Source organism: Somniosus microcephalus, unplaced genomic scaffold, assembly GCF_052327205.1.
Source record: "Somniosus microcephalus isolate GS21.2 unplaced genomic scaffold, FLI_Smic_1.0 unresolved_chr1, whole genome shotgun sequence".
Taxonomy (NCBI): Eukaryota; Metazoa; Chordata; class Chondrichthyes; order Squaliformes; family Somniosidae; genus Somniosus; species Somniosus microcephalus.
The window spans coordinates 125515498-125656881 of record NW_028225179.1 but is presented as its reverse complement, the minus strand read 5'-3'; the positions used below and the strand labels follow the sequence as shown (position 1 = coordinate 125656881).

General features: G+C 52.5%; 1 protein-coding gene across 5 annotated transcripts; it reads left to right on the top strand.

The window, feature by feature from the left end:
* Positions 1 to 85638: 85638 nt before the first annotated feature.
* On the top strand, positions 85639 to 133718 carry LOC147095817 (uncharacterized). 5 transcript variants are annotated; one of them, XM_085974818.1, is made up of 10 exons: positions 85641 to 85902; positions 91715 to 92017; positions 101780 to 102043; positions 102641 to 102775; positions 102971 to 103072; positions 104231 to 104356; positions 107177 to 107272; positions 111497 to 111598; positions 130146 to 130219; positions 132565 to 133718. In XM_085974818.1, exons 1-10 carry the CDS (start codon positions 85839 to 85841, stop codon positions 132658 to 132660), a joined length of 1362 nt encoding a protein of 453 aa, XP_085830944.1. In that variant the 5' UTR covers positions 85641 to 85838; the 3' UTR covers positions 132661 to 133718. The 5 variants fall into 5 exon arrangements, with proteins under 5 accessions (XP_085830950.1, XP_085830944.1, XP_085830948.1 ...); XM_085974821.1 differs by lacking the exon at positions 85641 to 85902 and adding an exon at positions 86069 to 86325; XM_085974824.1 differs by lacking the exon at positions 91715 to 92017 and having other exon boundaries at positions 85639 to 85902.
* The last annotated feature ends 7666 nt before the right edge of the window (positions 133719 to 141384 follow it).

Below are 141384 nucleotides of genomic sequence, written 5' to 3'. Positions count from 1 at the left end.
CAATCATCAGCAAAGTGATGGAAGGTGTCGTCGACAGTGCTATCAAGCGGCACTTACTCAGCAATAACCTGCTAACTGATGCCCAGTTTGGGTTCCGCCAGGGCCACTCAGCTCCTGACCTCATTACAGCCTTGGTCCAAACATGGACAGAAGAGCTGAACTCAAGAGGTGAGGTGAGAGTGACTGCCCTTGACATCAAGGCAGCATTTGATCGAGTGTGGCATCAAGGAACCCTAGCAAAACTGAAGTCAATGGGAATCAAGGGGAAAACTCTCCATTGGTTGGAATCATACCTAGCACAAAGGAAGTTGGCTGTGGTTGTTGGAGGTCATTCATCTCAATCACATGACATCACTGCAGGAGTTCCTCAGGGCAGTGTCCTAGGCCCAACCATCTTCAACTGTTTCATCAATGGCCTTCCATCCATCATAAGGTCAGAAGTGGGGATGTTCGCTGATGATTGCAGACTGTTCAGCACCATTCAAGACTCGTCAGATACTGACGCAGTCCATGTCCATATGCAGCAAGACCTGGACAACATTCAGACTTTGGCTGACAAGTGGCAAGTAACATTCGCACCACACAAGTGCCAGGCAATGACCATCTCCAACAAGCGAGACTCTAACCATCTCCACTTGACATTCAATGGCATTATCATCACTGAATCCCCCACTATCAACGTCCTGGGGGTTACCATTGATCAGAAACTGAACTGGACCAGCCATATAAATACTGTGGCTACAAGAGCAGGCCAGAGGCTGGGAATTCTGCGGCGAGTGTCTCACCTCCTGACTCCCCAAAGCCTTTCCACCATCTACAAGGCACAAGTCAGGAGTGTGATGGAATACTCTCCACTTGCCTGGATGAGTGCAGCTCCAACAACACTCAAGAAGCTCGACACCATTCAGGATAAAGCAGCCCGCTTGATTGGCACTCCATCCACCACCTTCAACATTCACTCCCTCCACCACCGGTGCACTGTGGCTGCAGTGTGTACCATCTACAAGATGCACTGCAGCAACTCGCCAAAGCTCCTTCAACAACACCTTCCAAACCTGCGACCTCTACCACTTAGAAGGACAAGGACAGCAGATGCATGGGAACATCACCACCTACAAGTTCCCCTCCAAGCCACACACCATCCTGACTTGGATCTGTATCGCCGTTCCTTCACTGTCGCTGGGCCAAAATCCTGGAACTCCCTTCCTAACAGCATTGTGGGTGTACCTACACCATATGGACTGCAGCGGTTTAAGAAGGCGGCTCACCACCATCTTCTCAAGGGCAATTAGGGATGGGCACTAAATGCAGGCCTAGCCAGCGACGCCCACATCCCATCAATGAATAAAAAAATTTTTTAAAAATCCGAAATAACAACAGAAAATGCTGGAAAATTATCTTACTTGTGTTTTATTGATAGAAATGGTCAATACTAATCACTTGCATCTATAAGCCAGAAGTTCTAATATTTAACATCTGTGAGACAGAGAGTGATAGAGAGAAAGACAAAGGCAAAAATACAAAGGCAGAAATATTATGTTTCCTCATACTATGTTTTTAAAAGTTGAGTTTTAAAAGCAAACAAAGCCTATTTGAGGTGAATGAGTAGGAAGGGAGGGGGCGATAGCGAGATACTTAGAGAAAAAGAAGGGATACAGAGAGGAGGTAAGGAGTGAGAGGTAGAGAGAAAGAGAAGGTGGGTTAAAAGTGAAGGGGAATTAAGAGAGGGATAGTGAGAGAGGAGGCTTGAGGGAGAAAAGGACTTGAGAGGGAGGAAGGTTTGAGAAAGAGGGTGTTCACAGAAGTAGAAAGAAGGCTTGAGAAAGAAGGGAGAGTTGAGAGAGAGCAAATTGGGCCCATTGCTGACCCACAGCACCGGTCTCACTTAGCCTTGAAGGGATAATTACTAGTCCTAGCCCCTTTTGGGCTATCCCAGATCAGGCGTATTCCCCAGACATTCACTTTCAACTAAAGTTAGAGGTAGCCGAATCCTAAAGACGCTTAATTGGGTCTAAAGGTCTGGGCTATCTCTCCCTAAATGAAAGGAACAGCCTGAAGATGTTACCGTCCTCCAGATAACACTTTTAATAAGTTTAGCTAGACTGTAACCTTCCGGATATTATGAGGGTCCGGGAAACTCCCCCAGAATTCTGCAACTCCTCACCAAAGAGTGTACAGAGATTGAGTTTGCGAGTTTGATACAATTCTATAATATTTGAGACAATTCTAAAAATATATATTTATTTAAAAAATGACAAGTAATTACAGTTGGTGATTTAGTTACAACATTAACAGTTCCAAATACAAAAGCTTACAATTCTTATTATCAGAGATCCTTATTCTCAAATCTTAACTTCGTTACATTTTTAGTTTTTAAGTTATTCCAGGATATCCACCAAAATCAAATACCTTTGATCCCCGAGACTCAAAGAGTTGAAAACTTACAGAGCCTGCCTCTGAAGCCTGAGAATCGCTTTGCCCCTTTCAGCGAATCTATCTTCTCATTTGAAAGTCCATTTTTTATATCCTTTCTCAGTGGTATTTCCTTTGAAGTTTTCTGCTGATGTAAGCTAATTACCTCTAGTCATTTTTCTGCTGACCCCTTCTATTCTTACAGTCACTTCAGCTGGTAGCATAACAGAATTATGTCTGCTGTGTAGGTGTCTCAAGCTTATCATAAAAAATAGCTGTAACAGATGCATCTATTTGATGTCATTCGTAGCAAGGTCTTCTGTTTGTGTCTTTTTACGACTTGTAAATTAAAAACACCTCAACCGGGTGCACCATTGTCTTCTTAGCTACATCAACTGGTTGTAACACAGACTCGTGTCTCTACCCTAGGTGTTCGAAGCTCATCATAAAAACAATGTAACAGCAGTGGTTCTATTTGATGTCATTTTTACGAAGGCATATGTTTCTTCTTCTTTCATGTGCCTGTTTACAAAGTGTTGGTTTAAGATACCTTAACAGCATATACCATTGTCTTTCCAAAGCTTCAGACTTTCAGGAACCTCCAGCCTGCTGTTTCAATAAAGCTACTGGCCCAGAAATTGGTGTCGGGGGCTTCCCACGGGTGCAAGCCCCCAACCTACACTTACATAGCGCGCCGACAGTTGAAGCCTGGCCCTGCATGGATTTCCTGTCAGTGGCCCGGTTCAGCTCCCGGCGCACTGTGCTTGCGTGATCCAGCGGCGTAGTTAGTTCGATGAGCCAGCTGGGATCACGTGAGCACTGGGCAACCAATCGGAGGTTGCAAAAGTTCATTCATGAGTTTGATAGTAAGAACTGTCAAACACATGAAAACTCCGAGCGCCCAAAACAGTACTTAAACTTCAAATAAAAGTTTTTAAAAATCCCACTAATTAAATGAACTATTAATAACTGTAAAAAACTAATTTAAACAATTAATCAAATTTTTGAAAAAAATAATTTTTTTAAAAATCGGGTCTGAAAATACACTTACCTTACTGTAAAGTCTTTAAAAATAATAAACCTGTGGAAAAATGTTCTAACTTTAATTAATAGACCACTTACCTTTTAAAACTAAGTACTTATGTCTGCTTTTTTCTCGCGTAAAAACTGGAGGCCTTATCGCACGGGCAACCTTGTAAAAAAAAAGGAATTTCAGCGCGCACGCGCAGACTCCTGCGTGCACGCGTTCTACCTCTGAACCCCTTGGTTCAGAGGAAAGGAAATGCCGGTTTTCCGCGCATGCGCTGTGCATGCTGAAAACTGGCACTTCCATCGGGCCCACGCATGAGTGCACGGTGCTTACTCACGTGTTGGGACCCGAATTACTGGGCCATTGAGTCAGTGTCAACAACTTATCTTATCTCAAAAGCCTGGATGCTGTTTACAGCTTTTCCATTGTTAGGTTTTTTTTAGATTTCCAAACCCATTTGTCATGTTTCAAAGGCCAGACTATTTCATAGAATGGTGTATTTTTCTGAATATGGCATATTCCTTCACGGCCTAAGAAGTACCCAGCTGTTTTCATTTGCTCCTCAAACTGCCTGGTTGAGCATAAATTCCAGTATTATCCCCACACCGAGAATAAACAACAACAACTTGCATTTATATAGCGCCTTTAAGGTGCTTCTCAGGAGCGTTATCAAACAACATATGACACAGAGCCACATGAGCAGATGTTAGGACAGAGGACCAAAAGCTTGGTCAAAGAGGTGGTTTTAAGGAGCGTCTTAAAGGAGGAGAGAGAGGTAGAGAGGTTTAGGGAGGGAATTCCTGAGCTTAGGGCTGAAAGCATGGCCACCAATGCTGGGGCAATTAATATCGAGGATGCGCAAGAGGCCAGAATTGGAGGAGCACAGAGAATGCGAAGGGTTGTAGGGCTGGAGGAGGTTACAGAGATATGGAGGGGAGAGGCCATGGAGGGATTTGTAAACAAAGATAAGAATTTTAAAATTGAGGCATTGCCGGACTGGGAGCCAATCAATGTTCAATTTAATTTTTTTGGGTGCGCAGTTTTTGCTTCCCTTTGGGTACCCCCACCCCTTCGCTTACCTCTGCTGCCCCCTACCCTGGTCTTTCGCTTTGCTCTGGACGCCCCCGCCCCTTTGCTCCCCTTTGTGGCCCCCCTGCCCCTTTGCTTCCCTCCGGCCTCTCCACCCCTTTTCTTCCATCTGTGGCCCCACCCGCCCCTTTGGTTCCTTATGAGGAGCCTCTCGCCTTGCTTTTACACTGCAGGCCTTCCACTCCAGACCAACCCAGCAATTGACTTGTGGGCCCCTTCAACTATGTGACCCCACGAACAGGCACTGCAAGCTCATGTGGGCTGCTGCAGCTGCATCTCTGAGGCTGAATTTGACAAATCCACAGCATTGACTGTTTTACATTAGTTGAGTTGCAAGCTTGCATTCTGAGCTTGTTTCAGGAAGAACGCGGCAGTTAACGCCATCGGATGCGAGATAAGTGGGGTAGTTTTAATCTAAAATAAAAACAGAAAATGCTGGAAATACTCAGCAGGTCAGGCAACATCTGTGGAGAGAGAAACAGAGTTAACGTTTCAGGTCGATGACCCTTCGTCAGAACTGTTTTAATCTAACTGGCCGGGCAGGAAACCCACAAGATTGTGTGCAACGTGGAGTGGAAAATTAATGTTGCATTGGATGCCGTGGGATTCCTGCCCAGCGAATTAGATTAAAATTACTCCCTAAAACTCAAGTCAGCACTGAACACCTGAAAGCAAATTCTCAGGTTATCAGTCAGACTAAGACCCGCCCCCGTGTTCAGAGCTGTCAGTCAGACGAAGCCCCGCTGAAAGCACGGCAGTGAGACCGGAAGGAGCGGACCTGGGGCGAGCACAGCGAGAGCGGAGCAGTTAAAAAGAGCAGCAGCAACTCAACAGAGGCAGTTTTTGAAAAAGTGATGTCAGAGTAAAAAAAGTGACATTGACACAAGGGAAGGAGCTGATTGGTGAGTAGCTGGTGAGTGTATTTTTTTTAAGTTTATAAGTTTATTTCTGCTAAGTTAGCCTATTAAATAGAGGGAAAGAGCTGATTGGTGAGTAGCTGGGCAGTGTTTTTTGTTAAGTTTTAAGTTTATTTCTTCTGGGTTAGTTCTTAGTCTATTAAGTAGATGCATTACAGGGCAGCTCAGTCCCATGGAGTGCACATCCTGTGTGATGTGGGAAGTCCTGGACACTTCACGTAGCCTGGACGACCACATGTGCAGGAAGTGTCGCCAGCTACAGCAACTCGAGCTCCGGGTTTCAGAGATTGAGTGGCGGCTGGAGTCACTGCGGTGCATCCGCAAGTTTCGTGGATTGCACGTTTCTAGAGGTGGTCACCCCCGCAGCTTAAGAGTATGCAGGCAGAGAGGGAATGGGTGACCGCTAGACAGAAGAGAAGGACCAGGCAGGTAATGCAGGAGTCCCCAGAGTGCATCACACTCTCTAACCAGTATTCTGTTCTGAGTACTGGTGGGGCGATGGTTCATTTGGGGAGTGCAGCCAGAGTCAAGTCCATGGCACCGCAGGTGGCTCAGCTGCACGGTGAGGGAGGAAAAAGAGTGGAAGCGCAATAGTGATAGGGGATTCGATAGATTGGGGAGTAGACAGGCATTTCTGCGGCCATAGACGTGACTCCAGGATGGTATGTTGCCTCCCTGGTGCCAGGTTCAAGGATGTCACTGAGCAGCTGCATGACACTCTGAGGGGGGAGGGTGAACAGTGTCAATATCGGTACCAACAACATAGGCAGAAAGAGGGATGAGGTCCTGCAGGCAGAGTTTAGGGAGCTAGGAGAGAGATTAAAAAGCAGGACCTCAAAGGTAGTAATCTCCGGTTTACTCCTGTTCCCACGTGCTAGTGAGTACAGGAATAGGAGGATAGAACAGATGAATGCGTGGCTGGAGAGATGGTGCAGGAGGGAGGGCTTTAGATTCCTGAGGCATTGGGACCATTTCTGGGGAAGGTGGGACCTGTACAAGCTGGACGGGTTCAACAGAGCCGGGACCAATATTCTCGCGGGGAGGTTTGTTAATGCTGTGGGGGAGGGTTTAAACTAACTTGGCAGGGGGATGGGCACCAGCATATAGGAGTAGAAAAGAGGAATAAGGTGCATAAAAGAGTGAATGTGTTGGATAGTACTAGAGAAGATAGTACTAGAGGTGGTAATAGTACCATATTAGATAGGAGCAGACTAAGAAAGACTACGAAAAATTCAAAAATGGGTTTAGAATGCATGTACGTAAAGCATGGTGAATAAGGTTGGTGAGCTACAAGCACAATATGATGTTGTGGCAATAACGGAAATGTGGCTTAAAAACGGTGAGGACCGGGCACTTAATATTCAAGGGTTCAAAGTGTTCAGAAAAGATAGGGAAGGAAAAAAGGGAGGCGGGGTGGCAGTGCTGATTAAGGAAGACATTGTCGTGTTAGAAAGGGAGGATGTTCTTGAGGGGACAAGGACAGAATCCATTTGGTTGGAGTTGAGGAGCAATAAGGGTATGATCACGCTATTGGGGTTATTCTATAGGCCTCCAAATAGTGAGAGGGAGGTAGAGGAGCAAATCTTCAGGGAAATCGCAGAGATATGCAAGAGCTATAGAGTGGTGATATTGGGGGACTTTAATTACCCGAATATCGATTGGGATAATGCTAGGGTAAAGGGAAAAGAGGGGGAGGAATTTCTGAAATGTGTTCATGAGAATTTCCTTGACCAATATGTTCTTGGCCCAACTAGTGCTGGGGAATGAGGTGGGCCAGGTCGACCAAGTGTCTGTGGGAGAACACTTGGGTACGAGTGATCATCGTATCATAAAATTTTGATTAGCAATTGAGAGGAGCAAGGAACAATCTAGAGTGGAACTTCTAAACTGGAATAGGGCTAACTTCAATGGGATGCGAAAGGATCTAGCCAGGGTAAAATGGAACCAAAGACTGACAGGAAAAACTGTAACAGAACAATGGGTGATCTTTAAGGAGGAGATGTTCCAAATACAGGCGAGGTACATTCCAACAAGAGGGAAGGGTAAGGGAACCAAAGCAAGGGCTCCTTGGATGACGAGGGAGATAGAGAAAATGATGAAACAAAAAAGAGGGTGTATGATGCATGTCAGGTGAATTCTTCAAGGGAGAAACAGACCAAATATAATTCAATTCAATTCAATTTTATTTGTCATATATGCAGCAGCCGTGTGTACTGCACAATGAAATGTTAATTTTTACGAGTCCTCCCAGTTGAGAGGGGATGTGAAGATGAAAATAAGATTGGCAAAGATAGAATATGAGAGTAGAATGGCGATTAACATAAAAGGGAACACAAAAATCTTCTACCGGCATGTAAACAGTAAGCGGGTAGTAAGAGGCGGGGTGGGGCCTATTAGAGATAAATGTGGTGATATATGCTTAGAGGCGCAGGGCAAGGCTAGAATACTCAATGAGTACTTTGTATTGGTGTTTACTAAGGAGGTGGATGCTGACAAAATATCGAAAGAAGTGGAAAAGGTAGAAGCAATGGAAGGGGTGAAAATTGATAGACCGGATGTACTAGAAAGACTGGGTATGTTTAGAGTGGATAAGTCACCTGGTCCAGATGGCTTGCATCCCAGGTTGCTAAGGGAATTGGGGGAACAGATAGCAGAAGGGCTTGCCATAATTTTCCAATCTTCCCTAGATGCGGATGAGGTGCCTGAGGATAGGAAAGTGGCAAATGTGACACCATTGTTGAAGAAAGGGTGTAAAGACAATCCTAGTAACTACAGGCCAGTCAGTTTAACATCAGTGGTGGGTAAAGTTTTAGAAACAATAATCAAGGAAAAAATTAACAGGCATTTGGAGAGATTTAAGCTAATTAAGGAGAGCCAACACGGGTTTATAAAAGGGAGATGATGGGCTAGATTTTCAGTCGCTTGCGCCAGCAGTTAGCGCCTTAAGAGAAGTGATTTCCGGGCGCTATGCGTGTAGCGCCCGGGCGCAGCGCAGTTTGCGCCCCGCCCCAAATTAAGTTGCCCGTTAGCGCCGGCGCAAAGTTTAGCGCCCGCCCGGATGCGCGCGCAGAAAATGACATCACATCCTCGTGCAACGCCCTTTGGCCGCCCCGATTGCAAACTTCAGTCGGACCGCCCCATTGTGCGGCGGGCGGCCGGAGCGTTTGGAAAAAGGAACGCAACACAACCAGCGCGGGCCCCGGGGGGCGCTAATTAAAGGGAACGTCCTCTCCAGTATAAAGGCCATCCTTTTTTCAGAAAACAGTCTTGTGCAACGCATTTCTGGAGACACAACAAGGAGGATAGCTAACTGGTTTCAAGCAGCAAGAGCCAGGTATTTTTGGACTCAGGCAATAGCGCTGCAAGTGGCCATTTGGAAATTAGACTGTTTGCCAGGATTTGATGGGGGCTGCATGGAGTGCCAACACGCAGCTGCAGCGCCATGTCCGTAGGGCTCGCAGACGCATTGTGAGAGGGGCAGCCCTGGCTAGAGGCAGAGGGGGCTACAGGCGTCGGCCACGTAGGCCTTACCCAGTCAGGCTATACCGCCAGCAGCGCTCCTACCTAAACATGAGTGCCGCGCGATGTGTTAGAAGGCTCCGATTCCGAAAGGAGGTGATTGCAGAGATCTGCCACCTGCTTCACCGAGATCTGCGGCCAAAGCTCAGGTGCAGGACGTCTCTGTCGGTGGAAGTGAAGGTGACGGTGGCATTGAACTTCTATGCCACCGGCTCCTTCCAATACGCTGCTGGGGACATAGCAAACTTCTCCCAGTATGGCGCGCATCGCTGCATCCGCCACGTGACCGAAGCACTGTTCAGAAGGAGAAGCCAATTCATCTCCTTCCCCATGGCCCTCGAGAGCCAGCATCAGCGCGCATTGGGATTTGCCAGACTCGGGGAATTCCCCTTGGTGCAGGGCGCCATTGACTGTACGCATGTGGCTTTGCGGGCCCCTCTGGAGCATGGCGAGCAGTATCGCAACAGGAAGGGCTACCATTCTATGAATGTGCAGCTGGTATGTGACCACAAGCAGCGCATCATGGCAGTCAATGCCAGCTTCCCAGGCAGCAGCCACGATGCCTTTATCCTGCGGCAGAGTACTGTGCATGACATGTTCCAGGCACAGCCTCCCCCAAGAGGATGGCTCATCGGGGACAAAGGCTATCCTTTGTGCACCTGGCTCATGACCCCGCTCCGCGCGCCCAGGACCGCTGCTGAAGAGGCCTACAACGAGAGCCATCAAACCACCCGCAACATCATCGAGCTAACTATTGGGGTCCTCAAGCAGCGGTTCCGCTGCCTTGATCGCTCCGGAGGAGCTCTCCAGTATTCGCCGGACCGGGTCTCCCAATTTGTGGTGGTTTGCTGCATGCTACACAACCTGGCTATCCGCAGGACTCAGGCACTGCCACCTGACGTTGGACCAGCACCTCAGGAGGAGGAGCAGGAGGAGCATGAGGAGGAGGAGGAGGAGGAGGAGCAGGAGTACGTTCCCAGGAGGGAGCGACCAGGGCCAAGGGCCGCACGACGCCACCTTATTACACGGTACTTCTAAGCCCCCTGTCAGGGAATGGCCAGGGGCCATGAGGGAAGATGAATGCAGCCGCTCCGCAAGCCCTCAGCCGGCGAAGCCAACAAACACGAAGAAGAACAACCATGGAGACTGCATGAATAAAGATAATTTTTTATTGCACAAAAATGAAAAGCCCTTCCCACATGAATCCCCAAAAACAATAAACGGGCCCCACAAAAAGCCCAACAAACGACTCACTCCCACAAACTGGGGAGGAGCCACTCCACCTTTATTCAAACCGGGCCTCAACGTCGGCCTAACGCAAAAAATAAGCCCTCCAAAAGCACAACCATGGGCAAAATAAAGATGGCCACCGCCATATTAAAGGAAAGCTGCCCACACCCTCTACTGAGTGGCCCGCGAGGGCGAGACCTTGGCCAGCATTTTGCCTCCCCTGCCCGGCCTGCTGCTCCTTCGCAAGCTCTGCCCAGTGGCTGCTGCGAGGCTGGGGGAAGGCGCCTGAGGCTCAGATGCCCTTCCGCCAGATGCCGCTGGGGGGCGGCCTACACGGCGTTTGGGCCTCGAGGGGCCGTCTGCTGAGTGGCGCACCTGAGCCTGGCCACCATCAGCTGCAGCCGCTTGCCCTTGACGCCCCAGAGGGGGAATGGCGGCGACGGATGGCGCAATGTGGGCCAGCTGGCATCTGGGATGCGCTGGCTGGTGCTGTGGCGCGGTGGCACTCGGCCGGGCCCGCACTGCAGGATCCGCAGCAATCAGCCGACGGGCGGCTTGCTGGGATGGTGCAGCGCGGCGCCTGCCCTGGCGATGCCTGCCTGAGACAGCGCGTGTGGCAGCAGTGAGTGGCCCTGTGGTCCTGGTGTGCGCGCGCATCACATCTGCCAGGGTCTTGACGGCATCAGTCAGCATGCGACCACTCGCGGCAGTTCCTGCCCCGAACTCGCGCACACTGGTCGCCAGCGACTCGATGGCCTCAGGCATGCGCCCCACCACGCTCATGAGCTCCGTGTGGCGCCGGTCCGAGTCGTCGGCCATCTTATCCAGCTTCCGCACCTCCTCCGAAGTGAAGGTGTCCGGACTGGAGTCGCGACTCTCCCGCTGGGGAGGAGGGGGCCGAACTAGGGGACCCTTGCCGCGTTGGTGACGGCGAGTGTGCCGAGCAGCAGCACTCCCCTCTGATCCTTCCCCCCTTTGGGGGGAAGGCCGCGGGCCACGCGCACGGCTGCTGGGTGGCTGGACGCCACTGGTCCCAGAAGCTGCATTGCCCTGCGACAGTTCCTCCAGGCACTCGTCCAGTGAGGAGGTGTCAAGCATTTCCTCCTCTCCTGCGGGACGTGACTGTTCCCCCGAAGGTCCGGCTTGCTCCTCCTCCTCCTCCTGGTCGGAGGTGCTGTCACTGGCAGCTTCAGGGTCCTGGTCGTCACCAGCTGAAAGCAGGAATGCACAAGAGTAGCTTCAGAGTGAGGAGACAGCGTCAGCGAGGGAGTTAGGACTGGTGGGATTCAGCGCATTGGTGGGACAGTGGCAAAGGAGGTAGCTCGGATGGGCCAGTGCGACGCGAGAGGGCCAAAAGGCGAGGTCCTTACCATTGCCGGGCAGTGGAGGGTCGGATACACCGCACGCTGTGGGGACAATCACACGGGCTCCCATGAGCACACACACGCGCTCCTCCAGCCGAGTGAGCTTCTGCAGCTTGGCGCGGCCACCCCTGGCACGGGCCTGGCGATTAAACGCTACTTTAGCCTGCAAGAGAAAGGACGGGCTGTAAGTGCGCAGTGAAGCCCTGATGTAGTGTGCACTGCCTCCCATGGTGGAATAGCTTGGACAGAGTGAAGCCCTGATGTAGTGTGCACTGCCTCCCATGGTGGAATAGCTTGGACAGAGTGAAGCCCTGATGTACTGTGCACTGCCTCCCATGGTGGAATAGCTTGGCCAAAGTGTAGAGTGCCGAATGGCCATTTGATGCTCATGACTGTCCCAATGCTGCTGGCTGAGGGCTGGCCAATAGGACTTTCAGGTCCCTTTGCCCATCATGTCAGGTGTACATGCAAGAATGAGGAGGAGACTGGAAAGGCTACTCACCTTCACAATCCTGGTCAGATCGTTGTATTTTTTACGGCATTGTTTGTGGGTCCTGGGGGCCTCGCCGGTGAACGTCACCCTCTGGGCGATCTGCTTCCAGGCTTTGGTGTAGTCATGGTGGGTTGGATTCCTCCCACTCTCTGGAAACAAGATCTTGCGCCTCACCTCCAGAGCTGTGACCATTATGTCCAGATCACCCTCTGAGAAGCGCAGGGCACGCTGACGGGCCTTCTCTGGCGTTGCCATGACTCCCTGGGGCTGAGCAGCAGTGTTGAGGCCTCTTTGCAAGGCTGCAGTGTGCAGGGCGTGGCAGCAGACCAATTCGTCCCTTCCCCCTTTAAGAGCTGGTCGGCACCACGGGGTCTGCTGTCAGTGCAAAAATGACCGCACCCGTGCTGCGCCCCGCCTGGGCGCTATCCCTCTGGACCGCCGGCTTAGCGCCTAAAGGTAGGAGTGGAACGCCTCTTTTAGCGCTCCACCACTCTCTTAGGGCGAAGCCACTGAATTTCCGGCAACGGGGCGCTACTTTGGGGCGGGCGCTAACTTCGGGCGGGCGCTAAGTTTAGCGCCCCAAAACTGTCTATACTGAAAATCTAGCCCCATGTTTGACTAATCTAATTGAATTTTTTGATGAAGTAACAGGGAGGATTGATGAAGGGAATGCAATGGATGTTGTCTGCATGGTTTTTAAGAAGGCGTTTGACAAAGGACCACACAGAAGGCTGTGGGGGAATAGGATATAGAAACATAGAAACATAGAAGATAGGAGCAGGAGTAGGCCATTCGGCCCCTCGAGCCTGCTCCGCCATTCAATGTGATCATGGCTGATCATCCAAATTCAGTACCCTGTCCCTGCTCTCTCCCCATATCCCTTGATCCCTTTAGCCTTAAGAAATATATCCAACTCCTTCTCGAATTGCCATTCAGATAATAATCTGCCTTCTTGTTTTTGACACCGAAGTGGATAACCTCACATTTATCCACGTTATATTGCATCTACCATGCTTCTGCCCAATCACCCAACCTGTCCAATTCATACTGGAGTTTCTCGGCATCCTCCTCACAGCACACACGCCCACCCAGGTTTGTGTCATCTGCAAACTTGGAGATATGACATCTAGTTCCCTCGTCCAGATCATTAATATATATTGTGAATAGCTGGGGTCCAAGGACCGATCCCTGCGGTACCCCACTAGTCACTGCCTGCTACTTGGAAAAAGAGCCGTTTATTCCAACTCTTTGCTTTCTGTCTGCCAACCAGTTCTCTATCCAAGTCAATACCTTGCCCCCAATCCCATGTGCCTTAAATTTACACGCTAATCTCTTATGCAGGACATTATCAAAAGCCTTTTGAAAGTCCAAATACACCACATCCACTGGTTCTCCCTTATCTATTTTACCAGTTACATCCTCAAAAAATTCCAGTAGATTAGTCAAGCACGATTTACCTTTTGTAAATCCATGTTGACTTTGTCCGATCCTGTCACTGTTTTCCAAGTGCTCTGCTATTACATCTTTTATAATGGACTCCAGCATTTTCCCCACTACCGATGTCAGGCTTACTGGTCTATAATTCCCCGTTTTCTCCCTACCACCTTTTTTGAACAGTGGGGTAACATTAGCTACCCACCAATCCATGGGTACTGTTCCAGAGTCTATCGAATTATGGAAGGTGACCAGCAATGCATCGACTATTTCTCGGGCCACTTCCTTAAGTACCCTAGGATGTAGATTATCAGGCCCTGGGGATTTATTGGCCTTCCATCCCGTCCATTTCTCGAACACTATTTCCCTACAAATACTGATTTCTATCAGTTCCTCCCTTTCATTGGATCCCATGTTCCCCGACATGTCTGGGAGGTTATTTGTGTCCTCCTTTGTGAAGACAGAACCAAAGTATGTATTTAAGTGGTCTGCCATTTCTTTGTTTCCCATTATAAATTCCCCTGATTCTGACTGCAAGGGACCTACGCTTGACTTCACCAATCTTTTTCTCTTCACATATCTATAAAAGCTTTTACAGTCAGTTTTTATGTTCCCTGCAAGCTTACTCTCATACTCTATTTCCCCCCTCTTAATTAATCCCTTTGCCATCCTTTGTTGAATTCTAAACTGCTCCCAATCCTCAGGTTTACTGCTTTTTCTGGACAATTTATATGTCCTCTCCTTGGATCTTATGCTATCTCTAATTTCCCTTGTTAGCCACGGTTGAGTCACCTTTTTTGTTTTATTTTTATGCCAAACTGGGATGAACAAATTCTGTAGTTCGTCCATGCGATCTTTTAATGTTTGCCAATGCCTATCCACCGTCAACCCTTTGAGTGACATTCCCCAATCAATCCTACCCAACTCGTGCCTCAGACCATCATAGTTTCCTTTATTTAAATTCATGACCCTAGTCTCTGAGTCAACTACTTCACTCTCCATCTTAATGAAGAATTCTATCATATTATGGTCGCTCCGACCCAAGGGGCCTTGCACAACAAGATTGCTAATTAATCCTTTCTCATTACATAATACCCAGTCTAAGAAGGCCTGATCTCTAGTTGGTTCCTCGACATATTGGTCCAGGAAACCATCCCGTATACACTCCAGGAATTCCTCCTCCACAGTATTGTTACTAATTTGGTTAGCCCAATCTATATGTGGATTAAAGTCACCCATGATAACTGCTGTGCCCTTATTGCATGCTTCTCTAATTTCCCTTTTAATGCCATCCCCGACCTCCGCATTACTGTTTGGAGGTCTATATACCAGTCCCACTAACGTTTTCTGCCCTTGGTATTTCTCAGTTCTACCCATACAGATTCCACATCATCAGAGCTAATATCCTTCCTTACAATTGTGTTAATCCCCTCTTTAACTAGCAATGCTACCCCACCTCCTGTTCCTTTTTGCCTATCTTTCCTGAATAGTGAATGCCCCTGGATGTTGAGTTCCCAGCCTTGGCCATCCTGGAGCCATGTTTCCGTAATCCCAATCATATTCGTTTACCTCTATTTGCACAGCTAATTCATCCACCTTATTACGAATGCTCCTCGCATTAAGACACAAAGCCTTCAGGCTTGTTTTTTAATGCTCTTAGCTCTTTTAGAATTATTATTTACTGTGGCTATGTTTGATTTAAACCCTTGATTTCTCTGTATGCCACTTTTGTTTTTCTCCTTCCTGTCTTTTGCTTTTATCCTTGTTTCCCTTTCCTCTGTCTCTCCGCTCAGGTTCCCAACCCCCTGCCATTTTAGTTTAAACCCTCCCCCAGAGCACTAGCAAACACTCCCCCTAGGACATCGGTCCCAGCCCTGCCCAGGTGCAAACCGTCTGTTTTGTACTGGTCCCACCTCCCCCAGAACCGGTTCCAATGTTCCAGGATTTTGAATCCCTCCCCCTTGCGCCATTTCTCTAGCCACGTATTCATCTGAAATATCCTTCTATTTCTACTCTGACTAGCACGTGGCACTGGTAGCAATCCTGAGATTACTACCTTTGAGGTCCTATTTTTTAATTTACCTCCTAACTCCCTATATTCAGCTTTTAGGACCTCATCCCAGTTTTTACCTATATCGTTGGTACCTATATGCACCACGACAACTGGCTGTTCACCCTCCCCTTCCAAAATGTTCTGCAGCCGCTCTAAGACATCCTTGACCCTTGCACCAGGGAGGCAACACACCATCCTGGAGTCTCGTGTGCGGCCGCAGAAACGCCTATCTATTCCCCTTACAATAGAATCCCCTATCACTATAGCTCTCCCACTCTTTTTCCTCCCGTCCTGTGCAGCAGAACCACCCCTGGTGCCAGGAAGTTGGCTTCTGCTGCCTTCCCGTGGTAAGCCATGCCCCCCATCAATATCCAAAGTGATCTATCTGTTTGAGAGGGGGGTGGCCACAGGGGACTCCTGCACTACCTGCCTGCGCCTACTACTCTGCCTGTTGGTCACCCCTTCCCTTTCTGCCTGTGCAACCTTTGCCTGCGGTGTGACCAACTGCTTAAACGTGATATCCACAACGTCCTCAGCATCGCGAATGGTCCAGTATGTATCCAATCGCAGCTCCAGCGCCGCAATGCAGTCTGCCAGTAGCTGCAGCTGGATACACTTCCTGCACACATGGTTGTCAGGGACACAGGAAGTGTCCCTGAGTTCCCACAGAGTACAGGAGGAGCATACCATGGGGCCGAGCTCTCCTGTCATGACTTAACCTTTAATTAATTCAAAATAAATTAAATCAAATCAATCCCACCAATTACACGACAGTTAAATGATATATTTAAGGGCCCTGGTTTACAAACAGTCCCCGCTACACCACAGAGAGCTTAGAAACTATAAACCACAGAGTTAAAATTAAAAAAAGAGAGAAATACTCACCAACCAATCACTTACCTGCTTTCTGGTGATGTCACACTTCGATTGCTTTTTACTTCTCTCTCCCTCACTGAGATTGGAGATTGGTAGGCCTACCTGGTCTCTGCTTCCTCTTTATAGCCTCGCCGCCGAGCCTCCCGCAGGTCCACCGCCGCCGCTCTGAGGCCTACCTGGTCTCTGCTTCCTCTTTATAGCCTCGCCGCCGAGCCTCCCGCAGGTCCACCGCCGCCACTCTGAGGCCTACCTGGTCTCTGCTTCCTCTTTATAGCCTCGCCGCCGAGTCTCCCGCAGGTCCACCGCCACCGCTCTGAGGCCTACCTGGTCTCTGCTTCCTCTTTATAGCCTCGCCGCCGAGTCTCCCGCAGGTCTGTCGCCGCCGCTCTGAGGCCTACCTGGTCTCTGCCGCCTCTTTATAGCCTCACCGCCGAGCCTCCCGCAGGTCCGTCGCCGCCGCTCTGAGGCCTACCTGGTCTCTGCCGCCTCTTTATAGCCTCACCGCCGAGCCTCCCGCAGGTCCGTCGCCGCTGCTCTGAGGCCTACCAGGTCTCTGCCGCCTCTTTATAGACTCGCCGCCGCATCTCCCGCAGGTCCGCCGCCGCCACTCTGACTGACTATATTGCTGTACAGAAAGCTGGCCCGGACTCGATGGGCTGAATGGCCTCCTTCTTTGCTGTCGTGGCTCTATGACTCTATGATGAAGCCCCACCCCGTGTTAAATGCTGTCAGTCAGACTAACCCCGCCCCCTGTGTCCAGGTGAGCTCAGTCAGACCTAGCCCCGCCGCTATGTTCAGTGCTGTCAGTCAGACTAAGCACTGCCCCTGTGTCCAGGGTAACTCAGTCAGACAAAGTTCTGCCCCCTGTGCCCAGGTGAGATCAGACTAAGCACTGCCCCTGTGTCCAGGGGACCTCAGTCAGACAAAGTTCTGCCCCCTGTGCCCAGGTGAGATCAGACTAAGCACTGCCCCTGTGTCCAGGGGACCTCAGTCAGACAAAGTTCTGCCCCCTGTGCCCAGGTGACATCAGACTAAGCACTGCCCCTGTGTCCAGGGGACCTCAGTCAGACAAAGTTCTGCCCCCTGTGCCCAGGTGAGATCAGACTAAGCACAGCCCCTGTGTCCAGCTGAGTTCAGTCAGTCCAAGCCAGGTCCCCTGTGTCCAGGTGAGCTCAGTCAGACTAAGCCCCGCCCCCTATTCAGTGCTGTCAGTCAGTCTAAGCCCCGCCCCCTGTGTCCAGGTGATCTCAGACTAAGCCCCGCCCCTGTGTCCAGGTGAGCTCAGTTAGACTAAGCCCCGCCCCCTGTTTCCAGGTGAGCTCAGTCAGACTAAGCCCCGCCCCCTGTGTCCAGGTGAGCTCAGTCAGACTAAGCCCCGCCCCCTGTGTCCAGGTGAGCACAGTCAGACTAAGCCCCGCCCCCTGAGTCCAGGTGAGCTCAGTCAGACTAAGCCCCGCCCCCGTGTCCAGGTGAGCACAGTCAGACTAAGCCCCGCCCCGTGTCCAGGTGAGCTCAGTCACACTAAGCCCCGCCCCCTGTGCCCAAGAGAGCTGTCAGACTAAGCCCCGCCCCTGTGTCCAGGTGAGCTCAGTCAGACTAAGCCCCGCCCCCTGTGTCCAGGTGAGCTCAGTCAGACTAAGCCCCGCCCCTTGTTTCCAGGTGAGCTCAGTCAGACTAAGCCATGCCCCTGTGTCCAGGTGAGCACAGTCAGACTAAGCCCCGCCCCTTGTTTCCAGGTGAGCTCAGTCAGACTAAGCCCCACCCCCTGTGTCCAGGTGAGCTCAGTCAGACTAAACCCTGCCACCTATGCCCAGGTGAGTGCAGTCAGACTATGCCTCGCCCCCTGTGCCCGGGTGAGCTCAGTCAAACTAAGCCCCGCCCCTTGTGCCCAGGTGAGTGCAGTCAGACTAAGCTCCGCCCCCTGTGCCTGGGTGAGCTCAGTCAGACTAAGCCCTGATCCTTGTGCCCAGGTGAGTGCAGTCAGACTAAGCCCCGCCCCTATGCCCAGGTGAGCTCAATCAGACTAAGCCCCGCCCCCTGTACCTGGGTGAGCTCTGTCAGACTAAGCCCCGTCCCCTTGTGCCCAGGTGAGTGCAGTCAGACTAAGCCCCGCCCCCTATGCCAAGGTGAGCTCAGTCAGACTAAGCCCCGTCCCCTGTGCCCGGGTGAGCTCAGTCAGACTAAGCCCCGCCCCTTGTGCCCAGGTGAGCTCAATCAGACTAAGCCCCGCCCCCTGTACCCGGGTGAGCTCTGTCAGACTAAGACCCGTCCCCTTGTGCCCAGGTGAGTGCAGTCAGACTAAGCCCCGCCCCCTGTACCCGGGTGAGCTCTGTCAGACTAAGCCCCGCCCCTTGTGCCCAGGTGAGTGCAGTCAGACTAAGCCCCGCCCCCTGTGCCCGGGTGAGCTCAGTCAGACTAAGCCCCGCCCCTTGTGCCCAGGTGAGCTCAGTCAGACTAAGCCCCGCCCGCTGTACCCGGGTGAGCTCAGTCAGACTATGCCTCGCCCCCTGTGCCCGGGTGAGCTCAGTCAGATTAAGCCCCGCCCCCTGTACCCGGGTGAGCTCTGTCAGACTGAGCCCCGCCCGCTGTACCCTGGTGAGCTGTCAGACTAAGCCCCACCCCTTGTGCCCAGGTGAGTGCAGTCAGACTAAGCTCCGCCCCCTGTGCCCGGGTGAGCACAGTCAGACTAGAAGCATAGAAAGTTACAGCATGGAAGGAGGCCATTTCGGCCCATCATATCCGAACCGGCCAACAAAGAGCTATCCAGCCTAATCCCACTTCCCAGCTCTTGGTCCGTAGCCCAGCAGATTACAGCATCCCAAGTGCACATCCAAGTCCTTTTTAAATGTGGTTAGTGTCTCTGCCTCTACCGCCCTTTTAGGCAGTGAGTTCCACACCCCCACAACCCTCTGGGTGAAGAAATTACCACTCAAATCCCCTATAAACTCTCCACCAATAACTTTAAATCTGTGCCTCCTAGTTTTTGATGCCTCTGTTAAGGGAAATATGTCCTTTCTATCCACTTTTTCTAGGCCCCTCATAATTTTATACATCTCAATAATGTCTCCCCTCAGCCCCTTCTGTTCCAAGGAAAACAAACCCAGTCTATCCAGTCTTTCCTCATAGCTAAGATTCTCCACTCCCAGCAACATCCTTGTAAATCTCCTCTGTACCCTTTCTAGTGCAATCACATCTCTCCTGTAATGCGGTGACCAGAACTGCACACAGTACTCTAGCTGAGGCATAACTGGCATTTTATACAGTTGAAGCATAACACCCGCTGCTCTTGTACTAAGCCCCGCCTCCTGTCCCCAGGAGAGCTCAGTCAGACTAAGCCCCGCCCCCTGTGTTCAGAGCTCAGTCAGACTAAGCCCTGCCCCCTGTACCCAGGTGAGCTCAGTCAGACTAAGCCCCGCCCCCTGTGTTCAGAGCTCAGTCAGACTAAGCCCTGCCCCTTGTGCCCAGGTGAGCTCAGTCAGACTAAGCCCCGCCCCTTGTTTCCAGGTGAGCTCAGTCAGACTAAGCCCCGCCCCCCTGTGTCCAGGTGAGCACAGTCAGACTAAGCCCCGCCCCTTGTTTCCAGGTGAGCTCAGTCAGACTAAGCCCCGCCCCCTGTGTCCAGGTGAGCTCAGTCACAATAAGCCCTGCCACCTATGCCCAGGTAAGTGCAGTCAGACTAAGCCCCATCCCCTGTGTCCGGGTGAGCCCAGTCAGACTAAGCCCCGCCTTCTATGCCCAGGTGAGTGCAGTCGGACTAAGCACTGCCCCCTATGCCCAGGTGAGCTCAATCAGACTAAGCCCCGCCCACTGTACCCAGGTGAGCTCTGTCAGATTAAGCCCCGCCCCCTGTGTCCAGGTGAGCTCAGTCAGACTAAACCCTGCCACCTATGCTCGGGTGAGCTCAGTCAGACTATGCCCCGTCCCCTGTGCCCAGGTGAGCTCAATCAGACTATGCCCCGTCCCCTGTGCCCAGGTGAGCTCAATCAGACTAAGCCCCGCCCCTTGTGCCCAGGTGAGTGCAGTCAGACTAAGCTCCGCCCCCTGTGCCCGGGTGAGCACAGTCAGACTAAGCTCCGCCCCCTGTGCCCGGGTGAGCACAGTCAAACTAGAAGCATAGAAAGTTACAGCATGGAAGGAGGCCATTTCGGCCCATCATATCCGCACCGGCCAACAAAGAGCTATCCAGCCTAATCCCACTTCCCAGCTCTTGGTCCGTAGCCCAGCAGATTACAGCATCCCAAGTGCACATCCAAGTCCTTTTTAAATGTGGTTAGTGTCTCTGCCTCTACCGCCCTTTTAGGCAGTGAGTTCCACACCCCCACAACCCTCTGGGTGAAGAAATTACCACTCAAATCCCCTATAAACTCTCCACCAATAACTTTAAATCTGTGCCTCCTAGTTTTTGATGCCTCTGTTAAGGGAAATATGTCCTTTCTATCCACTTTTTCTAGGCCCCTCATAATTTTATACATCTCAATAATGTCTCCCCTCAGCCCCTTCTGTTCCAAGGAAAACAAACCCAGTCTATCCAGTCTTTCCTCATAGCTAAGATTCTCCACTCCCAGCAACATCCTTGTAAATCTCCTCTGTACCCTTTCTAGTGCAATCACATCTCTCCTGTAATGCGGTGACCAGAACTGCACACAGTACTCTAGCTGAGGCATAACTGGCATTTTATACAGTTGAAGCATAACACCCGCTGCTCTTGTACTAAGCCCCGCCTCCTGTCCCCAGGAGAGCTCAGTCAGACTAAGCCCCGCCCCTTGTGTCCAGGTGAGGTCAGACTAAGCCCTGCCCCCTGTACCCAGGTGAACTCAGTCAGACTAAGCCCCGCCCCCTGTGTTCAGAGCTCAGTCAGACGAAGCCCCGCCCCCGTGTTCAGAGCTATCAGACTAAGCCCCGCCCCCTGTGTTCAGAGCTCAGTCAGACGAAGCCCCGCCCCCGTGTTCAGAGCTCAGTCAGACTAAGCCCCGCCCCTTGTGTTCAGAGCTCGGTCAGACTATGCCCCACGTCCTGTGTTCAGAGCTCAGTCAGACTATGCTTCGCCCCCGTGTTCAGAGCTCAGTCATGACTAAGCCCCGCCCCCTGTGTTCAGAGCTTAGTCAGACTAAGCCCCGCCCCCTGTGTTCAGAGCTCAGTCAGACGAAGCCCCGCCCCCGTGTTCAGAGCTCAGTCAGGCTAAGCCCCGCCCCCTGTGTTCAGAGCTCAGTCAGACGAAGCCCCGCCCCCGTGTTCAGAGCTCGGTCAGACTTAGCCCCGCGTCCTGTGTTCAGAGCTCAGTCAGACTATGCCCCGCCCCCGTGTTCAGAGCTCAGTCAGACTAAGCCCCGCCCCCTGTGTTCAGAGCTCAGTCAGACTAAGCCCCGCCCCCTGTGTTCAGTGCTCAGTCAGACTAAGCCCCTCCCCTGTGCCCAGGTGAACTCAGTCAGACTAAGCCCCGCCCCCGTGCCCAGGTCAGCTCAGTCAGACTACTTCCTGCCCCGTGCACAGGTGAGCTCAGTCAGACTTAGCCCCGCCCCCTGTGCCCAGGAAAGCTCAGTCAGACAAAGCCCCGCCCCCCGTGGCCAGGTGAGCTCAGTCAGACTAAGCCCCACCCCCTGTGTCCAGGTCAGCCCAGTCAGACTAAGCCCCGCCGCCTGTGCCCAGATGAGCTCAGTCAGACTAAGCCCTCCCCCCGTGCCCAGGTGCGCTCAGTCAGACTAAGCCCCGCCCCTTGTGTCCAGGTGAGCTGTCAGACTAAGCCCCGCCCCTTGTGCCCAGGTGAGCTTAGTCAGACTAAACCCCGCCCCCTGTGCCCAGGTGCATGCAGTCAGACTAAGCCCCGCCCCTTGTGCCCAGGTGAGCTCAGTCAGACTAAGCCCCGCCCCTTGTGCCCAGGTGAGCTTAGTCAGACTAAACCCCGCCCCCTGTGCCCAGGTAAGCTCAGTCATACTAAGCCCCACCACCTGTGCCCAAGTGAGTGCTGTCAGGCTAAGCCCGCCCCCCATGCCCAGAGGAGCTCAGTCAGACTACACCCCGCCCCCTGTGAGCGCAGTCAGTCTAAGCCCCACCCCCTGTGCCCAGCTGATTGCTGTCAGATTAAGCCCCGCCCCAGGCTGTGCCCAGATGAGCTCAGTCAGACTAAACCCCGCCTCTGTAACCGGCTGAGCTGTCACTCTAAGCCCCGCCCCCCGTGACCAGGTGACCAAAGTCAGACTAAGCTTTGCCCCCTGTGTCCAGGTCAGCTCAGTCAGACTAAACCCTGCCCCTGTACCCTGCTGAGCTGTCAGACTAAGCCCCGCACCCCTGTGACCAGCTGACCAAAGTCAGACTAAGCTTTGCCCCCTGTGTCCAGGTCAGCTCAGTCAGACTAAACCCTGCCCCTGTACCCTGCTGAGCTGTCAGACTAAGCCCCGCACCCCTGTGACCAGCTGACCAAAGTCAGACTAAGCTCCGCCCCGTGACCAGGTGAGCACAGTCAGACTAAGCCCCGCCCCGTGTCCAGGTCAGCTTAGTCACACTAAGCCCCACCCCCTGTTCCCAGGTGAGCTCAGTCAGACTAAGCCCCGCCCCTTGGTTCCAGGTGAGCTCAGTCAGTCTAAGCCCTGCCCCCTGTGTCCAGGTGAGCTCAGTCAGACTAAGCCCCGCCCCTGTGCCCAGGTGAGCTCAGTCAGACTAAGCCCCGCCCCTTGGTTCCAGGTGAGCTGTGTCAGGCTAAGCCCCGCCCCCTGTGCCCAGGTGAGCTCAGTCAGACTAAGCCTCGCCCCCTGTGCCCAGGTGAGCTCAGTCAGACTAAGCCCCGCCCCCTGTGTCCAGGTGAGCTCAGTCAGACTAAGCCCCGCCCCTGTGCCCAGGTGAGCTCAGTCAGACTAAGCCCCGCCCCTTGGTTCCAGGTGAGCTCTGTCAGATTAAGCCCCGCCCCTTGTTTTCAGGTGAGCTCAGTCAGACTGAGCCACACACCTTGTGCCCAGGTGAGCTCCATCAGACTATGCCCCACCCCTTGTTTTAAGGTGAGCTCAGTCAGACTGAGCCCCACCCCTTGTGCCCAGGTGAGCTCAGTCAGACTAAGCCCCACCCCTTGTTTTAAGGTGAGCTCAGTCAGACTGAGCCCCACCCCTTGTGCCCAGCTGAGCTCAGTCAGACTAAGCCCCACCCCTTGTTTTAAGGTGAGCTCAGTCAGACTAAGCCCCACCCCTTGTGCCTGGCTGAGCTCTATCAGACTAAGCCGCGCCCCTTGTTTTAAGGTGAGCTAAGTCAGACTAAGCCCCGCCCCTTGTTTTAAGGTAAGCTCAGTCAGACTGAGCCCCACCCTTTGTGCCCAGCTGAGCTCTATCACACTGAGCCCCACCCCTTGATTTAAGGTGAGCTCAGTCAGACTAAGCCCCGCCCCTTGTTTTTAGGTGATATCAGTCAGACTAAGCCCTGCCCCTTGTGCCCTGGTGAGTACAGTCAGACTAAGCCCCGCCTCCTGTGCCCAGGTGAGCTCAGTCAGACTAAGCCTTGATCCTTGTGCCCAGGTAAGTGCACAGAAACATAGAAGATAGGAGCAGGCGTAGGCCATTCGGCCCCTCGAACCTGTTCCGCCATTCAATGAGATCATGGCTGATCATCCAAACTCAGTACCCTGTCTCTGTCTTCTCCCCATATCCCTTGATCCCTTTATTCTTAAGAAATATATCTAACTCCTTCTTGAATACATTTAATGAATTGGCCTCAACTGCCTTCTGTGGCAGAGAATTCCACAGGTTCACCACTCTCTGGGTGAAGAAATTATTCCTCATCTCTGTCCTAAATGGCTTACCCCTTATCCTTAGACTGTGACCCCTGGTTCTGGACTCCCCCGCCATCGGGAACATCCTTCCTGCATCTAGTCTGTCTAGTCCTGTTAGAATTTTATAAGTTTCAATGAGATCCCCTCTCATTCTTCTAAACTCCAGCGAGTATATGCCCAATCGACCAAATCTCTCCTCATACTTCATTCCTGCCATCCCAGGTATCAGTCCGGTGAATCTTTGCTGCACTCCCTCCATGGCAAGAACATCCTTCCTCAGATAAGGTGACCAAAACTGCACGCAATACTCAAGGTGTGGTCTCACCAAGGCCCTGTGCAATTGCAGCAAGACATCCTTGTTCCTGTACTCGACCCCCCTCGCTACGAAGGCCAACATACCATTTGCCTTCTTAACCGCCTGCTGCACCTGCATGCTTACCTTCAGCGACTGGTGCACAAAGACACCCAGGTCTCGTTGCACTTCCCCTTCTCCCAATCTATTGCCATTCAGGTAATAATCTGACTTCCTGTTTTTGCCACCAAAGTGGATAACCTCGCATTTATCCACATTATACTGCATCTGCCATGCATCTACCCAATCACCCAACCTGTCCAAATCATACTGGAGTTTCTCGGCATCCTTCTTACAGCACACACGCCCACCCAGCTTTGTGTCACAGTGAGTGCAGTCAAACTAAGCCCTGCCCCATGTCCAGGTGAGCTCAGTCAGACTAAGCCCCGCCCCCTGCACCCAGGTGAGCTCAGTCAGACGAAGCCCTGGCCCCTGTGCCCAGGTGAGTGCAGTCAGACTAAGCCCCGCCTCCTGTGCCCAGGTGAGCTCAGTCAGGCTAAGCAATGCCCCCGTGACCAAAGTCAGACTAAGCACCGCCTCCTGTGCCCAGGTGAGCTCAGTCAGACTAAGCACCGCTGCCTGTGTCTAGGTGAGCTCAGTCAGACTAAGCCCCGCCCCCTGTTTCCAGGTGAGCTCAGTCAGACTAAGCCCCGCCCCATTTCCAGGTGAGCTCAGTCAGACTAAGCCCCGCCCCCTGTGTCCAGGTGAGCTCAGTCAGACTAAGCCCCGCCCCCTGTGTCCAGGTGAGCACAGTCAGACTAAGCCCCGCCCCCTGAGTCCAGGTGAGCTCAGTCAGACTATGCCCCGCCCCCTGTGTCCAGTTGAGCTCAGTCAGACTAAGCCATGCCCCCGTGTCCAGGTGAGCACAGTCAGACTAAGTCCCGCCCCCTGTGTCCAGGTGAGCTCAGTCAGACTAAGCCCCGCCCCCTGTGCCCAAGTGAGCTGTCAGACTAAGCCCCGCCCCTGTGTCCAGGTGAGCTCAGTCAGACTAAGCCCCGCCCCCTGTGTCCAGGTGAGCTCAGTCAGACTAAGCCCCGCCCCTTGTTTCCAGCTGAGCTCAGTCAGACTAAGCCCCACCCCTTGTTTTAAGGTGAGCTCAGTCAGACTGAGCCCCACCCCTTGTGCCCAGCTGAGCTCAGTCAGACTAAGCCCCACCCCTTGTTTTAAGGTGAGCTCAGTCAGACTGAGCCACACACCTTGTGCCCAGGTGAGCTCCATCAGACTATGCCCCACCCCTTGTTTTAAGGTGAGCTCAGTCAGACTGAGCCCCACCCCTTGTGCCCAGGTGAGCTCAGTCAGACTAAGCCCCACCCCTTGTTTTAAGGTGAGCTCAGTCAGACTGAGCCCCACCCCTTGTGCCCAGCTGAGCTCAGTCAGACTAAGCCCCACCCCTTGTTTTAAGGTGAGCTCAGTCAGACTAAGCCCCACCCCTTGTGCCTGGCTGAGCTCTATCAGACTAAGCCGCGCCCCTTGTTTTAAGGTGAGCTAAGTCAGACTAAGCCCCGCCCCTTGTTTTAAGGTAAGCTCAGTCAGACTGAGCCCCACCCTTTGTGCCCAGCTGAGCTCTATCACACTGAGCCCCACCCCTTGATTTAAGGTGAGCTCAGTCAGACTAAGCCCCGCCCCTTGTTTTTAGGTGATATCAGTCAGACTAAGCCCTGCCCCTTGTGCCCAGGTGAGTACAGTCAGACTAAGCCCCGCCTCCTGTGCCCAGGTGAGCTCAGTCAGACTAAGCCCTGATCCTTGTGCCCAGGTAAGTGCACAGAAACATAGAAGATAGGAGCAGGCGTAGGCCATTCGGCCCCTCGAACCTGTTCCGCCATTCAATGAGATCATGGCTGATCATCCAAACTCAGTACCCTGTCTCTGTCTTCTCCCCATATCCCTTGATCCCTTTATTCTTAAGAAATATATCTAACTCCTTCTTGAATACATTTAATGAATTGGCCTCAACTGCCTTCTGTGGCAGAGAATTCCACAGGTTCACCACTCTCTGGGTGAAGAAATTATTCCTCATCTCTGTCCTAAATGGCTTACCCCTTATCCTTAGACTGTGACCCCTGGTTCTGGACTCCCCCGCCATCGGGAACATCCTTCCTGCATCTAGTCTGTCTAGTCCTGTTAGAATTTTATAAGTTTCAATGAGATCCCCTCTCATTCTTCTAAACTCCAGCGAGTATATGCCCAATCGACCAAATCTCTCCTCATACTTCATTCCTGCCATCCCAGGTATCAGTCCGGTGAATCTTTGCTGCACTCCCTCCATGGCAAGAACATCCTTCCTCAGATAAGGTGACCAAAACTGCACGCAATACTCAAGGTGTGGTCTCACCAAGGCCCTGTGCAATTGCAGCAAGACATCCTTGTTCCTGTACTCGACCCCCCTCGCTACGAAGGCCAACATACCATTTGCCTTCTTAACCGCCTGCTGCACCTGCATGCTTACCTTCAGCGACTGGTGCACAAAGACACCCAGGTCTCGTTGCACTTCCCCTTCTCCCAATCTATTGCCATTCAGGTAATAATCTGACTTCCTGTTTTTGCCACCAAAGTGGATAACCTCGCATTTATCCACATTATACTGCATCTGCCATGCATCTACCCAATCACCCAACCTGTCCAAATCATACTGGAGTTTCTCGGCATCCTTCTTACAGCACACACGCCCACCCAGCTTTGTGTCACAGTGAGTGCAGTCAAACTAAGCCCTGCCCCATGTCCAGGTGAGCTCAGTCAGACTAAGCCCCGCCCCCTGCACCCAGGTGAGCTCAGTCAGACGAAGCCCTGGCCCCTGTGCCCAGGTGAGTGCAGTCAGACTAAGCCCCGCCTCCTGTGCCCAGGTGAGCTCAGTCAGGCTAAGCAATGCCCCCGTGACCAAAGTCAGACTAAGCACCGCCTCCTGTGCCCAGGTGAGCTCAGTCAGACTAAGCACCGCTGCCTGTGTCTAGGTGAGCTCAGTCAGACTAAGCCCCGCCCCCTGTTTCCAGGTGAGCTCAGTCAGACTAAGCCCCGCCCCATTTCCAGGTGAGCTCAGTCAGACTAAGCCCCGCCCCCTGTGTCCAGGTGAGCTCAGTCAGACTAAGCCCCGCCCCCTGTGTCCAGGTGAGCACAGTCAGACTAAGCCCCGCCCCCTGAGTCCAGGTGAGCTCAGTCAGACTATGCCCCGCCCCCTGTGTCCAGTTGAGCTCAGTCAGACTAAGCCATGCCCCCGTGTCCAGGTGAGCACAGTCAGACTAAGTCCCGCCCCCTGTGTCCAGGTGAGCTCAGTCAGACTAAGCCCCGCCCCCTGTGCCCAAGTGAGCTGTCAGACTAAGCCCCGCCCCTGTGTCCAGGTGAGCTCAGTCAGACTAAGCCCCGCCCCCTGTGTCCAGGTGAGCTCAGTCAGACTAAGCCCCGCCCCTTGTTTCCAGCTGAGCTCAGTCAGACTAAGCCCCACCCCTTGTTTTAAGGTGAGCTCAGTCAGACTGAGCCCCACCCCTTGTGCCCAGCTCAGCTCTATCAGACTAAGCCCCACCCCTTGATTTAAGGTGAGCTCAGTCAGACTAAGCCCCACCCCTTGTGCCCAGCTGAGCTCTATCAGACTAAGCCGCGCCCCTTGTTTTAAGGTGAGCTAAGTCAGACTAAGCCCCGCCCCTTGTTTTAAGGTGAGCTCAGTCAGACTGAGCCCCACCCTTTGTGCCCAGCTGAGCTCTATCAGACTAAGCCCCACCCCTTGATTTAAGGTGAGCTCAGTCAGACTGAGCCCCACCCCTTGTGCCCAGGTGAGCTCAGTCAGACTAAGCCCCGCCCCTTGTTTTTAGGTGATATCAGTCAGACTAAGCCCTGCCCCTTGTGCCCAGGTGAGTGCAGTCAGACTAAGCCCCGCCTCCTGTGCCCAGGTGAGCTCAGTCAGACTAAGCCCTGATCCTTGTGCCCAGGTAAGTGCACAGAAACATAGAAGATAGGAGCAGGCGTAGGCCATTCGGCCCCTCGAACCTGTTCCGCCATTCAATGAGATCATGGCTGATCATCCAAACTCAGTACCCTGTCTCTGTCTTCTCCCCATATCCCTTGATCCCTTTATTCTTAAGAAATATATCTAACTCCTTCTTGAATACATTTAATAAATTGGCCTCAACTGCCTTCTGTGGCAGAGAATTCCACAGGTTCACCACTCTCTGGGTGAAGAAATTATTCCTCATCTCTGTCCTAAATGGCTTACCCCTTATCCTTAGACTGTGACCCCTGGTTCTGCACTCCCCCGCCATCGGGAACATCCTTCCTGCATCTAGTCTGTCTAGTCCTGTCAGAATTTTATAAGTTTCAATGAGATCCCCTCTCATTCTTCTAAACTCCAGCGAGTATATGCACAATCGACCAAATCTCTCCTCATACTTCATTCCTGCCATCCCAGGTATCAGTCCGGTGAATCTTTGCTGCACTCCCTCCATGGCAAGAACATCCTTCCTCAGATAAGGTGACCAAAACTGCACGCAATACTCAAGGTGTGGTCTCACCAAGGCCCTGTACAATTGCAGCAAGACATCCTTGTTCCTGTACTCGACCCCCCTCGCTACGAAGGCCAACATACCATTTGCCTTCTTAACCGCCTGCTGCACCTGCATGCTTACCTTCAGCGACTGGTGCACAAGGACACACAGGTCTCGTTGCACTTCCCCTTCTCCCAATCTATTGCCATTCAGGTAATAATCTGACTTCCTGTTTTTGCCACCAAAGTGGATAACCTCGCATTTATCCACATTATACTGCATCTGCCATGCATCTACCCAATCACCCAACCTGTCCAAATCATACTGGAGTTTCTCGGCATCCTTCTTACAGCACACACGCCCACCCAGCTTTGTGTCACAGTGAGTGCAGTCAAACTAAGCCCTGCCCCATGTCCGGGTGAGCTCAGTCAGACTAAGCCCCGCCCCCTGCACCCAGGTGAGCTCAGTCAGACTAAGCCATGCCCCCGTGTCCAGGTGAGCACAGTCAGACTAAGTCCCGCCCCCTGTGTCCAGGTGAGCTCAGTCAGACTAAGCCCCGCCCCCTGTGCCCAAGTGAGCTGTCAGACTAAGCCCCGCCCCTGTGTCCAGGTGAGCTCAGTCAGACTAAGCCCCGCCCCTTGTTTCCAGGTGAGCTCAGTCAGACTAAGCCCCGCCCCCCTGTGTCCAGGTGAGCACAGTCAGACTAAGCCCCGCCCCTTGTTTCCAGGTGAGCTCAGTCAGACTAAGCCCCGCCCCCTGTGTCCAGGTGAGCTCAGTCACAATAAGCCCTGCCACCTATGCCCAGGTAAGTGCAGTCAGACTAAGCCCCATCCCCTGTGTCCGGGTGAGCCCAGTCAGACTAAGCCCCGCCTTATATGCCCAGGTGAGTGCAGTCGGACTAAGCACTGCCCCCTATGCCCAGGTGAGCTCAATCAGACTAAGCCTCGCCCACTGTACCCAGGTGAGCTCTGTCAGATTAAGCCCCGCCCCCTGTGTCCAGGTGAGCTCAGTCAGACTAAACCCTGCCACCTATGCTCGGGTGAGCTCAGTCAGACTATGCCCCGTCCCCTGTGCCCGGGTGAGCTCAGTCAGACTATGCCCCGTCCCCTGTGCCCAGGTGAGCTCAATCAGACTAAGCCCCGCCCCTTGTGCCCAGGTGAGTGCAGTCAGACTAAGCTCCGCCCCCTGTGCCCGGGTGAGCACAGTCAGACTAAGCTCCGCCCCCTGTGCCCGGGTGAGCACAGTCAAACTAGAAGCATAGAAAGTTACAGCATGGAAGGAGGCCATTTCGGCCCATCATATCCGCACCGGCCAACAAAGAGCTATCCAGCCTAATCCCACTTCCCAGCTCTTGGTCCGTAGCCCAGCAGATTACAGCATCCCAAGTGCACATCCAAGTCCTTTTTAAATGTGGTTAGTGTCTCTGCCTCTACCGCCCTTTTAGGCAGTGAGTTCCACACCCCCACAACCCTCTGGGTGAAGAAATTACCACTCAAATCCCCTATAAACTCTCCACCAATAACTTTAAATCTGTGCCTCCTAGTTTTTGATGCCTCTGTTAAGGGAAATATGTCCTTTCTATCCACTTTTTCTAGGCCCCTCATAATTTTATACATCTCAATAATGTCTCCCCTCAGCCCCTTCTGTTCCAAGGAAAACAAACCCAGTCTATCCAGTCTTTCCTCATAGCTAAGATTCTCCACTCCCAGCAACATCCTTGTAAATCTCCTCTGTACCCTTTCTAGTGCAATCACATCTCTCCTGTAATGCGGTGACCAGAACTGCACACAGTACTCTAGCTGAGGCATAACTGGCATTTTATACAGTTGAAGCATAACACCCGCTGCTCTTGTACTAAGCCCCGCCTCCTGTCCCCAGGAGAGCTCAGTCAGACTAAGCCCCGCCCCCTGTGTTCAGAGCTCAGTCAGACTAAGCCCTGCCCCCTGTACCCAGGTGAGCTCAGTCAGACTAAGCCCCGCCCCCTGTGTTCAGAGCTCAGTCAGACTAAGCCCTGCCCCTTGTGCCCAGGTGAGCTCAGTCAGACTAAGCCCCGCCCCTTGTGTCCAGGTGAGCTCAGACTAAGCCCTGCCCCCTGTGCCCAGGTGAACTCAGTCAGACTAAGCCCCGCCCCCTGTGTTCAGTGCTCAGTCAGACTAAGCCCCTCCCCTGTGCCCAGGTGAACTCAGTCAGACTAAGCCCCGCCCCCATGCCCAGGTGAGCTCAGTCAGACTAATTCCTGCCCCGTGCACAGGTGAGCTCAGTCAGACTTAGACCAGCCCCCTGTGCCCAGGTAAGCTCAGTCAGACTAAGCCCCGCCCCCCGTGAACAGGTGAGCTCAGTCAGACTAAGCCCGACCCCCTGTGTCCAGGTCAGCCCAGTCAGACTAAGCCCCGCCGCCTGTGCCCAGATGACCTCAGTCAGACTAAGCCCCGCCCCCTGTGCCCAGGTGCGCTCAGTCAGACTAAGCCCCGCCCCTTGTTTCCAGGTGAGCTGTCAGACTAAGCCCCGCCCCTTGTGCCCAGGTGAGCTCAGTCAGACTAAGCCCCACCCCCTGTGCCCAGGTGCATGCAGTCAGACTAAACCCCGCCCCCTGTGCCCAGGTGAGCTCAGTCAGACTAAGCCCCGCCCCCTGTGCCCAGGTGCATGCAGTCAGACTAAGCCCCGCCCCTTGTGCCCAGGTGAGCTCAGTCAGACTAAGCCTCGCCCCCTGTGCCCAGGTGCATGCAGTCAGACTAAGCCCCGCCCCTTGTGCCCAGGTGAGCTCAGTCAGACTAAGCCCCGCCCCCTGTGCCCAGGTGCGTGCAGTCAGACTAAACCCCGCCCCCTGTGCCCAGGTGAGCTCAGTCATACTAAGCCCCACCACCTGTGCCCAAGTGAGTGCTGTCAGGCTAAGCCCGCCCCCCATGCCCAGAGGAGCTCAGTCAGACTACACCCCGCCCCCTGTGAGCGCAGTCAGTCTAAGCCCCACCCCCTGTGCCCAGCTGATTGCTGTCAGATTAAGCCCCGCCCCAGGCTGTGCCCAGATGAGCTCAGTCAGACTAAACCCCGCCTCTGTAACCGGCTGAGCTGTCACTCTAAGCCCCGCCCCCCTGTGACCAGGTGACCAAAGTCAGACTAAGCTTTGCCCCCTGTGTCCAGGTCAGCTCAGTCAGACTAAACCCTGCCCCTGTACCCTGCTGAGCTGTCAGACTAAGCCCCGCGCCCCTGTGACCAGCTGACCAAAGTCAGACTAAGCTCCGCCCCGTGACCAGGTGAGCACAGTCAGACTAAGCCCCGCCCCGTGTCCAGGTCAGCTTAGTCACACTAAGCCCCACCCCCTGTTCCCAGGTGAGCTCAGTCAGACTAAGCCCCGCCCCTTGGTTCCAGGTGAGCTCAGTCAGTCTAAGCCCCACCCCCTGTGTCCAGGTGAGCTCAGTCAGACTAAGCCCCGCCCCTGTGCCCAGGTGAGCTCAGTCAGACTAAGCCCCGCCCCTTGGTTCCAGGTGAGCTCTGTCAGGCTAAGCCCCGCCCCCTGTGCCCAGGTGAGCTCAGTCAGACTAAGCCTCGCCCCCTGTGCCCAGGTGAGCTCAGTCAGACTAAGCCCTGCCCCCTGTGTCCAGGTGAGCTCAGTCAGACTAAGCCCCGCCCCTGTGCCCAGGTGAGCTCAGTCAGACTAAGCCCCGCCCCTTGGTTCCAGGTGAGCTCTGTCAGGCTAGGCCCCGCCCCCTGTGCCCAGGTGAGCTCAGTCAGACTGAGCCCCACCCCTTGTGCCCAGCTGAGCTCTATCAGACTAAGCCCCACCCCTTGATTTAAGGTGAGCTCAGTCAGACTGAGCCCCACCCCTTGTGCCCATGTGAGCTCTATCAGATTAAGCCCCGCCCCTTGTTTTAAGGCAAGGTCAGTCAGACTAAGCCACGCCCCTTGTGCCCAGGTGAGCTCTATCAGACTTAGCCCCGCCCCTTGTTTTAAGGTGAGCTCAGTCAGACTGAGCCCCACCCCTTGTGCCCAGGTGCGCTGAGTCAGACTAAGCCCCGCCCCTTGTTTCCAGGTGAGCTGTCAGACTAAGCCCCGCCCCTTGTGCCCAGGTGAGCTCAGTCAGACTAAGCCCTGCCCCCTGTGCCCAGGTGCGTGCAGTCAGACTAAACCCCGCCCCCTGTGCCCAGGTGAGCTCAGTCATACTAAGCCCCACCACCTGTGCCCAAGTGAGTGCTGTCAGGCTAAGCCCACCCCCCATGCCCAGAGGAGCTCAGTCAGACTACACCCCGCCCCCTGTGAACGCAGTCAGTCTAAGCCCTGCCCCCTGTGCCCAGGTGATTGCTGTCAGATTAAGCCCCGCCCCAGGCTGTGCCCAGATGAGCTCAGTCAGACTAAACCCCGCCTCTGTAACCGGCTGAGCTGTCACTCTAAGCCCCGCCCCCCTGTGACCAGGTGACCAAAGTCAGACTAAGCTTTGCCCCCTGTGTCCAGGTCAGCTCAGTCAGACTAAACCCTGCCATTGTACCCTGCTGAGCTGTCAGACTAAGCCCCGCGCCCCTGTGACCAGCTGACCAAAGTCAGACCAAGTTCCGCCCCGTGACCAGGTGAGCACAGTCAGACTAAGCCCCGCCCCCTGTGTCCAGGTCAGCTTAGTCACACTAAGCCCCACCCCCTGTTCCCAGGTGAGCTCAGTCAGACTAAGCCCCGCCCCTTGGTTCCAGGTGAGCTCAGTCAGACTAAGCCCCGCCCCTTGGTTCCAGGTGAGCTCTGTCAGGCTAAGCCCCGCCCCCTGTGCCCAGGTGAGCTCAGTCAGACTAAGCCCCGCCCCTGTGCCCAGGTGAGCTCAGTCAGACTAAGCCCCGCCCCTTGGTTCCAGGTGAGCTCTGTCAGGCTAAGCCCTGCCCCATGTGCCCAGGTGAGCTCAGTCAGACTGAGCCCCACCCCTTGTGCCCAGGTCAGCCCAGTCAGACTAAGCCCCGCCCCCTGTGCCCAGGTGAGCTCAGTCAGACTGAGCCCCACCCCTTGTGTCCAGGTGAGCTCAGTCAGATTAACCCCGCCCCTTGTTTTCAGGTGAGCTCAGTCAGACTAAGCCCCACCCCTTGTTTAAAGGTGAGCTCAGTCAGACTGAGCCCCACCCCTTGTGCCCAGCTGAGCTCAGTCAGACTAAGCCCCACCCCTAGTTTTAAGGTGAGCTCAGTCAGACTGAGCCCCACCCCTTGTGCCCAGCTGAGCTCAGTCAGACTAAGCCCCACCCCTTGTTTTAAGGTGAGCTCAGTCAGACTAAGCCCCACCCCTTGTGCCCAGCTGAGCTCAGTCAGACTAAGCCCCACCCCTTGTTTTAAGGTGAGCTCAGTCAGACTGAGCCCCACCCTTTGTGCCCAGCTGAGCTCTATCAGACTAAGCCCCACCCCTTGTTTTAAGGTGAGCTCAGTCAGACTGAGCCCCACCCCTTGTGCCCATGTGAGCTCTATCAGACTAAGCCCCGCCCCTTGTTTTAAGGTAAGGTCAGTCAGACTAAGCCCCGCCCCTTGTGCCCAGGTGAGCTCTATCAGACTTAGCCCCGCCCCTTGTTTTAAGGTGAGCTCAGTCAGACTGAGCCCCACCCCTTGTGCCCAGGTGAGCTCAGTCAGACTAAGCCCTGCCCCTTGTGCCCAGGTGAGTGCAGTCAGACTAAGCCCCGCCTCCTGTGCCCAGGTGAGCTCAGTCAGACTAAGCCCTGATCCTTGTGCCCAGGTAAGTGCACAGAAACATAGAAGATAGGAGCAGAAGTAGGCCATTCGGCCCCTCGAACCTGTTCCGCCATTCAATAAGATCATGGCTGATCATCCAAACTCAGTACCCTGTCTTTGTCTTCTCCCCATATCCCTTGATCCCTTTATTCTTAAGAAATATATCTAACTCCTTCTTGAATACATTTAATGAATTGGCCTCAACTGCCTTCTGTGGCAGAGAATTCCACAGGTTCACCACTCTCTGGGTGAAGAAATTATTCCTCATCTCTGTCCTAAATGGCTTACCCCTTATCCTTAGACTGTGACCCCTGGTTCTGGACTCCCCCGCCATCGGGAACATCCTTCCTGCATCTAGTCTGTCTAGTCCTGTTAGAATTTTATAAGTTTCAATGAGATCCCCTCTCATTCTTCTAAATTCCAGCGAGTATATGCCCAATTGACCAAATCTCTCCTCATACGTCATTCCTGCCATCCCAGGTATCAGTCTGGTGAATCTTTGCTGCACTCCCTCCATGGCAAGAACATCCTTCCTCAGACAAGGTGACCAAAACTGCATGCAATACTCAAGGTGTGGTCTCACCAAGGCCCTGTACAACTGCAGCAAGACATCCTTGTTCCTTTACTCGAACCCTCTCGCTACGAAGGCCAACATACCATTTGCCTTCTTAACCGCCTGCTGCACCTGCATGCTTACCTTCAGCTACTGGTGCACAAAGACACCCAGGTCTCATTGCACTTCCCCTTCTCCCAATCTATTGCCATTCAGGTAATAATCTGACTTCCTGTTTTTGCCACCAAAGTGGATAACCTCGCATTCATCCACATTATACTGCATCTGCCATGCATCTACCCAATCACCCAACCTGTCCAAATCATACTGGAGTTTCTCGGCATCCTCCTTACAGCACACACGCCCACCCAGCTTTGTGTCACAGTGAGTGCAGTCAAACTAAGCCCTGCCCCATGTCCAAGTGAGCTCAGTCAGACTAAGCCCCGCCCCCTGCACCCAGGTGAGCTCAGTCAGACGAAGCCCTGGCCCCTGTGCCCAGGTGAGTGCAGTCAGACTAAACCCCGCCCCCTGTGCCCAGGTGAGCTCAGTCATACTAAGCCCCACCACCTGTGCCCAAGTGAGTGCTGTCAGGCTAAGCCCGCCCCCCATGCCCAGAGGAGCTCAGTCAGACTACACCCCGCCCCCTGTGAGCGCAGTCAGTCTAATCCCCGCCCCCTGTGCCCAGCTGATTGCTGTCAGATTAAGCCCCGCCCCAGGCTGTGCCCAGATGAGCTCAGTCAGACGAAACCCCGCCCCTGTAACCGGCTGAGCTGTCACTCTAAGCCCCGCCCCCCTGTGACCAGGTGACCAAAGTCAGACTAAGCTTTGCCCCCTGTGTCCAGGTCAGCTCAGTCAGACTAAACCCTGCCCCTGTACCCTGGTGAGCTGTCAGACTAAGCCCCGCGCCCCTGTGACCAGCTGACCAAAGTCAGACTAAGCTCCGCCCCGTGACCAGGTGAGCACAGTCAGACTAAGCCCCGCCCCCTGTGTCCAGGTCAGATTAGTCACACTAACCCCACCCCCTGTTCCCAGGTGAGCTCAGTCAGACGAAGCCCCGCCCCTTGGTTCCAGGTGAGCTCAGTCAGTCTAAGCCCCGCCCCCTGTGTCCAGGTGAGCTCAGTCAGACTAAGCCCCGCCCCTGTGCCCAGGTGAGCTCAGTCAGACTAAGCCCCACCCCTTGGTTCCAGGTGAGCTCTGTCAGGCTAAGCCCCGCCCCCTGTGCCCAGGTGAGCTCAGTCAGACTAAGCCTCGCCCCCTGTGCCCAGGTGAGCTCAGTCAGACTAAGCCCTGCCCCCTGTGCCCAGGTGAGCTCAGTCAGACTAAGCCCTGCCCCCTGTGTCCAGGTGAGCTCAGTCAGACTAAGCCCCGCCCCTGTGCCCAGGTGAGCTCAGTCAGACTAAGCCCCGCCCCTTGGTTCCAGGTGAGCTCTGTCAGGCTAAGCCCCGCCCCCTGTGCCCAGGTGAGCTCAGTCAGACTGAGCCCCACCCCTTCTGCCCAGCTGAGCTCTGTCAGACTAAGCCCCACCCCTTGATTTAAGGTGAGCTCAGTCAGACTGAGCCCCACCCCTTGTGCCCTTGTGAGCTCTATCAGAGTAAGCCCCGCCCCTTGTTTTAAGGTAAGGTCAGTCAGACTAAGCCCCGCCCCTTGTGCCCAGGTGAGCTCTATCAGACTTAGCCCCGCCCCTTGTTTTAAGGTGAGCTCCGTCAGACTGAGCCCCACCCCTTGTGCCCAGGTGCGCTCAGTCAGACTAAGCCCCGCCCCTTGTTTCCAGGTGAGCTGTCAGGCTAAGCCCCGCCCCTTGTGCCCAGGTGAGCTCAGTCAGACTAAGCCCCGCCCCCTGTGCCCAGGTGCGTGCAGCCAGACTAAGCCCCGCCCCTTGTGCCCAGGTGAGCTCAGTCAGACTAAACCCCGCCCCCTGTGCCCAGGTGCGTGCAGTCAGACTAAACCCCGCCCCCTGTGCCCAGGTGAGCTCAGTCATACTAAGCCCCACCACCTGTGCCCAAGTGAGTGCTGTCAGGCTAAGCCCACCCCCCATGCCCAGAGGAGCTCAGTCAGACTACACCCCGCCCCCTGTGAGCGCAGTCAGTCTAAGCCCCGCCCCCTGTGCCCAGGTGATTGCTGTCAGATTAAGCCCCGCCCCAGGCTGTGCCCAGATGAGCTCAGTCAGACTAAACCCCGCCTCTGTAACCGGCTGAGCTGTCACTCTAAGCCCCGCACCCCTGTGACCAGCTGACCAAAGTCAGATTAAGCTCCGCCCCGTGACCAGGTGAGCACAGTCAGACTAAGCCCCGCCCCCTGTGTCCAGGTCAGCTTAGTCACACTAAGCCCCACCCTCTGTTCCCAGGTTAGCTCAGTCAGACTAAGCCCCGCCCCTTGGTTCCAGGTGAGCTCAGTCAGTCTAAGCCCCGCCCCCTGTGTCCAGGTGAGCTCAGTCAGACTAAGCCCCGCCCCTGTGCCCAGGTGAGCTCAGTCAGACTAAGCCCCGCCCCTTGGTTCCAGGTGAGCTGTGTCAGGCTAAGCCCCGCCCCCTGTGCCCAGGTGAGCTCAGTCAGACTGAGCCCCACCCCTTGTGTCCAGGTCTGCCCAGTCAGACTAAGCCCCACCCCCTGTGCCCAGGTGAGCTCAGTCAGACTGAGCCCCACCCCTTGTGTCCAGGTGAGCTCAGTCAGATTAAGCCCCGCCCCTTGTTTTCAGGTGAGCTCAGTCAGACTGAGCCACACCCCTTGTGCCCAGGTGAGCTCCATCAGACTAAGCCCCGCCCCTTGTGTTAAGGTGTGCTCAGTCAGACTGAGCCACACCCCTTGTGCCCAGGTGAGCTCCATCAGACTATGCCCCACCCCTTGTTTTAAGGTGAGCTCAGTCAGACTGAGCCCCACCCCTTGTGCCCATGTGAGCTCTATCAGACTAAGACCCGCCCCTTGTTTTAAGGTAAGGTCAGTCAGACTAAGCCCCGCCCCTTGTGCCCAGGTGAGCTCTATCAGACTTAGCCCCGCCCCTTGTTTTAAGGTGAGCTCAGTCAGACTGAGCCCCACCCCTTGTGCCCAGGTGAGCTCAGTCAGACTAAGCCCCGCCCCTTGTTTTTAGGTGATATCAGTCAGACTAAGCCCTGCCCCTTGTGCCCAGGTGAGTGCAGTCAGACTAAGCCCCGCCTCCTGTGCCCAGGTGAGCTCAGTCAGACTAAGCCCTGATCCTTGTGCCCAGGTAAGTGCATAGAAACATAGAAGATAGGAGCAGGCGTAGGCCATTCGGCCCCTCGAACCTGTTCCGCCATTCAATGAGATCATGGCTGATCATCCAAACTCAGTACCCTGTCTCTGTCTTCTCCCCATATCCCTTGATCCCTTTATTCTTAAGAAATATATCTAACTCCTTCTTGAATACATTTAATGAATTGGCCTCAACTGCCTTCTGTGGCAGAGAATTCCACAGGTTCACCACTCTCTGGGTGAAGAAATTATTCCTCATCTCTGTCCTAAATGGCTTACCCCTTATCCTTAGACTGTGACCCCTGGTTCTGGACTCCCCCGCCATCGGGAACATCCTTCCTGCATCTAGTCTGTCTAGTCCTGTTAGAATTTTATAAGTTTCAATGAGATCCCCTCTCATTCTTCTAAACTCCAGCGAGTATATGCCCAATCGACCAAATCTCTCCTCATACGTCATTCCTGCCATCCCAGGTATCAGTCTGGTGAATCTTTGCTGCACTCCCTCCATGGCAAGAACATCCTTCCTCAGATAAGGTGACCAGAACTGCACACAATACTCAAGGTGTGGTCTCACCAAGGCCCTGTACAACTGCAGCAAGACATCCTTGTTCCTGTATTCGAACCCCCTCGCTACGAAGGCCAACATACCATTTGCCTTCTTAACCGCCTGCTGCACCTGCATGCTTAACTTCAGCGACTGGTGCACAAAGACACCCAGGTCTTGTTGCACTTCCCCTTCTCCCAATCTATTGCCATTCAGGTAATAATCTGACTTCCTGTTTTTGCCACCAAAGTGGATAACCTCGCATTTATCCACATTATACTGCATCTGCCATGCATCTACCCAATCACCCAACCTGTCCAAATCATACTGGAGTTTCTCGGCATCCTTCTTACAGCACACACGCCCACCCAGCTTTGTGTCACAGTGAGTGCAGTCAAACTAAGCCCTGCCCCATGTCCAGGTGAGCTCAGTCAGACTAAGCCCCGCCCCCTGCACCCAGGTGAGCTCAGTCAGACTAAGCCATGCCCCCGTGTCCAGGTGAGCACAGTCAGACTAAGTCCCGCCCCCTGTGTCCAGGTGAGCTCAGTCAGACTAAGCCCCGCCCCCTGTGCCCAGGTGAGCTCAGTCAGACTAAGCCCCGCCCCCTGTGCCCAAGTGAGCTGTCAGACTAAGCCCCGCCCCTGTGTCCAGGTGAGCTCAGTCAGACTAAGCCCCGCCCCTTGTTTCCAGGTGAGCTCAGTCAGACTAAGCCCCGCCCCCCTGTGTCCAGGTGAGCACAGTCAGACTAAGCCCCGCCCCTTGTTTCCAGGTGAGCTCAGTCAGACTAAGCCCCGCCCCCTGTGTCCAGGTGAGCTCAGTCACAATAAACCCTGCCACCTATGCCCAGGTAAGTGCAGTCAGACTAAGCCCCATCCCCTGTGTCCGGGTGAGCCCAGTCAGACTAAGCCCCGCCTTCTATGCCCAGGTGAGTGCAGTCGGACTAAGCACTGCCCCCTATGCCCAGGTGAGCTCAATCAGACTAAGCCCCGCCCACTGTACCCAGGTGAGCTCTGTCAGATTAAGCCCCGCCCCCTGTGTCCAGGTGAGCTCAGTCAGACTAAACCCTGCCACCTATGCTCGGGTGAGCTCAGTCAGACTATGCCCCGTCCCCTGTGCCCAGGTGAGCTCAATCAGACTATGCCCCGTCCCCTGTGCCCAGGTGAGCTCAATCAGACTAAGCCCCGCCCCTTGTGCCCAGGTGAGTGCAGTCAGACTAAGCTCCGCCCCCTGTGCCCGGGTGAGCACAGTCAGACTAAGCTCCGCCCCCTGTGCCCGGGTGAGCACAGTCAAACTAGAAGCATAGAAAGTTACAGCATGGAAGGAGGCCATTTCGGCCCATCATATCCGCACCGGCCAACAAAGAGCTATCCAGCCTAATCCCACTTCCCAGCTCTTGGTCCGTAGCCCAGCAGATTACAGCATCCCAAGTGCACATCCAAGTCCTTTTTAAATGTGGTTAGTGTCTCTGCCTCTACCGCCCTTTTAGGCAGTGAGTTCCACACCCCCACAACCCTCTGGGTGAAGAAATTACCACTCAAATCCCCTATAAACTCTCCACCAATAACTTTAAATCTGTGCCTCCTAGTTTTTGATGCCTCTGTTAAGGGAAATATGTCCTTTCTATCCACTTTTTCTAGGCCCCTCATAATTTTATACATCTCAATAATGTCTCCCCTCAGCCCCTTCTGTTCCAAGGAAAATAAACCCAGTCTATCCAGTCTTTCCTCATAGCTAAGATTCTCCACTCCCAGCAACATCCTTGTAAATCTCCTCTGTACCCTTTCTAGTGCAATCACATCTCTCCTGTAATGCGGTGACCAGAACTGCACACAGTACTCTAGCTGAGGCATAACTGGCATTTTATACAGTTGAAGCATAACACCCGCTGCTCTTGTACTAAGCCCCGCCTCCTGTCCCCAGGAGAGCTCAGTCAGACTAAGCCCCGCCCCCTGTGTTCAGAGCTCAGTCAGACTAAGCCCTGCCCCCTGTACCCAGGTGAGCTCAGTCAGACTAAGCCCCGCCCCCTGTGTTCAGAGCTCAGTCAGACTAAGCCCTGCCCCTTGTGCCCAGGTGAGCTCAGTCAGACTAAGCCCCGCCCCTTGTGTCCAGGTGAGCTCAGACTAAGCCCTGCCCCCTGTGCCCAGGTGAACTCAGTCAGACTAAGCCCCGCCCCCTGTGTTCAGTGCTCAGTCAGACTAAGCCCCTCCCCTGTGCCCAGGTGAACTCAGTCAGACTAAGCCCCGCCCCCATGCCCAGGTGAGCTCAGTCAGACTAATTCCTGCCCCGTGCACAGGTGAGCTCAGTCAGACTTAGACCAGCCCCCTGTGCCCAGGTAAGCTCAGTCAGACTAAGCCCCGCCCCCCGTGAACAGGTGAGCTCAGTCAGACTAAGCCCGACCCCCTGTGTCCAGGTCAGCCCAGTCAGACTAAGCCCCGCCGCCTGTGCCCAGATGACCTCAGTCAGACTAAGCCCCGCCCCCTGTGCCCAGGTGCGCTCAGTCAGACTAAGCCCCGCCCCTTGTTTCCAGGTGAGCTGTCAGACTAAGCCCCGCCCCTTGTGCCCAGGTGAGCTCAGTCAGACTAAGCCCCACCCCCTGTGCCCAGGTGCATGCAGTCAGACTAAACCCCGCCCCCTGTGCCCAGGTGAGCTCAGTCAGACTAAGCCCCGCCCCCTGTGCCCAGGTGCATGCAGTCAGACTAAGCCCCGCCCCTTGTGCCCAGGTGAGCTCAGTCAGACTAAGCCTCGCCCCCTGTGCCCAGGTGCATGCAGTCAGACTAAGCCCCGCCCCTTGTGCCCAGGTGAGCTCAGTCAGACTAAGCCCCGCCCCCTGTGCCCAGGTGCGTGCAGTCAGACTAAACCCCGCCCCCTGTGCCCAGGTGAGCTCAGTCATACTAAGCCCCACCACCTGTGCCCAAGTGAGTGCTGTCAGGCTAAGCCCGCCCCCCATGCCCAGAGGAGCTCAGTCAGACTACACCCCGCCCCCTGTGAGCGCAGTCAGTCTAAGCCCCACCCCCTGTGCCCAGCTGATTGCTGTCAGATTAAGCCCCGCCCCAGGCTGTGCCCAGATGAGCTCAGTCAGACTAAACCCCGCCTCTGTAACCGGCTGAGCTGTCACTCTAAGCCCCGCCCCCCTGTGACCAGGTGACCAAAGTCAGACTAAGCTTTGCCCCCTGTGTCCAGGTCAGCTCAGTCAGACTAAACCCTGCCCCTGTACCCTGCTGAGCTGTCAGACTAAGCCCCGCGCCCCTGTGACCAGCTGACCAAAGTCAGACTAAGCTCCGCCCCGTGACCAGGTGAGCACAGTCAGACTAAGCCCCGCCCCGTGTCCAGGTCAGCTTAGTCACACTAAGCCCCACCCCCTGTTCCCAGGTGAGCTCAGTCAGACTAAGCCCCGCCCCTTGGTTCCAGGTGAGCTCAGTCAGTCTAAGCCCCACCCCCTGTGTCCAGGTGAGCTCAGTCAGACTAAGCCCCGCCCCTGTGCCCAGGTGAGCTCAGTCAGACTAAGCCCCGCCCCTTGGTTCCAGGTGAGCTCTGTCAGGCTAAGCCCCGCCCCCTGTGCCCAGGTGAGCTCAGTCAGACTAAGCCTCGCCCCCTGTGCCCAGGTGAGCTCAGTCAGACTAAGCCCTGCCCCCTGTGTCCAGGTGAGCTCAGTCAGACTAAGCCCCGCCCCTGTGCCCAGGTGAGCTCAGTCAGACTAAGCCCCGCCCCTTGGTTCCAGGTGAGCTCTGTCAGGCTAGGCCCCGCCCCCTGTGCCCAGGTGAGCTCAGTCAGACTGAGCCCCACCCCTTGTGCCCAGCTGAGCTCTATCAGACTAAGCCCCACCCCTTGATTTAAGGTGAGCTCAGTCAGACTGAGCCCCACCCCTTGTGCCCATGTGAGCTCTATCAGATTAAGCCCCGCCCCTTGTTTTAAGGCAAGGTCAGTCAGACTAAGCCACGCCCCTTGTGCCCAGGTGAGCTCTATCAGACTTAGCCCCGCCCCTTGTTTTAAGGTGAGCTCAGTCAGACTGAGCCCCACCCCTTGTGCCCAGGTGCGCTGAGTCAGACTAAGCCCCGCCCCTTGTTTCCAGGTGAGCTGTCAGACTAAGCCCCGCCCCTTGTGCCCAGGTGAGCTCAGTCAGACTAAGCCCTGCCCCCTGTGCCCAGGTGCGTGCAGTCAGACTAAACCCCGCCCCCTGTGCCCAGGTGAGCTCAGTCATACTAAGCCCCACCACCTGTGCCCAAGTGAGTGCTGTCAGGCTAAGCCCACCCCCCATGCCCAGAGGAGCTCAGTCAGACTACACCCCGCCCCCTGTGAACGCAGTCAGTCTAAGCCCTGCCCCCTGTGCCCAGGTGATTGCTGTCAGATTAAGCCCCGCCCCAGGCTGTGCCCAGATGAGCTCAGTCAGACTAAACCCCGCCTCTGTAACCGGCTGAGCTGTCACTCTAAGCCCCGCCCCCCTGTGACCAGGTGACCAAAGTCAGACTAAGCTTTGCCCCCTGTGTCCAGGTCAGCTCAGTCAGACTAAACCCTGCCATTGTACCCTGCTGAGCTGTCAGACTAAGCCCCGCGCCCCTGTGACCAGCTGACCAAAGTCAGACCAAGTTCCGCCCCGTGACCAGGTGAGCACAGTCAGACTAAGCCCCGCCCCCTGTGTCCAGGTCAGCTTAGTCACACTAAGCCCCACCCCCTGTTCCCAGGTGAGCTCAGTCAGACTAAGCCCCGCCCCTTGGTTCCAGGTGAGCTCAGTCAGACTAAGCCCCGCCCCTTGGTTCCAGGTGAGCTCTGTCAGGCTAAGCCCCGCCCCCTGTGCCCAGGTGAGCTCAGTCAGACTAAGCCCCGCCCCTGTGCCCAGGTGAGCTCAGTCAGACTAAGCCCCGCCCCTTGGTTCCAGGTGAGCTCTGTCAGGCTAAGCCCTGCCCCATGTGCCCAGGTGAGCTCAGTCAGACTGAGCCCCACCCCTTGTGCCCAGGTCAGCCCAGTCAGACTAAGCCCCGCCCCCTGTGCCCAGGTGAGCTCAGTCAGACTGAGCCCCACCCCTTGTGTCCAGGTGAGCTCAGTCAGATTAACCCCGCCCCTTGTTTTCAGGTGAGCTCAGTCAGACTAAGCCCCACCCCTTGTTTAAAGGTGAGCTCAGTCAGACTGAGCCCCACCCCTTGTGCCCAGCTGAGCTCAGTCAGACTAAGCCCCACCCCTAGTTTTAAGGTGAGCTCAGTCAGACTGAGCCCCACCCCTTGTGCCCAGCTGAGCTCAGTCAGACTAAGCCCCACCCCTTGTTTTAAGGTGAGCTCAGTCAGACTAAGCCCCACCCCTTGTGCCCAGCTGAGCTCAGTCAGACTAAGCCCCACCCCTTGTTTTAAGGTGAGCTCAGTCAGACTGAGCCCCACCCTTTGTGCCCAGCTGAGCTCTATCAGACTAAGCCCCACCCCTTGTTTTAAGGTGAGCTCAGTCAGACTGAGCCCCACCCCTTGTGCCCATGTGAGCTCTATCAGACTAAGCCCCGCCCCTTGTTTTAAGGTAAGGTCAGTCAGACTAAGCCCCGCCCCTTGTGCCCAGGTGAGATCTATCAGACTTAGCCCCGCCCCTTGTTTTAAGGTGAGCTCAGTCAGACTGAGCCCCACCCCTTGTGCCCAGGTGAGCTCAGTCAGACTAAGCCCTGCCCCTTGTGCCCAGGTGAGTGCAGTCAGACTAAGCCCCGCCTCCTGTGCCCAGGTGAGCTCAGTCAGACTAAGCCCTGATCCTTGTGCCCAGGTAAGTGCACAGAAACATAGAAGATAGGAGCAGAAGTAGGCCATTCGGCCCCTCGAACCTGTTCCGCCATTCAATAAGATCATGGCTGATCATCCAAACTCAGTACCCTGTCTTTGTCTTCTCCCCATATCCCTTGATCCCTTTATTCTTAAGAAATATATCTAACTCCTTCTTGAATACATTTAATGAATTGGCCTCAACTGCCTTCTGTGGCAGAGAATTCCACAGGTTCACCACTCTCTGGGTGAAGAAATTATTCCTCATCTCTGTCCTAAATGGCTTACCCCTTATCCTTAGACTGTGACCCCTGGTTCTGGACTCCCCCGCCATCGGGAACATCCTTCCTGCATCTAGTCTGTCTAGTCCTGTTAGAATTTTATAAGTTTCAATGAGATCCCCTCTCATTCTTCTAAATTCCAGCGAGTATATGCCCAATTGACCAAATCTCTCCTCATACGTCATTCCTGCCATCCCAGGTATCAGTCTGGTGAATCTTTGCTGCACTCCCTCCATGGCAAGAACATCCTTCCTCAGACAAGGTGACCAAAACTGCATGCAATACTCAAGGTGTGGTCTCACCAAGGCCCTGTACAACTGCAGCAAGACATCCTTGTTCCTTTACTCGAACCCTCTCGCTACGAAGGCCAACATACCATTTGCCTTCTTAACCGCCTGCTGCACCTGCATGCTTACCTTCAGCTACTGGTGCACAAAGACACCCAGGTCTCATTGCACTTCCCCTTCTCCCAATCTATTGCCATTCAGGTAATAATCTGACTTCCTGTTTTTGCCACCAAAGTGGATAACCTCGCATTCATCCACATTATACTGCATCTGCCATGCATCTACCCAATCACCCAACCTGTCCAAATCATACTGGAGTTTCTCGGCATCCTCCTTACAGCACACACGCCCACCCAGCTTTGTGTCACAGTGAGTGCAGTCAAACTAAGCCCTGCCCCATGTCCAAGTGAGCTCAGTCAGACTAAGCCCCGCCCCCTGCACCCAGGTGAGCTCAGTCAGACGAAGCCCTGGCCCCTGTGCCCAGGTGAGTGCAGTCAGACTAAACCCCGCCCCCTGTGCCCAGGTGAGCTCAGTCATACTAAGCCCCACCACCTGTGCCCAAGTGAGTGCTGTCAGGCTAAGCCCGCCCCCCATGCCCAGAGGAGCTCAGTCAGACTACACCCCGCCCCCTGTGAGCGCAGTCAGTCTAATCCCCGCCCCCTGTGCCCAGCTGATTGCTGTCAGATTAAGCCCCGCCCCAGGCTGTGCCCAGATGAGCTCAGTCAGACGAAACCCCGCCCCTGTAACCGGCTGAGCTGTCACTCTAAGCCCCGCCCCCCTGTGACCAGGTGACCAAAGTCAGACTAAGCTTTGCCCCCTGTGTCCAGGTCAGCTCAGTCAGACTAAACCCTGCCCCTGTACCCTGGTGAGCTGTCAGACTAAGCCCCGCGCCCCTGTGACCAGCTGACCAAAGTCAGACTAAGCTCCGCCCCGTGACCAGGTGAGCACAGTCAGACTAAGCCCCGCCCCCTGTGTCCAGGTCAGATTAGTCACACTAACCCCACCCCCTGTTCCCAGGTGAGCTCAGTCAGACGAAGCCCCGCCCCTTGGTTCCAGGTGAGCTCAGTCAGTCTAAGCCCCGCCCCCTGTGTCCAGGTGAGCTCAGTCAGACTAAGCCCCGCCCCTGTGCCCAGGTGAGCTCAGTCAGACTAAGCCCCACCCCTTGGTTCCAGGTGAGCTCTGTCAGGCTAAGCCCCGCCCCCTGTGCCCAGGTGAGCTCAGTCAGACTAAGCCTCGCCCCCTGTGCCCAGGTGAGCTCAGTCAGACTAAGCCCTGCCCCCTGTGCCCAGGTGAGCTCAGTCAGACTAAGCCCTGCCCCCTGTGTCCAGGTGAGCTCAGTCAGACTAAGCCCCGCCCCTGTGCCCAGGTGAGCTCAGTCAGACTAAGCCCCGCCCCTTGGTTCCAGGTGAGCTCTGTCAGGCTAAGCCCCGCCCCCTGTGCCCAGGTGAGCTCAGTCAGACTGAGCCCCACCCCTTCTGCCCAGCTGAGCTCTGTCAGACTAAGCCCCACCCCTTGATTTAAGGTGAGCTCAGTCAGACTGAGCCCCACCCCTTGTGCCCTTGTGAGCTCTATCAGAGTAAGCCCCGCCCCTTGTTTTAAGGTAAGGTCAGTCAGACTAAGCCCCGCCCCTTGTGCCCAGGTGAGCTCTATCAGACTTAGCCCCGCCCCTTGTTTTAAGGTGAGCTCCGTCAGACTGAGCCCCACCCCTTGTGCCCAGGTGCGCTCAGTCAGACTAAGCCCCGCCCCTTGTTTCCAGGTGAGCTGTCAGGCTAAGCCCCGCCCCTTGTGCCCAGGTGAGCTCAGTCAGACTAAGCCCCGCCCCCTGTGCCCAGGTGCGTGCAGCCAGACTAAGCCCCGCCCCTTGTGCCCAGGTGAGCTCAGTCAGACTAAACCCCGCCCCCTGTGCCCAGGTGCGTGCAGTCAGACTAAACCCCGCCCCCTGTGCCCAGGTGAGCTCAGTCATACTAAGCCCCACCACCTGTGCCCAAGTGAGTGCTGTCAGGCTAAGCCCACCCCCCATGCCCAGAGGAGCTCAGTCAGACTACACCCCGCCCCCTGTGAGCGCAGTCAGTCTAAGCCCCGCCCCCTGTGCCCAGGTGATTGCTGTCAGATTAAGCCCCGCCCCAGGCTGTGCCCAGATGAGCTCAGTCAGACTAAACCCCGCCTCTGTAACCGGCTGAGCTGTCACTCTAAGCCCCGCACCCCTGTGACCAGCTGACCAAAGTCAGATTAAGCTCCGCCCCGTGACCAGGTGAGCACAGTCAGACTAAGCCCCGCCCCCTGTGTCCAGGTCAGCTTAGTCACACTAAGCCCCACCCTCTGTTCCCAGGTTAGCTCAGTCAGACTAAGCCCCGCCCCTTGGTTCCAGGTGAGCTCAGTCAGTCTAAGCCCCGCCCCCTGTGTCCAGGTGAGCTCAGTCAGACTAAGCCCCGCCCCTGTGCCCAGGTGAGCTCAGTCAGACTAAGCCCCGCCCCTTGGTTCCAGGTGAGCTGTGTCAGGCTAAGCCCCGCCCCCTGTGCCCAGGTGAGCTCAGTCAGACTGAGCCCCACCCCTTGTGTCCAGGTCTGCCCAGTCAGACTAAGCCCCACCCCCTGTGCCCAGGTGAGCTCAGTCAGACTGAGCCCCACCCCTTGTGTCCAGGTGAGCTCAGTCAGATTAAGCCCCGCCCCTTGTTTTCAGGTGAGCTCAGTCAGACTGAGCCACACCCCTTGTGCCCAGGTGAGCTCCATCAGACTAAGCCCCGCCCCTTGTGTTAAGGTGTGCTCAGTCAGACTGAGCCACACCCCTTGTGCCCAGGTGAGCTCCATCAGACTATGCCCCACCCCTTGTTTTAAGGTGAGCTCAGTCAGACTGAGCCCCACCCCTTGTGCCCATGTGAGCTCTATCAGACTAAGACCCGCCCCTTGTTTTAAGGTAAGGTCAGTCAGACTAAGCCCCGCCCCTTGTGCCCAGGTGAGCTCTATCAGACTTAGCCCCGCCCCTTGTTTTAAGGTGAGCTCAGTCAGACTGAGCCCCACCCCTTGTGCCAGGTGAGCCTCAGTCAGACTAAGCCCCGCCCCTTGTTTTTAGGTGATATCAGTCAGACTAAGCCCTGCCCCTTGTGCCCAGGTGAGTGCAGTCAGACTAAGCCCCGCCTCCTGTGCCCAGGTGAGCTCAGTCAGACTAAGCCCTGATCCTTGTGCCCAGGTAAGTGCATAGAAACATAGAAGATAGGAGCAGGCGTAGGCCATTCGGCCCCTCGAACCTGTTCCGCCATTCAATGAGATCATGGCTGATCATCCAAACTCAGTACCCTGTCTCTGTCTTCTCCCCATATCCCTTGATCCCTTTATTCTTAAGAAATATATCTAACTCCTTCTTGAATACATTTAATGAATTGGCCTCAACTGCCTTCTGTGGCAGAGAATTCCACAGGTTCACCACTCTCTGGGTGAAGAAATTATTCCTCATCTCTGTCCTAAATGGCTTACCCCTTATCCTTAGACTGTGACCCCTGGTTCTGGACTCCCCCGCCATCGGGAACATCCTTCCTGCATCTAGTCTGTCTAGTCCTGTTAGAATTTTATAAGTTTCAATGAGATCCCCTCTCATTCTTCTAAACTCCAGCGAGTATATGCCCAATCGACCAAATCTCTCCTCATACGTCATTCCTGCCATCCCAGGTATCAGTCTGGTGAATCTTTGCTGCACTCCCTCCATGGCAAGAACATCCTTCCTCAGATAAGGTGACCAGAACTGCACACAATACTCAAGGTGTGGTCTCACCAAGGCCCTGTACAACTGCAGCAAGACATCCTTGTTCCTGTATTCGAACCCCCTCGCTACGAAGGCCAACATACCATTTGCCTTCTTAACCGCCTGCTGCACCTGCATGCTTAACTTCAGCGACTGGTGCACAAAGACACCCAGGTCTTGTTGCACTTCCCCTTCTCCCAATCTATTGCCATTCAGGTAATAATCTGACTTCCTGTTTTTGCCACCAAAGTGGATAACCTCGCATTTATCCACATTATACTGCATCTGCCATGCATCTACCCAATCACCCAACCTGTCCAAATCATACTGGAGTTTCTCGGCATCCTTCTTACAGCACACACGCCCACCCAGCTTTGTGTCACAGTGAGTGCAGTCAAACTAAGCCCTGCCCCATGTCCAGGTGAGCTCAGTCAGACTAAGCCCCGCCCCCTGCACCCAGGTGAGCTCAGTCAGACTAAGCCATGCCCCCGTGTCCAGGTGAGCACAGTCAGACTAAGTCCCGCCCCCTGTGTCCAGGTGAGCTCAGTCAGACTAAGCCCCGCCCCCTGTGCCCAGGTGAGCTCAGTCAGACTAAGCCCCGCCCCCTGTGCCCAAGTGAGCTGTCAGACTAAGCCCCGCCCCTGTGTCCAGGTGAGCTCAGTCAGACTAAGCCCCGCCCCTTGTTTCCAGGTGAGCTCAGTCAGACTAAGCCCCGCCCCCCTGTGTCCAGGTGAGCACAGTCAGACTAAGCCCCGCCCCTTGTTTCCAGGTGAGCTCAGTCAGACTAAGCCCCGCCCCCTGTGTCCAGGTGAGCTCAGTCACAATAAACCCTGCCACCTATGCCCAGGTAAGTGCAGTCAGACTAAGCCCCATCCCCTGTGTCCGGGTGAGCCCAGTCAGACTAAGCCCCGCCTTCTATGCCCAGGTGAGTGCAGTCGGACTAAGCACTGCCCCCTATGCCCAGGTGAGCTCAATCAGACTAAGCCCCGCCCACTGTACCCAGGTGAGCTCTGTCAGATTAAGCCCCGCCCCCTGTGTCCAGGTGAGCTCAGTCAGACTAAACCCTGCCACCTATGCTCGGGTGAGCTCAGTCAGACTATGCCCCGTCCCCTGTGCCCAGGTGAGCTCAATCAGACTATGCCCCGTCCCCTGTGCCCAGGTGAGCTCAATCAGACTAAGCCCCGCCCCTTGTGCCCAGGTGAGTGCAGTCAGACTAAGCTCCGCCCCCTGTGCCCGGGTGAGCACAGTCAGACTAAGCTCCGCCCCCTGTGCCCGGGTGAGCACAGTCAAACTAGAAGCATAGAAAGTTACAGCATGGAAGGAGGCCATTTCGGCCCATCATATCCGCACCGGCCAACAAAGAGCTATCCAGCCTAATCCCACTTCCCAGCTCTTGGTCCGTAGCCCAGCAGATTACAGCATCCCAAGTGCACATCCAAGTCCTTTTTAAATGTGGTTAGTGTCTCTGCCTCTACCGCCCTTTTAGGCAGTGAGTTCCACACCCCCACAACCCTCTGGGTGAAGAAATTACCACTCAAATCCCCTATAAACTCTCCACCAATAACTTTAAATCTGTGCCTCCTAGTTTTTGATGCCTCTGTTAAGGGAAATATGTCCTTTCTATCCACTTTTTCTAGGCCCCTCATAATTTTATACATCTCAATAATGTCTCCCCTCAGCCCCTTCTGTTCCAAGGAAAATAAACCCAGTCTATCCAGTCTTTCCTCATAGCTAAGATTCTCCACTCCCAGCAACATCCTTGTAAATCTCCTCTGTACCCTTTCTAGTGCAATCACATCTCTCCTGTAATGCGGTGACCAGAACTGCACACAGTACTCTAGCTGAGGCATAACTGGCATTTTATACAGTTGAAGCATAACACCCGCTGCTCTTGTACTAAGCCCCGCCTCCTGTCCCCAGGAGAGCTCAGTCAGACTAAGCCCCGCCCCCTGTGTTCAGAGCTCAGTCAGACTAAGCCCTGCCCCCTGTACCCAGGTGAGCTCAGTCAGACTAAGCCCCGCCCCCTGTGTTCAGAGCTCAGTCAGACTAAGCCCTGCCCCTTGTGCCCAGGTGAGCTCAGTCAGACTAAGCCCCGCCCCTTGTGTCCAGGTGAGCTCAGACTAAGCCCTGCCCCCTGTGCCCAGGTGAACTCAGTCAGACTAAGCCCCGCCCCCTGTGTTCAGTGCTCAGTCAGACTAAGCCCCTCCCCTGTGCCCAGGTGAACTCAGTCAGACTAAGCCCCGCCCCCATGCCCAGGTGAGCTCAGTCAGACTAATTCCTGCCCCGTGCACAGGTGAGCTCAGTCAGACTTAGACCCGCCCCCTGTGCCCAGGTAAGCTCAGTCAGACTAAGCCCCGCCCCCCCGTGACCAGGTGAGCTCAGTCAGACTAAGCCCGACCCCCTGTGTCCAGGTCAGCCCAGTCAGACTAAGCCCCGCCGCCTGTGCCCAGATGACCTCAGTCAGACTAAGCCCCGCCCCCTGTGCCCAGGTGCGCTCAGTCAGACTAAGCCCCGCCCCTTGTTTCCAGGTGAGCTGTCAGACTAAGCCCCGCCCCTTGTGCCCAGGTGAGCTCAGTCAGACTAAGCCCCGCCCCCTGTGCCCAGGTGCATGCAGTCAGACTAAACCCCGCCCCCTGTGCCCAGGTGAGCTCAGTCAGACTAAGCCCCGCCCCCTGTGCCCAGGTGCATGCAGTCAGACTAAGCCCCGCCCCTTGTGCCCAGGTGAGCTCAGTCAGACTAAGCCCCGCCCCCTGTGCCCAGGTGCGTGCAGTCAGACTAAACCCCGCCCCCTGTGCCCAGGTGAGCTCAGTCATACTAAGCCCCACCACCTGTGCCCAAGTGAGTGCTGTCAGGCTAAGCCCGCCCCCCATGCCCAGAGGAGCTCAGTCAGACTACACCCCGCCCCCTGTGAGCGCAGTCAGTCTAAGCCCCACCCCCTGTGCCCAGCTGATTGCTTTCAGATTAAGCCCCGCCCCAGGCTGTGCCCAGATGAGCTCAGTCAGACTAAACCCCGCCTCTGTAACCGGCTGAGCTGTCACTCTAAGCCCCGCCCCCCTGTGACCAGGTGACCAAAGTCAGACTAAGCTTTGCCCCCTGTGTCCAGGTCAGCTCAGTCAGACTAAACCCTGCCCCTGTACCCTGCTGAGCTGTCAGACTAAGCCCCGCGCCCCTGTGACCAGCTGACCAAAGTCAGACTAAGCTCCGCCCCGTGACCAGGTGAGCACAGTCAGACTAAGCCCCGCCCCGTGTCCAGGTCAGCTTAGTCACACTAAGCCCCACCCCCTGTTCCCAGGTGAGCTCAGTCAGACTAAGCCCCGCCCCTTGGTTCCAGGTGAGCTCAGTCAGTCTAAGCCCCGCCCCCTGTGTCCAGGTGAGCTCAGTCAGACTAAGCCCCGCCCCTGTGCCCAGGTGAGCTCAGTCAGACTAAGCCCCGCCCCCTGTGCCCAGGTGAGCTCAGTCAGACTAAGCCTCGCCCCCTGTGCCCAGGTGAGCTCAGTCAGACTAAGCCCTGCCCCCTGTGTCCAGGTGAGCTCAGTCAGACTAAGCCCCGCCCCTGTGCCCAGGTGAGCTCAGTCAGACTAAGCCCCGCCCCTTGGTTCCAGGTGAGCTCTGTCAGGCTAGGCCCCGCCCCCTGTGCCCAGGTGAGCTCAGTCAGACTGAGCCCCACCCCTTGTGCCCAGCTGAGCTCTATCAGAATAAGCCCCACCCCTTGATTTAAGGTGAGCTCAGTCAGACTGAGCCCCACCCCTTGTGCCCATGTGAGCTCTATCAGATTAAGCCCCGCCCCTTGTTTTAAGGCAAGGTCAGTCAGACTAAGCCACGCCCCTTGTGCCCAGGTGAGCTCTATCAGACTTAGCCCCGCCCCTTGTTTTAAGGTGAGCTCAGTCAGACTGAGCCCCACCCCTTGTGCCCAGGTGCGCTCAGTCAGACTAAGCCCCGCCCCTTGTTTCCAGGTGAGCTGTCAGACTAAGCCCCGCCCCTTGTGCCCAGGTGAGCTCAGTCAGACTAAGCCCTGCCCCCTGTGCCCAGGTGCGTGCAGTCAGACTAAGCCCCGCCCCCTGTGCCCAGGTGAGCCCAGTCAGACTAAGCCCCGCCCCCTGTGCCCAGGTGAGCTCAGTCAGACTGAGCCCCACCCCTTGTGTCCAGGTGAGCTCAGTCAGATTAACCCCGCCCCTTGTTTTCAGGTGAGCTCAGTCAGACTAAGCCCCACCCCTTGTTTTAAGGTGAGCTCAGTCAGACTGAGCCCCACCCCTTGTGCCCAGCTGAGCTCAGTCAGACTAAGCCCCACCCCTTGTTTTAAGGTGAGCTCAGTCAGACTGAGCCCCACCCCTTGTGCCCAGCTGAGCTCAGTCAGACTAAGCCCCACCCCTTGTTTTAAGGTGAGCTCAGTCAGACTGAGCCCCACCCTTTGTGCCCAGCTGAGCTCTATCAGACTAAGCCCCACCCCTTGTTTTAAGGTGAGCTCAGTCAGACTGAGCCCCACCCCTTGTGCCCATGTGAGCTCTATCAGACTAAGCCCCGCCCCTTGTTTTAAGGTAAGGTCAGTCAGACTAAGCCCCGCCCCTTGTGCCCAGGTGAGCTCTATCAGACTTAGCCCCGCCCCTTGTTTTAAGGTGAGCTCAGTCAGACTGAGCCCCACCCCTTGTGCCCAGGTGAGCTCAGTCAGACTAAGCCCTGCCCCTTGTGCCCAGGTGAGTGCAGTCAGACTAAGCCCCACCTCCTGTGCCCAGGTGAGCTCAGTCAGACTAAGCCCTGATCCTTGTGCCCAGGTAAGTGCACAGAAACATAGAAGATAGGAGCAGACGTAGGCCATTCGGCCCCTCGAACCTGTTCCGCCATTCAATAAGATCATGGCTGATCATCCAAACTCAGTACCCTGTCTCTGTCTTCTCCCCATATCCCTTGATCCCTTTATTCTTAAGAAATATATCTAACTCCTTCTTGAATACATTTAATGAATTGGCCTCAACTGCCTTCTGTGGCAGAGAATTCCACAGGTTCACCACTCTCTGGGTGAAGAAATTATTCCTCATCTCTGTCCTAAATGGCTTACCCCTTATCCTTAGACTGTGACCCCTGGTTCTGGACTCCCCCGCCATCGGGAACATCCTTCCTGCATCTAGTCTGTCTAGTCCTGTTAGAATTTTATAAGTTTCAATGAGATCCCCTCTCATTCTTCTAAATTCCAGCGAGTATATGCCCAATTGACCAAATCTCTCCTCATACGTCATTCCTGCCATCCCAGGTATCAGTCTGGTGAATCTTTGCTGCACTCCCTCCATGGCAAGAACATCCTTCCTCAGATAAGGTGACCAAAACTGCATGCAATACTCAAGGTGTGGTCTCACCAAGGCCCTGTACAACTGCAGCAAGACATCCTTGTTCCTTTACTCGAACCCTCTCGCTACGAAGGCCAACATACCATTTGCCTTCTTAACCGCCTGCTGCACCTGCATGCTTACCTTCAGCTACTGGTGCACAAAGACACCCAGGTCTCATTGCACTTCCCCTTCTCCCAATCTATTGCCATTCAGGTAATAATCTGACTTCCTGTTTTTGCCACCAAAGTGGATAACCTCGCATTCATCCACATTATACTGCATCTGCCATGCATCTACCCAATCACCCAACCTGTCCAAATCATACTGGAGTTTCTCGGCATCCTCCTTACATCACACACGCCCACCCAGCTTTGTGTCACAGTGAGTGCAGTCAAACTAAGCCCTGCCCCATGTCCAAGTGAGCTCAGTCAGACTAAGCCCCGCCCCCTGCACCCAGGTGAGCTCAGTCAGACGAAGCCCTGGCCCCTGTGCCCAGGTGAGTGCAGTCAGACTAAACCCCGCCCCCTGTGCCCAGGTGAGCTCAGTCATACTAAGCCCCACCACCTGTGCCCAAGTGAGTGCTGTCAGGCTAAGCCCGCCCCCCATGCCCAGAGGAGCTCAGTCAGACTACACCCCGCCCCCTGTGAGCGCAGTCAGTCTAATCCCCGCCCCCTGTGCCCAGCTGATTGCTGTCAGATTAAGCCCCGCCCCAGGCTGTGCCCAGATGAGCTCAGTCAGACGAAACCCCGCCCCTGTAACCGGCTGAGCTGTCACTCTAAGCCCCGCCCCCCTGTGACCAGGTGACCAAAGTCAGACTAAGCTTTGCCCCCTGTGTCCAGGTCAGCTCAGTCAGACTAAACCCTGCCCCTGTACCCTGGTGAGCTGTCAGACTAAGCCCCGCGCCCCTGTGACCAGCTGACCAAAGTCAGACTAAGCTCCGCCCCGTGACCAGGTGAGCACAGTCAGACTAAGCCCCGCCCCCTGTGTCCAGGTCAGATTAGTCACACTAACCCCACCCCCTGTTCCCAGGTGAGCTCAGTCAGACGAAGCCCCGCCCCTTGGTTCCAGGTGAGCTCAGTCAGTCTAAGCCCCGCCCCCTGTGTCCAGGTGAGCTCAGTCAGACTAAGCCCCGCCCCTGTGCCCAGGTGAGCTCAGTCAGACTAAGCCCCACCCCTTGGTTCCAGGTGAGCTCTGTCAGGCTAAGCCCCGCCCCCTGTGCCCAGGTGAGCTCAGTCAGACTAAGCCTCGCCCCCTGTGCCCAGGTGAGCTCAGTCAGACTAAGCCCTGCCCCCTGTGCCCAGGTGAGCTCAGTCAGACTAAGCCCTGCCCCCTGTGTCCAGGTGAGCTCAGTCAGACTAAGCCCCGCCCCTGTGCCCAGGTGAGCTCAGTCAGACTAAGCCCCGCCCCTTGGTTCCAGGTGAGCTCTGTCAGGCTAAGCCCCGCCCCCTGTGCCCAGGTGAGCTCAGTCAGACTGAGCCCCACCCCTTCTGCCCAGCTGAGCTCTGTCAGACTAAGCCCCACCCCTTGATTTAAGGTGAGCTCAGTCAGACTGAGCCCCACCCCTTGTGCCCTTGTGAGCTCTATCAGAGTAAGCCCCGCCCCTTGTTTTAAGGTAAGGTCAGTCAGACTAAGCCCCGCCCCTTGTGCCCAGGTGAGCTCTATCAGACTTAGCCCCGCCCCTTGTTTTAAGGTGAGCTCCGTCAGACTGAGCCCCACCCCTTGTGCCCAGGTGCGCTCAGTCAGACTAAGCCCCGCCCCTTGTTTCCAGGTGAGCTGTCAGGCTAAGCCCCGCCCCTTGTGCCCAGGTGAGCTCAGTCAGACTAAGCCCCGCCCCCTGTGCCCAGGTGCGTGCAGCCAGACTAAGCCCCGCCCCTTGTGCCCAGGTGAGCTCAGTCAGACTAAACCCCGCCCCCTGTGCCCAGGTGCGTGCAGTCAGACTAAACCCCGCCCCCTGTGCCCAGGTGAGCTCAGTCATACTAAGCCCCACCACCTGTGCCCAAGTGAGTGCTGTCAGGCTAAGCCCACCCCCCATGCCCAGAGGAGCTCAGTCAGACTACACCCCGCCCCCTGTGAGCGCAGTCAGTCTAAGCCCCGCCCCCTGTGCCCAGGTGATTGCTGTCAGATTAAGCCCCGCCCCAGGCTGTGCCCAGATGAGCTCAGTCAGACTAAACCCCGCCTCTGTAACCGGCTGAGCTGTCACTCTAAGCCCCGCACCCCTGTGACCAGCTGACCAAAGTCAGATTAAGCTCCGCCCCGTGACCAGGTGAGCACAGTCAGACTAAGCCCCGCCCCCTGTGTCCAGGTCAGCTTAGTCACACTAAGCCCCACCCTCTGTTCCCAGGTTAGCTCAGTCAGACTAAGCCCCGCCCCTTGGTTCCAGGTGAGCTCAGTCAGTCTAAGCCCCGCCCCCTGTGTCCAGGTGAGCTCAGTCAGACTAAGCCCCGCCCCTGTGCCCAGGTGAGCTCAGTCAGACTAAGCCCCGCCCCTTGGTTCCAGGTGAGCTGTGTCAGGCTAAGCCCCGCCCCCTGTGCCCAGGTGAGCTCAGTCAGACTGAGCCCCACCCCTTGTGTCCAGGTCTGCCCAGTCAGACTAAGCCCCGCCCCCTGTGCCCAGGTGAGCTCAGTCAGACTGAGCCCCACCCCTTGTGTCCAGGTGAGCTCAGTCAGATTAAGCCCCGCCCCTTGTTTTCAGGTGAGCTCAGTCAGACTGAGCCACACCCCTTGTGCCCAGGTGAGCTCCATCAGACTAAGCCCCGCCCCTTGTGTTAAGGTGTGCTCAGTCAGACTGAGCCACACCCCTTGTGCCCAGGTGAGCTCCATCAGACTATGCCCCACCCCTTGTTTTAAGGTGAGCTCAGTCAGACTGAGCCCCACCCCTTGTGCCCATGTGAGCTCTATCAGACTAAGACCCGCCCCTTGTTTTAAGGTAAGGTCAGTCAGACTAAGCCCCGCCCCTTGTGCCCAGGTGAGCTCTATCAGACTTAGCCCCGCCCCTTGTTTTAAGGTGAGCTCAGTCAGACTGAGCCCCACCCCTTGTGCCCAGGTGAGCTCAGTCAGACTAAGCCCCGCCCCTTGTTTTTAGGTGATATCAGTCAGACTAAGCCCTGCCCCTTGTGCCCAGGTGAGTGCAGTCAGACTAAGCCCCGCCTCCTGTGCCCAGGTGAGCTCAGTCAGACTAAGCCCTGATCCTTGTGCCCAGGTAAGTGCATAGAAACATAGAAGATAGGAGCAGGCGTAGGCCATTCGGCCCCTCGAACCTGTTCCGCCATTCAATGAGATCATGGCTGATCATCCAAACTCAGTACCCTGTCTCTGTCTTCTCCCCATATCCCTTGATCCCTTTATTCTTAAGAAATATATCTAACTCCTTCTTGAATACATTTAATGAATTGGCCTCAACTGCCTTCTGTGGCAGAGAATTCCACAGGTTCACCACTCTCTGGGTGAAGAAATTATTCCTCATCTCTGTCCTAAATGGCTTACCCCTTATCCTTAGACTGTGACCCCTGGTTCTGGACTCCCCCGCCATCGGGAACATCCTTCCTGCATCTAGTCTGTCTAGTCCTGTTAGAATTTTATAAGTTTCAATGAGATCCCCTCTCATTCTTCTAAACTCCAGCGAGTATATGCCCAATCGACCAAATCTCTCCTCATACGTCATTCCTGCCATCCCAGGTATCAGTCTGGTGAATCTTTGCTGCACTCCCTCCATGGCAAGAACATCCTTCCTCAGATAAGGTGACCAGAACTGCACACAATACTCAAGGTGTGGTCTCACCAAGGCCCTGTACAACTGCAGCAAGACATCCTTGTTCCTGTATTCGAACCCCCTCGCTACGAAGGCCAACATACCATTTGCCTTCTTAACCGCCTGCTGCACCTGCATGCTTAACTTCAGCGACTGGTGCACAAAGACACCCAGGTCTTGTTGCACTTCCCCTTCTCCCAATCTATTGCCATTCAGGTAATAATCTGACTTCCTGTTTTTGCCACCAAAGTGGATAACCTCGCATTTATCCACATTATACTGCATCTGCCATGCATCTACCCAATCACCCAACCTGTCCAAATCATACTGGAGTTTCTCGGCATCCTTCTTACAGCACACACGCCCACCCAGCTTTGTGTCACAGTGATTGCAGTCAAACTAAGCCCTGCCCCATGTCCAGGTGAGCTCAGTCAGACTAAGCCCCGCCCCCTGCACCCAGGTGAGCTCAGTCAGACTAAGCCATGCCCCCGTGTCCAGGTGAGCACAGTCAGACTAAGTCCCGCCCCCTGTGTCCAGGTGAGCTCAGTCAGACTAAGCCCCGCCCCCTGTGCCCAGGTGAGCTCAGTCAGACTAAGCCCCGCCCCCTGTGCCCAAGTGAGCTGTCAGACTAAGCCCCGCCCCTGTGTCCAGGTGAGCTCAGTCAGACTAAGCCCCGCCCCTTGTTTCCAGGTGAGCTCAGTCAGACTAAGCCCCGCCCCCCTGTGTCCAGGTGAGCACAGTCAGACTAAGCCCCGCCCCTTGTTTCCAGGTGAGCTCAGTCAGACTAAGCCCCGCCCCCTGTGTCCAGGTGAGCTCAGTCACAATAAACCCTGCCACCTATGCCCAGGTAAGTGCAGTCAGACTAAGCCCCATCCCCTGTGTCCGGGTGAGCCCAGTCAGACTAAGCCCCGCCTTCTATGCCCAGGTGAGTGCAGTCGGACTAAGCACTGCCCCCTATGCCCAGGTGAGCTCAATCAGACTAAGCCCCGCCCACTGTACCCAGGTGAGCTCTGTCAGATTAAGCCCCGCCCCCTGTGTCCAGGTGAGCTCAGTCAGACTAAACCCTGCCACCTATGCTCGGGTGAGCTCAGTCAGACTATGCCCCGTCCCCTGTGCCCAGGTGAGCTCAATCAGACTATGCCCCGTCCCCTGTGCCCAGGTGAGCTCAATCAGACTAAGCCCCGCCCCTTGTGCCCAGGTGAGTGCAGTCAGACTAAGCTCCGCCCCCTGTGCCCGGGTGAGCACAGTCAGACTAAGCTCCGCCCCCTGTGCCCGGGTGAGCACAGTCAAACTAGAAGCATAGAAAGTTACAGCATGGAAGGAGGCCATTTCGGCCCATCATATCCGCACCGGCCAACAAAGAGCTATCCAGCCTAATCCCACTTCCCAGCTCTTGGTCCGTAGCCCAGCAGATTACAGCATCCCAAGTGCACATCCAAGTCCTTTTTAAATGTGGTTAGTGTCTCTGCCTCTACCGCCCTTTTAGGCAGTGAGTTCCACACCCCCACAACCCTCTGGGTGAAGAAATTACCACTCAAATCCCCTATAAACTCTCCACCAATAACTTTAAATCTGTGCCTCCTAGTTTTTGATGCCTCTGTTAAGGGAAATATGTCCTTTCTATCCACTTTTTCTAGGCCCCTCATAATTTTATACATCTCAATAATGTCTCCCCTCAGCCCCTTCTGTTCCAAGGAAAATAAACCCAGTCTATCCAGTCTTTCCTCATAGCTAAGATTCTCCACTCCCAGCAACATCCTTGTAAATCTCCTCTGTACCCTTTCTAGTGCAATCACATCTCTCCTGTAATGCGGTGACCAGAACTGCACACAGTACTCTAGCTGAGGCATAACTGGCATTTTATACAGTTGAAGCATAACACCCGCTGCTCTTGTACTAAGCCCCGCCTCCTGTCCCCAGGAGAGCTCAGTCAGACTAAGCCCCGCCCCCTGTGTTCAGAGCTCAGTCAGACTAAGCCCTGCCCCCTGTACCCAGGTGAGCTCAGTCAGACTAAGCCCCGCCCCCTGTGTTCAGAGCTCAGTCAGACTAAGCCCTGCCCCTTGTGCCCAGGTGAGCTCAGTCAGACTAAGCCCCGCCCCTTGTGTCCAGGTGAGCTCAGACTAAGCCCTGCCCCCTGTGCCCAGGTGAACTCAGTCAGACTAAGCCCCGCCCCCTGTGTTCAGTGCTCAGTCAGACTAAGCCCCTCCCCTGTGCCCAGGTGAACTCAGTCAGACTAAGCCCCGCCCCCATGCCCAGGTGAGCTCAGTCAGACTAATTCCTGCCCCGTGCACAGGTGAGCTCAGTCAGACTTAGACCCGCCCCCTGTGCCCAGGTAAGCTCAGTCAGACTAAGCCCCGCCCCCCCGTGACCAGGTGAGCTCAGTCAGACTAAGCCCGACCCCCTGTGTCCAGGTCAGCCCAGTCAGACTAAGCCCCGCCGCCTGTGCCCAGATGACCTCAGTCAGACTAAGCCCCGCCCCCTGTGCCCAGGTGCGCTCAGTCAGACTAAGCCCCGCCCCTTGTTTCCAGGTGAGCTGTCAGACTAAGCCCCGCCCCTTGTGCCCAGGTGAGCTCAGTCAGACTAAGCCCCGCCCCCTGTGCCCAGGTGCATGCAGTCAGACTAAACCCCGCCCCCTGTGCCCAGGTGAGCTCAGTCAGACTAAGCCCCGCCCCCTGTGCCCAGGTGCATGCAGTCAGACTAAGCCCCGCCCCTTGTGCCCAGGTGAGCTCAGTCAGACTAAGCCCCGCCCCCTGTGCCCAGGTGCGTGCAGTCAGACTAAACCCCGCCCCCTGTGCCCAGGTGAGCTCAGTCATACTAAGCCCCACCACCTGTGCCCAAGTGAGTGCTGTCAGGCTAAGCCCGCCCCCCATGCCCAGAGGAGCTCAGTCAGACTACACCCCGCCCCCTGTGAGCGCAGTCAGTCTAAGCCCCACCCCCTGTGCCCAGCTGATTGCTTTCAGATTAAGCCCCGCCCCAGGCTGTGCCCAGATGAGCTCAGTCAGACTAAACCCCGCCTCTGTAACCGGCTGAGCTGTCACTCTAAGCCCCGCCCCCCTGTGACCAGGTGACCAAAGTCAGACTAAGCTTTGCCCCCTGTGTCCAGGTCAGCTCAGTCAGACTAAACCCTGCCCCTGTACCCTGCTGAGCTGTCAGACTAAGCCCCGCGCCCCTGTGACCAGCTGACCAAAGTCAGACTAAGCTCCGCCCCGTGACCAGGTGAGCACAGTCAGATTAAGCCCCGCCCCGTGTCCAGGTCAGCTTAGTCACACTAAGCCCCACCCCCTGTTCCCAGGTGAGCTCAGTCAGACTAAGCCCCGCCCCTTGGTTCCAGGTGAGCTCAGTCAGTCTAAGCCCCGCCCCCTGTGTCCAGGTGAGCTCAGTCAGACTAAGCCCCGCCCCTGTGCCCAGGTGAGCTCAGTCAGACTAAGCCCCGCCCCCTGTGCCCAGGTGAGCTCAGTCAGACTAAGCCTCGCCCCCTGTGCCCAGGTGAGCTCAGTCAGACTAAGCCCTGCCCCCTGTGTCCAGGTGAGCTCAGTCAGACTAAGCCCCGCCCCTGTGCCCAGGTGAGCTCAGTCAGACTAAGCCCCGCCCCTTGGTTCCAGGTGAGCTCTGTCAGGCTAGGCCCCGCCCCCTGTGCCCAGGTGAGCTCAGTCAGACTGAGCCCCACCCCTTGTGCCCAGCTGAGCTCTATCAGAATAAGCCCCACCCCTTGATTTAAGGTGAGCTCAGTCAGACTGAGCCCCACCCCTTGTGCCCATGTGAGCTCTATCAGATTAAGCCCCGCCCCTTGTTTTAAGGCAAGGTCAGTCAGACTAAGCCACGCCCCTTGTGCCCAGGTGAGCTCTATCAGACTTAGCCCCGCCCCTTGTTTTAAGGTGAGCTCAGTCAGACTGAGCCCCACCCCTTGTGCCCAGGTGCGCTCAGTCAGACTAAGCCCCGCCCCTTGTTTCCAGGTGAGCTGTCAGACTAAGCCCCGCCCCTTGTGCCCAGGTGAGCTCAGTCAGACTAAGCCCTGCCCCCTGTGCCCAGGTGCGTGCAGTCAGACTAAGCCCCGCCCCCTGTGCCCAGGTGAGCCCAGTCAGACTAAGCCCCGCCCCCTGTGCCCAGGTGAGCTCAGTCAGACTGAGCCCCACCCCTTGTGTCCAGGTGAGCTCAGTCAGATTAACCCCGCCCCTTGTTTTCAGGTGAGCTCAGTCAGACTAAGCCCCACCCCTTGTTTTAAGGTGAGCTCAGTCAGACTGAGCCCCACCCCTTGTGCCCAGCTGAGCTCAGTCAGACTAAGCCCCACCCCTTGTTTTAAGGTGAGCTCAGTCAGACTGAGCCCCACCCCTTGTGCCCAGCTGAGCTCAGTCAGACTAAGCCCCACCCCTTGTTTTAAGGTGAGCTCAGTCAGACTGAGCCCCACCCTTTGTGCCCAGCTGAGCTCTATCAGACTAAGCCCCACCCCTTGTTTTAAGGTGAGCTCAGTCAGACTGAGCCCCACCCCTTGTGCCCATGTGAGCTCTATCAGACTAAGCCCCGCCCCTTGTTTTAAGGTAAGGTCAGTCAGACTGAGCCCCGCCCGTTGTGCCCAGGTGAGCTCTATCAGACTTAGCCCCGCCCCTTGTTTTAAGGTGAGCTCAGTCAGACTGAGCCCCACCCCTTGTGCCCAGGTGAGCTCAGTCAGACTAAGCCCTGCCCCTTGTGCCCAGGTGAGTGCAGTCAGACTAAGCCCCGCCTCCTGTGCCCAGGTGAGCTCAGTCAGACTAAGCCCTGATCCTTGTGCCCAGGTAAGTGCACAGAAACATAGAAGATAGGAGCAGACGTAGGCCATTCGGCCCCTCGAACCTGTTCCGCCATTCAATAAGATCATGGCTGATCATCCAAACTCAGTACCCTGTCTCTGTCTTCTCCCCATATCCCTTGATCCCTTTATTCTTAAGAAATATATCTAACTCCTTCTTGAATACATTTAATGAATTGGCCTCAACTGCCTTCTGTGGCAGAGAATTCCACAGGTTCACCACTCTCTGGGTGAAGAAATTATTCCTCATCTCTGTCCTAAATGGCTTACCCCTTATCCTTAGACTGTGACCCCTGGTTCTGGACTCCCCCGCCATCGGGAACATCCTTCCTGCATCTAGTCTGTCTAGTCCTGTTAGAATTTTATAAGTTTCAATGAGATCCCCTCTCATTCTTCTAAATTCCAGCGAGTATATGCCCAATTGACCAAATCTCTCCTCATACGTCATTCCTGCCATCCCAGGTATCAGTCTGGTGAATCTTTGCTGCACTCCCTCCATGGCAAGAACATCCTTCCTCAGATAAGGTGACCAAAACTGCATGCAATACTCAAGGTGTGGTCTCACCAAGGCCCTGTACAACTGCAGCAAGACATCCTTGTTCCTTTACTCGAACCCTCTCGCTACGAAGGCCAACATACCATTTGCCTTCTTAACCGCCTGCTGCACCTGCATGCTTACCTTCAGCTACTGGTGCACAAAGACACCCAGGTCTCATTGCACTTCCCCTTCTCCCAATCTATTGCCATTCAGGTAATAATCTGACTTCCTGTTTTTGCCACCAAAGTGGATAACCTCGCATTCATCCACATTATACTGCATCTGCCATGCATCTACCCAATCACCCAACCTGTCCAAATCATACTGGAGTTTCTCGGCATCCTCCTTACATCACACACGCCCACCCAGCTTTGTGTCACAGTGAGTGCAGTCAAACTAAGCCCTGCCCCATGTCCAAGTGAGCTCAGTCAGACTAAGCCCCGCCCCCTGCACCCAGGTGAGCTCAGTCAGACGAAGACCTGGCCCCTGTGCCCAGGTGAGTGCAGTCAGACTAAACCCCGGCCCCTGTGCCCAGGTGAGCTCAGTCATACTAAGCCCCACCACCTGTGCCCAAGTGAGTGCTGTCAGGCTAAGCCCGCCCCCCATGCCCAGAGGAGCTCAGTCAGACTACACCCCGCCCCCTGTGAGCGCAGTCAGTCTAATCCCCGCCCCCTGTGCCCAGCTGATTGCTGTCAGATTAAGCCCCGCCCCAGGCTGTGCCCAGATGAGCTCAGTCAGACTAAACCCCGCCTCTGTAACCGGCTGAGCTGTCACTCTAAGCCCCGCCCCCCTGTGACCAGGTGACCAAAGTCAGACTAAGCTTTGCCCCCTGTGTCCAGGTCAGCTCAGTCAGACTAAACCCTGCCCCTGTACCCTGGTGAGCTGTCAGACTAAGCCCCGCGCCCCTGTGACCAGCTGACCAAAGTCAGACTAAGCTCCGCCCCGTGACCAGGTGAGCACAGTCAGACTAAGCCCCGCCCCCTGTGTCCAGGTCAGATTAGTCACACTAACCCCACCCCCTGTTCCCAGGTGAGCTCAGTCAGACGAAGCCCCGCCCCTTGGTTCCAGGTGAGCTCAGTCAGTCTAAGCCCCGCCCCCTGTGTCCAGGTGAGCTCAGTCAGACTAAGCCCCGCCCCTGTGCCCAGGTGAGCTCAGTCAGACTAAGCCCCACCCCTTGGTTCCAGGTGAGCTCTGTCAGGCTAAGCCCCGCCCCCTGTGCCCAGGTGAGCTCAGTCAGACTAAGCCTCGCCCCCTGTGCCCAGGTGAGCTCAGTCAGACTAAGCCCCGCCCCTGTGCCCAGGTGAGCTCAGTCAGACTAAGCCCCGCCCCTTGGTTCCAGGTGAGCTCTGTCAGGCTAAGCCCCGCCCCCTGTGCCCAGGTGAGCTCAGTCAGACTGAGCCCCACCCCTTCTGCCCAGCTGAGCTCTGTCAGACTAAGCCCCACCCCTTGATTTAAGGTGAGCTCAGTCAGACTGAGCCCCACCCCTTGTGCCCTTGTGAGCTCTATCAGAGTAAGCCCCGCCCCTTGTTTTAAGGTAAGGTCAGTCAGACTAAGCCCCGCCCCTTGTGCCCAGGTGAGCTCTATCAGACTTAGCCCCGCCCCTTGTTTTAAGGTGAGCTCAGTCAGACTGAGCCCCACCCCTTGTGCCCAGGTGCGCTCAGTCAGACTAAGCCCCGCCCCTTGTTTCCAGGTGAGCTGTCAGGCTAAGCCCCGCCCCTTGTGCCCAGGTGAGCTCCGTCAGACTAAACCCCGCCCCCTGTGCCCAGGTGCGTGCAGTCAGACTAAACCCCGCCCCCTGTGCCCAGGTGAGCTCAGTCATACTAAGCCCCACCACCTGTGCCCAAGTGAGTGCTGTCAGGCTAAGCCCGCCCCCCATGCCCAGAGGAGCTCAGTCAGACTACACCCCGCCCCCTGTGAGCGCAGTCAGTCTAAGCCCCGCCCCCTGTGCCCAGGTGATTGCTGTCAGATTAAGCCCCGCCCCAGGCTGTGCCCAGATGAGCTCAGTCAGACTAAACCCCGCCTCTGTAACCGGCTGAGCTGTCACTCTAAGCCCCGCACCCCTGTGACCAGCTGACCAAAGTCAGATTAAGCTCCGCCCCGTGACCAGGTGAGCACAGTCAGACTAAGCCCCGCCCCGTGTCCAGGTCAGCTTAGTCACACTAAGCCCCACCCTCTGTTCCCAGGTTAGCTCAGTCAGACTAAGCCCCGCCCCTTGGTTCCAGGTGAGCTCAGTCAGTCTAAGCCCCGCCCCCTGTGTCCAGGTGAGCTCAGTCAGACTAAGCCCCACCCCTGTGCCCAGGTGAGCTCAGTCAGACTAAGCCCCGCCCCTTGGTTCCAGGTGAGCTGTGTCAGGCTAAGCCCCGCCCCCTGTGCCCAGGTGAGCTCAGTCAGACTGAGCCCCACCCCTTGTGTCCAGGTCAGCCCAGTCAGACTAAGCCCCGCCCCCTGTGCCCAGGTGAGCTCAGTCAGACTGAGCCCCACCCCTTGTGTCCAGGTGAGCTCAGTCAGATTAAGCCCCGCCCCTTGTTTTCAGGTGAGCTCAGTCAGACTGAGCCACACCCCTTGTGCCCAGGTGAGCTCCATCAGACTAAGCCCCGCCCCTTGTGTTAAGGTGTGCTCAGTCAGACTGAGCCACACCCCTTGTGCCCAGGGGAGCTCTCCATCAGACTATGCCCCACCCCTTGTTTTAAGGTGAGCTCAGTCAGACTGAGCCCCACCCCTTGTGCCCATGTGAGCTCTATCAGACTAAGCCCCGCCCCTTGTTTTAAGGTAAGGTCTGTCAGACTAAGCCCCGCCCCTTGTGCCCAGGTGAGCTCTATCAGACTTAGCCCCGCCCCTTGTTTTAAGGTGAGCTCAGTCAGACTGAGCCCCACCCCTTGTGCCCAGGTGAGCTCAGTCAGACTAAGCCCCGCCCCTTGTTTTTAGGTGATATCAGTCAGACTAAGCCCTGCCCCTTGTGCCCAGGTGAGTGCAGTCAGACTAAGCCCCGCCTCCTGTGCCCAGGTGAGCTCAGTCAGACTAAGCCCTGATCCTTGTGCCCAGGTAAGTGCATAGAAACATAGAAGATAGGAGCAGGCGTAGGCCATTCGGCCCCTCGAACCTGTTCCGCCATTCAATGAGATCATGGCTGATCATCCAAACTCAGTACCCTGTCTCTGTCTTCTCCCCATATCCCTTGATCCCTTTATTCTTAAGAAATATATCTAACTCCTTCTTGAATACATTTAATGAATTGGCCTCAACTGCCTTCTGTGGCAGAGAATTCCACAGGTTCACCACTCTCTGGGTGAAGAAATTATTCCTCATCTCTGTCCTAAATGGCTTACCCCTTATCCTTAGACTGTGACCCCTGGTTCTGGACTCCCCCGCCATCGGGAACATCCTTCCTGCATCTAGTCTGTCTAGTCCTGTTAGAATTTTATAAGTTTCAATGAGATCCCCTCTCATTCTTCTAAACTCCAGCGAGTATATGCCCAATCGACCAAATCTCTCCTCATACGTCATTCCTGCCATCCCAGGTATCAGTCTGGTGAATCTTTGCTGCACTCCCTCCATGGCAAGAACATCCTTCCTCAGATAAGGTGACCAGAACTGCACACAATACTCAAGGTGTGGTCTCACCAAGGCCCTGTACAACTGCAGCAAGACATCCTTGTTCCTGTATTCGAACCCCCTCGCTACGAAGGCCAACATACCATTTGCCTTCTTAACCGCCTGCTGCACCTGCATGCTTAACTTCAGCGACTGGTGCACAAAGACACCCAGGTCTTGTTGCACTTCCCCTTCTCCCAATCTATTGCCATTCAGGTAATAATCTGACTTCCTGTTTTTGCCACCAAAGTGGATAACCTCGCATTTATCCACATTATACTGCATCTGCCATGCATCTACCCAATCACCCAACCTGTCCAAATCATACTGGAGTTTCTCGGCATCCTTCTTACAGCACACACGCCCACCCAGCTTTGTGTCACAGTGAGTGCAGTCAAACTAAGCCCTGCCCCATGTCCAGGTGAGCTCAGTCAGACTAAGCCCCGCCCCCTGCACCCAGGTGAGCTCAGTCAGACTAAGCCATGCCCCCGTGTCCAGGTGAGCACAGTCAGACTAAGTCCCGCCCCCTGTGTCCAGGTGAGCTCAGTCAGACTAAGCCCCGCCCCCTGTGCCCAAGTGAGCTGTCAGACTAAGCCCCGCCCCTGTGTCCAGGTGAGCTCAGTCAGACTAAGCCCCGCCCCTTGTTTCCAGGTGAGCTCAGTCAGACTAAGCCCCGCCCCCCTGTGTCCAGGTGAGCACAGTCAGACTAAGCCCCGCCCCTTGTTTCCAGGTGAGCTCAGTCAGACTAAGCCCCGCCCCCTGTGTCCAGGTGAGCTCAGTCACAATAAACCCTGCCACCTATGCCCAGGTAAGTGCAGTCAGACTAAGCCCCATCCCCTGTGTCCGGGTGAGCCCAGTCAGACTAAGCCCCGCCTTCTATGCCCAGGTGAGTGCAGTCGGACTAAGCACTGCCCCCTATGCCCTGGTGAGCTCAATCAGACTAAGCCCCGCCCACTGTACCCAGGTGAGCTCTGTCAGATTAAGCCCCGCCCCCTGTGTCCAGGTGAGCTCAGTCAGACTAAACCCTGCCACCTATGCTCGGGTGAGCTCAGTCAGACTATGCCCCGTCCCCTGTGCCCAGGTGAGCTCAATCAGACTATGCCCCGTCCCCTGTGCCCAGGTGAGCTCAATCAGACTAAGCCCCGCCCCTTGTGCCCAGGTGAGTGCAGTCAGACTAAGCTCCGCCCCCTGTGCCCGGGTGAGCACAGTCAGACTAAGCTCCGCCCCCTGTGCCCGGGTGAGCACAGTCAAACTAGAAGCATAGAAAGTTACAGCATGGAAGGAGGCCATTTCGGCCCATCATATCCGCACCGGCCAACAAAGAGCTATCCAGCCTAATCCCACTTCCCAGCTCTTGGTCCGTAGCCCAGCAGATTACAGCATCCCAAGTGCACATCCAAGTCCTTTTTAAATGTGGTTAGTGTCTCTGCCTCTACCGCCCTTTTAGGCAGTGAGTTCCACACCCCCACAACCCTCTGGGTGAAGAAATTACCACTCAAATCCCCTATAAACTCTCCACCAATAACTTTAAATCTGTGCCTCCTAGTTTTTGATGCCTCTGTTAAGGGAAATATGTCCTTTCTATCCACTTTTTCTAGGCCCCTCATAATTTTATACATCTCAATAATGTCTCCCCTCAGCCCCTTCTGTTCCAAGGAAAACAAACCCAGTCTATCCAGTCTTTCCTCATAGCTAAGATTCTCCACTCCCAGCAACATCCTTGTAAATCTCCTCTGTACCCTTTCTAGTGCAATCACATCTCTCCTGTAATGCGGTGACCAGAACTGCACACAGTACTCTAGCTGAGGCATAACTGGCATTTTATACAGTTGAAGCATAACACCCGCTGCTCTTGTACTAAGCCCCGCCTCCTGTCCCCAGGAGAGCTCAGTCAGACTAAGCCCCGCCCCCTGTGTTCAGAGCTCAGTCAGACTAAGCCCTGCCCCTTGTGCCCAGGTGAGCTCAGTCAGACTAAGCCCCGCCCCTTGTGTCCAGGTGAGCTCAGACTAAGCCCTGCCCCCTGTGCCCAGGTGAACTCAGTCAGACTAAGCCCCGCCCCCTGTGTTCAGTGCTCAGTCAGACTAAGCCCCTCCCCTGTGCCCAGGTGAACTCAGTCAGACTAAGCCCCGCCCCCATGCCCAGGTGAGCTCAGTCAGACTAATTCCTGCCCCGTGCACAGGTGAGCTCAGTCAGACTTAGACCCGCCCCCTGTGCCCAGGTAAGCTCAGTCAGACTAAGCCCCGCCCCCCGTGACCAGGTGAGCTCAGTCAGACTAAGCCCGACCCCCTGTGTCCAGGTCAGCCCAGTCAGACTAAGCCCCGCCGCCTGTGCCCAGATGACCTCAGTCAGACTAAGCCCCGCCCCCTGTGCCCAGGTGCGCTCAGTCAGACTAAGCCCCGCCCCTTGTTTCCAGGTGAGCTGTCAGACTAAGCCCCGCCCCTTGTGCCCAGGTGAGCTCAGTCAGACTAAGCCCCGCCCCCTGTGCCCAGGTGCATGCAGTCAGACTAAACCCCGCCCCCTGTGCCCAGGTGAGCTCAGTCAGACTAAGCCCCGCCCCCTGTGCCCAGGTGCATGCAGTCAGACTAAGCCCCGCCCCTTGTGCCCAGGTGAGCTCAGTCAGACTAAGCCCCGCCCCCTGTGCCCAGGTGCGTGCAGTCAGACTAAACCCCGCCCCCTGTGCCCAGGTGAGCTCAGTCATACTAAGCCCCACCACCTGTGCCCAAGTGAGTGCTGTCAGGCTAAGCCCGCCCCCCATGCCCAGAGGAGCTCAGTCAGACTACACCCCGCCCCCTGTGAGCGCAGTCAGTCTAAGCCCCACCCCCTGTGCCCAGCTGATTGCTGTCAGATTAAGCCCCGCCCCAGGCTGTGCCCAGATGAGCTCAGTCAGACTAAACCCCGCCTCTGTAACCGGCTGAGCTGTCACTCTAAGCCCCGCCCCCCTGTGACCAGGTGACCAAAGTCAGACTAAGCTTTGCCCCCTGTGTCCAGGTCAGCTCAGTCAGACTAAACCCTGCCCCTGTACCCTGCTGAGCTGTCAGACTAAGCCCCGCACCCCTGTGACCAGCTGACCAAAGTCAGACTAAGCTCCGCCCCGTGACCAGGTGAGCACAGTCAGACTAAGCCCCGCCCCGTGTCCAGGTCAGCTTAGTCACACTAAGCCCCACCCCCTGTTCCCAGGTGAGCTCAGTCAGACTAAGCCCCGCCCCTTGGTTCCAGGTGAGCTCAGTCAGTCTAAGCCCCGCCCCCTGTGTCCAGGTGAGCTCAGTCAGACTAAGCCCCGCCCCTGTGCCCAGGTGAGCTCAGTCAGACTAAGCCCCGCCCCTTGGTTCCAGGTGAGCACTGTCAGGCTAAGCCCCGCCCCCTGTGCCCAGGTGAGCTCAGTCAGACTAAGCCTCGCCCCCTGTGCCCAGGTGAGCTCAGTCAGACTAAGCCCTGCCCCCTGTGTCCAGGTGAGCTCAGTCAGACTAAGCCCCGCCCCTGTGCCCAGGTGAGCTCAGTCAGACTAAGCCCCGCCCCTGTGCCCAGGTGAGCTCAGTCAGACTAAGCCCCGCCCCTTGGTTCCAGGTGAGCACTGTCAGGCTAAGCCCCGCCCCCTGTGCCCAGGTGAGCTCAGTCAGACTAAGCCTCGCCCCCTGTGCCCAGGTGAGCTCAGTCAGACTAAGCCCTGCCCCCTGTGTCCAGGTGAGCTCAGTCAGACTAAGCCCCGCCCCTGTGCCCAGGTGAGCTCAGTCAGACTAAGCCCCGCCCCTTGGTTCCAGGTGAGCTCTGTCAGGCTAGGCCCCGCCCCCTGTGCCCAGGTGAGCTCAGTCAGACTGAGCCCCACCCCTTGTGCCCAGCTGAGCTCTATCAGACTAAGCCCCACCCCTTGATTTAAGGTGAGCTCAGTCAGACTGAGCCCCACCCCTTGTGCCCATGTGAGCTCTATCAGATTAAGCCCCGCCCCTTGTTTTAAGGCAAGGTCAGTCAGACTAAGCCACGCCCCTTGTGCCCAGGTGAGCTCTATCAGACTTAGCCCCGCCCCTTGTTTTAAGGTGAGCTCAGTCAGACTGAGCCCCACCCCTTGTGCCCAGGTGCGCTCAGTCAGACTAAGCCCCGCCCCTTGTTTCCAGGTCAGCTTAGTCACACTAAGCCCCACCCCCTGTTCCCAGGTGAGCTCAGTCAGACTAAGCCCCGCCCCTTGGTTCCAAGTGAGCTCAGTCAGTCTAAGCCCCGCCCCCTGTGTCCAGGTGAGCTCAGTCAGACTAAGCCCCGCCCCTGTGCCCAGGTGAGCTCAGTCAGACTAAGCCCCGCCCCTTGGTTCCAGGTGAGCTCTGTCAGGCTAAGCCCCGCCCCCTGTGCCCAGGTGAGCTCAGTCAGACTAAGCCCCGCCCCTGTGCCCAGGTGAGCTCAGTCAGACTAAGCCCCGCCCCTTGGTTCCAGGTGAGCTCTGTCAGGCTAAGCCCTGCCCCATGTGCCCAGGTGAGCTCAGTCAGACTGAGCCCCACCCCTTGTGTCCAGGTCAGCCCAGTCAGACTAAGCCCCGCCCCCTGTGCCCAGGTGAGCTCAGTCAGACTGAGCCCCACCCCTTGTGTCCAGGTGAGCTCAGTCAGATTAACCCCGCCCCTTGTTTTCAGGTGAGCTCAGTCAGACTAAGCCCCACCCCTTGTTTTAAGGTGAGCTCAGTCAGACTGAGCCCCACCCCTTGTGCCCAGCTGAGCTCAGTCAGACTAAGCCCCACCCCTTGTTTTAAGGTGAGCTCAGTCAGACTGAGCCCCACCCCTTGTGCCCAGCTGAGCTCAGTCAGACTAAGCCCCATCCCTTGTTTTAAGGTGAGCTCAGTCAGACTAAGCCCCACCCCTTGTGCCCAGCTGAGCTCAGTCAGACTAAGCCCCACCCCTTGTTTTAAGGTGAGCTCAGTCAGACTGAGCCCCACCCTTTGTGCCCAGCTGAGCTCTATCAGACTAAGCCCCACCCCTTGTTTTAAGGTGAGCTCAGTCAGACTGAGCCCCACCCCTTGTGCCCATGTGAGCTCTATCAGACTAAGCCCCACCCCTTGTTTTAAGGTAAGGTCAGTCAGACTAAGCCCCGCCCCTTGTGCCCAGGTGAGCTCTATCAGACTTAGCCCCGCCCCTTGTTTTAAGGTGAGCTCAGTCAGACTGAGCCCCACCCCTTGTGCCCAGGTGAGCTCAGTCAGACTAAGCCCTGCCCCTTGTGCCCAGGTGAGTGCAGTCAGACTAAGCCCCGCCTCCTGTGCCCAGGTGAGCTCAGTCAGACTAAGCCCTGATCCTTGTGCCCAGGTAAGTGCACAGAAACATAGAAGATAGGAGCAGACGTAGGCCATTCGGCCCCTCGAACCTGTTCCGCCACTCAATAAGATCATGGCTGATCATCCAAACTCAGTACCCTGTCTCTGTCTTCTCCCCATATCCCTTGATCCCTTTATTCTTAAGAAATATATCTAACTACTTCTTGAATACATTTAATGAATTGGCCTCAACTGCCTTCTGTGGCAGAGAATTCCACAGGTTCACCACTCTCTGGGTGAAGAAATTATTCCTCATCTCTGTCCTAAATGGCTTACCCCTTATCCTTAGACTGTGACCCCTGGTTCTGGACTCCCCCGCCATCGGGAACATCCTTCCTGCATCTAGTCTGTCTAGTCCTGTTAGAATTTTATAAGTTTCAATGAGATCCCCTCTCATTCTTCTAAATTCCAGCGAGTATATGCCCAATTGACCAAATCTCTCCTCATACGTCATTCCTGCCATCCCAGGTATCAGTCTGGTGAATCTTTGCTGCACTCCCTCCATGGCAAGAACATCCTTCCTCAGATAAGGTGACCAAAACTGCATAAAATACTCAAGGTGTGGTCTCACCAAGGCCCTGTACAACTGCAGCAAGACATCCTTGTTCCTTTACTCGAACCCTCTCGCTACGAAGGCCAACATACCATTTGCCTTCTTAACCGCCTGCTGCACCTGCATGCTTACCTTCAGCTACTGGTGCACAAAGACACCCAGGTCTCATTGCACTTCCCCTTCTCCCAATCTATTGCCATTCAGGTAATAATCTGACTTCCTGTTTTTGCCACCAAAGTGGATAACCTCGCATTCATCCACATTATACTGCATCTGCCATGCATCTGCCCAATCACCCAACCTGTCCAAATCATACTGGAGTTTCTCGGCATCCTCCTTACAGCACACACGCCCACCCAGCTTTGTGTCACAGTGAGTGCAGTCAAACTAAGCCCTGCCCCATGTCCAAGTGAGCTCAGTCAGACTAAGCCCCGCCCCCTGCACCCAGGTGAGCTCAGTCAGACGAAGCCCTGGCCCCTGTGCCCAGGTGAGTGCAGTCAGACTAAACCCCGCCCCCTGTGCCCAGGTGAGCTCAGTCATACTAAGCCCCACCACCTGTGCCCAAGTGAGTGCTGTCAGGCTAAGCCCGCCCCCCATGCCCAGAGGAGCTCAGTCAGACTACACCCCGCCCCCTGTGAGCGCAGTCAGTCTAATCCCCGCCCCCTGTGCCCAGCTGATTGCTGTCAGATTAAGCCCCGCCCCAGGCTGTGCCCAGATGAGCTCAGTCAGACGAAACCCCGCCCCTGTAACCGGCTGAGCTGTCACTCTAAGCCCCGCCCCCCTGTGACCAGGTGACCAAAGTCAGACTAAGCTTTGCCCCCTGTGTCCAGGTCAGCTCAGTCAGACTAAACCCTGCCCCTGTACCCTGGTGAGCTGTCAGACTAAGCCCCGCGCCCCTGTGACCAGCTGACCAAAGTCAGACTAAGCTCCGCCCCGTGACCAGGTGAGCACAGTCAGACTAAGCCCCGCCCCCTGTGTCCAGGTCAGATTAGTCACACTAACCCCAACCCCTGTTCCCAGGTGAGCTCAGTCAGACGAAGCCCCGCCCCTTGGTTCCAGGTGAGCTCAGTCAGTCTAAGCCCCGCCCCCTGTGTCCAGGTGAGCTCAGTCAGACTAAGCCCCGCCCCTGTGCCCAGGTGAGCTCAGTCAGACTAAGCCCCACCCCTTGGTTCCAGGTGAGCTCTGTCAGGCTAAGCCCCGCCCCCTGTGTCCAGGGGAGCTCAGTCAGACTAAGCCCCGCCCCTGTGCCCAGGTGAGCTCAGTCAGACTAAGCCCCACCCCTTGGTTCCAGGTGAGCTCTGTCAGGCTAAGCCCCGCCCCCTGTGCCCAGGTGAGCTCAGTCAGACTAAGCCTCGCCCCCTGTGCCCAGGTGAGCTCAGTCAGACTAAGCCCTGCCCCCTGTGCCCAGGTGAGCTCAGTCAGACTAAGCACTGCCCCCTGTGTCCAGGTGAGCTCAGTCAGACTAAGTCCCGCCCCTGTGCCCAGGTGAGCTCAGTCAGACTAAGCCCCGCCCCTTGGTTCCAGGTGAGCTCTGTCAGGCTAAGCCCCGCCCCCTGTGCCCAGGTGAGCTCAGTCAGACTGAGCCCCACCCCTTCTGCCCAGCTGAGCTCTGTCAGACTAAGCCCCACCCCTTGATTTAAGGTGAGCTCAGTCAGACTGAGCCCCACCCCTTGTGCCCTTGTGAGCTCTATCAGAGTAAGCCCCGCCCCTTGTTTTAAGGTAAGGTCAGTCAGACTAAGCCCCGCCCCTTGTGCCCAGGTGAGCTCTATCAGACTTAGCCCCGCCCCTTGTTTTAAGGTGAGCTCAGTCAGACTGAGCCCCACCCCTTGTGCCCAGGTGCGCTCAGTCAGACTAAGCCCCGCCCCTTGTTTCCAGGTGAGCTGTCAGGCTAAGCCCCGCCCCTTGTGCCCAGGTGAGCTCAGTCAGACTAAGCCCCGCCCCCTGTGCCCAGGTGCGTGCAGCCAGACTAAACCCCGCCCCCTGTGCCCAGGTGAGCTCAGTCATACTAAGCCCCACCACCTGTGCCCAAGTGAGTGCTGTCAGGCTAAGCCCGCCCCCCATGCCCAGAGGAGCTCAGTCAGACTACACCCCGCCCCCTGTGAGCGCAGTCAGTCTAAGCCCCGCCCCCTGTGCCCAGGTGATTGCTGTCAGATTAAGCCCCGCCCCAGGCTGTGCCCAGATGAGCTCAGTCAGACTAAACCCCGCCTCTGTAACCGGCTGAGCTGTCACTCTAAGCCCCGCGCCCCTGTGACCAGCTGACCAAAGTCAGACTAAGCTCCGCCCCGTGACCAGGTGAGCACAGTCAGACTAAGCCCCGCCCCCTGTGTCCAGGTCAGCTTAGTCACACTAAGCCCCACCCTCTGTTCCCAGGTTAGCTCAGTCAGACTAAGCCCCGCCCCTTGGTTCCAGGTGAGCTCAGTCAGTCTAAGCCCCGCCCCCTGTGTCCAGGTGAGCTCAGTCAGACTAAGCCCCGCCCCTGTGCCCAGGTGAGCTCAGTCAGACTAAGCCCCGCCCCTTGGTTCCAGGTGAGCTGTGTCAGGCTAAGCCCCGCCCCCTGTGCCCAGGTGAGCTCAGTCAGACTGAGCCCCACCCCTTGTGTCCAGGTCAGCCCAGTCAGACTAAGCCCCGCCCCCTGTGCCCAGGTGAGCTCAGTCAGACTGAGCCCCACCCCTTGTGTCCAGGTGAGCTCAGTCAGATTAAGCCCCGCCCCTTGTTTTCAGGTGAGCTCAGTCAGACTGAGCCACACCCCTTGTGCCCAGGTGAGCTCCATCAGACTAAGCCCCGCCCCTTGTGTTAAGGTGTGCTCAGTCAGACTGAGCCACACCCCTTGTGCCCAGGTGAGCTCCATCAGACTATGCCCCACCCCTTGTTTTAAGGTGAGCTCAGTCAGACTGAGCCCCACCCCTTGTGCCCATGTGAGCTCTATCAGGCTAAGCCCCGCCCCTTGTTTTAAGGTAAGGTCAGTCAGACTAAGCCCCGCCCCTTGTGCCCAGGTGAGCTCTATCAGACTTAGCCCCGCCCCTTGTTTTAAGGTGAGCTCAGTCAGACTGAGCCCCACCCCTTGTGCCCAGGTGAGCTCAGTCAGACTAAGCCCCGCCCCTTGTTTTTAGGTGATATCAGTCAGACTAAGCCCTGCCCCTTGTGCCCAGGTGAGTGCAGTCAGACTAAGCCCCGCCTCCTGTGCCCAGGTGAGCTCAGTCAGACTAAGCCCTGATCCTTGTGCCCAGGTAAGTGCATAGAAACATAGAAGATAGGAGCAGGCGTAGGCCATTCGGCCCCTCGAACCTGTTCCGCCATTCAATGAGATCATGGCTGATCATCCAAACTCAGTACCCTGTCTCTGTCTTCTCCCCATATCCCTTGATCCCTTTATTCTTAAGAAATATATCTAACTCCTTCTTGAATACATTTAATGAATTGGCCTCAACTGCCTTCTGTGGCAGAGAATTCCACAGGTTCACCACTCTCTGGGTGAAGAAATTATTCCTCATCTCTGTCCTAAATGGCTTACCCCTTATCCTTAGACTGTGACCCCTGGTTCTGGACTCCCCCGCCATCGGGAACATCCTTCCTGCATCTAGTCTGTCTAGTCCTGTTAGAATTTTATAAGTTTCAATGAGATCCCCTCTCATTCTTCTAAACTCCAGCGAGTATATGCCCAATCGACCAAATCTCTCCTCATACGTCATTCCTGCCATCCCAGGTATCAGTCTGGTGAATCTTTGCTGCACTCCCTCCATGGCAAGAACATCCTTCCTCAGATAAGGTGACCAGAACTGCACACAATACTCAAGGTGTGGTCTCACCAAGGCCCTGTACAACTGCAGCAAGACATCCTTGTTCCTGTATTCGAACCCCCTCGCTACGAAGGCCAACATACCATTTGCCTTCTTAACCGCCTGCTGCACCTGCATGCTTAACTTCAGCGACTGGTGCACAAAGACACCCAGGTCTTGTTGCACTTCCCCTTCTCCCAATCTATTGCCATTCAGGTAATAATCTGACTTCCTGTTTTTGCCACCAAAGTGGATAACCTCGCATTTATCCACATTATACTGCATCTGCCATGCATCTACCCAATCACCCAACCTGTCCAAATCATACTGGAGTTTCTCGGCATCCTTCTTACAGCACACACGCCCACCCAGCTTTGTGTCACAGTGATTGCAGTCAAACTAAGCCCTGCCCCATGTCCAGGTGAGCTCAGTCAGACTAAGCCCCGCCCCCTGCACCCAGGTGAGCTCAGTCAGACTAAGCCATGCCCCCGTGTCCAGGTGAGCACAGTCAGACTAAGTCCCGCCCCCTGTGTCCAGGTGAGCTCAGTCAGACTAAGCCCCGCCCCCTGTGCCCAGGTGAGCTCAGTCAGACTAAGCCCCGCCCCCTGTGCCCAAGTGAGCTGTCAGACTAAGCCCCGCCCCTGTGTCCAGGTGAGCTCAGTCAGACTAAGCCCCGCCCCTTGTTTCCAGGTGAGCTCAGTCAGACTAAGCCCCGCCCCCCTGTGTCCAGGTGAGCACAGTCAGACTAAGCCCCGCCCCTTGTTTCCAGGTGAGCTCAGTCAGACTAAGCCCCGCCCCCTGTGTCCAGGTGAGCTCAGTCACAATAAACCCTGCCACCTATGCCCAGGTAAGTGCAGTCAGACTAAGCCCCATCCCCTGTGTCCGGGTGAGCCCAGTCAGACTAAGCCCCGCCTTCTATGCCCAGGTGAGTGCAGTCGGACTAAGCACTGCCCCCTATGCCCAGGTGAGCTCAATCAGACTAAGCCCCGCCCACTGTACCCAGGTGAGCTCTGTCAGATTAAGCCCCGCCCCGTGTCCAGGTGAGCTCAGTCAGACTAAACCCTGCCACCTATGCTCGGGTGAGCTCAGTCAGACTATGCCCCGTCCCCTGTGCCCAGGTGAGCTCAATCAGACTATGCCCCGTCCCCTGTGCCCAGGTGAGCTCAATCAGACTAAGCCCCGCCCCTTGTGCCCAGGTGAGTGCAGTCAGACTAAGCTCCGCCCCCTGTGCCCGGGTGAGCACAGTCAGACTAAGCTCCGCCCCCTGTGCCCGGGTGAGCACAGTCAAACTAGAAGCATAGAAAGTTACAGCATGGAAGGAGGCCATTTCGGCCCATCATATCCGCACCGGCCAACAAAGAGCTATCCAGCCTAATCCCACTTCCCAGCTCTTGGTCCGTAGCCCAGCAGATTACAGCATCCCAAGTGCACATCCAAGTCCTTTTTAAATGTGGTTAGTGTCTCTGCCTCTACCGCCCTTTTAGGCAGTGAGTTCCACACCCCCACAACCCTCTGGGTGAAGAAATTACCACTCAAATCCCCTATAAACTCTCCACCAATAACTTTAAATCTGTGCCTCCTAGTTTTTGATGCCTCTGTTAAGGGAAATATGTCCTTTCTATCCACTTTTTCTAGGCCCCTCATAATTTTATACATCTCAATAATGTCTCCCCTCAGCCCCTTCTGTTCCAAGGAAAACAAACCCAGTCTATCCAGTCTTTCCTCATAGCTAAGATTCTCCACTCCCAGCAACATCCTTGTAAATCTCCTCTGTACCCTTTCTAGTGCAATCACATCTCTCCTGTAATGCGGTGACCAGAACTGCACACAGTACTCTAGCTGAGGCATAACTGGCATTTTATACAGTTGAAGCATAACACCCGCTGCTCTTGTACTAAGCCCCGCCTCCTGTCCCCAGGAGAGCTCAGTCAGACTAAGCCCCGCCCCCTGTGTTCAGAGCTCAGTCAGACTAAGCCCTGCCCCCTGTACCCAGGTGAGCTCAGTCAGACTAAGCCCCGCCCCCTGTGTTCAGAGCTCAGTCAGACTAAGCCCTGCCCCTTGTGCCCAGGTGAGCTCAGTCAGACTAAGCCCCGCCCCTTGTGTCCAGGTGAGCTCAGACTAAGCCCTGCCCCCTGTGCCCAGGTGAACTCAGTCAGACTAAGCCCCGCCCCCTGTGTTCAGTGCTCAGTCAGACTAAGCCCCTCCCCTGTGCCCAGGTGAACTCAGTCAGACTAAGCCCCGCCCCCATGCCCAGGTGAGCTCAGTCAGACTAATTCCTGCCCCGTGCACAGGTGAGCTCAGTCAGACTTAGACCCGCCCCCTGTGCCCAGGTAAGCTCAGTCAGACTAAGCCCCGCCCCCCGTGACCAGGTGAGCTCAGTCAGACTAAGCCCGACCCCCTGTGTCCAGGTCAGCCCAGTCAGACTAAGCCCCGCCGCCTGTGCCCAGATGACCTCAGTCAGACTAAGCCCCGCCCCCTGTGCCCAGGTGCGCTCAGTCAGACTAAGCCCCGCCCCTTGTTTCCAGGTGAGCTGTCAGACTAAGCCCCGCCCCTTGTGCCCAGGTGAGCTCAGTCAGACTAAGCCCCGCCCCCTGTGCCCAGGTGCATGCAGTCAGACTAAACCCCGCCCCCTGTGCCCAGGTGAGCTCAGTCAGACTAAGCCCCGCCCCCTGTGCCCAGGTGCATGCAGTCAGACTAAGCCCCGCCCCTTGTGCCCAGGTGAGCTCAGTCAGACTAAGCCCCGCCCCCTGTGCCCAGGTGCGTGCAGTCAGACTAAACCCCGCCCCCTGTGCCCAGGTGAGCTCAGTCATACTAAGCCCCACCACCTGTGCCCAAGTGAGTGCTGTCAGGCTAAGCCCGCCCCCCATGCCCAGAGGAGCTCAGTCAGACTACACCCCGCCCCCTGTGAGCGCAGTCAGTCTAAGCCCCACCCCCTGTGCCCAGCTGATTGCTGTCAGATTAAGCCCCGCCCCAGGCTGTGCCAAGATGAGCTCAGTCAGACTAAACCCCGCCTCTGTAACCGGCTGAGCTGTCACTCTAAGCCCCGCCCCCCTGTGACCAGGTGACCAAAGTCAGACTAAGCTTTGCCCCCTGTGTCCAGGTCAGCTCAGTCAGACTAAACCCTGCCCCTGTACCCTGCTGAGCTGTCAGACTAAGCCCCGCACCCCTGTGACCAGCTGACCAAAGTCAGACTAAGCTCCGCCCCGTGACCAGGTGAGCACAGTCAGACTAAGCCCCGCCCCGTGTCCAGGTCAGCTTAGTCACACTAAGCCCCACCCCCTGTTCCCAGGTGAGCTCAGTCAGACTAAGCCCCGCCCCTTGGTTCCAGGTGAGCTCAGTCAGTCTAAGCCCCGCCCCCTGTGTCCAGGTGAGCTCAGTCAGACTAAGCCCCGCCCCTGTGCCCAGGTGAGCTCAGTCAGACTAAGCCCCGCCCCTTGGTTCCAGGTGAGCACTGTCAGGCTAAGCCCCGCCCCCTGTGCCCAGGTGAGCTCAGTCAGACTAAGCCTCGCCCCCTGTGCCCAGGTGAGCTCAGTCAGACTAAGCCCTGCCCCCTGTGTCCAGGTGAGCTCAGTCAGACTAAGCCCCGCCCCTGTGCCCAGGTGAGCTCAGTCAGACTAAGCCCCGCCCCTTGGTTCCAGGTGAGCTCTGTCAGGCTAGGCCCCGCCCCCTGTGCCCAGGTGAGCTCAGTCAGACTGAGCCCCACCCCTTGTGCCCAGCTGAGCTCTATCAGACTAAGCCCCACCCCTTGATTTAAGGTGAGCTCAGTCAGACTGAGCCCCACCCCTTGTGCCCATGTGAGCTCTATCAGATTAAGCCCCGCCCCTTGTTTTAAGGCAAGGTCAGTCAGACTAAGCCACGCCCCTTGTGCCCAGGTAAGCTCTATCAGACTTAGCCCCGCCCCTTGTTTTAAGGTGAGCTCAGTCAGACTGAGCCCCACCCCTTGTGCCCAGGTGCGCTCAGTCAGACTAAGCCCCGCCCCTTGTTTCCAGGTGAGCTGTCAGACTAAGCCCCGCCCCTTGTGCCCAGGTGAGCTCAGTCAGACTAAGCCCTGCCCCCTGTGCCCAGGTGCGTGCAGTCAGACTAAACCCCGCCCCCTGTGCCCAGGTGAGCTCAGTCATACTAAGCCCCACCACCTGTGCCCAAGTGAGTGCTGTCAGGCTAAGCCCACCCCCCATGCCCAGAGGAGCTCAGTCAGACTACACCCCGCCCCCTGTGAGCGCAGTCAGTCTAAGCCCTGCTCCCTGTGCCCAGCTGATTGCTGTCAGATTAAGCCCCGCCCCAGGCTGTGCCCAGATGAGCTCAGTCAGACTAAACCCCGCCTCTGTAACCGTCTGAGCTGTCACTCTAAGCCCCGCCCCCCTGTGACCAGGTGACCAAAGTCAGACTAAGCTTTGCCCCCTGTGTCCAGGTCAGCTCAGTCAGACTAAACCCTGCCCCTGTACCCTGCTGAGCTGTCAGACTAAGCCCCGCGCCCCTGTGACCAGCTGACCAAAGTCAGACTAAGTTCCGCCCCGTGACCAGGTGAGCACAGTCAGACTAAGCCCCGCCCCCTGTGTCCAGGTCAGCTTAGTCACACTAAGCCCCACCCCCTGTTCCCAGGTGAGCTCAGTCAGACTAAGCCCCGCCCCTTGGTTCCAGGTGAGCTCAGTCAGTCTAAGCCCCGCCCCCTGTGTCCAGGTGAGCTCAGTCAGACTAAGCCCCGCCCCTGTGCCCAGGTGAGCTCAGTCAGACTAAGCCCCGCCCCTTGGTTCCAGGTGAGCTCTGTCAGGCTAAGCCCCGCCCCCTGTGCCCAGGTGAGCTCAGTCAGACTAAGCCCCGCCCCTGTGCCCAGGTGAGCTCAGTCAGACTAAGCCCCGCCCCTTGGTTCCAGGTGAGCTCTGTCAGGCTAAGCCCTGCCCCATGTGCCCAGGTGAGCTCAGTCAGACTGAGCCCCACCCCTTGTGTCCAGGTCAGCCCAGTCAGACTAAGCCCCGCCCCCTGTGCCCAGGTGAGCTCAGTCAGACTGAGCCCCACCCCTTGTGTCCAGGTGAGCTCAGTCAGATTAAGCCCCGCCCCTTGTTTTCAGGTGAGCTCAGTCAGACTGAGCCACACCCCTTGTGCCCAGGTGAGCTCCATCAGACTAAGCCCCGCCCCTTGTGTTAAGGTGTGCTCAGTCAGACTGAGCCACACCCCTTGTGCCCAGGTGAGCTCCATCAGACTATGCCCCACCCCTTGTTTTAAGGTGAGCTCAGTCAGACTGAGCCCCACCCCTTGTGCCCATGTGAGCTCTATCAGACTAAGACCCGCCCCTTGTTTTAAGGTAAGGTCAGTCAGACTAAGCCCCGCCCCTTGTGCCCAGGTGAGCTCTATCAGACTTAGCCCCGCCCCTTGTTTTAAGGTGAGCTCAGTCAGACTGAGCCCCACCCCTTGTGCCCAGGTGAGCTCAGTCAGACTAAGCCCCGCCCCTTGTTTTTAGGTGATATCAGTCAGACTAAGCCCTGCCCCTTGTGCCCAGGTGAGTGCAGTCAGACTAAGCCCCGCCTCCTGTGCCCAGGTGAGCTCAGTCAGACTAAGCCCTGATCCTTGTGCCCAGGTAAGTGCATAGAAACATAGAAGATAGGAGCAGGCGTAGGCCATTCGGCCCCTCGAACCTGTTCCGCCATTCAATGAGATCATGGCTGATCATCCAAACTCAGTACCCTGTCTCTGTCTTCTCCCCATATCCCTTGATCCCTTTATTCTTAAGAAATATATCTAACTCCTTCTTGAATACATTTAATGAATTGGCCTCAACTGCCTTCTGTGGCAGAGAATTCCACAGGTTCACCACTCTCTGGGTGAAGAAATTATTCCTCATCTCTGTCCTAAATGGCTTACCCCTTATCCTTAGACTGTGACCCCTGGTTCTGGACTCCCCCGCCATCGGGAACATCCTTCCTGCATCTAGTCTGTCTAGTCCTGTTAGAATTTTATAAGTTTCAATGAGATCCCCTCTCATTCTTCTAAACTCCAGCGAGTATATGCCCAATCGACCAAATCTCTCCTCATACGTCATTCCTGCCATCCCAGGTATCAGTCTGGTGAATCTTTGCTGCACTCCCTCCATGGCAAGAACATCCTTCCTCAGATAAGGTGACCAGAACTGCACACAATACTCAAGGTGTGGTCTCACCAAGGCCCTGTACAACTGCAGCAAGACATCCTTGTTCCTGTATTCGAACCCCCTCGCTACGAAGGCCAACATACCATTTGCCTTCTTAACCGCCTGCTGCACCTACATGCTTAACTTCAGCGACTGGTGCACAAAGACACCCAGGTCTTGTTGCACTTCCCCTTCTCCCAATCTATTGCCATTCAGGTAATAATCTGACTTCCTGTTTTTGCCACCAAAGTGGATAACCTCGCATTTATCCACATTATACTGCATCTGCCATGCATCTACCCAATCACCCAACCTGTCCAAATCATACTGGAGTTTCTCGGCATCCTCCTTACAGCACACATGCCCACCCAGCTTTGTGTCACAGTGAGTGCAGTCAAACTAAGCCCCGCCCCATGTCCAGGTGAGCTCAGTCAGACTAAGCCCCGCCCCCTGCACCCAGGTGAGCTCAGTCAGACGAAGCCCTGGCCCCTGTGCCCAGGTGAGTGCACAGACTAAGCCCCGCCTCCTGTGCCCAGGTGAGCTCAGTCAGGCTAAGCAATGCCCCCGTGACCAAAGTCAGACAAAGCCCCGCCTCCTGTGCCCAGGTGAGCTCAGTCAGACTAAGCCCCGCCCCCTGTGTCCAGTTGAGCTCAGTCAGACTAAGCCCCGCCCCCTGTTTCCAGGTGAGCTCAGATTAAGCCCCGCCCCCTGTGTCCAGGTGAGCACAGTCAGACTAAGCCCCGCCCCCTGAGTCCCGGTGAGCTCAGTCAGACTAAGCCCCGCCCCCTGTGTCCAGTTGAGCTCAGTCAGACTAAGCCCCGCCCCCGTGTCCAGGTGAGCACAGTCAGACTAAGCCCCGCCCCCTGTGTCCAGGTGAGCTCAGTCAGACTAAGCCCTGCCCCCTGTGCCCAAGTTAGCTGTCAGACTAAGCCCCGCCCCTGTGTCCAGGTGAGCTCAGTCAGACTAAGCCCCGCCCCCTGTGTCCAGGTGAGCACAGTCAGACTAAGCCCCACCCCTTGTTTCCAGGTGAGCTCAGTCAGACTAAGCCCCGTCCCCTGTGTCCAGGTGAGCTCAGTCAGACTAAACCCTGCCACCTATGCCCAGGTGAGTGCAGTCAGACTATGCCCCGTCCCCTGTGCCCGGGTGAGCTCAGTCAGACTAAGCCCCGCCCTCTATGCCCAGGTGAGTGCAGTCAGACTAGCCACCGCTGCCTGTGTCCAGGTGAGTTCAGTCTGACTATGCCCGGCCCCTGTGTCCAGGTGAGCGCAGACAAAGCCCCGCCCATTGTGCCCAGGTGAGCTCAGCCAGACTAAGCACCGCCCCCTGTGCCTAGGTGTGCTCAGTCAGACTAAGCCCCGCCCTGTGACCAGGTGAGCTCATTCAAATGAAGCCCCTTCTCCTGTGCCCAGGTGAGCTCAGTCAGACGAAGCACCGCCCCTTGTTTCCAGGTGAGCTCAGTCAGACTAAGCCCCTTTCGCAGGTGCCCAGGTGAGCTCAGTCAGACTCAGCCCCGCCTCTTGTGCCCAGGTGATTGCAGCCAGACTAAGCCCCGCCCACACTGCCCAGGTATGCTCTGTTAGACTAAGCTCCAGCTCTTGTGCCCAGGTGAGTGCAGTCAGACTAAGCCCCACCCCCTGTGCCCAGTAGAGGTCTGTCATAGAATATAGAAGATAGGAGCAGGAGTAGGCCATTCGGCCCCTCGAGCCTGCTCCGCCATTCAATGAGATCATGGCTGATCATCCAAATTCAGTACCCTGTCCCTGCTTTCTCCCCATATCTCTTGATCCCTTTAGCCTTAAGAAATATATCTAACTCCTTCTTGAATATATTTAATAAGTTGGTCTCAACTGCCTTCTGTGGTAGAGAATTCCACAGGTTCACCAGTCTCTGGGTGAAGAAATTCCTCCTCATCTCAGTCCTAAATGGCTTACCCCTTATCCTTAGACTGTGACCCCTGGTTCTGGACTCCCCCGCCATCGGGAACATCGTTCCTGCATCTAGTCTGTCTAGTCCTGTTAGAATTTTATAAGTTTCAATGAGATCGCCTCTCATTCTTCTAAACTCTAGCAAATATAAGCCTAATCGACCCAATCTCTCCTCATACGTCATTCCTGCCATCCCAGGTATCAATCTGGTGAATCTTCGCTACACTCTCTCCATGGCAAGAACATCCTTCCTCAGATAAGGTGGCGAAAACTGCACACAATTCTCAAGGTGTGGTCTCACCAAGGCCCTGTACAACTGCAGCAAGACATCCTTGCTCCTGTACTCGAATCCTCTTGCTATGAAGGCCAACATACCATTTGCCATCTTAACCGCCTGCTGCACCAGCATGCTTACCTTCAGCAACTGGTGCACAAGGACACCCAGGTCTCGTTGTACTTTCCCTTTTCCCAATCAGTCAGGTTAAGTCTCGCCCCCTGTGTCCAGTCAGACTAAGCCCCGCCCCCTGTGTTCAGAGGCCGGTCAGACTAAGCCCCGCCCCCTGTGTTCAGAGCTCGGTCAGACTAAGCCCCGCCCCTTGTGGTCAGATCTGTCAGACTAAGCCCCGCCCCCTGTGTTCTGAGCTCGGTCAGACTAAGCCCCGCCCCCTGTGTTCAGAGCTCGGTCAGACTAAGCTCCGCCCCCTGTGTTCAGAGCACGGCCAGACTAAGCCCCGCCCCCTGTATTCAGACCACGGTCAGACTAAGCCCCGCCCCCTGTATTCAGAGCTCGGTCAGACTAAGCCCCGCCCCCTGTGTTCAGAGCTCAGTCAGACTAAGCCCCGCCCCCTGTGCCCAGTCAGACGAAGCCCCGCCCCCTGTGTCCAGGTGAGTTCAGACTAAGCCCCGCCCCCTGTGTGCAGTCAGACTAAGCCCCGCCCCTGTGCCCAGTCAGACTAAGCCCCGCCCCTGTGCCCAGTCAGACTAAGCCCCGCCCCCTGTGTCCAGGTGAGTTCAGACTAAGCACCGCCCCCTGTGTCCAGGTGAGTTAAGTCAGACTAAGCCCCGCTCCCTGTGTTGAGATTCAGCAACACCTGGTCTCCAGGAGAGTCTCGGCCGGGAGGAGCTCGACATCAAAATGCCGGATTCCGTGTCCTGAGAACCTGTGGTGACCGCGGATTAGTTTGTCTTTCGCCGGATGGCCCGTCAAGTTCTCCTTTGGCTGCTCGTCCTCCTGCTGCTCCGGCCTTGCGATCCCGATGGTGAGGAACTAAAGTGGGGAACGGGGTTATAAACGGGGAATGGCTGCACCGCAGGCTCCGGACCGTGGGCCCAAAATGGCGCCTGGAACTCCTTGTTTGGGGCCGAGGTGGTGGCGATAGATTGAGCCCAGTCACTGTGACCGGGCCGCAGGCTCCTGCCCCGGGGGCTGTGGGCGGGGGTCAATCCCGGTGTGGCAGGCCCTGTGACCGCGGCCTGGAAACGTAGACCCAAAATGGCGCTTGAAGCTTCCTGCAGCGGCCGGGAAGTCCCCGAGCGGGGCTGCTCCTGCCCTGGAGAAAGCCCGGGTTTTATCACATTCCCCAGCATAGAATTGTCGACACTTACGGCCCATCGTGTCCGTGCCGGCCGACAAAGAGCTATCCAGTCTAATCCCACTTCCCAGGGGTAATGGTTGTAAGAAGGTCAGTAACTCGGGGTGGAGTGGGGTGAGTGTCGTATATTGATTGCGAGTTTGACACCAGTAAATACAGTAATGTAATGTGCATTGCATTATTTGGAGTTAGCTGGGAAAGCAGCAGTCAGCCATTTTTTTTCCAATAAAGAGAACATCGTAGTTGGAAGCCTGTCTGCCTGGTTCTATGCTTGAATGCATTCATACAACATTGGCGACGAGGATAACGAACGGAATCATTTTAAGTTTTAGTTAGCTAGGATGGAGAAGACCGGCATTCAAAATTTTGCATGCTTCACTGAGCCAGCCACGTTGGGTCTAAGATGGACGAGGTGGTTAACGCCTTTTGAGCTTTACGCCGACGGCAAAGGACTCATTATCGACGATACCCCTACAGGTGCCACAGAGCAGAGGAGAAGAGCTCGACTTCTACACCTAGCAGGACCAGATGTCCAGGATATCTTTTCGACTCTACCGGACACAGGAGAGCCAGCAGACTACACGGCGGCAGTTAGTGCTTTGAATCACTGCTTCGTGCCCCAGGTCAACGCATTTGCTAGACAGACTTTTCATAAGTTGTCCCAGAAGGCAGGTGAGACTGCAACAATTTGCTACTCGCTTGCGGCTGCTAAAGACTGTGCTTTTGGGGGAATGCCGATAATCAAATAAGAGACGCTATCCTGAGTAGGTGCACGTCCACCTATGTGCGGAGGAAATTGCTAGAGGAAGGGCATGATTTAACGCTCGCCTGCACTTTACAATTGGCCTCACAATGTGAAAATGTCGAGGAGCAGATGTCAGCCATGTCATGTAGAGAGAAGGCGGAGACAGATACTGTTCATCGTGTTACACAGAAAAGAGGGTATTATGCGAAAAGCTTGACTGAGAAACCAAAGGGGAATGGCGATAGGAACGAAAGAAAATATTACAGATGTGGACACGCAGACCACATGGGCAGAGATCCGAAATGCCCAGCACACAGACAAACGTGTCATAAGTGCAAGGGAAAGGATCATTTCTCCAAAGTATGCCGCACAAAGGGTACAAAAACACAGTGTGAACAATGTAGAGGAACAAAATGACTTTGCATTTGCTGTTACTAGAAATAACGTGACCGAGAGACTTACCTTTTGTGTGGGGGGAGTAAACCTGAGTGTTAATTGATTCAGGGGCAACTAATAATGTCATAGATGAGAATACATGGAAAGGATTAAAGTCAGAACACATTAAGTGTCAGTCACATGTTCCTAAGACAGCGAGAAAGTTATTCTCTTATGCTTCTAGCCGACCACTCAGTTAAAGGTGTATTCACATGTGGGATTACAATGGGTAAGAGAACTGAGCAGGCGGAGTTCATTGTGGTTAAAGGCCATGGAGAGCCGTTGCTAGGAAGGGAGACAGCCATGAAACTGGGAGTTTTAAAAATAGGTGCAGATGTCTCAGCTGTGGTAGATGTAAGACAGCTACTAGAACAGCGGTATCCAAAGGTGTTCCAGGGAGTAGGAAGGCTGAACACAAAACAGATCAGTTTGTATATCGACCCACAAGTGAAGCTTGTGGACCAGCCACTCGGGCGTATACCATTCAACTTAAGGGGGGCAGTCGAGACCAAAATAAAACAACTGAGGGACATGGACATTATCGAACCTGTAACTGGGTCCCACCCCATGGGTAAATCCTGTGGTTATTGTACCAAAAGCGGATAAGGATGTAAGGTTATGCCTAGACATGAGATGAGCAAACCAGGCAATAGTGAGGGAACGATATCCAATCCCCACTGTTGATGAGATACTCCAAGGTATGAACGGCTCGACGGTGTTTAGTAAGCTAGACCTGAAATGGGGTTATCACCAGCTAGAACTGACCCCATAGTCACGAGAAATCACAACGTTTGCAGTACATAACGGAGTATACAGGTACAAGAGGCTGATATTTGGTGTATTTTCAGCTAGTGAGCAATATCAGCACGAGATAGCTAACGCCTTAGCTGGAATAGAGGGTGTTGAAAACATCTCGGACGACATTATCATGCATGCACACGACCAGGAAACGCACGACAGACGCCTGCACGCTGTCATGACCAGACTAATGGAAAGTGGACTGACACTAAACTCAGAGAAGTGCCAATTCAACATGGACCAATTGATTTTCATGGGAATCCTGTTGTCTGAAAAGGGCATCGGACCAACAGCAGAGAGAGTGCGAGCGGTGGCAGAAGCTCGGGGACCAGAGAATGCTACAGAGGTGAGGAGTTTCTTGGGACTCGTTGGGTACAGTAGCAGATTCATCCCGCAGTTTGCAATGCTATCGGAGCCACTGCGACACCTGACGAGAAAGGACACACCATTTAAATTTGGATCACAACAGACAGTGTCATTCAGTGCACTCAAGGAAGAGTTGGCCAGAGCCGGCACTTTAGCATATTTTGATAAGGACGCACCAACCAAGGTGATAGCAGATGCCAGTCCTGTAGGTTTAGGAGCAGTACTAGTTCAGGACCAACAGGGACAAGAGGTGCCAATATGCTATGTAAGTCTGAGTTTAACAGACTGAGAGGAAATACTCTCAAACAGAGAGAGAGGCCTTAGCTCTTGTATGGGCTTGTGAAAGGCTGCATCCATATGTGTATGGCCGAAAATTTAACTTGGTAACTGACCATAAGCTATTACAAGTGATCTACGGCCCACACTCTAAACCCTGTGCCCGCATAGAGAGATGGGTACTTAGATTACAGCTGTACGATTTTAAGGTGAGACACATTCCAGGCAAGCAAAACATTGCAGACCCACTGTCACGATTGCTGGGGGAGACAGCAAAACAGGAGAGACATTTTCATGGCTCAGATGAATACGTGAGATTTGTAGCTGTGAGTGCGACACCAAAAGCACTCATTACTAGAGAGGTGGAGGAAGCCTCTGCTACCAACCCAGAGCTGATTAAGGTATGGAAGGCAATCACAAACGGACATTTTGAGAACTGTAAAGCTTATGCAGCAATTGCAAATGAGCTGTGCGTAGTGGGGTACCTAGTTCTTCGGGGAACACGCATCGTGCTACCCACCGTGTTACATGCACGAGCCCTGGTGTTAGCACATGAAGGACACTTGGGAATAGTTGGAACAAAGCAACATCTCCGATCCAAGGTTTGGTGGCCTGGCATGGACAAGGCAGCTGAAAAACATTAAAGCGTGCCACGGCTGTCAGATAGTAGCCAGACCCGACCCACCTGAACCGTTGAGACCAACACCATTACCGGAGGGCCCCTGGCAGGATGTAGCTATAGACTTACTGGGACCCTTGCCATCCAACCACTCCATTCTTGTGGTAGTTGATTATTATAGTCGCTACTATGAATATGACATCATGACCTCCACAACAACAGAGAAGGTTATTGATAGTTTAGAGTCAATCTTCAGCCGTCATGGTTTGCCAATCACCTGTAAATCTGATAATGGTCCCCAATTCAGAACTGAATTATTCAAAGAATACTGTGAAAACAACGGGATCAAACGCCTGAAAACGACAGCAAAATGGGCTCAGGTTAACGGAGAAGTCGAGCGCCAGAATGCATCACTGATGAAGAGAATCAGAATTGCTCAGTCGGAAGGACTAGATTGGAAACATGAACTTAGAAAATATGTGACTGTGTACAGGAGCATTGACCATGCCACGACAGGAAAGAGCCCGGCAGAGCTGCTCTTTAAATGGAAAATGAGAGGAAAGCTGCCAGACATCAGAGTCACGCGCAGACATGGAATGCAGAACAAAAAGGCAAGTCCAAACTGTACGCAGATGAACAGCGGAGAACACAATACTCAGAGGTGGAAGTTGGCGACACGGTGCTGGTACGGCAGGACAAAGTGGACAAGTTCACCACTCCTTTTAATGCCACACCCCACAAAGTTTTGAGTAAAACAGGGAGTCAAGTAGCAGTGGAATCTCCAGAAGGAGTACGCTACTCGAGAAACACTACGTTTGTGAAGAAATACAGAACCAATGGACCAAAGGAGACACTCCATGAGCAGGAGGAAACACAAGGGACTGAGGACAGTATAGTCGACCCTGACACACATACCACTGTGACACAGGCAATACCCACTGACACCAACATGTCAGGCATACCCAATACAGCCAGACCTCAAAGGGTTAAAAGAAAAACCCCAAAGACTATCTGATTATGTCACAACATAAACTGTGCGAGAACTGCATGGGTGATGTTAAATGTTTAAACCTGGGAATTATTTAGTTGTGTGGTAAGATACAAGTTTGTAAAAAGTTTATAAACCAAATAAGTTATGCAGTGTTATTGTAAGCAACTGTTTGTAAACTGCAAGTTTGTTTCCAAGGAAAAGGGGGATGTCGTGTATTGATTGCGAATTTGACACCAGTCAATGCGGTAATGTAATGTGCATTGCATTATGGGAATTACCCGGGAAAGCGGCAGTCAGCCATTTTACCAATAAAGAGAATATCGTAGTTAGAAGCCTGTCTGCCTGGTTATATGCTTGAATGCGTTCATACAACAGTGAGGAGGAGAGGTGGTCACGGTCCCAGGGTGGAGTGGGGCGGCGGGGAGAAGGGAGAAAGCTGGGGCCCTGGGGCGGCGGGGAGAAGGGAGAAAGCCGGGGCCCTGGGGCGGCGGGGAGAAGGGAGAAAGCCGGGGCCCTGGGGCGGCGGGGAGAAGGGAGAAAGCCGGGGCCCTGGGGCGGCGGGGAGAAGGGAGAAAGCCGGGGCCCTGGGGCGGCGGGGGCTGGTGGGGTATAAGGTCAGGTCTCTGGGGGACGGGAGAGAGAGAAGGTCAGGGCCCCAGGTTTTGTGTGTGTGTGTGTGTGGTGGGGTGAAAGGTGAAGGTCAGGGGATGGGAGAGAAAATCAAGGCCTCGGATTTGTGGGTTGCGGGGAGAAGGTAGGGGCCTTGGGGTGAGGGAGTGGAAGGGCAGGGCCCTGGGGTGGGGGAGGTAAATGAAATGGCCCCGGGATGGGGAAAGAGAAGTCAGGATCTTGTTGGAGAGGGGAAAGGTCAGGAACCTGTTCGGGGTGTGGGGGACGCTCGGGAACTCGGGGACGGGGAGAAGCTCCTAACCCGCGAGTGTGAGCTGTCTGTTCTCTGAAAGCAGTGCTGTGAGCTGTGTCTGGAGCCTGGCAGTCAGAATGAATGGCTCCAGTTACACATTGCAAAGTACTTGATTACTCAGGCAGGCAGTTTCGAGCTACTCATTCCAAACAAACTGCTGGGTGTGTCGTGTCCTTCAAGTGGACCAATCAGAACTTTGGTGTTGTAAATACTCATGAGCATATCTGCTGGCACAACGTTTACAATTTTTCTTCACATTTGCTGCTGCATTTCAGTGTTTTACTGCCACAGTTTAAATGATTACATTTGCTTTTTTATGTCTATCAGCTGGAATGAAAGCAGTGTTTGGTGTGGTTGGTTCATCAGTTTTACTGGATCCTGAATACGGAGCTGATCTGAGCAACAGTGAAATACTGTGGGAGTTCACCGCAAGCAACAAAAGTGCTGTTACTATTTTGGATTACAAATCAAATCTCTATAAAGCGAAACCAAATGAAGATTTCAAATCTCGTTTATATTTTAATACATCCAATGGGTCTCTGAGGGTAAACAATTTAAAACCCAGCGATGAAGGAGTTTATACCATCGCTGTAGATGCACAAAAGATAAGAATAGATTTGCAGCTCATTGGTAAGTGTTTTCAATACTTGGTAGACTTTGAGAGGGAGACGAGGGGAGGAGAGGGACGACAGGAGACAAGGGGTTGGGTGGGATGACAGGAGATGAGTGGGCGGGTGGGAGACAAGGGGCGAGGGACAATGGGGGAGGGGCGGGTGGGAGACGGGTGAGGGAGAAGAGGGGAGATGGGGCGGGGGGGGTAGACTAGAGGGGCAGGGGAGTGGCGATGAGAGGGGTGGGAGGAGGGAGTGAAGAATATGGAATAGAGTTTATTGATGACTGTATGAATGATCAGTTTAACCAGACAAGAGTGGCTTTCCGGCTTGAAGTTCTATCTTTCGTGCCCTCTGAAGACCTGTTGAAAACCATGCTCTTTTGTACATCAAAGGTATCACCACACTTTAGGAAGGATGTGAAGGCCCTTGAGAGGGTGCCGAGGAGATTTACCAGAATGGTTCTGGGGATGGAGGATCTTAGCTACAAGGACAGCTTGGAGAAGCTGGATTTGTTTTCATTAGATCAAATGAGGTTGAGGGGTGATTCGATAGAGGTGTACAAGATTATGACTGGTTTGGATAGGCTAGACGGGGAAAGGCTGTACCCACTAGTTGATGGTATAAGGACTAGGGGACACAGATTTAAAGTTTTGGGCAAGAGATATAGGGGGGAGGTGAGGGAAAACTTTTTTACACAGCGAGTGGTGATAACCTGGAATTCACTGCCGACGGACGTGGTGGAAGCGGAGACACTCAATGTTTTCAAGGGGAGACTAGATAGGCACTTCAAGGAAATAAACTTGCAGGGCTACGGGGATAGAGCGGAGGAATGGGACTGACTGGATTGCTCTGCAGAGAGTAGGCATGGACTCGATGGGCCAAATGGCCTCCTTCTGTGCTGTTATGGCCCTATGACTCTGTGTTATAGATAAGACTTCCTGACGTATCTATTCTCAAACATTTGTTGTTTACTCGAAAGCTCCTTCCTTTAAATAATACTTCCTGATGGCGAGGTGAGCTCAGTCAGACTAAGTCCCGCCCCCTGTGCCCAGGTGAGCAGTCAGACTAAGCCCCGCCCCCTGTGCCCAGGTGAGCGCAGTCAGACTAAGCCCCGCCCCCTGTGCCCAGGTGAGCGCAGTCAGACTAAGCCCCGCCCCCTGTGCCCAGGTGAGCTCTCCGACTAAGCCCCGCCCCCTGTGCCCAGGTGAGCTCAGTCAGAATGGATAAATAGTAAAGATTTGCAGCTCATTCAAGTAGTTTCAATATTTTGTAGACTTTGAAAGTGATGCAACAAAAACAAAAATCTTTCGAAGGGTGGTCGTGGGGAGAAGTGGATAGAATCAGGATTGAGGTTAAATGCCCCTTTTTGGAATTTCAGACCATGCTGCCAGCGGGGGTCCTTGGTGTAGTATGTCTTTAAAATGCTACAAATGAGCTAAATACAGCGGCCAGCCGGGCTGGGAGATGTAGCTTGGAATTCAGACAGAGTCTCTGGACAAGCTGGAACAGTGTAAGACTCCAGTGATGGTTCGCACTTAATTGCTGCCGTGACAACTGTTTTTGTAGAATTCCAAGTTGGGCTGGTGGATTCTGCCCCCTGGGGGGAGTAGTCAGTGTTAGTAAAGCGTCACTGCTCTCAGGCTGACAGAAGAAATTGTGGAACTGCAGGGAGAGAGAAAGCAGGGAACTACAGGCCAGTTAGCCTGACATCAGTCGTTGGGAAAATACTGGAATGTATTATTAATGAAGTAGTAACAGGGCACTTTGACTCTGCCTAATTATATTATGATTTTCTATGTGGAAATCGTGTTTAACAAATTTATTTTAGTTTTTTGAGAATGTAACTAGCAGGATAAAGGGGAACCAGTGGCTGTTGTATATTTGGATTTCCAAAAGACATTCGATAAGGGGTCACATAAAAGGTTGTTATGCAAGATAAGGTTTCATGGAGTTGGGGTAATATATTAGCATGGAAAGAGGATTGGTTAATGGACATAAAACAGAGAGTAGGGACAAACGGATCATTTCTGGTTGGCAGATTGTAACTAGTGGGGTGCCGCAAGGATCAGTACTTGTGCCTCAGCTATTCACAATCTATATTAATGACTTAGATGAGGGGACCGAGTGCAATGTATCCAAGTTTGCTGACGATACAAAGCTAGGTGGAAAAATAAGCTGTGAGGAGGGCGCAAAGAACCTGCAAAGGGATATAGACAGGTTAAGTGAGTGGACAGTAAGGTGGCAGATGGAGTATAATGTGGGGAAATGTGAGGTTATTCACTTTGGTATGAAGAATAGAAAAACAGTATATTTTTAAATGATAAACTATTAAATGTTGGTGTTCCGAGAGATTTAGGTGTCCTCGTACAGGAAAGACAAAGTTAGCATGCAGGTACAGTAAGCAATTGGGAAGGCGAATGGCATGTTGGCCTTTATTGCAAGGGGGTTGGAGTATAAGAGTAAGGAAGTCTTACTACAATTGTACAGGGCCTTGGTGAGACCACACCTGGAGTACTCTGCAGTTTTGGTCTCCTTATCTGAGAAAGGACAAGCCTTAGAGGCAGTGCAACAAAGGTTCACTAGATTGATTCCTGGGATGAAAGGGCTGTCCTATGATGAGAGTTTGTGTAGAATGGACCTATACTCTCTGGAGTTTAGAAGAATGAGAGGGGATCTCATTGAAACATACAAGATTCTGAGGGGGGTTGACAGGGTAGATGCTGAGAGGTTGTTTCCCCTGACTGGAGAGTCCAGAACTAGAGGGCACAGTCTCAGGATAAGGGGTTGGCCAGTTAAGACTGAGATGAGGGGGAATTTCTTCACTCGGAGGGTTGTGAATCTTTGGAATTCTCAACGCCGAAGGGCTGTGAATGCTGAGTCGTTGAGTATATTCAAGGCTGAGATCGATAGATTTTTGTACTCTCGGGGAATCGAGGGATATGGGGTTCGGGCGGGAATATGGAGACCAAAACTGCAGAGTAGTCCAGGTGTGGTCTCAACAAAGTACTGTACAATTGTAGAATCATAGAAATTTACAGCACAGAAGGAGGCCATTCGGCCCATCTTGTCCGTGCCGGCCGACAGAGCTATCCAGCCTAATCCCACTTTCTAGCACTTGGTCCGTAGCCTTGTAGGTTACAGCACTTCAAGTGCATATCCAAGTACTTTTTAAATGTGATGAGGGTCTCTGCCTCTTCCACCCTTTCAGGCAGTGAATTCCAGACCCCCACAACCCACTGGGTGAAAAAAATTCTCCACTCCCCTCTCAACCTCCAACCAATTACTTTAAGTAAGGGTTGTACTGAGGATATTTACGAGACCTGGCCCCTTTTGGGCTATCCCGGATCAGGCGTATTTCTCAGATGTTCACTTTAAACTAAAGTTTGAGGTAGCCGGATCCTAAAGACGCTTAACTGAGTCTAAAGGTCCGAGCTATCTCTCCCTAAAGGAAAGGAGCAACCCGAGAATGTTACCATTCTCCAGATAGCACTTTTAATAAGTTTAGCTAGACTGTAATGTCCCGGATATTATGTGGGTCCGGAGATCTCCTTCAGAAATGTACCTCTCCACTAAAGAGTGTACAGAGATTGGGTTCGTGAGTTATTGATACAGAAGACTTATGTAAGACAATTCTAAAAATTTATAGAAATTTATTAAAAGAACCGACATGCAATTTACAGTTGGTGAATCAGTCAATCGCAACATTAACAGTTCTAAAAAGAGAAAAAATGCAATTTTTTTAACAGAGAATCTTACTTTTAAATCTTAACTTTGCTACAGTATATTCATCAATATCAAAATACCTTTGATCACCGAGATAGAGTGGAAGACCACAGAGCCACCTCTGTGGTTGAGAATCGCTTTGCCCGATTAAAGCGAGGCTGATATCCCTTTTGAAACTTCAATATTTATACCCTTTTTCAGTTGTATCCCTTAAGGTTTCTGCTGATCCCAGTTAATTATCACTATTCATCTTTCTGCTGACCTCTTGCAATTCTTACTGTTACATCGGCAAGTTATTGGGAGTTTTTACCATATAGGTGTGAAGGCAGATGTCCCTTATTTCACATGTCATCTTTACGAGGGCAGATGTTACTTATCTTATGTGCCACCTTGAAGAGGAATAATTTAAATTACTTATCCAGGGTTGACCATTGTTCTGTTCCCAAAAGGCCAGCTACTCGGAGCCACCCATTCTTCTGTTTCAATAAGGTTATTTATTCAGGGTCAACAACTTGTCCTATTTCAGTAGTCCGAATTCTTTCACAGCAATTTCATAGTTAGGTTTCTAAATTTCCAAACCCAGTTTGTCATGTTTTAAAGAATTTATAAGGTAGAGTTCCTTATAAGGTACTCTTCTGGGTTAACCACTGTCTTATCTGAACAAGGCCAGAATTCCTTCATAAGATAGTATATTTTTCTAGAAAGGCTATATAGTATATTCCTTCACAGTACAGGGCTGAGTTGTGGTCGCCGATCAGCCGTGATCTTATTGAATGGCGGAGCAGGCTCGAGGGGCCGTATGGAATGCTCCTAATTCTTATGTTAGGACATTCTGCCCTGGGCTGAAGGTCATAACTCTGGAGTTCAGTTTCTTACAGCCAGTAGTTGTGCAGAAAATCAGATCATTCTGAAGATGCCAGTAGAATAGTGTGGGGAGTTTACTGCAAAGCGCAGCATTGCTCAGTGGAATAATTGGGTTTTCATTCCAGCTGATGCTCTTTAGTTCATTTCTGTCTGAAAAATAAAGCAGCTTCATGATTCATATCAGGCGTCATCTTGTGTTTGGGAAGATTGGAGAGGACGTGAGCTCATAATAACATAAGAACACAAGAAATAGGAGCAGGAGTCGGCCATACGGCCCCTCGAGCCTGCTCCGCCATTCAGTAAGATCATGGCTGATCTTCTACCTCATCTCCACTTTCCCGAACTATCCCCATATCCCTTGATTTAGTATCCAAAAATCTATTCATCTCTGTCTTGAGTGTACTCAATGACTGAGCATCCACAGCCCTCTGAGTTAGAGAATTCCAAAGATTCACAACCCTTTGAGTGAAGAAATTTCTGCTCATCTCAGTTCGAATTGGTCGACCCCTTATTATGAGACTGTGATCCCCTAGTCCCCAGCCAGGGGAAACAGCCTATCAAGCCCTGTAAGAATTTTATGTTTCAATGAGATCACACCTCATTCTTCTAAACTGTACAAAATATTGGCCTAGTCTACGCAATCTCTCCTCATAGGACATTCTCCCCATCCCAGGAACCAGTCTGGTGAACCCTCATTGCACTCCCTCTATGGCAAGTGTATCATTCCTTGGGTAAGGAGACCAAAACTGTACACAATACTCCAGGTGTGGTGTCACCAGGGCCCTATATAATTGCAGTAAGACTTCTTTACTCTTGTACTCAAATCCTCTTGTAATAAAGGCCAACATACCATTTGCTTTCCTAATTGCTTGCTGTACCTGCATGTTAACTTTGTGATTCGTGTACAAGGACACCCAGGTCGCTCTGAATACCAACATTTCCCAATCTCTTACCATTTAAAAAATATTCTGCTTTCCTATTTTTCCTACCAAAGTGGATTACTTCATATTTCTCCACATTATACTCCATCTGCCATGTTCTTGCCCACTCACCTACCCTGTCTATATCCCCTTGCAGCCTCTTTACGTCCTCCTCGCAACTTACTTTCCCACCCAGCTTTATATCGTCAGCAAACTTGGATACGTTACACTTGCGCCCCTCATCCAAGTCATTGATATAGATTGTAAATAGCTGAGGCCCTAGCACTGTACAGAAGACATAAACTATCCAGTTCAGGTTGTAGGAGGGTGCTGTTGTTACACCCCAAGTTATGGTATTACAAGTAGATATAAGGCAGTCAGAGTCAACTCTGACAAAATCATGTGTTCAGTCCACTTACAAGAGTGACTGATGGTTAATGATTTTAAATTAGTGATTCTCCCGTCACTGCCCTCCCTAACTAGAGGAAATCATCTTTCCCCATTAATTCCATCATCTTTAACAAAATTCTGAATATCTCCTCTTAGCTGATTCTTTTCCTGTGGCATAAATGCCAGACTCTCCAGTCCCAGGGCTTGTATTCTCGAGTATAGAAGATTGAGGGGTACTCTGATCTACATGTTTTAAATGTTAATGGATGTGATAGGGTAAATATGGAAAAACTATTTCCTCTGGGGGGGATTCAGGAACAAGGGGACCTAATCTTAAAAGTAGCTAGGCCACTCTCAGGAATGCGATTAGAAAGTACTTTTCTACACAAAGGTTGGTAGAAATCTGGTACTCTCTCTCCCCTACAAGGTGATGGATGCTGGGACAATTGGAGCTTTCCAGACTGAGATCGATCATTTTTTTTAGGGAAGAGTATCAAGGGAAATGGAGCGAAAGTGGGAAAATGGAATCGAGGTGCAGATCAGTAGTGATCTAATTGAATGGCATAGCAGGCTCAAGGGGCTGAATGGCCTACTTCTGTTTCTGAGTTTCTCCTCGTACTATAGTTTCTCATTGCCAGTGTCATCCTTTTGAATCCAGGCTGTACCCGCTCCATGGCTTTAATGTCCTTTCTTAATGGAATGCTCAAAACTGCACCAGTGCTCTGTAGTCTAATTATTGCCATGTATAAACTTATCATGACCTCCTTGCTCTTTCATTCTGTGACTTTATTTATAGGACCCAAATATTATTGGCCTTTTTTCATGGCTTTACCTCCCTGCACTTCCAAGAAATTATGTATTTGCATCCAGATCTCTGTTCCTTGGCACCATCAGTGCCTTTGAATTGCGTGTATAATCCGATTGCTTGTTTTTCATCCCAACATGAATTATCTTGTCCCTTTTCACGTAAAATTGCATCTGTCTGTCCATTCTGCAAACCTGTTTATGTCCTCCAAAAATCTTCAATAGTCCACCTTGCTGTTTGTCCACCTCAACCTAGTTTTGAGTCATCATCAAATGTCAATAATGTGCTCCCTGTGCCCAAGCCCAAACCATCTATGTTTAGTGGAGCCAGAACCAAGCAACACCCCATTACCCTTAACCCTTATACAATAGCAAAATACTGTGGATGCTGGAAATCTGAAATAACAACAGAAAATGCTGGAAATACTCAGCAGGTCAGGCAGCATCCGTGGACCTTCTCCCTCTCCCGGGTTCCTGACCTTCTCCCCCCTGCCCTCTCCCACCTTGGGTGCCTGACCTTCTCCCCCTGATGAAGGGTCCCAGACCTGAAATGTTAACTCTGTTTCTCTCTCCACGGATGCTGCCCACCCTTAACCCTTAGTTTCCTGTCATCGAACCTATTCTGTGTGGTCACAACTATTTGCAACACCAGATTTCTGATTGGTCCCCTTGAGAACAAGACACATTGGAATGTGTAATTAGATCCTGCCTAAGTAATCAAGTACTTTGCAATGTGTAATTTGAACCATTCATTCTGACAGCCAGGTTCCAGACAGCTCACAGGGAACAGACAGGGCTCACCCTCGTGAGCTAGGACCTTCTCCCCCTCCCTGCGCACCCCCCCCCCCAATCCCCCAAGAAAGCTGCTGTCCCCCCAACATGTTCCCAACCTTCACCCGCCCAACCCCAGAGTTTCTGACCTTTTCCCTCCCCAACAAGTTCCTGACCTCAACCCCCCCCGCAAAGTTCCTGACCTTCTCCCCCTCCCAGATTCCTGACCACCTCCCCGCCCCCCCCCCCCCGCCCTCTCCCACCTTGGGTGCGGGGCCTTCTCCCCCTGCCCATGTTCTTGACCTTCCCATCCCCCTCGGGTTCCTGATCTTCTCCCCCTGCCAAAGTACCTGACCTTTTCCCTCCGCCCCACCCCCCCCCCTAATTACAGTTCGTGACCTCCCCCTGCCCAACTGGATCACATTCTTCCCGCATCGCCACTGTGCTCTCAGTGCGCATTACCACCCCAACAGGTCCCTGACTGGCCCCCTCCCCCAGGCTCCTTACCAGACCTGGCCCCCTCCCCCAGGCTCCTGACCTGGCCCCCTCCCCCAGGCTCCTGACCTGAACCCCTCCCCCAGGCGCCTGACCTGAACCCCTCCCCCAGGCGCCTGACCTGACCTGACCCCCCCTCCCCTGGGCTCCTGACCTGACACCCCCTCCCCCCTCCCCCTGGGCTCCTGACCAGACCTGACCCCCTCCCCTGGGTTCCGCTCCAGACCTGACCCCCTCCCCTGGGCTCCTGACCTGACCCCCCCCCCCCCCGGGGCTCCTGACCTGACCCCCCCCCCCCCCCCCCCGGGGCTCCTGACCTGACCCCCCCCCCCCCCGGGGCTCCTGACCTGACCCCCCCCCCCCCCCCGGGGCTCCTGACCTGACCCCCCCCCCCCGGGGCTCCTGACCTGACCCCCCCCCCCCCCGGGGCTCCTGACCTGACCACCCCCCCCCCCCCCGGGGCTCCTGACCTGACCACCCCCCCCCCCCCGGGGCTCCTGACCTGACCACCCCCCCCCCCCCCGGGGCTCCTGACCTGAACCCCTCCCCCAGGCTCCTGACCCGAACCCCTCCCCCAGGCTCCTGACCCGAACCCCTCCCCCAGGCTCCTGACCCGAACCCCTCCCCCAGGCTCCTGACCCGAACCCCTCCCCCAGGCTCCTGACCAGACCCCTCCTCCCCCGGGCTCCTGACCTGACCTGACCCCTCCTCCCCCGGGCTCCTGACCTGACCTGACCCCTCCTCCCCCGGGCTCCTGACCTGACCAGACCCCTCCTCCCCCGGGTTCCTGACCTGACCTGACCCCTCCTCCCCCGGGCTCCTGACCCCTCCTCCCCCGGGCTCCTGACCTGACCTGACCCCTCCTCCCCCGGGCTCCTGACCTGACCTGACCCCTCCTCCCCCGGGCTCCTGACCTGACCTGACGCCCCCTCCCCCCGGGCTCCTGACCTGACGCCTCCTCCCCCCGGGCTCCTGACCTGACCCCCTTTGCTTTCCCCTCTCGATCCTCTCTTTTTCCCCCGCACCCCCCGACCAACATCGGACCATCTGTTCTTTTCCGCATGGAGCTGACGAAAGCGTGGCTCCCAGGTGTCGGATGCGTCTGCGGCACTGTTTGATACTGCGCATGCGCGGCTCCGGTATACCGAGCACATGCGCAGACGGCCGCAAAGGTGTTCATGCAAATAATCCTAGGGCTTTTGTATCCGAGCATATTAGGAGGAGTCATCAAAAGCTTGTTCAGAGCTGGGATTTAAGGAGGCGAAGGCGGTGGAGAAGCAGAATGTTTAGAGGGAATTTCAGAGCGTGCGGGATATGTGGTTGGAAGAGATTGAGAAGGAAATACCATGAAGGATTTAAACACCAGGGTGAGCATTTTAAATTAAATGCATTAGAGGATGGGATTCAATGTAGGTCAGTGAGGACAGGGGTGATGGGTGACTGGGACTTGGTAAAAGATAGGATACAAGCAGCAGAGTTATGGGTGAGCTGAAGCTTACAGCAGGCGGAGGATAGGAGACCAGGGAGGAGAACATTGGGATGGTCGAATCTGGCGGTGAGAATGGTGATGGATGAGACTTTCAGCTCGGCTGAAGTAGGGACAGAGGTGGGCGATGTTACAGGGAGGAGCGTAGACAGTCTTTATGATAGGATTATGGAGTCAGATGTTCAGCTCCGGGTCGAAGTATTATGAGGTACGTGTGAAGGACAGGGCTCTTGTTAGTTAACTGCACAAACACAATGTGCAGCAATGATGTTGTCTTCATTCTCAGACCTATTTAACTCCATGCATTATCTCCATTATATTACAGAACCACTGTCTGAACCTCTGATCAATTCTACCTATGTGGATACCACCATCGAACTGATCTGTCGAGTGTCTGTGGGGAAAGCGAGTTCCATTCTGTGGACGAAAAATGATGAAGTGATAATGAATGGCCAACGTTATCAGTTAGTGCAAAACAACAGCAAGTTGATTATTTCTAAAGTCACAAAATCAGACTGTGGGAAATACACTTGCACCGTGGAAAATCCTGTTAACAAGAAGAACAATTTGTATTTTCTTACTATTTACAGTAAGTCAAGCCAGCCAGTGAATTCCATTTATTGGTTAAAATTAATATTCCACCGACATCCCTTGCACTCAGCCTCACTAAGGATGTTACTGTGGGAATAACATTGTGTATCGTTGTTCTCACTTTTTATATGGACTATCCCACAAATGGCCCAGAAATATCCATGGTAGGAAAAAGGATTAGGATGGAAAATCACAGACTGGGAGTGCACAATTTCCCGATTATACGTACTCGACATTTACCAGGAGCAAGCGGAAAATTGCCCTTTAAGTCAGCAGTGTGACTCGGAGTGCCGACAGATGCCCGATGTGGGAAATGGCAGATTATTACACTGGTGTCCTATGATGCACTCTTCTGATCGTGGAGTTGGGTATATTGTTGGGACAGAGTGGAGGGCACTTTACACTGTGTCTAAGTGTATGATAGTTAACGTGTCGAGGGCCTTGATACTAGCGTTGGATCCGTGAAGCGGGAAGTGTTTTATTGTAATGCACTAGATCTTGATAACTACACTTAAATTGGGGAAAATGTCCCTGTTTACATTTTGTAATCTGGTTTGGAAAGTCGTACAAGTTTAAAATAATGTTTCTATTTCAGGTCTTGCACGTATGCATCATTACACAGCGGCATTCTCCATTGCCGGACTGATTGCTGCTGTTGCCGCACTGATTGGCTCTGTTGCTACAACCTTGTTTGATAAAATGCCATGCTTGACTGAGCATGTCAAAATAAGTAAGAGAAAATTGTTCTTTGCACAATCTGGTGTTGAAAGTTTAAAACTGTTAATTTAATAATCGACCCTGTGGAACATTTAAATGTGATGCCTGTGTCATTTTGAATTCTGGACCTCAATATTTCAAAATTATTAATTTGATGTGTGAATATTGTCTGCTCGAGTAATGTTAATCAGTTTTCTTCTTGTTCCAGGTCTTGAGTTTGTTCGGAACATGATACAATTCTTCCAGATTACCACAATGCTTTCATTTATCATTCTTCTTGTTGCATATATATGTTGGATATTGGCTGATGGTACTGTATGTTCTCCTGTTACTTTTCTCTCTGTTAGTAATTGCATTTCTACACTACTTCGGACATACTATATTCCAGTGTAGTGGCTGAGTTCTAATCTCACCCTGACAAGTTAGATTTGAATTGAATAAATTTGCCAATTTGTGGGCTGTCGCCAAAAAATGACTGTGAAAGCTGTCATTTTAGTGTAAAAACCCAACTGGCTCTCTTGGGAGTTTCCTCGGAGCTGCTCCCACTTCACCGTCGTAACTTCATCATTCTTCTGACAAAATGATGGCGGCGGAGCGGGAGTAACTGAAGAAATTCCTGCCTTAAAGATCCTTCACTCCACGTATGTGCGACAAGAAGTCGCACATTATATGGATGCCTCTGAAGTGGGCTAAGAAGCCATTCTGTTTTAGAAACATAATATTTAGACATGACTCATTCCCAAATCCATGCCGTGGAAAAAAAAAAAAAAAAAAATCCAAGATCCTGAAATGTTGCAGTTATCCTTGTGCCCCGGTGACCAGAACTGGACACAGTACTCCAGGTGTGGGCTGACCAGAGTATGAGTCAATCAAACATTATAATGAGGAAAGTATCTCCTCTTCTGGCTTCCAGCAGGAAGTCTTGCTTGATGCGAGCATTTATTGGACAATTGGCGCTAGAGTGTTGTAGCCCTACCTTCATCACTTGCTCATATCAAGCACGGCTCCCAGTGGGAGTGCTGGACTACTAAACCTGTCGTGAAAATTCATCACTGGAAGCCTGGTCAGCAACAAGGTCCGAGCATGTGGAGTCAGGGGTCAAGTAGCAGAATGGATAGCAAGCTGGCTGCAGAACAGAAAGAAGAGAGGTGAGGTTAAAGGCAGCTACATAGACTGGCAAAAGGTGTGAAGTGGTGTTCCACAAGGATTAGTGCTGGGACCACGGTTGTTCACCATTTACATAAACGATTTGGACTCTGGGATCTAAAGTAACATTTCAAAACTTGCAGACAGCACTAAGCATAAGAAGCAAGAGCAGGAGTGGAGCAAGTGGCTGCCTCCTGTGCTGTAAACATCCTACGAATCTATAAGTAAGCAATTTCCTTAAGTTGTATCAAGTTTTTATTTGTATTTATTCTCTAACCTGTGAATGTGTGTAATTTTATTCACCTTTTTGTTCTTTTAATAGGATTTTCTGGAATCTCAGTGTTTATGTCTGTGCTTTTCTGTCTCCATCTAATATTAACCGTATTATTGGCTTGTAATATGATGGCCTGTGACAGAAAAAGATTAAATAAGATCTTGAAGACCAAATGTAAGTTTGAACATGAGTTATATTTTTTATATATCACTCTTATCAAAGTCATTCATGATTTTAAAACCCTCGCCTCTTAGCATTCTCTGCTCCATTAAAGAGTCCCATTAACCTCATCCTGCTAATCTACACTGTACGCGCTCTCTCTGGCTTTTGCCCTGCCATTGCTATGCAATTGGCCATTAAACCTCCCGAAACAAGTGTGCAGCATGTAAATGGGTGTTCAAGCCTTTTTATGGACTCATCGCTGAGCAAATTATTTTCTTTATCCCATTACTGAGGCAGTGTGTATATTTGTCCTTATTTTTCTCATGAACGTGCTGTTCTTTCCCGACCTAATCTACCATCCACCTATTTTCAAGGTGCCATTATACTGCTGCTTTGAGAGATATGAGGCAGGAGAACCCAGTTATACTGCCATTCAGTTTGCACGCTGCAGTTAAGATGCAGGATCAGCAGGTTGGGGATATAAATCTACCAGAGTCAGAGCTTCACTGAGCAGTTTGGGAAGCCTTTAAGGCAGTAGTCAGGTCAGCCTGTTGCTCCCGTCTCCGAGGGGCAGGCTGCTGCTCTCAGATTTCACTGCTTATGCTGGGTGGATATTGCTACCAGCTTGAGTGTCCCCCATATAGTAATGGACCCCAAACCCCACCCTCCCTGGAATTGGAGACTGGTCAGGGAGAGTGCAAAGCGATGGGTAGAGTTTCTACACTGATGGCTCCAGATAATTAACTATCGCTGGAAGAGGCGCAATGGGCCGAATGGCCTCCATCTGTGCTGTAATTGTTGTGAAACAAATAATGACTGAGATAAACGAACTACCAGAAAGTGAAATAAATTCAGAGGAGGGTGAAATGAACTCGGAGGAAGAGCCCACTTTTGATTTTGCTACCTGACAGACCAGGAACAAACTGGGAGCAAGGACTGAGAAATAACAAAAAATTTTGAAGTTCATTTCTAATTTTGTAATTTGAGTGGAATATACTAATGGTCTGGAGCAATGTTTGGGGTGTATTAGTGATAGTCTAATTCTACAGGGATAGAAGACTGATAATGCTGTGCACTACACGTTGTATGAACAAATTTGTATTTATATAGCATCTTTCACAACTCCAGGCAGTTCACCGCCAATGGAGTCCTTTTTGAATTGTAGTCACTGCTGTAATGTGGGAAACACAGCAGTCAAATTGGGCACAGTAAGGTCCCACAAACCTCAATGAGATAAGTGAGCAGGTCAATTTTTTTTGTGATACTGTCTGAGGAATAAATGTTGGCCAGGACACCAGTAAAAACAATCAGTTCTTAAAGTACTGCCATGGGTTCATTCAAAATTCTCATCTTTGTCTTCAATTCCCTCCATGGCCTCATCCCTCCCTATCTCTCTAATCTCCTTCAGTCCCACAATCCCCCCAAGATATCTGCGCTCCTCTACTTCTGCCCCCTTGAGCATCCCTGATTTTAATCGCTCAACCATTGGTGGCCGTGCCTTCTGTTGCCTCAGCCCTAAGCTCTGGAATTCCCTCCCTAAACCTCTTAGCCTCGCTACCTCTCTTTCCTCCTTTAAGACATTCCTTAAAACCTACCTCTTTGACCAAGCTTTTAGTCACCTGCCTTAATTTCTCCTTATGTGGTTCGGTGTCATTTTTTTGTCTTTTAATACTCCTGTGAAGCGCCTTGGGATGTTTTACTATGTTAAAGGTGCTATATAAATACAAGTTGTTGTAGTTGTTTACATACACCCGAGTAGGAGTAAGAAACCTCAGTTTTAACGTCTCATCCAAAAGATTTCAATCGCTCCACTACTGGCGGTCATGCCTTCGGATGCCTATCTCTATGCTCTGAAATTCCCTCCGTATACCTCTCCGCCTCTCTTCCTCCTTTTAAGACGCTCCTTAAAGCCTACCTCATCTGCCCTAATATCTCCTGGTGTGTCAAATTTTGTTTGAGAACGCTCCTGTGAAGTGCCTTGGGGATGTTTACTACGTTAAAGGCGCTACATAAATGCTAGTTGTTGTTGCAGCACTCCCTCAGTACTGCAATGACGTGCTAGCCTAGATTATGTGCTTAAGACTCTGGAGTGGGTCTTAAACCTATGACCTTCTGACTCTGAGGTGAGAGTGCTACCACTGAGCCAAAGCTGACACCTACACACTGGCCTAGGGACCGGAAACTCGGAAGAAAAAGATAATGGGGCAAATGTTCATGCTCCTGGGATTATTGCATCACTTGGGCACTGGGAGAACTTACCTGCTCTTCTTCGAATAGTGCCATGGGATTTTGTAGCATCCATCCGAGAGGGCAAATAGGATCTCAGTTTAAGGTCTTGTCCAAAAGAAGGCACCTCCGACAGTGTCACACTGAAGTGCCAACCTAGATTACGGGGCTGAGGTGAGTGCCAACACTGAACCACAGCTAACACCTACACATTGACATGGGGAACACAACCTTGGTAGAAAAAGGTAATGGGTCTAATATTCCTGCTCCTGGGATTATTTGATCACCTGCACAGCAAATACAGGAGAATCGGGTGGAGAGTAGCAGACATCTATAAGGGAAGCCATCTGATTTTCTGTCCATTAATTTAAATGGATGGAGAATGGAATGGGCTCTGTTAGGGGCGTGTGCTCTTCCCTGTTCGGTTTTTCTGTATTCACTGCACCCAGATGATCCAATAATCCCAAATGCGGGAAAAGGAAAATCTTCCCTGTACTTATATTGACGGTCACATTCCCCAGAGGCACAGCTGGAGGCAGACAGGTCAGGATTTGTCTGTGAGTGTGACCTGTGCGCTCTAATTCTTTCTGTTTTATTTGTTCCCAGTTTGCCGTGTCACGTTGCATGCTGCAATTCCATCAGGTGGAATAATTATGATATGTGCGTCAGGTAACCTGATTGCAGAAATAATGAAACAAGCTGGTGAGTGTTCAATTATAAAGTTGTAGCCAACAAATCAATTCCGAAGGTAGCATCCCATGAGGAATGCCATGATTAGGAGTTAATTGCTCAGTCATTTTTGCCACAGTTTTCATGGGAAGCCATTGAACTATTGAAGTTTATAGAGCAAAAGGAGGCCATTTGGCCCATTGTGTCTGTGCCAGCTCTTTGCTAGACCAATCCAAATCTAACCCCACTGTTCTCTCTCCTCATATCCATCTCTCTCTGCTTCAGGTACATATGCAATTCTCCCATGAGATGCAATGGTCCCCATCTCAAGACTCTCAACCACTCCCTGTGGCAAAAAATTCTATGTTCCAAAAACCCTGTGTAAAGATATTTTTCCTAACCTTTGCATTCTCGAGTGACAATTTTTTTAATTGATGATCCACATTACTGACTTCCCAAAGGAAATTGTTTCTTTATTCATTCTTTCTAAATCCTTCATACAAAAAAAAAAGTCTCTTGTATCTTCTCTTAGCATAAACTGTTCTAGTCTGTGATTTACAAGAGCACATTCCTTGATACTGAACACCTTTCCGTTGCTTTCCTTCAGTAATTTTCTAATTATCCCTTAACGAACTTGCCTACTGAATCATGGGTGTAAACATCCCACGTTATAATCTAATCCTCTCACAGTCACACCCTCCTGTCCCTGACCACGTGTCAATTCTAAAGTATTTAATCTAAGAGGTGTGGCTGCCTCCTGGAGCAAAAGGTCCCTCCCTGATGTCTCGCAATGTCTGCAGCTCGGACTCCAGCTCTTCAACTCGGAGCCGAAGTTCCTCGAGCCACAGATGTAGTCGCCCTGGACAAAAATGTCCACAAGCTCCCACATATTGCAGCAGCAACACATCTCCTGTTCTCCCATTATTTTATTTATTTAATTAATTAGTTTAGTGTTAATCAAATTATTTACCTCGTTTAGTTTATTAAATTAAGTTTAGTTTTTTTTATTTAGTTATATGCTATATGTTAACTTAAAACTAAGCCCACAGTCACTATCAATCACTTAACCTGTGACGTCACACTGTAGTTTTCTCTTGTTGCAGGTCTGCTGCTGCTTTTATCCCCACTCTCGGACCTCGGTCTGCTCCCGCTCAGGCCCGCCACCGCTCTGCGGGAGAAGTTAGGAAAAGCAAGACAAAGCAGCACCTCCTTCCCCCAAAGCCAAGTTCTTCCTCCTCCTTATTCTGTTCTATCTAGCTGGCTATATCACCTTATCATTGTTGCCTTGTTGACCTGTCTGCAGTGAAGCACCTGTCTTTCTAACGTAATCTAACTCCACTTTCTCATAATCAATTAATTAGCTATAGCATTGTAATATCTTGTAAATCCCTACAACAATGTAGATTAAGTAACCCAGCTTGACTGATTTGTAAGTGTTCCAGGGAATGTTGTGAAGCTAATTGTTTTGTTCACTCCCACCATCCCCCGAGAATAAAACGGTGTTTTTATCAAGCTTTAAACTGATTGAGATCCTCGCCCCCCCCCCCCCCCCGCATTAAAATAGCAAACAATGGAATGCCATATTAACATGATGACACACATTTTCCTTCTTCGGCCCCCAGAGCTTGGTTGTCAAAAGCGCCACAGGCACATTCAGCTATGTGCTGCTCATGACTCCATCAATTAAAATTAATGGACAGAAAATGGTGGCAGCATATGCCCATATTTATGATACACGCTGCCAGTGATTGAAGGTCTTGTGCCTGGGCTCTGAAGAGAAATTTCTGAAATAGTTAAGCATTCATCTGCTAATATCACCAGCTTTAATTTCCAACGTTATATCACAAGTCATCAAGAATCAAAGATTGACTCGTTACCAGCAAATCTCCCATGTCGTTGCTCATAGTTCATCAGATGGTGTGCTATTTTACAGCTACAGAATGTATTATTCTGCTGCTGAGGTGAACAATAACAACTTGTATTTATATAGCACCTTTAACATAGTAAAACGTCTCAAGGCGCTTCATCAGAGCGTTACCAAATATAATTTAACACCGAGCCACATAAGAAGATATTAGGGCAGATGATCAAAAGCTTGGTTTTAAGGAGGGAAGAGAGGTGGAAAGGTTTAGGGAGGGAATTCCAGAATTTGGGGCCTTGGCAGCTGAAGGCACGGCCACCAATGGGTGAGCGATTAAAAATCGGGGATGTGCAATAGGCCAGAATTGGAGGAGTGCAGATATCTCGGAGGATTGTAGGGCTGGTGGAGGTTAGAGATAGGGAGGGTCGAGGCCATAGAGGGATTTGAATACAAGGCTGAGAATTTTAAAATCGAGGCATTGCTTAACCAGGAGCCAATGTAGGTCGGGGTGATGGGTGAACAGGACGTGGTTTGACTTCCAGCACGAGCAGCAGAGTTTTGGGTGACCTCAAGTTTACAGAGGCTGGAAGATGGGAGGCCGGCCAAGAATGCGTTGGAATAGTCAAGTCAAGAAGTAACAAATAATGGATGAGGGTTTCAGCAGCAGATGAGGCAGGGGCGGAGTCAGGTGATGTTATGGAGGTAGAAATAGGGGGTCTCAGTGATGCCACGAATATGTGATCAGAAGCTCATCTCGTGGTCAAATATGACCCCAAGGTTGCGAACAGTCTGGCTCAGCCTCAGACAGTTGATATGGGGGAGCATGAGAGTCGGAGGGTAGGGAACAGACTTTTGTGGCAGGAACCGAAGACAATGGGGGAAAAATTCGGCATCGCCCATTTTGGGGAGCTAATATCGGCCGGGCGCAAAGTTTAGTGCCCGGCGCTAATTATCGCCTCCGACTGCAAAATTCTATTGCCCCTGGAGGTGATTTCAGCGTTAAATCAGGTGCTACACACCTCTCAAGGTGCAAACATCAGGGAGCGAGGCGCTACCTCAGAACGCTACTGAAGCTCAGGCGATGCTAATTACCAAAGAAGCCAGACAGACTGGCACCATCCAGTTCTTAAAGGGGAGGGGCCATCTTGCTGGCCAGCCACACCCTGCTCATTGCAGCCTTGAATCTTGGCCTGGAGAGACCTCAAAAGCAATTGTGTTGGAAGCACTAATGGATAGGCCCACAGAAAGAGCTCAGCACTTACAAAACTCAAAAGTGTTGCTGAGGGCCAAAACTCTTTAGGACAGCGTTAAAACCAAAAATTTTGCCGACGAGAAAAGGCAGATGGTGCTCCCCCAGCCCCTTCCCGAATTGAACGCGTTCCCCTCTACCTGTAGTTCCTAGCGGCAGGCGCTAAGGCAGGAGATGTGACTCAATATCCAGTCTGGGGCGCTACCGGGGAGTTGCACGCTTGACTGACGTCATGATCTGCGGGCGCAGGAGATCATGTCGGTAGTTTTTAGCGCCCCGCAAAATGACTAGTCAATTTCGCAAGCGGCGCCAACATCGCCGCGCCCGGGCACTAGCTGCTTTGCGCCCCGTGGGGCGCTAACCGGAGGCACAAAACAATTGTATTTTTCCCCCAATGGCTTTGGTCTTCCCAATATTTATTTGGCGGACAAGCAGTGTGGCAATTTTGAGACAGTGGAGGGGTCAAGAGAGGTGATGGTGTGGTGGAGCTGGGTGTCGTTAGCGTACATGTGGAAACTGATGCTGTGTTTTTAGAGGATGTTGCCGATTTCTATGAGTTCATACATAAGTCAATGAAGAGACTGGAGAGATTCTGACTGATATTTTCTGTTCTTAAGAGGGTTTCTCCAAACACCTTTGTTACTTGATACTTATTTTTGAAGTGCAACACAGAAATCTGAATGTGATACTTGAAGTGTGATGGACATGAAATGCCTGCTGAACGTGATGGCTGGAATTTTCAGCTTTAGTGCTCCTTGCTATCCTGGGTACGGACGTTGGGAAATTCCGCACTACCAGCCCATGATTTTCAGATCATTAAAATCACGGTCCGGAGAGGCAGAATTTCCTGATACATGCTCCCAGTGTGCCAGGAGTGCTGAAGCAGAGTATCCTGGCATTTTTATATAATAATAAATGAGATGTACATCGTACCAAATGTCCTGTAGCTGAAAATTGGGAGCCAAGAATTTTTAGTGGAGATAATATAATGGAGAGGCCTCTAATGAACAGTTATTTTTTCTAATGACCTGTGTTGTAGACAAGTCAAAGAATATGTATTGTAATGTATTCAAAATAAATCCGTCTTCCAGCTAATCTGTGATTTGAACTGCAGTTCAGATATTGACATGATGCTCTCCATTGGCAGGTAAAGGATGTGAACCAGCAGCCAATCTACAATCAACTATAATTCTTGCTGTGGTGGTGACGATAGTTATTCTTGTTATAAGCTGTGTGCTTTACCTCGCATGTAAGTAATGATGGTGCAAGTTGTTTCAAAACTATTGTAATGGAGACACAGTTCTGTGAGCAGGAACGGTGACTGGGATTTTCCACTTCAGTCACTCCTGATGACCATCGGGGATTGCATATTGCCCATTACTTTTCACCCAACTGATGAAAAACAGTTATGAACTCGAAGTGTGGAATTTACTGATGTTGCCTAGTTTGTGCCAGGAGCACTGACTTGGACAATTCTGGTCATAAGAACATAAAATTAGGTGCAGGAGTAGGCCACCTCTCATTCTTAACTCCAGAGAGTATAGACCCAATCTACTCAATCTCTAATGTAACCCCACTATTCAAGAAAGGAGGGAGAGAAAAAACAGGGAACTACAGGCCAGTTAACCTGACATCAGTCGCTGGGAAAATGCTGGAATCCATTGTTAAGGAAGTGGTATCAAGTCACTTAGAAATTCATAACCTGATTAAGCAGAGTCAACATGGTTTTATGAAAGGGAAATTGTGTTTGACACATTTATTAGTTTTTTGAGGATGTAACCAGGGCAGATAAAGGGGAAACCAGTGGATGTAGTATATTTGGATTTCCAAAAGGCATTTGATAAGGTGCCACATAAAAGGTTATTGCACAAGATTAGGGCTCATGGGGTTGGGGGTAATATAATGGCATGGATAGAGAATTGGTTAACGGACAGAAAACAGAGTAGGGATAAGCGGATCTTTTTCAGGTTGGCAGGCTGTAACTAGTGGGGTGCCACAAGGATCAGTGTTGGGCCTCAGCTATTTACAATATATATTAATGACCTAGATGAAGGGACTAAGTGTAATGTAATTGAAAAAGGGTTTGACCCGAAACGTCGACTCTATTTTCTCTCCACGGATGTTGCCTGGCCTGCTGAGTTTTTCCAGCATTTTCTGTTTCGGATTTCCAGCATCTGCAGTATTTTGCTATTGTAATGTATCCATGTTTGCTGATGATACAATGCTAGGTGGGACAGTAAGCTGTGAGGAGAACAGAGTTTGCAAAGGGATATAGATAGAATAAGTGAGTGGGCAGTAAAGTGGCAGATGGAGTATAATGTAAGGAAATGTGAGGTTATTCACTTTGGTAGGAAGAATAGAAAAACAATATTTTTTAAATGGTGAGAAACTTTCAAATGTTCGTGTTCAGAGAGATTTGGGTGTCCTCGTGCAAGAAACACAGAAAGCTAGCAGGCAGGTACAGCAAGCAATAAGAAAGGCAAATGGAATGTTGGCCTTTATTGCAAGGGGGTTGGAGTATAAGAGTAAGGAAGTCTTGCTACAATTGTACAGGGCCTTGGTGCGACCACACCTGGAGTACTGGGCACAGTTTTGGTCTTTTTATCTAAGGAAGAAGATACTTGCCTTGGAGGCGGTGCAACGAAGGTTCACTAGATTGATTCCTGGGATGAGAGGGCTGTCCTGTGATGAGAGATTGTGTAGAATGGGCCTATACTCTCTGGAGTTTAGAAGAATGAGGGGATCTCATTGAAACATACAAAATTCTGAAGGGGATTGACAGGGTAGATGCTGAGAGGTTGTTTCCCCTGGCTGGAGTGTCTAGGACTAGGGGGCATAGTCTCAGGATAAGGGGTAGGCCATTTAAGACCGCGATGAGGAGGACTCCGAGGGTTGTGAATCTTTGGAATTCTCTGCCCCAGAGGGCTGTGAATGCTGAGTCTTTGACTGTATCCAAGGCTGAGATCGGTAGATTTTTGGACTCTAGGGGAATCACGGGATATGGAGATCGGGCGGGAAAGTGGAGTTGAGGTCGATGATCAGCCATGATCTTATTGAATGGCGGAGCAGGCTCGAGGGGCCGTATGGCCGACTCCTGCTCTTATTTCTTCTGTTCTTATGACAACCTTCTCATACCAGGGATCAATCTAGTGAACCTTCATTGCACCGCCTCTAAGACAAGTATATCCTTCCATAAACATGGAGACCAAAACTGCACAGTACTCCAGGTGTGGTCTCACCAGAGCTCTGCACAAATGTGGTCAAGATTCTTCATTCATTTTGCATTTATTATTGATATTTTGTTATCTGCACTCGATATTCTCTCGGGTTCAGTGCTACTGGTCTCCTGTGTAAGCAGACTCTACATCCCTTATCAGGAATTTACCTTTACTGCACAATTATAATGGTCCCACCCTTGTCTCAAACTGTTGAAAACAATCGTTTTAATAACTAACCCATCTCCTTTTGGAGAGGACTCATCAGAACGTGTTGACACAATTTGTTCTGGTGGCTCCATGCTGGACCCTTCAGAACTTAATCCTTAGAAACCTGAATCTGACTCTCATCCAAAGAAATATCTAAAACTAAACATCCTTTCTAGGCAAATTGTTAAAAATCCTGAAATGTGGCATCAGGGAAACTTTTAAATGTATGTTAACATGTCAAACATTCATTGCTTTTATTTCATTTCTCTATTGAAAATTAGCAGGATGTTGTGATTATTATTGTTTTGTAAGAAGTATTGTGATTGGTTGTCTGTTTCCTGCCTTGAGATATATGCTGTAAACTCATTGGTAGTTGATGTCATGTGATTTGTGGTGGCCATCTTAAATTCAGTTCTCTACAGCCTTGGTTGGGACTGGGTGTTGAAGATGTGCTGCTGGGTTTTTAAGGTTAATAAAGCCTAGATTTAGAAAGGCAAATCTATTCTTTATTTCAGGTGTAAAGGAGTCCTGTTGCAATGTGGGAGAAGATGTGAGTTGCTTCAGAACCTTGTAGAGCAGAAATTCTCTTTGCTGCTTTTGTATTTGTCTAGGAAAACCTTAAGGCTGAAACTAAGCCTGACAAATAGCCTGCAATGTGTGATGTGTTGTTTCCAACCTGATCCACACCTTGGAAATCCCAAGCCTGGGGTTAGTACATGTCAGGAGGATAGGTGTTGTATGGTAGCATGGACTCTGGCAGGTGAAGATTCAGCTTCCGAGAATATAAGAAATAGGAGCAGGAGTAGGCCATGCGGCCCCTCGAGCCTACTCAACCTTTAAGATCCCAAAGAGACTCTGGTTCCAAATGATTTGAAGTTGACCCGTATTGGTGACAGTGATTAAACTTTATTCAGCACAAGCAAGACTTAATACGTTGCAGTGTTCGAGCAGTAGTTTACAGAGTATAATTGAGACGTGTATCACCCCGTTATGCTCTGGGTAGAAGTCGCGGCAGTGAGTAGGCTACATCCTGTGTCTCTTGTCTCTCGTCTGTCTTTCAAGTGTCCCCTGGATGCTTTCTGAAATCTTCTTCACTTTGTGGCTGTCGAGCCCCCACCCTTGCTCTCATTCAAAACCTATGGCGTCTTACTGAACCAATCACTGGCTTACACCCAATTCCCCAAAATCCAATCATAAAGATACCACTTCCACAGCATCTTTGCTTACTCAGGTTCTGGTCTTACATTGTCTATTTTTGACCATCAAGACTCCTATCTGCGGTAGTTATGGGAGCACAAAAGCTCATGTCTCCGTACTGTAGAAATATTGTGCTCTTGATGGTTCTGTGAAAAGGCTCACTGCCAGACATCATAAAATTCCAGAACGGTTGCAACCACAACTGACCTTACTCTCCAGCTCCTTGCTAGCAGGGAAGTGCAGGTGGCCCATGAGCAGGATGATGGTGAGAGGGGACATGAAAGTGGGGGCTGTTCTCAAAGCGCTCCCACTTCTGCCTGTTGCCTCCCCGTCAGTCAGCGCCTCACATGCTGCCTCGGATCCCGATGGCCGAGTCTGCCCCTGCACGGTTGCAGGAGGAGCAGTCTTTGGTGGGACCCTCACAGGCTCTAAAACCCAGAGGACATCTGCCAAAAGTGTCAAAGCAGTTGCAACAGGGAAGTGAGCAGCCTGCCTCTACCTCTGCTGAAGCCACACGTAGAAGCACGCAGAAACAAAAAAAGACACAGTCGTAGATGCACAAGGGTATTTGACAAGATGTTAACGTTAAGTTTCAGTTCTATTTCTGACTCACATAAATTTATTTCTTCGCACTCTTTCCCATCTTGTCCATTTTTGCCTGCTACCTGGGAAGTGGCTTTGTCACTTGGAGTGAATGCTGAGACATTACTTAACCTCGAGCAATGGGGGTTTGGGTGACGGGAATGGCTTGGTCATTGTAGAAGTACTTTGTGGTGCTGTTGGGTGGGGGGAGAAGTTGGTACAGCATCTGGGAGCCATATGGGGGCACTGGTGCAAGTTAAGTAAATCGGGCCATTATGAGGCCATCCTGGGCAGCAATGTGCACCGCTGCTGGTGTCATCTCCACCTCGTTCCTCCTCCGAAGAGGCTGTGCGCTCTGCGCCTTGCTCCAATCTTCGCTGCTGCGCTATGTTGTGCAGGGCGCAGCATACTACGATGATTCTGAAGTCCCTGGCTGGTGCGCACTGAAGGGCTCCTCCAGATCTGTCAAGGCATCTGAAGCGCATCTTCATGTTGAATGCTTGCTCTATGACGCATCTGGTGGACATGTAGCTGTCATTATAGCGCTCCTCAGCCTTATTGCTTGGCCTCCTCAACAGTGTCATCAACCACGTCTTCAGTAGATAGCCCTTGTCTCCAAGCAACCAGCTGATACGTCTGTTTGGAGGTGCGAAGAGCTGGACTGACACCGCTCGAAAGGGTCATGACAGCTGCCAGGGAATCTGGCGCACATATGCATGATCTTTTTATGGTTGCAGACAAGCTGCACATTGAAGAAATGGAAGCCCTTGCGGTTCACAAGCACTCCTGGGTGATGTGGGGGTGCCTTGCTGGCAACATGTGTGCAGTCGATGGGAAGCCGCAAAGCTGAGTGCACGCTCACTAACACTGGCTTCATCAGTGGCAACGTTTACATAATTGGCTGACTTGTGAAACATGGCATCGGTCACCTGGGTGATGCATCTGTGGGCAGTCTACTGCGAGATTCTGCAAATGTCTGCTGCAGATCCCTGGAAGGAGCTTGAGGTAAAGAAGTTGAGGGTGGTGGTGACTTTGACAGCTGCTAGTATGGTGTGTCCACCAGGTCCTCTGGGCAGCAGGTCGTCTTCCAGCAAGCTACAGATGTCTACCACGACCTGGCGCGATAGCCGGAGCCTCCTGAAGCACTGCTGTTCAGTCATGTCCAGGAAGCTCATCCTCTGCCTGTATACCCTGTGTTGGGGGTATCGCTGCCGGCACGGTGAACCCCTGTGCTGACCCCCTCCTGTGGAGCATCAGGTCGGTGAGGAGAAAGCTGCTGGTGTTGTTGGTGCTGGGGCTCATCTTGGTCTGATTGAGGTCCAAGGTGAAACAGCATAAGCGGCACCCATGCTGATCTAATAGATGGCAGGTAAAATGGAGATCAGAGACACAATCTTCCAATGTACTGAGAATGACTAGCAGTGTTGTGAGAGTGGCTTCCGAGGTTGCAGAAATGACCTGCAAACTCCTGAAAGCTAAATCCCTGGGCCAACTAAATCAGACAGAGCCTTTCCCCTAGGCAAGGAAGCAGGTGTAAGGTGCCAGTATTTGTGCTTTTTCCGGCTGTCACTTCATGAACTCGCACAATGGCCACTGAGCTCCTGCCTCCCCTTCACAGGTGAGGTTCCTGAGGTGCATCAATCCCATGCGCAACCAGTTAAAGCCCAAACTGACGTTAAAAAGGCAGTTAAGTGTCTGTAAATGAGCAGTTAAGTACCTCAATGAGGTCCCCTGAGCGGGTCCATGGCGGGCCTTGAAATGCGCCCGAGTTAAAGGTGGAAGTCGGCGGGATGAGGGTGGGTTCCCGAGGTGCTGTCGAGGTCGCCGACCTGCCCCCAAACCACCACACACTCCAATGGGAAAATTCCAGCCAACATCCTGATTTTCTTGGCTAAGATCCTTTCTCCCTACTGCCTTTATCTAATCTTTCATTATCAGGTCTACCCCAGTTCCTTTTCTATTTTGCCACTCTTTTCTAAAAGTCACGTACCCTTGGGAATATTTAGTTCCCAACCTTGGTCACCCTGCAACCACGTCTCAGTAATGGCTACTACATCAAATCCATTTATATCTCTGTGCCATTAATTCATCTATCTTGTTATGGATGTTTCGTATATTCAGATGTAGCGCCTTTAATTCTAACTTTTTACTATTTTTTCCCTGATGTGGCCTTAGTTGCTAATGTTCTATTACTGTTATTAAACTCTCCGTCCCTTCCTGACACAATCTGCTTGATCTTACCCAAACTGCTGCTCTGCTCCAGAGCCTTGACACTTCTCTTCAGACTAATAAATTTACCCTTCACTTCTACCGGCCTAGTTATTCCTTTCACTAGGACACTGGTTCCAGCCTGGTTTAAGTGGAGTCTGTCCCAACGGAACAACTCCCTCTTTCCCTAGAACTGGTGCCAGTGCTCTATGAATTGAAACCCCTGCCTCCCACACCACTCTTTCAGGCACGCATTTAAACCTCTAATCTATTTGTATCTGTGGTATACTTAGGTCGGACAAACGGTCATCGACCTGAAACGTTGACTATGTTTCTATCTCCACAGATGCTGCCTGATCTGCTGAGTATTTCCAGCATTTTCTGTTTTTATTTATGGTATACAGTAGTTTGAATAGCTACAAGATGGCTCCTAGGCTGGGAGCTCCTAGGCTGTGCAACTCTATCCTTGGCCATCCTTTGCCCCTTCTTCCCCAATCTCCTCTCTCTCACTGATTAAGGTCCCCTGGCTGTAATAGTGGGTGCATTTTAGCCCAAACTACAAGTTAACTACTGGTTCAATGTAACCTGGGCACACTGCCCATCCCCGACCATGCCTATTCTTTGTTTTTGTCAGTGAGCACTGGATCTTCGCTCAAATTGGGCTTCCAATTTCCTGGACTTCTCTGGATGTCAAGACTATGCTACTACACTGCAAGACTCAGTTGCTGTGTCTCTGATTTGCTATTCAATTGCTTAAGTTTTAAGGTAACTTTGTCTAGCCTACAGCCCATCCCCCACCACTGCTGTTACCTGATGAGCTTGTGACTGGTCTCCTGGTCCTACTGGTTTTTCAGCTTCAGCTTACAGTCTGTTTCCCGGCTAGAATTTCATTCTCCTGAGCCGAAGTCTATTTCTCCGCCCCTCTAGATTTTATAGTGACCTTCAACTTTGCCACCGTTTTTCTGCCCCAAGATCGATTCTGCGCACCTTCTCGATCTTCATTCCCACGGAAATACCTCCAGCAGTGCGTCCTCCGATACTCTACCCTTCAAATAGTTTCTGGACTCACTCATCCTCCACACCTACATTTAGGGTTAGTCTCCGAACCTGGACATTAGTACGTTGATGCTCGATGCTGACTCCACCCTACCTATGCCAACTTTATCCCACCACGGGACCTCTGACTTTAACACTGGACTCCCTCCTATTGTCTCTCTATTCCCCGTTTATTACGAGGGCATGTCTATTCTAATCTTGTTATGTAACCAGGCCTATGTAACTTGAGTTTCCCCGTGTCCATTCGCGTGTGTGTTTTGGTTGCCGCTCCAGACCCAAGTCCATCATTTCCATTTCCCCTTTTTACTTCACCCCTCCGAGACCCCTCTCTCCTGCCGTCATGCCTCCTTTCATTTATTCCCTCTCTGCTACTCTGCCATCCCAGGCTGATTCCCTCTTAGATAAGCCTACAGCTTCGCTCCGTGCCTCTCTTGACATCCTCTGAAGGGCCCATCGAGGCACTCATCGCTGCCTCCTTACAATCAGCAACCCCAACTGCCCCTTCCTACTCTCTCACCGACCTTCCTTTCTAGCACGCCCGCTGGTGGCTAATCTTTCCAGCCTCCTTCCCATCCCACTTGCCCCACCCAACACTCACCCAGTGGACTCTGCCAATGGATCAGCTATTGCCCTCCCTCTCCGCATCTCCCTCCAGAATGTCCGTTTACTTGTGAACAAGGCCCTTTCCATCCATGAGTTTGTTGTGGATGATTGCATTGACATCCTGTCCTTGACGGAAACCTGGCTGAGGGGTGATGACACCTTCCCCCTAAATGAAGCTTCCCCGCCTGGCATGGTTCCATTCTTAACTATCCAGTCGTAGCCAGAGAATCACCTACAATGGCTTCTCTTCCCGCTCCTGCACCGTTACCTCTGGAGTCGTCCAAGGATATAACCTTGCCCCCCCCCCCCGTTTCTCATTTAAATGCTGCCCCTCGGCGACACCACCCGAAAACACGACATCGGGTTCCACATGTACGCTGATGACAGCCAGCTCTACCTCACCACCACCTGTCTCAACCCCTCCACGATCTCTATTTTGTCATACTGTTGTCCGACATCCAGTGCTGGACGAGCAGAAATTTCCTCCAACTAAATATTAGGAAGACCGAAGCCATTGTCTTCGGTTCCTGCCACAAACTCCGTTCCCTAGCCACCGACTCTAGCCCTCTCCCTGGCAACTAACTGACGCTTAACCAGAACATTCACAACCTTGGTGTCATGTTTGACCCTGAGCTGAGCTTCCAACCACATATCCGCGCCATCACCAAGACGCCTACTTCCACATTCGTAACGCCGCTCAAATGCATGCCTACCTCAGCTCATCTGCTCCTGAAACCCTCAGCTATGCCTTTGTTACCTCTAGACTCGACTCTTCCAACATGCTCCTGTCTGGCCTCCCATCTTCCACCCTCCATAAACTTGGGCTCATCCAAACTTTGCTGCCTGTATCCTAACTACATTGGCTGACAAGCCTCAATTTTAAAATTCTTATTCTTGTTTTCAGTTCCCTCCATGGCCATGCCCTTCCCCGTCTCCTCCTCCAATCTTACAACCCTCTGAGATCTCTGCGCTCCTCCAATTCTGACCTCTTGCGCATCCCCGATTTTAATTGCTCCATCATTGACAGCCATGCCTTCAGCTGCCAAGGCCTTAAGCTCTGGAATTCCCTCCCTAACCCCCTCTGCGCCTCTACCTCTCCTCCTTTAAGACTCTCCTTACAACCTACCTCTATGACCAAGCTTTTGGTTATCTGTCCTAATATCTCATGTAGCTCGGTGTCAAATTTTGTTTGATAACACTCCTGTGAAGCGCCCTGGGATGTTTTATTACGTTAAAGGCGCAATATAAATGCAAGTTGTTATTGAATCTTGTTTTAGGTGATGGAGATCTTTATTTCTGAAATCACTCCAACCCATCAATAACAAGCATTGGTTGGGGCAGAGACTATCTTTTAAGGGAAGTATAGATGAACATTTGAAGTAAAGGAAGATACAGGGCTATGGGGAGAGTAGGAATTGGTTTTGAATTGCAGTAGCAAAGAGCTGAATGACCTCCTGTGCTCAACCACCGTTTGTTGCAAAGCCTACCATGCTTCGACAACCCTGTGTATAAAAAGAAAAGCCCTCATCTCACTCGCCCAGTGACCATTTAAAATTGATGAGCCATCACCAACTCTCCAACATTCTCTCTTCACTAGCAAAACCAATTTAAATGTATGGTCCTATTAAAGAATGCTCAACCACCATTACTTGGATCAAAGGGACTGAATCAGTGGTGATCTCAATTACCTCAGACCCTACATGGGTACCACTGACCGCTCTCAGGCCACTAATATTCCTTATCATAGAGGAGAAAGAAATGGAAGAACTTTTAACTGGAAGAGGGATCTAGAAATGGTCATTCATCAATATGTAACTTTTTTTCTTAAATGTGTCTTGACTCCATTGAGCAACATCCTAGAATTACTTGGGGCAAGGGTGAGGTGGTAAATCGCCATCATACTTCCTAAGATAAGAATTGTTGCACTTTTCTTTGCAATCATCTCTTGGGAAGTAACTATATTTGATACTCACAGGGTTCCTTTATGAATCTTTAAATAATTTTGGCGATGGGTATTGTTGGCATGGCTGCCCACCTCTAGTTGTTCTGAGAAGGTAATGGGTCTCCTCCTTCAACCACTGCAGTCCTTCTGGTGATGATGTTAGGTATGGAATTCCAGGACATAGAGCTACAATGATGAAGGAATGTCCTAGTCAGGTGGTGTAAGACTTGGAGGGTAAGTTGGGGGTGGTCGTCCTCCCACTACATTGCTGCTGTTGTCCTTTTCGGTGGTGGACTTGCAGGAGAGGGAGTTGCTACCGTGCACTTAAGTCATACATACTGCAATCACAGTATACTGGTGATGGAGGGGTTGGAGATTAAGTCCAGTGACGGGTGTAGATTAAAGGAACTGCCCTATTGTGGATGGTGTTGAACTTCTTTAGTGTTGTGGCTGCACCCATTCGGGCAACTGGTGAGTATTCCATCAGATTCCTGATTTGAGTCTTGTTTGAATCTGATTTGAGCGAGCCTTTCAGAGGCCTGGATGTGCGCCACTTGTCACAGAGCACCCAGCCTCTGCCCTGCTATTGTAGCCATGATGTTGATATGGTTCGTCAAGTTGAGCAACAGTGACCTCCAAGATGTTGGTGCTGGGAGACTCTGCAGTGGTGGTGCTGCTGGATGGTCAGAGAGAAATGTCTGGACTTCATGTTTGAGATGGTCATTACCCAGCACTTCAGTGGTGGAAAGGTTAACCTGCCGCTTTTCAGCCCAGCCTAGATGTTGTACAGGTCTTGCTGTCAGCTGCCATGGGCTGCTTCATTATTGTTCGTTATGAATGGAGCTGAATATTGTGAAATCATCAGTGATTTTAGCTGATCTAATAGCGGTCTTTGTTTTCTTTAGCTGCTTCCCAGGACCTACCTTTTGTTTTGCTGAGTATTACACGACTTTAGTTTGTAGAAACATTTTTGTTTACATCTTTCTTGTTTTTGTGCATGGCCAGTCAGCCACCTTGGCTTTTTCTTGCCACACTCTCTTCTTTTGACTGGCTCATTCCTGTTTGCCAATTATAAAATGCTCCGTTAACCTGAGACATTTTTTATTCGTTCATGGGATGTGGGCATCGTTGGCAAGGCCAGTATTTATTGCCCATCCACAATTGCCCTTGAGAAGGTGGTGGTGAGCTGCTGCCTTGAACCGCTTTAGTCCATATAGTCATAATGGCACAGAAGTAGGCCATTTGGCCCATCGAGTCCGCGCCAGCTCTCTGTAAAGCAATCCAGTTAGTCCCATTCCCCCGCTCTATCCCCGTAGCCCTGCAAGTTTATTTCCCTCAAGTGCCTATCCAGTCTCCCCTTGAAAACATGGAGTGTCTCCGCTTTCACCGCTTCCGTCGGCAGCGAGTTCCAGGTCCTCCCCACTCGCTGCGTAAAAAAGTTTTTCCTTGCATACCCCCTGTATCTCTTGCCCAAAACTTAAATCTGTGTCCCCTAGTCCTTCTACCATCAACTAGTGGGAACAGCCTTTCCCCATCTAGCCGATCCAAACCCGTCAAAATCTTGTACACCTCTATCAAATCACCCCTTAACCTCCTTTGCTCTAATGAAAACAAATCTAGCTTCTCCAACCTGTCCTTGTAATTAAGATCCCCATCCCCAGAACCATTCTGGTAAATCTCCTCTGCACCCACTCAAGGGACTTCACATCGGCCTAGAAATTCGGTTGGTAGCGCCAGCGATTAGCGCCTAAAGAGCCCAAGAATTGGGGCGTTACCCAATGTTCGGGCGGGCGCAGTGAATATGGCGCCACCTCCCATATTGAGTATTCTTTTAGCGCCGGCGCTAACTCTTTGCGCGCGCCCGCAGGCGCAGGCAGATCATGACGTCATTTCAGTGTGCAACGCCTTTTTGGCGCCCCGGACCGGATATTCGGTGGCGCCCGGAACCTTTGCGCCTAGCGCTGTTAGTGACAGTTCGATGGAACACTACCAGGCCCTTCTCGTAGTCGGGGGGCGCTATTTAAAGGGGACAGCTCTAGTATAAAAGCTGCAGCCACTTGGCCTGTTCATTGTGATCGTTGCTGGAGAGAGTTGGTGAGCTACTGTGGAGCAGATGTTTTGGAACTTAGTCTTAGAATACTTGGGACCTTCAAACCTGTCCGGAGCAGTTGGAGCGCTACACCTAACAGCGTTTTGACCAACTGGCATCGGAATGGGAGCTGCTTTGGATGGCAACGTCCTCATGGCCGGACACTGTGAAGGGGCAGAGAGACGGCGGGAGAGAGGGCCGGGATTGGCCAGAAGGAGGAGGGGCAATGGAGGTCGGCCAATCTGAGGGTACGCCGCGAGGGTATTCAGCCAGCAGGTCTCATACCTTGCAATGTCGGAGGAGCAGTGTGTGCGAAGGCTCCGATTCGGGAAGGAGGTTGTAACTGAGCTGTGCCACCTGCTTGCTCAGGATCTGAAGGACCTCTCTGTCGGTGTCCGTTAAAGTGACTGTTGCCCTCAATTTCTATGCCACCGGATCCTTTCAGGCAGCCACTGGGGACATTGCGAATATCTCTCCATTTGCAGTCCATTGTTGCATCCGGCAAGTTACAGCTGCCCTTTATAGACAAAGGTGTTAATTCATCAACTTCCCTCTGAGCCTGGAGAAGCAGGCGGAGCGTGCGCAGGGCTTCGCTGCTATTGCGGACTTCCCCATGGTGCAGGGGGCGATTGATTGCACACACGTGGCTTTGCGGGCGCCATTGCTCAATCCTGAGGACTTCCGCAACTGCAAGGGGTTCCACTCACTCAATGTGCAGCTGGCCTGTGACCACCGCCAAATGATCATGGCAGTCAACGCCCAATTCCCAGGGAGCAGCCACGATGCCTTCATCCTGCGGCAGACCTCAGTTTGTGACCTTTTTGAGGGGCCGGCTCGCCCACGATGCTGGCTTCTTGGGGACAAGGGCTATCCTCTCTGCCCGTGGCTCATGACACCACTCCGTTTGGCCGCTACCCCAGCAGAAGAGCTGTACAACAGCAGCCATCAGGCGACCAGGAACATTGTAGAGCACACTATTGGTGTGCTCAAACAGCGTTTCCGCTGTCTGGACCATTCGGGGGGAGCCCTGCAGTACTCGCCGGAGCAAGTGGGTCACGTCGTCGTCTGCTGCATGCTCCCCAACTTGGCGATTCGACGCACCCAGCCAGTGCCAGCTGTCCCTCAAGGTCCAGCAGAGCAGGAGGAGGAGGAGGAGGAGCAGGCGGAGGAGGAGGAGGAAGATGGGAGGGCTCCTGAAAGTGGAAGGGCCATCCATCAGAGGCTCATCAGGACTCGGTTCCAGGCCCCTCTGGCGGAATGATGGGTCTCATTCGTCCTGCGCACTTCGGATCTTTGAAAGGCTCTGAAGGCCATCATGACTGTAAATAGTTATGTGTACCATTGCAAATTAAAACTTTTCTTTATTGTCACAAAAGTCCTTCCTTCCAGCATAACAACGTCATGTCAACAGAAACCATAACTAACAAAATAACAGTTAACTCTTCGGCAAAGCCGCAAAACGAAACAAACCATTTCCAACAATCACAACAGGTGAGGGAGTCCTTGAATTTGGCCAAAGAAACGCCTCTGCACCTCCCTCTACTGCTGGTACCTTGATGGAAAACGACTTCTCTTTCGCGGTCGGCCCCTTCCCTCCCTGCTGCTCCTACGTAATTGAACCCCAGTGGCGGGGTCAAGGCTGGGGGGCGCCTGCTGACTGTGTGGAAGCGCAGAAGCCCCTGAGGGACGGCCTGGCCGACCTCTGGTCTTGGAGCGTGCGGACGCAGGCTGCTTGATCTGAGCATGGCTGGAAGCAGTGTGCCCTGCAGGTGGTGGCAGCTGCACTGCAGACGTACCAGCGCTGGCATGAGCAATGGTCACCTGCCAAGAGAGGACACCTGCACCATGGTCGGACGACACACTGGCTTTCTGAGGGGACCGGTTCAGCTCAACCGCCACAATCGCCTGCTCCACTGATTCCTGGCCTTGTATGGGACTGGAAGGGCCCGGGCTGATCCTAGCTGATGCAGATAGGGTGGCTGCAGTGAGAGTTCGCGTTGCCTCAATCTGGGTGTGGACGAGGCCAGCAAGTGACTGCGTGGCAGCAGTGAGGACCTGTGTGGCAGGTGCCAGTGCTTCGGAGAAGCCCTAGACAGTTCTTTCCAATGCTTCGGACAAGGCCGGAGCAGTCCGTTCCACTGCCTCAGGCAAGCCCTGGACAGACCTTTCCAGGGATTGGCCGAGGCTCTGAACAGTCCTTTCCATTGCAGCCTCGAAGCACTGGACAGTCCTCTCCATAGCAGCCCCGAAGCCCTGGACAGTCCTCTCCATTGCTGCTCCAAAGTCCAACACACTCTTTGCCAGTGTTTCTATCGACTGAGGCATCCTCCCCACTGCAGCCATCAGCTCAGTGTGCCTGAGCCGGGCCTGGGTGCTCATTTCAGCAAGGCTAAGCACCTCCTTAGCAGTCATCACTCCCTGCCTTGCCCTCCGGGGAGCCGGTGGTCGAACTTGCCTACACCCCCCCCCCCCCCCCCCCCTGCGCTGCTGCATGCCGCTTGTTCCGGCAACTGGCTCATCAGCAGAGCCCCCCCTGCCCCTCCCCTCCAGGGAACTACTATCCCCAGTCTGCAGATGTGTACGCTCCCCTGAAGTTGGAACGGATGCTCCGGCTTCCTCCTGATCCTCGCCTCCGGAGGCACTGGCACTGGTAGCTTCAGGGCGCAGATCCCGAGTTGGTGATGCAGCATCTGAAAGTAGGGAGGTGGAAGAGTGGCTTTAGCGAAAGGTCAGGTTGGCGGCAAGGCATGCCAGATTGCGGCAAGGCTCTGACATGGCTGCACACTGAGAAAGCATGCTGGCGGGGGGACGAAGTGGAAGGAGACAGCTGAAAAAGGTGAGAGCCTTACCCTCGCTGTCGAGAAGGGGGTCGGCAACTGCAGTGGTAACAGGACCACTCAGACGTCCTCCAAGAATCTGGTGCACTCTCTCCTCGAGATCCGTGAGAGTGACCACTTGCGGAGGTCCGCCACCGGTTCGACGCTGGTCCTTTCGGATCGTCGCCAGCTTGGACTGCAGGGGAAAGAAGGGGAAGTTCTGTAACATGATGCCTTGAGAGATCATCGCATGCCCCCCATGGTGCAAGAGCCCTTACATGATGCCTTGAGTCAAATGTGCATGTGTGTGCCCAGAAAGGGCCATGGGTGCTTGCTGACAGATGGCCATTGGGGCATCATGGCAACCGGGTGCGCGGAAGTCAGGTGCAGATGGAGGGAATCAGAAGTTTGCATAAACAACACTCGCCCTAACGACCCGAGTGAGGTCGTTGAATTTCTTCCTGCACTGAACAGGGCTCCTGGTCGCCATGCTGCTGGAGTTGACCCTCTGAGAAACATCCCTCCAAGCTCGGCGGTAATCCTTTTGATTCGGCCTCCTGCCATTGTCAGGATACAGAACATCTCGACGGCACTCCACTGCGGACACCAACTCTTCCAGAGCCTCAGTGCTGAAGCGCTCTGCTCTCTGTCTCACCTTCTCCATCCTGACCAAGTTTTTTGCGCCAGAGAAGGGCGAGCGCCGATTCTGATTCAACAGGGCGTTGAGTGTGGAAGCTGAGGCTGACTGACCCACCCCTTTAAGAGCCGGCCGGCGCCTGGAAGTCTCGTGGTTATCGGTAATTGGGATCACCTGCGCTGCGCCCGTCCGCGCCGATATTGGGTAGCGCCGGAAGTTTTGCGCCTTAGGAGGCCCGTGCAACATCTGAATTCGCGCCTCAATCCCCTTTGGAGGCGATGCAACCCAATATCACGCCAGGTGGCGATAAGTTTCATCTGGCTATAAACTTTGCGCAGCGCCAGTTCTAATGCCTCAAGCGGGGCGATACCCAATTTCTAGGCCATCCTTCCTAAAGTGTGGTGGCCAGAACTGGATGCAATACTCCAGTTGTGGCCTAACCAGCGCTTTATAAAGGTTCAGCATAACTTCACTACTTTTGTACTCAATACCTCTATTTATGAAGCCCAAGATCCCATATGCTTTGCCAACCACTCTCTCAATGTCCTGCCACCTTCAGGGACCTATGTGCATTAACTCCCAGGTCCCTCTGTCCCTGCACGCTCTTTAAAACTGTGCCATTAAGTGCATATTGCCCCTCCTGCCAAAATGCATCACCTCACACTTCTCTGTATTAAATTCCATCTGCCACTTGTCTGCCCATTCTGCTAGCCTTTCTATGTCCTGTTGGCCCCAGCACTGACCCTTGGGAAACACCACTGTCTACCATCCTCCAGTCTGAAAAACAGCCATTTACCACAACTCACTGTTTTCTGTCCTTAAGCCAATTCCTTATCCAAGCTGCCACTGACCCACCTATTCCATGAGCCTCAATTTTGTTAACCAGCCTTCTATGTGGTACTTTGTCAAATGCCTTCCGAAAATCCATGTAGACAACATCCATTACATTCCCTTCATCAATCCTCCGTTAGTTCATCAAAAAATTCAATTAGATTAGTCAAACACGATCTGCCTTTTACAAATCCATGTTGGTTCTCCTTAATTAGCTTAAACCTCTCCTATTGCCCGTTAATTTTTTCCTTGATTATTGTTTCTAAAATTTTACCCACCACTGATGTTAAACTGACCAGCCTGTAGTTACTAGAGTTGTCCTTAAATCCTTGAACAATGGTGTCACATTTGCCATTTTCCAATCCTCGGGCACCTCCCCCGCATCTAGGGAAGTTTGAAAAATTATGGCAAGCCTTTCTGCTATCTCCTCCCCCAATTGCCTTAGCAACCTGGGATGCAAGCCCAGGCGACTTAGCCACTCTAACCATCTGGTGAAGGTACTCCCACAGTGCTGTTAGGGAAGGAGTTTCAGGATATTGACCTAGCGACGATGCAGGAACGATGATATATTTCCAAGTCAGGATGATGTGTGACTTGGAGGTGGTGGTGTTCCGATGTGCCTGCTGCCCTTGTCCTTCTAGGTGGTAGAGGTCACTGGTTTGGGAGGTGCTGTCGTGGAAGCCTTGGCGTGTTGCTGCAGTGCATCTTGTAGATGGTACATGCTGCGGACATGGTATGGCAGTTGTGGAGAGCGTGAATGTTTAAGGTGGTGGATGGGGTGCCAATCAAGCCGTCTGTTTTGTCCTGGATGGTGTCAAGCTTCGAGTGTTGTTGGAGCTGCACTCATCTAGGCAAATGGACACTATTCCATCACACTCCTTACTTGTGCCTTGTAGATGGTGGAAAGGCTTTGGGGAGTCAGGAGGTAAGACACTGGCTGCAGAATACCCAGCCTCTGACCTGCTGTTGCCACAGTATCTATGTTGCTGATCCAGTTAAGTTTCTGGTCAATGATGACCCCCAGATGTTGATGGTGAGGGATTCGACGATGGTAATGCCGTTGAATGTCAAGGCGAGGTGGCTAGATGCTCGCTTGTTGGAGATGGTCATTGCCTGGCATTTGTGTGGCATGAATGTTACTTGCCACTTGCCAGCTCAAGCCTAAATGTCGTCCAGGTCTTGTTGCATGCGGGCATGGACTGCTTCATTATCTGAAGAGTTGTGAATGGCATTGAACACTGTGCAGTCATCAGCAAACATCCCCACTTCTGACCATATGTTGGAGGGAAGGTCATTGATGAAGCAGCTGAAGATGGTTGGGCCTAGGACACTGCCCTGAGGAACTCCTGCAGTGATGTCCTGGCGCTGAGGTGATTGACCTTCAATCACCACAACTATCTTCCTTTCTTTTCAACCATCTTCCTTTGACTATAGGACAATGTCATAAGGCTTTGAAATGACACTGAGTGTAACATATTCAATATCTTTTAGTGGATGCATTAAAATAAGCAGGCCAATAATATAATGGACAAGGGTGTTTCATATGAACTGTTAAACCTTGGTACACTGCATGGTAAAATTTGAAGGACAATGGGCTAAAAATTCAGTTGAGCGCCGTTTGGGGCGCCAAGCTCGCCTGGGCGCCGGAATTACCACTGCGAGCGGAGCCACTTGCGCCATCCGGATATTCAGTTTCTGCGCCCCAAATGGAAGCGGGCCGCTAATCGAGGCTTCCCGCGCCCTGCTTGGGGCGCTGAAATTGAATATCTGCGCGCTAAGGGCCGCAGCGCCACACGCTGCGGCACGGCACGCTGCGGTACTGCAGGCCTTCCTCCCACTGTTAAGGGGGAGGTGCCTGCAACAGCGCGATCCCCGCTCGCGAGTGCCGGCAAATGAGCCCGGCACCAAGGAGAAGTGCCGGGCTCTCGGGAAACAGCCGGCAATGCCTCGGCGGGGGGGGGGGGTGTGTAGGAGGCCGGGGGGGGGGGTGCTGGCAGGCGGCCGCCGAAAAAGCGGCCGGCCGCACCTCCACCTTAACTAGCGCCACTACCGCCACAGGTAGGCCCCTGTGTACCGGTCGCTATTTGCGGCCGGCGCTGAAGAGGCGGGCGCGACCAAATATGGTGATCAGGGCGCTGCGCACACCGATGACGTCATCGGTGGCGGCGCAGCGCTACAGGCTAACGCCGCCATTAGCGCCCCGCTAAATATCGCGGTAGGTGTGGCCAGTGACGCAAAAGCCACTGAGTGCCCTCTTTGGGCGCAAACTGGTGGCGCAGCCCACTGAATTTCTAGGCCAATGTGTTTTGGGAAAGAAGAAATGGACTTGTATTCTAATCATCCATTAGTGAAAACCTTTGCTTCATTCATTTTTGCATCAATGCAACTCATTGTATGTTCACATCGACAGATACAAAATGGAAAAAGCAGACATCTGGACCTGCAGATCCCAGTTTAAAAGATCCTAGTGAGCTTCAGTGTGTTGTAAGTATTGGGGTCAAATACAAGTGACAAGTTAGAAATACAGCTGTTGCTCTGAATCTTTCTGTAATTGAACATTCCTGCAGTTTTTACACATTATTGTAGTCAGAAATGGAAGATGCTGTTTCATTTTGCTGTTTGAGTGGAGAATGGGAAAAGTTTCAATATCTCCTGAGCAAAAGGCATGCACACCACAATGCTGACTGGTAGCGGAGATGTTTGCTCCCAGTGCGACACAGATAAAGGGGATTATTTCTCATCAGCTATGCTCTGTTGAACATTTAAAAGGGAAATGAAACAAAACCAAATATCACCTTTGTAGGCAAAATGTACAAGATGAAATTAAATAGCTTAATATTCAAGAGTTTAACGCCAGAAGTTTGAAACTTTGTAACAAATTTGCCTTTGGCATGTTGCAATAAATAATCTATTGCAAAGAACCTAAACTTTAGAAAATGGGGGGGTGGGGGGAGAAAGTGCTGCATGTCTAGAGATGATTTAAATTGCTGTGTTAAAACACCTATGGGGGAGAAATTCGGTTGTTAGCGCCACCGATTAGCGCCTAAAGAGGCCGAGAATTGGGGCGCTAGCCAAATTCCGGCCGGGCGCAGGGAGCCTAGCGCCTCGTGCCATATTGGGCATACATTTAGCGCCGGCGCCAAATCTTAGCGCCCGCTCACGGGCGCAGGCAGATCATGACGTAATTTGAGTGTGCAACGCCTTTTGGGCGCCCCGGACTGGAAATTCAGTGGCGCCCCCCTCCGTACCGCCTGGTGCTAATAAGGACAGCTTACCTGGAGCCTTCCCCAGTCGCTCTCGGGCTGGAGGGGCGTTCTTTAAAGGAGACTGGTGTGGTTTGAAAGCGGCAGCCATTTTTGGCTCACAACTTCTTCGAGAGTTAGAGAGTTGCTGAGCTGCACACTGAGAGCCATTTCATCACTGAGCCAGTGCTGGCAGAGGAACTTCAGCCTTCTGACCATCACCTTGCTGTTGGTGAGCATTTACAACGGGAAAACTTCCTGTGCGCACTTATTATGGGGGCTGCATTGGAGGGGAACGTCCTGCTGCTGAATCATCTGGAAAGGGCACAGAGACGCAGGGAGAGAGGGGCAGGCATGGCCAGACGGAGGAGGGCCAACAGACGTCGCCACACCAGACCTTACGCTGGCAGGGTTTTCCGACAGCAGTTTTCCTACACGGCTCCTCCGACATGGTCATGTATCAGAAGGCTGTGCTTTAGAAAGGAGGTGGTGACTGAGCTGTGCCACCTGCTTCAGCCAGATCTGCAGCCTCAGATAAGGTGCAGGACATCTCTGTCGGTGGCTGTGAAGATGACTGTTGCCCTAAATTTCTACGCAAGCGGCTCCTTTCAGGCCGCAACAGGGGACATAGCCAGCATCTCGCAGTTTGTGGTGCATTGCTGCATCCGTCAAGTGACTGATGCCCTGTTTAAAAGGAGGAGGCAGTACATCTCCTTCACAATGACCCCAGACAAGCAGCGGGAGCACGCAGAGGGCTTCGCAGCAATAGCGGACTTCCCCATGGTGCAGGGTGCCATTGACTGCACGCACGTGGCATTGCGGGCGCCTGTATTCAATCCGGAGGAGTTCCGCAACCGCAAGGGGTTCCATTCCTTGAATGTGCAGCTGGTCTGTGACCACCGACAGCTGATCCTCGCAGTGAATGCACAGTTCCCAGGCAGCAGCCATGACGCCTTCATCCTGCGCCAGACTTCTGTAGCAAATCTTTTCGAGGCCCCGACTCACCCAGGAGGCTGGCTTCTCGGGGACAAGGGCTATCCTCTGTGGCTGATGACCCGCCCCTTTAAGAGCTGGCCGGCGCCAGTGTGTCTCGGGGAAAGTGATTATTGACAGCACCTGCACTGCGCCCCGCCACTGCGAAATTGGGTTGCGCCGCCGGGTTAGCACCTTAAGAGTATTGTGCAGCGCCTGATTTAGCGCCGCAATCACCTTCAGGGGCGCTACGAACCCAATATCCTGCTAGGTGGCGCTAAATTGCGCCTGGCGCTAAACTTTGCGCATCGCCAGGACTAGCGCCCCAATCGGGGCTATACCGAATTTCTCCCCCTATATTATTGCATGGTCCATAGTAAGCACACTTATTGTTAAACCTAGATGGGGTGATACTTGTTTTTTCAAAAAACTTGATTAATAAAACTCGTTATTCATGTCTAAATGGGGGAAAAACTCAATTGAAAGCATCCTTAAAAAGGGATAAATCAAATTCAAATTACCAAATGTTACATTTTTGTATAATTAATTAATTAAAAGAAACCTTTTTTCAGCTGTTTGCAGACGTTTTAATTCACTTCTGTATTTTTACTGTAGGAGCTGAAGGAACCATTCTTAAATCCAGGAGCACAGCTACTAGTGAAGAACTGCCTTAAATCTAGGAGCACTCCTACCATTGAGGAACCATCTTAAATTCGAAGTTTGAATACCGGGGAACTATGAGCTCCCGGCTCATTATTTTTCAATTTTGAAGAGTGGAACGTCAGTGAGGATGTGCAGTTTCTCTTATGAGCTCTTGCCGCGTGCCGAAACACTAGCTCAACGCATAACTTTATTAGTTTTACAGTGAATATAATTGTCTCTCAGCCTCATGATTGCTGCCTTTTGGAATAGACAAGTGTGTGACCATCCCATGTGGTCTCCATATGCTAAACAGTGGTTCAGGGGCAATCGTTACTATATTTCATACACTTTTTAGCATATATCAACGTTCTCCCTAAGCTGCGCGGCCGCGCACCAATCGGGAGGCACCGCGCAGGCCACTCACCAGCTGTTACGCTGGAGAAGATACTGTGCATGCGCAGCAAATATAAAGGGTCCGCACAGGATTAAAGCAAATTAGAGGGAACATTGATCATGAGGCAGAATTTTGAGATCTTGCGCCATCTGTGGGGCTTCACACAGCGGGTGGCTTATCAGAAAATAGCAGGAACATTGACTACAATTTTGCATCCATTAACGTCATTTTTAATTTGTTCCCTTGGGTACTTTGCCCTTCTTGCCCCTCCCCCATCCAATCTCTACCCAACACCTCACTACTCCTCTGCCTTTCCCAGGGTTGAATCCAATGATCCCATTCTGGCTTCTGACACTGCGTCCTTAACAAGCAATAACCCCAACTGCCTCATCTTCCTCCAGGCAGCTTTCACGCTCGGTGTGCCTGTCGCCCTCCTTCCAGTTCTGCTCCAACCACCCCCTCCCCCCGCCACCCAGCCCCAAGATTCTGCTGGAGGATCAACAATCGCCAATTCCCCCTCTGCGTTTCCTGTCGGAATGCCAGTTCACTCATAAATGAGGCCTGTGTCATCCACCAGATTATTGTGGATGATTGTGTTGACGGTCTGGCTTTGACAGAAACCGGGTAACATTTGACAACAACTTGCCCTTTAATAATATATAAAAGCAAAATACTGCGATTGGAAATTTGAAAAAAAAACTAAGATGCTGGAAATACTCAGCAGGTCAGGCAGCATCTGTGGAGAGAGAAACAGTTAATGTTATCTGAAATGTTAACTCTGTTTCTCTCTCCACAGATGCTGCCTGACCTGCTGAGTATTTCCAGCATTTTATGTTTTTATTGCCCTTTACTAACTTCCTCTACCTGGATGTACTTTCTACCAGTTGACCGACTCTAACTGCTGCAGTGGTGGCATGGCTCTAATCACCAAATCACACCAGCCTCCTCTTCAAGTGGCTCATCCTGTTCCACCCCTTTAAAAATCTTAATTTGTTTCGCACCCCTAAGCACCACCCCAAGTCTCTCCGGAGATATCCTCCCTCAGCCCCTGCACCGAGCGACGACTCATCCTCTTGATTTGAATCGCCATCTCAGTTACCCTTGCTCTCTCTCCTCTGAATTCATTGCCCTCCCGTTGTAAACCTTTCCTCCATATAAAAATTCTCCAGCCCATATTCATGGCCATCCCTTCAACCTTATCATCTCCTGTTGAATCTCTACTTCTGTGGTCTTAATTATTGACAAGACCATCTCTTAACCCTGCCTTGTTTCCCTCCTATCTTTAGACCCACTTCCTTCTGCATCCACACATGGGGAAAAAAACACTTCCCCCAAATCGCTTGCAATTGATTTTCCAAACTCCCACCTACCCAACCTTTGACCCTCCATTCACTACGGTACCTATGCAGTTGTTGATTTGCTCACTCATGCCCTCTCCTCCTCCTCCTCCTTCAAAGCTCTTCAAAACTTTCACTCTCTTATCCCTGTTGTTCTCCTGGTACAACGCGCATCTTTGCCACCTGAAGTCCAAGTGATACAAACTTCCATGTACCGGATGGACAACTGGCTGAACCGTTTACTGCCAGGTCACTGGAATTCATTGCCTGAAAGGGTGATGGAAGCAGATTCAGTATTAACTTTAAAAAGGGAATTGGATAAATATTTGAAAAGGAAAAATTTGCAGTGCTGTGGGCAAAGAGCCGGAGGGCTGGGTCTACTTGGATAGATCTTTCAAAGAGCTGATACAGGAACGATGGGCCGAATGGCCTCCTTCTCTCTGCTGTATCATTCTATCTGGCTGGACCATGTTGAGCTCTACCGAGCCTCACTCTGCTCTGCTAAAACCCTCCATTATTTGAGGATCATCCTAGAGGGTAAAAGTTCCATTTTTCTACGACCAACAGCCTGCTTAAATGTTTTTTCCCTCCCCCGCACCCTCATTTCTGACAGCAAATGCAAACCGCTCATGCAGTTCTTTGTTCAAGATCATCTGTTCAGCTGCCTCTTCAGTTTCCCCCCTTTTCCACTAAGCCCCTTTTCTCCCCCCCCCCCCCCCCCCCAGACATCCTAACCTGGCACTGAACCCAATTCTCATTTCCTCCCTCCCCCATGCCCTATCCAAGCTCATCTTGTCCATGAGACCTACCTTGCTTCCTCCACTATGTTCCCACTAAACTTCTGACCATCCAACTTCCTTGCCTGATCCGTGTGCAACATTATAAATGGTTCTCTTTCCTCCGGCTTTGGTCACCCATCCTGCTAACCTCTCCCCTGGCTCATGGTTTATTCTTTCTTTCCGCCTCTGTGAGGTATATTAAAGGTGTGAGATGACGATGGCACAAGATCTGAGAAAATTTTGCCCTAAAGGGTTTCGGTTTACAGCAGCGTTTGTCTGCTTAATGGAGACCAATGTTCCCTTTAATTTATTTTGGGTGCTTGGCCCATTCAAAATACTGTGCATACACAGTTTTTCCTATTTAAAAGCCGGTGAGCTGGCTGTGCAGGAGCTGCAGGCAGCTGGGCAGCCACACAGCTTAAAGGGAACATTGATGGAGACTGCCATTCATGGCGGCGTCGTAATGAATGAGAATATATTAAAGTGAAACATTAGATTTTCTATTGTAACTTTTTTTCATTTTTTTAACTTTCATTTTTTTAAAATTTATATATTGAATTTATTTTTTGAGATATATAGATATATATATATTTAGAATCGTTTTGTATTTTTGTGGATCATGTTAGCAAGGCAGCATTTATTGTCCATCCCTAGTTACCCTGAGACCATGAGTTTTTTATGATTCATTCTCAGGATATGGGCGTCGCTGGCAAAGTCAGCATTTACTGACTATCCCTAGTTGCTCTTGAGAAGGTGGTGGTGGGCCGCCGCCTTGAATTGCTGTGGTCCGTCTGGTGAAGGTACTTCCACACTGCTGTGAAAACTTAACGGTTTCACTTGGTAGCATAGCAATTATATGTAGCAAGAGTGAAACTATTGATTAAGTAAGGGAGTTAAGTGTCAGCTGTGGCCCAGTGGGTAGCACCCTCGCCTCTGAGTCAGAAGGTTGTGGGTTCAAGTCTCTCTCCAGGGACCTGAGCGCACAAAGCTAGGCTGCACTGTCGGAGGTGCCGTCTGTCGGATGAGACGTTAAACCGAGGCCCCGTCTGCTCTCACCTGGTCATTATCACATTGCTGTTTGTGGGAGCTTGCTGTGTGTAAAGTGGCTGCTGTGTTTCCCACATTACAGCAGAGACTCCACTTCAAAAAGTACTTCAAATTGGCTCTAAAGTGCTTTGAGACATCCGTTGGTCGTGAAAGGTGCTATATAAATGCAATTTCTTTCTTAAACCAATCTCGTTAGCCCAATGGACAAGGAGCTAATTAAGTAAGGGAAACTAAAGTTACTGACAGGGGACAAGTCAATTAAATTCTCCTTGTATGGAGTTGTTTTTTAACATTTGTATGTTGGCCCCGAATTTGCGGTCGGTATACCACCTTTGAAATTGACCAAGTTCAGAATTGCGTGTGTGCAAAATCTCTCAAGTTCCGACTGCATATAGGCATCGCTGTGTCTTTCACCTCCTCATACAAATGAACGTGCTGGCGAAAAGTTGGGCTAATTGCCCACTTACTGCCAGGTAATTACACTGAAGGGGACCGGATGAGAAAATTGTATTACAAAAAGACAATGCTATAATAGAAGATTTGTTCATAATGAAGTGTTTATAAGCACACTGAATAAGGCTTTTTAATGAGTGCTTGATACTGCCTTGTCTTCTATAAATCATACAAATCAGCAATCTCCTCTGTTTCCTGATTGGGCAAGAGTCAGGAAGTGACAGGAGCACCGCCCCACGTGATCCCAGGTTCACATACGCACAACGGTTTGCTCCTGGGCTTCGTGGGGCACAGAGCGGGGCACAACTCTGCAGCATTTGAAAGCAAGTTTTCAAAGGGGGGTAGGGGGTTAGTACGAGTTAAGTGCGGATTTCCTTCGGATGTTGATGGCGTACTCCTTAGCTATGCCATCAACCGTGAATTCAAGGCCAATTTTCTCTAATGCAGAAACGTGTGGATTGTCACTAAGAAGGGGTGAAAAATTTATTAAAAGTGCCTGTTTCTCATAAGTATTTGGATTCATAAAGACCTAAGATACTGAGCTCAGAACCATAACAAGTTGAATCCCCAACCAAATCATCAGGTGTTCTTGTAAGTACAACTTTTTAATGTATGTTTAAGTACTACCTGATGTACTGCTCTATGCTTAATAAACCAATGACACCTGATTTCAGTGTTCGAGCCTTATTGAAAAAGTTGAGCTAACGGGCCCAAGCCTGGATGTTGTCCTGGTGTTGCTGCATGCGGGCACGGAGTGCTTGATTATCTGAGGAATTGTGAATTGCAACCAGCCCCACTTCTGACTTTGAGGGGGAGGAAGCAGCTGAAGGTGGTTGGGCCTAGGACACTGCCCTCAGGAACTCCTGCAGCGATACTCTAGGGTTGAGATGATTGGGCTCCAACAGCCACCAATGTGGGACTGGAGTCACATGTAGGCCAGAATGGGTAGAGATGGCAGCTGCAGTGCAGTAGTGATGCAGTTGGCTTTTTATGACCATCTTTACACCAACTTCATATGAATTCATTTTTTTTCCTGATTACCAGATTTAATTACTTGCCATGTTGGTATTTGAAGCCAGGACCTCTGGCTTGTTGGCCCAGCACCATAACCACTAGACTACTGTACCTTGTATATATTTTGATGTATGTGATGCAAATCGAACTTAAATATGACAACTTTTAAAATTGTGAGGTAGTAATGCTACATCAGCTTGGCCTAGGCCTGGATAAAAATTCTGCTACACTCCCAGGAAATGAAATTAAGAACATAAGAATTAGGAGCAGGAGTCGGCCATACTGCCCCTCGAGCCTGCTCCGCCATTCAATAAGATCACGGCTGATCATCGACCTCAACTCCATTTCCCCACCCCATCTCCCTATCCCTTGATTCCCCTAGAGTCCAAAAATCTACCTATCTCCGCCTTGAATGTACTCCGACTCAGCATCCACAGCCCCCTGAGTGAAAAATGTCCTCCTCATCTCAATCTTAAATGGCCTACCCCTCATCCTGAGACTATGCCCCCTAGTTCTAGACTCTCCAGCCAGGGGAAACAACCTCTCCGCATCTACCCTGTCAATCCCCTTCAGTATCTTGTATGTTTCAATGAGATCACCTCTCATTCTTCTAAACTCGAGAGTATAGGCCCATTCTACACAATCTCTCATCACAGGACAGCCCTCTCATCCCAGGAATCATTGCACCGCCTCCAAGGTAAGTATATCCTTCCTTAGACAAGGAGACCAGAACTGTGCCCAGTACTCCAGGTGTGGTCTCACCAAGGCCCTGTACAATTGTAGCAAGACTTCCTTACTCTTATACTCCAACCCCCTTGCAATAAAGGCCAACATGCCATTTGCCTTCCTTATTGCTTGCTGTACCTGTATGCTAGCTTTCTGTGTTTCTTGCACGAGGACACCCAAATCTCTGAACACCAACATTTGAAAGTTTCTCACCATTTAAAAAATATTCTGTTTTTCTATTCTTCCCACCAAAGTGAATAACCTCACATTTCCCTACATTATACTCCATCTGCCCACTATCTATATCCCTTTGCAGACTCATGTTCTCCTCGCAGCTTGCTGTCCCACCTAGCTTTGTATCATCAGCAAACTTGGATACATGACACTCGGTCCCTTCATCTCGGTCATTAATATAGATTGTAAATAGCTGAGACCCTAGCACTGATCTTTGCGGCACCCCACTAGTTATAGCCTGCCAATCTGAAAAAGACCAGTTTATTCCTACTCTGTTTTCTGTCCGTTAACCAATCCTCAATCCATGCTGCTATATTACCCCCAATCCCGTGAGCCCTTGTCTTGTGTAATAACCTTTTATGTGGCACCTTTTCAAATGCCTTTTGGAAATCCAAATATACTACATCCACTGGTTCCCTTTTATCTACCCTGCTAGTTAGATCCTTAAAAAACTCTAATAAATTTGTCAAACCCGATTTCCCCTTTATAAAACCATGTTGACTCTGCCTAACCATGTTATGATTTTCTAAGTGCCCTGAGACCACTTCCTTAACAATGGATTCCAGCATTTTCCTGACAACTGATGTCAGGCTAACTGGCCTGTAGTTCCCTGTTTTCTCTCTCCTTTCTTGAATAGCAGTGTTATGTTTGCTACCTTCCAACCTGCTGGGACTGCTCTAGAATCTAGGGAATTTGGGAAGATCAAAACCAATGCATCCACTATCTCTGCAGCCACCTCTTTTAAAACCCAAGGATGTAGGCCATCAGGTCCAGGGGATTTGTCAGCTTTTAGTCCTATTAGTTTCTCTAGTACTTTTTATCTACTTATATTAATTACGTTAAGTTCCTCACCCTCATTAGACCCTTGGTTCCCCACCATTTTTGGTGTGCTTTTTGTGTCTTCTACTGTGAAGACAGATACAAAATATTTAACATTTCTGCCATTTCCTTGTTCCCCATAATAATTTCTCCTGTCTCAGCCTCTAAGGGACCAACATTTACCTTTGTTACTCTCCTTTTTACATACTTGTAGAAGCTCTCTGTTTTTATATTTCTTGCTAGTTTTCTCTCATTCTATTTTTCCCTTTTTAATCAATTTTTTGGTCATCCTATGCTGGTTTCTGAAACTCTCCCAATCCTCAGGCTTACTACTATTCTTCACAACATTATAAGCTTCTTCTTTCACTCAAATGCTATCCTTAACTTCTTTAGTTAGCCACGGATGGATCACTTTTCCCGTGGAGTTTTTGTTTCTCAATGGAATGTATTTTTGTTGAGAATTATGAAATGTTCCTTTAAATGACAGCCACTGCTTATCTACCACCCTACATTTTAATCTATTTTTCCAATCTACCTTAGCCAACTCGCCCTTCATACCTATGTAATTGACTTTATTTAAGTTTAAGACTCTAGTTTCAGACTTAGGCAAGTCACTCTTAAACTTAGTGTGAAATTCTATCATATTATGATCACTCTGCCCCAGAGGAACCTTTACTATTGAGATTGCTAATTAACCCTGTCTCATTACACACTACAAGATCTGAAAGCCTGTTCCCTGGTTGTTTCCATGATGTATTGTTCTAGGAAACTGTCCCGAATGCATTCCAAGAACTTGTCCTTCAGACTACCTTTGCCAATGTTTTGCTCCAGTTTATATGAAGATTAAAGTCCCCCACGATTATTGCATTATCTTTGTTACAAGCTCCTACTATTTCTTGATTAGTATTCTGTCCAATGGTATAGCTACTGTTAGGGGGCCTACTCCCACCAGTGTTCTCTGCCCCTTGTTATTCCTTATCTCCACCCATACTGATTCTACTTCCTGTCCTTCCGAGCTGAGATCCTTTCTACTATCCTTATGTCATCCTTTGATATCAGGGCTACCCACCTCTTTTTCCATTCTGCCTGTCTTTTTGAAATGTCAAGTAACCTGGAACATTTAGTTCCCAACCTTGGTCACCTTGCAACCACGTCTCTAGAATGGCTATTAGATCAAACCTATTTATCTCTATTTGTGCCATTAGTTCATCTCTCTTGTTATGAATGCTTTGTGCATTCAGATAAAGAGCCTTGAATTTAAGTTTTTTAACTTTATTCCCTGCTTTGACCTCATTCTCTGCTGCACTGCTACCTTTAAACTCTCTGTCCCTTCCTGTCACACTCTGCTTATTTTTACCCAAATCGCTAACGGTTCTACTGCCTTGACCTTGCTCTTTAGATTCCTAAATCTCCCCTCACCTGACCCCGACCCCGCCCCCCTCTTTTTTTTTTAGTTTAAAGCCCTATCTACAGCTCTAGTTATTCGATTTGCCAGGACGCTGGTTCCAGTTCGGTTTAAGTGGAGCCCGCCTCGACGGAACAGCTCCCTCTTTCCCCAGTACTGGTGCCAGTGCCCCATGAATTGAAACCCCTTTTTCCCACACCACTCTGAGCCACGCATTTAACACTCTTATCTGCTTGACCCTATGCCAATTTGTGCATGGCTCAGGTAGCAATCCAGAGATTATTACCCTTGAGGTTCTGCTTATTAATTTAGACCCAGCTCCTCAAACTCCCTCAGCAGAATCTCATTCTTAGTTCTACCTATGTCATTGGTTCCTACATGAATCATGACAACTGGATCCTCCACTTCCCACTCCAAGTTCCTCTCCAGCCGTGAGGAGATATCCTCAACCCTGGCACCGGGCAGGCAACACAGCCTTTGGGACTCGCTTTTGCGGCTACAGAGAACAGTATTTATCCCCTTGACTATAATGTCCCCTGCCACGACCACATTCTTTCCTTCTCCCCCCACTTGGATGGCCCCCTG

Bases quoted from the DNA above. Each gene is read 5' to 3' on its own strand.
- LOC147095817 (XM_085974818.1), top strand. From the start codon at position 85,839: ATGGCCCGTCAAGTTCTCCTTTGGCTGCTCGTCCTCCTGCTGCTCCGG. The intron at 92,018-101,779 runs GTAAGTGTTTTC...ATTATATTACAG, and splicing joins AATAGATTTGCAGCTCATTG to AACCACTGTCTGAACCTCTG. The intron at 102,044-102,640 runs GTAAGTCAAGCC...TTTCTATTTCAG, and splicing joins GTATTTTCTTACTATTTACA to GTCTTGCACGTATGCATCAT.